Raw genomic sequence first — 112,478 nt, 5'->3', positions numbered from 1 at the left:
GGACTGATGACATTTATGCTTTTGTTGTTTGAAATAAGTTTTGTTGGAAAGTAACATGCCATGTCTGCTAAGCAGACTGCAGTCTACTGAAGCGGAATAACACGACCCAGCTTGTGCTTCATGAGTTATCTGGCCTTCTGTCTATCAGTAGTTCTTTGGAAGCCGGGAAAATAGTGCTCTCCGCTCTAAAGTTACTCAGTCACGCGCCATATATGAATATTTCTAAAAACCTGCACATTTAGTTCTTTCTTATTTTCTGCTCTTGAATTGAATATCTGTTAACCTAAGCTGTTGAGGGAGGTTTTGTGTCAATATCTTAGCAAAAATAATCTAATAACGACAAGATCGAGTTCTGAGCCTTACGGGTGTGAGGAAACAGGCTACCTTTAATAACCACAAGAACATATGCAAATACAGCCATATCAGGCAAATGCCAATCCATATAGAACTGAGGAGCTGATAATTTAATGTAACCTATGATATGAGCTAGTGAAAATACTTTATTTCAAAGTAAAAGGGCTCACATCATTAGTCTCCCATTTATTGTGCCTGTAAATGTAGTGCCAAAGCGCAGATATGTTCAATTCTATTGTTTTTCTCTCCATTCACTGGCTGTTTAATCACTGAAATACGATGAAAACTCTGTGCACAAAGAGATATTTGTTTGTTTGTTTTGCTTATAAAACTAGCTTGTCTCAAGTCCCCCAGAGCAAAAGCCCGGAGCCTCTCAACAGACAATGGGTGACGGATAAGATGATAAGCAACACTGGTGATTTTACTTAACTTATCTGATCCAAGGCCCACATTCAAATTAAACTGATTTGAATATACATCAGGGGACTGTTATCTGAAGCAGCTTTTTAAAGAGCAGGCGCATACAGTCACGTAAACGGGCATTTATTTAATCGACTTCACCGTCCAGTACAATGACAAAGGTCTTTTTTTGTTAAAATTGTACTTTTAGGTGGGTTTGCCCTTTACAGAGCACACGAACACGTCCCCTTTAAATCAAGTTGAATTACGTCATGGCTTCAATACGGAAGTGTGAACGCAGGAAATTAGCGTCGCCAGTTTTGTTTACATGTGACATCCACTTTGGTAAGTGGTGCGTGTTGTATGGGTTATGACTTTTAAATGAGAGTTTTAAGCATTTTATAAATCTTATAGATCTCATCTTATAAATCTTAAGAGAACCGCCAACATTTTCAAGGTAGTGGTTGGTATTTAACTGAGCTAGCCAAGTGCTGCTACTAGTCAGCCACAAATGGTTAGCTTTCTACATTGTATAATCCCCAGTAAGTTTCGATTTCCTCAATAACTTCTCTAGCAGTCTGCCTGAGAGGGAAATATAGGATAACAGTGCAGACATTTGTAACTGTTCCTTTTCTGTAGTAAACTAAGAGCTCTAGTGTTGTTCTGTGTTGTTTTTTTTTGTTTATTTGTTGTTGTTTTGTTTTTGTTTTTGATCTCAGAACATCAGTTAAGTTTGATGCTGGAGCTCCGTGAAGTGGTGCACGATGTTTCACCGCAACTCGGCTCCAAGGGGGTGGTCGAGCTTCAGAACCGGTCCGTACCCGCCGCCACCGGTACGCCGATGTTACGATTACAACCACGAAAGCCAGGAGGGAGGCAACAGGTGAGCCAAAACGAGGGCACGAGCTGCGGTAGCGGACTGGACGTCCACAGCGTTGTTAGCGAAACTTTAGAAATTCACGGACTGTGATTGTAACGCAAGGATATTTCGAGCAAAACTCTAAAAAGTGTCAGAAACATCTTAGAAATGAGGATACGGTGTTTGTTTGTTTTTTTGTCTCTTTGTCACATGTGACAGTAAAACTGAATATCTTTTTTGGTTTAATGAAGACATCAACGTGGAAATGAAGATGTTCCCATTTCAGCTTTTTGTTCAGCTCATAGAAAAGTTTGGATAGGTTTAGGTATGTTTAAATCTGTTTCTCGCCGTCCTTTGGTAGAATTTTATTGATGGAGACAAAATATTAAGAATCGGGCCATTTTTTTTTCAATAAGAGGATCTCTGATAGAAAGCGAATCATGGAGGCAGAGAGAAAACAGGACCTTCCTGAAATACAGCGTACCTTGGCAAACTGCTGGTATTTTTACTATCAGCCTATCATTGGCAAAGACAGTTAATTTGTACTTTGATGCAGTTATTGTCCTGCTGGTTTGTTTTGCTGCTGCTACTATTCATAGTTTACATTACAAAGATAGTTGTCACACTTAATTGAAAAAATGAAAGAAAGCCCAGGTTTAAAGATACAAGCATTTCCCTTTAGAGAACGCTGCAGCATTTGCCACTATCGTCTTGGCTGGGAAGCTCAGACCTAAAGAGAAGGCAGGAGTGTGTTTGAGGAAATTAGATTAATTTGTTTGAGAAACTAACAACCTCTGACAGATCACTAAACAGCTCAGGTTTCCGGATGTGAGTCTTGTGCATTGCAGCACCAAAATTGAGATAGACGGTTGAGACTGACAGGTTATCATTTATTCATCACTTACACATTTTTGCATGTTTTTTTTTTGTTTTTTTTTCTTCATGACACGTTTGTGTTTATGTCTTTTTGTAAGCTTCCAAGTTCTTGAACTGGAGGGGTTGCCTCCTTATGAATGGAACCCTCAGCAATCCACCTCCACAGCCGTCGCTCCGCCCACATGGACTAGGACCGAAAGGCGCAAGTAGGATATTTCAGCATCAATTAATGACTAAATAATCTCTTTCTCATGCTTCCATTTCTGTGAACTTCCCTTTATCTTATGAGCACTTCTCTTTTAACAGTCTGCATATGCTTATTTATCATTCTGGTTCTTCCAGGAGGCACAGGAACGAATACAGCCCCCACGCCGTGAAGCGTCAACGCACCGACTCCATTCCCCAACCATTAGAAGCCTCCCCTTTACGTTGGGCTCCTCTTCCCCTTCGGCGTCCCGACGAAGCAGTGGCTGAGTCTTCGAGATCATCCGTCACTGGTTTCGATTACTCCTTTCCCGGTCCACACCTCTATCTCCACCCACAGGGGCTTTCTGTTCCAGAAAGCTCCAACAGCCTCCGGTCCTTTGCCAAAGACAAGGTATCCTCTGATGTACTAACCTGAAGCTGGTGTATGTTAAGTGTCGCAGATTTGTTTGGCTTATTGCTCCATGTTTGTGCTTTCAGCTGAGTGGTCAGATGGTGGCGCTCTTTGAGGCGTGCCAGCAGCAGACTTCAGATCTGGAGCGGAAGGAGGTGTGTCGAGCTCGGCTGCAGCAAGACATACAACATGTCTATGCAGGTGTGTGTTAGATGTACCGTAAGTGTTTTTTTTTCTTTTGTATATGTATATGTTTTTTTCAACAAGTGCGTTTCTCACAGCGGGGCGGCTTTATTTGACCGGATCCTCTATGAATGGACTGGGTTGCCGGAGCAGCGATGCTGATCTGTGTCTCGTCATCAAAGGAACTGTAAGTACGTGTGGCTTTGTGCCGTACATGCCGTCCAGTTGCAGCCATAGACGCCCATTTCCTCCTGAACACACGTGCTGTCATCTGTTTTTGGTTTCAGAAAAGACCCGATCCCGTTTCTGTCCTGTCTCAACTCAAAAAAGTTTTCAGATCGCTCTGTAAGTAACTCTGCTGTTAACTTCCAGTCATTTTTGGACATAAACACCATGTAGCTTACATTATAACACATCCGCATCAGTCCCATGATCTGAACTTTTCCCTGCATAGCATTGTATTATGGTGAGATGATCAAATCAGTCTCTCCCCATCACGTTCAGCAGAGTTAATGTTCTGGTTTAATGTTGTAATATAGACTTGTTTTATCACACAAAATCATAAATGCTGAGGAGTTGTGGAATTTTCTCCCCCACGTTTCACTCTCTTGTCAGTGTCCAGTAGGTGGGGGTGTTTACTCAGTTAAAAATCACTTCAGATTTACAGAAACCTAAACGTCATTCGATCTCATCATGTATGTTTTGATTTTTAGCATATGTAGAGGGGATTCAGCTGATCAGGGCCAAAGTGTCGATCCTCAGGTTCAGAGAGAAAGGCAGGTAGGAGCTAAATAGTCACTGAAGCCCGTTTTTTACACCACCAAGTCATAAATAAGTGTTAATGTATGTATGACTCTTTGTGTTTTACCTTTTCTCAGTGATCTGGAGTTTGATCTGAATATTAACAACACAGTGGGCATCAGAAACACGTTCCTTCTAAGGAGCTACGCCTATGGTGGGTAAAATGGATAATAAAGCCTTATTTGAAAGCAGGATTCTGTCCCAACATCTTCTGTGTAATTGTGCACCGTCTCTAACTGTGACCGTCCCCTGTTTGGGTAAGTTAAGCTGTACGCAGTCGCTCATTTTGACCTGCTGTGTTTGTCTTGTTTCTCTCAGCCGATCTCAGGATAAAACCCTTGATTCTTGTCGTGAAGAAATGGGCACGGCATCATCAAATCAATGATGCCAGCAAAGGAACATTAAGCAGCTACACGCTGGTGCTGATGGTCCTTCACTACCTCCAGAGTTAGTGCTGTCACGCACGCATGCAAATTTCTTTTCTTTTCCATTTGTACCGACTTGCTGGCAATCTCAACTTGTTTGTAATGGGTTGTTTTCTCATCAGCTCTGAAAGAACCTGTCCTTCCCTCTCTACAAAGGGATTACCCAGTAAGTGCCTTGGTGGTTTTGCATCAGTTTGGCTGTTTGATTTTTACCCTCTTCTCACAGTTTTTACATTTTATTGCCTAACCCGAGGAGGTTATTCTCCACATTTAAAACGGCAGTAAACCATTTCAAACATGCATGACCGTGTCAGTCTTTATCCTTTTGTGTTGTGTCTTGATTTTTAGGAGTGTTTTAGTCCCTTCATGGACATAGACATGGTTCCAGAGGGACCCAAACACATTCCTCCCTTCAATTCAAGAAACCAGTCCTCTCTGGGAGAGCTGCTGTTGGGCTTTCTCAGATACTACGCCACAGAGTTCAGGTACCTTCCAAGAACATCACACCACAGTGTGATTCAAGAGCTGCTCATGCACATGTGTTTCTTTCCCCTTCTCCTTTTCCCGCTCTGTTCCTCATCTCTCGCTCTTCCTGCCAACTTCTTCTCCCCCTCCAGTCCTCCGTCTGTCCTCACCTTCCTCTGTCCTGCATCCTCCTCTGGTTTCATGTTGCTGGCGGAGGGGCAGGAGCAGGTGGGACCTTTGGCCTTACACAGCACTAACATGACATGCCACGATCCCTGTGTTTGCAGTATGTGTAATTCAGACCCTCCCATGCCATATCTGAAAAGCTGAACTGAAAACTCGCTCTCCAGACATGCACAGATTTGAACTTTTTCTCTTTTCTTTTTTTTAATACATGGAATGGTGTCAGACACTCAAACCAGGTCATACATGTTGAATATTTGAGCTTTTTGCCTGCAGCAGGTCTATTGTATGATCTTCACTGCTATTCATACTTTCAGAAGATGTTTTTAAAGTGATGGGCTCTATTTTTTTTATTTGATTGACTTTTTCTTCTAACAATGAGTTTGAAAAACTCACAACAGTCGCACTACAGGTGTTTGGTTTTACTTTGATTCCATTAAAGTGAATTGAATGTCTTGTTTATGGTTTCTTTTTGATTCCTACCTAATGGGCTGGAACTTTGACAGCCCGGGACATTGTGCTTACATTTAGTCGGGGGAGCACTAAATGACTGCATTGTTGTTGGGTTTTTCCTGTCTCTTGCAGTTGGGACAAACAGGTGATCTCTGTGCGAGAGGCCGCCGCTTTGCCCAAGAACAATTCTCTGGAGTGGCGAAACAAATTCATATGTGTGGAAGGTAAACATCTCTGTGGCACAACACATCGCAGCGGTCTGTATCGTGCTCATGAGTTCGTTATTATTGTGGTCTGGAATGAACATTTGGAAAAAGGAAAAAGAGGTCAAGTGTCCAAAGTAAAATTTTAAAGTTTGTAATTTAAACTTATTTTTTAAATAAATTTTTTTTTTAACAAATTCAGAGGGAGAAAATTAAAAAGATCAAATCTGAACACCATAACCCCAAAGATCACATATCCTTCTAGAGACCCGAGAGAGCTCAGCTCAACCCCAGGAAGGTGTAAAATGGAGGGGGGAGTGAGTGTTCATTCTTTTTTTTTTTTTTTTTTTTTTTTTAGGTTTGATCTCCTTGATTGTAAAATTGAATTGGTTCATCAGGGAATATGTGAGATTGTGTAAAAAGTTTTCAACCATCATAAATCCGGTCGGCCCACCAATCGGGCAAAACATTTGAGCTCCTCCAATTTTCTGAGAAAATTGGACAACTGGGATACTCAAAATCGCAAAGTATTTATTCGGTGAGGCATAAAAAGAAACTGTGGACATTTTCACAAAATGATTAGTCTTTCCAAAATGTTTGTGGTCAGAAAATGAGACTGATGAGCATAACACAGATCCTATATGATCAGATCATCATCTTGTAGATGCTACAGCGACTCTTTGTGTTCCAGAGCCGTTTGAAAGGAATAACGTTGCCCGGGCAGTCCATGAGAAGTACAAGTTTGATGCCATTAAAGCTCAGTTTGCTGAGGTACTCCACCGTCCTGATGACTTGCTTCTCCAAATTTCTCTCCTTCATAAAGCCATGCAGGTCTGACACGAATTGTGCATAATCCTGTTGCTTTTTGTCTCTCTGTGTCTGTGCAGTCATGTCGGATACTCAAGTCGAACAAGGACCTGAACTCCATCCTGCCAGTTAGAGCCATCATTAATAAGGAGTCTTCCAGGAGATAAACGGTTCTTCACTTGGATGAGCTGACTGTTGTCTTCTACCTCAAGACAAGTCTGTCCCCAGAAATGATACTTGACCCTAAAGATGTTCAGCTCAGACACAATATTGTGTTTCCTGTGGCAGATCTCTTGAAAGTGTGACACTTACATCAAATGTTTCGCTGCCTCTGGTATGTGTGAGCGATTGGTGATATTCCACATTCCAACAAGGCAGGAGGACAATTACGTGTGGAGTGAAACCAGAGGGCTTTAAAGGCAACATCCTGTCACTGAGGCTGGTGACAGAGAGTCGCTGCTCTAAGCAGGATAATATTAATATGTATTTTTTTGTCATTTTTAATTTTTATTGCTGCCACATGGACCTCTTTCCCAGCTAAGGCAGAAAATGATGTCTCCTCACACATGAACTGACGTATTTCTGTGTGAAAGACGAGTTTGAACCTGTTTATTTCCTCTGAGCTCCATCCTTTTACTTCCTTCTTCGTTGGTGCCGTTCACCACAGCATCCGATCTGAAGATGCCATTTTATGTCTGCTGCACACATGTAGATACTGACTGTCCGTGTCAAACTTTTGATGTAAAAGCCCTCTTTCTATTTTTATAGGTCAGCACCGACAGTATTGCAGTTTGAAGACTTTAAACACCATTAAAGACCCTCTGCTGTTTCGCCATATTTGAGTTTCTGAGCTAAATATGATGTTTAGGTAAGAATGAGTCATTCAAGTGATGGAGGGTGATCGGTAGAGGGCTGCAACTCTGGATATTCCCGTTCCTTCAAGTTCTGTGTGACTTTCTGCATTATTTCTGTTTGGCTGGTGTCAGTCATTTACGGGATTTATCTGGGCAAAGATTTAGGTCATTTAAATCATTCAGTTAATACATGTTTTGAAAAATGAACACTTTTGAACTTCTTCCTTTGGGCTGTTGCCCTTGCTCTTTTTTTTTTGTACATTTTGTACATTGCAGAACGTTCTTGTTTATTTAAAATAAATCTAAAGGTGTATGAAAATGTTCTCTTTACATTTTTGAGCTCTATGTCAACTAAAATGCTGGATCTTCTGAGAGGTGCCAGAATCTCTTTAAACTGTGCACGCGTTTTTTTTTGTTTTTTTTTTGGCAGCTTTCAGTCAAGTTCCCCATAAAGTTGGGACACAAAGTCTAAAACAACAGATGCCATAGCATAAGCATTCTCACATCTATGTTGTATTGCCTTTAATATTATTTTTAACACACTATAAGCCTATTAACAGTCCTCTCGCAATGTTTTTTTTCTAGATTTCATAATTAGTTCTGACCCAGCAAAGGAAGCAGCGATTCTGGATTTTGTTTGAGTTTTAATTAGCATTTTTTTATGTACAGTAGCTACAAACTGTGATCACTGATGGGTTTATTTCAGCGTTCCTCAGCCCAGACAGGGATTTACACTTTTCTTAATACAGTGCTGGCTGTGGTCCTATAGATAGGAAATTCTTAATCTCTTCATATTCTGTAATATAAATGATTAAATACCAAAATCTTTGTTTTTTTTATATTAATCATACAAAGCTACCGTACATTATTGATCTCTTTGGTCCTGGCAGTCTATCACAGAGTAATCCCAGGTGTTTTGTCACTTTTAGGAAAGTTTTTCACCAGAATGAAGAAAAAAACTAAAAGAAATTTTGTAATAGTTGCAAATGACTAACCCTTCGCACATTGTATTTGTTCACCTTACAGTTCTGCTGTGTCATTTTGTTTCCTGGATGCTTTGCCATGCTGTGTATCATTCACAGTCCTTAAAAATGCCCAAGTTAAGGACAACTTGAGGAAAACCTCACCTTTTATTTAAAGTTTTTGCAGCTTCCAATGGCACAAGGTGTGCTGATTAACTTTTTTTGTTTTGTTTGTGGTTCGATGGATGATTACACCTAGTTTTATGACTTCTGGATGGTGCAAGCACTGCTAGGGGGTAGAAATGTTACAAGAGATGGGTCTGGCTCTGATTACTGTTGCCACCAGCGGCAGGGGCACCAGGGGTAGTGTTTCAGCACAAGGCCTATATTTAACTTTAAAGGGGATTCTGAATTTAAAGCCACATCACGTCAGTTAGCCGTTGACCACTGGCACTAACATTGGCGCAACATGATTGAAGTATTTTTCAAGATCAGAAAATCTCAAAATCTTTCTTTGAGTCAGCTGCTGGTGGGATTTTCTCGTTAGCTATCGGCATCTACCCCCTCTGACTGCTTTAGATAGAGAGGTGCTCTATCTACACTCCCCTCTTTTCATTCCCCGCTCTATTTCTGTCGTCCGCTGAGTCAGATGGACAGCTCCCAACTTAGAATGACACAAACAGGCAGACCAACTCCCAATCCAGAGTGACTGAACTCTGAAACAGTAAAAAAACAACAACATTTGGGGACTAAACGAGAACATCTGGAGGAAATAAACAAGATGGAGGAATGTGAGAGTCTGGATTCTGAAATGACAGAGCTGCAGGAGTTTGAAGCCTCTGATGTCATCAGCCAGGATGATGAAGACGAAGTGGAAGAGCTACAAAACAGGTACTTTTAAAACATGATCTTGCTTGTTGAATCTCAACTTTGTCTTTATGTAGAGAGGTTTATTTTCCTCTGGGAGATCAACTAGCTTACACACTGGTGTTTGAAGGAAAATGCTGGGCTTCTCAACTCAGATATGCTTAGTTTTAAAGATGGAAAGTGTCTGTCTGGAGAATGTCAGGGTACCAAAGTATCTCAATATTACAAACAGCCCTTGTGTAATGTCTTTTAACACATAAGCTGCTCACACAAGAAAGAGCCAGTCGACAGCTCTCTACTATTGTTTGATAATATTCATCGTTCCATATTTTACACTTCATTTGTCATGCTTTAAACTGGGTGCTCTAGCAAACGCTGCCGTTTGAGAAATAGTAGAGGACACTGATATGTTGGCTGTATACAGGAAGGCCAGGTATTTCTTCTCTAATATTACAGGAACGAAGCTTTGGGACGTCACCTTGTTGTAACCCTACAGGGGCTCAGATGTATTCATAGCCCGGGGCAACTGCTCAGAGTGCATTCGATCATTATTATTTTCAAACTACAGCTCACATTGGCGGCCTGGCACCAGACACCTGGAATACTAGAGCTCAAGTAATCCTCTTGAGAAATGTTATGAGAAAGTTATGCATCACTGTGTTTTCAGCTCAGATTTGTTCAGTTGCAAAACACGAATGTAGCTCGATGATACTCAAACATTTTTTGATTTGATTCATTACTTTGTTCTCTGCTTACATTTCCATGTGCTGCGCCAAAAGGATCTCCTCTTGCAGGCAGACTCTTCAGCCATGCCCTTCCTTTTCTTAGGAATGACACAAACAGCCTGCTCTCCTTCTTCTAACTGTATCCGTTCCTCTCTCCTTTAGTCTGCGAGAAGTTGTCCAGGACCAGTCGGTGAAGCCCAAACTCCAGTGCCTCATGGTGGATCCATCATTCTCAATGGTAACAGTCCAGAGTGAGGACAGTGGTATTGTTTGGGAAACGGCTTCGAGCCGCTGCTCCACTCCCTGGGCCTCTGAGACAAGTTCAACCTCTGAGGCTTACAGCATGGATGGCTCTGGAGGTGCGGGAAAGATCACCATCATCTTTGATGAGGAGAAAGTGGTCCGCAGGAGGATGAGATCTGGAGGAAGAAGCAGGCTGGGGGACAGGCTCAGTCGACCTGGTAGTTCAAGATCAGCTTCAGCTTTGGGAGTGGAAAGACCAGAGATGGCAGAGGTTTCTCTTCCTAATGTCAAAGAAGATAAAACCAAAACTGAAGCAGAGTTGGAGGAAATAAAAACCAAAGATCAGCAGTTGTTTAGTTTGATTTCAGAAGGTTATGAGATTCTCAACATCAGAGTCCCCTCCAAACTTCCCACTGTGGATGAGGAGGAGAGCACAGAGCTGCAGGACAATTTGTCTTATCTGGACCAGACTCCAAAGATCAGGTCCCGGAATCACAATGATTGGGCACGAAAGAAACATCATAACCTGCTAGAGGAAGAGGAACTACCAGATCACACTGAGGTATTTAGCTAAGATTGTCTATTGTTTATTTGTTCATTTTTGGTGTCATTTTATTTAGTTCAATATTACAATGGCCTTCATGGTGTGAGTTGCTGCTCTTAATGTCTTCACAGCCCTCGAAACAGGATTCTTCACAGCCATCAGCAGACACAGAGCTTGGACATACACCCACTCAGAAAGAGAACAGTAGTGACATCGACTACTTTGAGCAGTTCACCCTTTTGGACGCGGTGGTTCCTGCACAACAAGATTCAGAGCTGCAGGAGGAGGCTGAAAAACCTGCAGCGAAACCCCAAACTGAGGAGCCAAAACCTGTGAAGGAAGTAGCCACAGAGAGCTCTTCTGTATCGGAAGACACGTTTGTGTTTGTTACAGATGTGGAGATAGTTGAAGAACACCTGGATGAGGTCTTCTATGGAGAAGGACCTCCTACTGATGCACTGCGGCAGAGTGGAGAGGACATAGAGGAGGCTGGAGCTAAGATAAGAGCAAGACGTGAGAGCCAGAGATCTTTAAAGGAGAGCGGTTCAGTGTTGTTTGGGAGTGAGGAGACAACTCTCACCCCCATCTATATCTCCCCTGGACCTCCTAAAATCATTGACCCCATTTTGTTGGAGGAGCCCACTGCCATGTCCTTTATGTACTCAGACCTTTATGAGGATGCTGTAGGGGAGAGGAGGAGGAGTGTCGAGGAATGTTCGGAGGCAGAGAGCGTAGCCTCAGAGAAGTCTTACAAAAGGCGTTTGTCAGATTCAGAGGAGGAGGGCGGGTACTTCGAGAAGTTCATTTTAAAAGATGACACACCAACAGTGGATGTTCAGTCTGAATCAGTGGACAATAAGAGGGAAGGGAGGATGGTGTGGGCGCAGAGTAAGTTTGAAATGACGGGATGTCTCATAAGAGTTTCAGAGGATGAAGGCGATAGGGAAAAGACAAAGACAGATGAACCAAAGATGCAGGAAGTAAGTGTTGGAGAAGATTTTCACTCTGCAATGAGTGAAGAGAAAAAGACAACTGTTACAGAAAATGAGGAGGAGAGGAAAGAAAGACGGCTTTCTGCAGAGGTTCGTGAGTCGGCTGTAAGAGAGGCCCCAGAAGATTTGACTCAGGAGCTTAAATCAATGGAGGAACAGATGGAGCATCAACAAGTACAACACAAAGTGAAAACAGACCACATGGAGCCTCCTGAGCCAGGCCCAGGAAAATCACCTGAAACTCACCAGACGGACATTAAAGTAGAGGAAACACATGAGAGTAAGGAGCATCAGAGGGAAGATGAAAACATTTTTGTACAGAGCAGTACTGACAAAGAGAAATCACACGAGGCACAAAAAGGGGCTGAAACAATGTCTGAAGTGCTTATAATGACTACAGACAAGACAGCTTTGACAGTTCCTATAAGCTGTGAGGTTCCTCCAGAAAGCCCTGAATCTACTGTACAAGCAGAAATCATGGAGAGGAATTTATCTGGAGAAGCAGCTACTGATTCAAAGATGGTGGCTGCTGATGACAAACTAGTAACTGAGGCTGAAAGAGAAGCCTCATCTCAAGTGGAAGAACCTGAGACTGCAATGCTCGGTTCTAAAGAGAAAAAGACAACTGTTATAGAAAATGAGGAGGAGAGGAAAGAAAGACGGCTTTCTGCAGAGGTTCGTGAGTCGGCTGTAAGAGAGGCCCCAGAAGATTTGACTCAGGAGCTTAAATCAATGGAGGAACAGATGGAGCATCAACAAGTACAACACAAAGTGAAAACAGACCACATGGAGCCTCCTGAGCCAGGCCCAGGAAAATCACCTGAAACTCACCAGACGGACATTAAAGTAGAGGAAACACATGAGAGTAAGGAGCATCAGAGGGAAGATGAAAACATTTTTGTACAGAGCAGTACTGACAAAGAGAAACCACACGAGGCACAAAAAGGGGCTGAAACAATGTCTGAAGTGCTTATAGTGACTACAGACAAGACAGCTTTGACAGTTCCTGTAAGCTGTGAGGTTCCTCCAGAAAGCCCTGAATCTACTGTACAAGCAGAAATCATGGAGAGGAATTTATCTGGAGAAGCAGCTACTGATTCAAAGATGGTGGCTGCTGATGACAAACTAGTAACTGAGGCTGAAAGAGAAGCCTCATCTCAAGTGGAAGAACCTGAGACTGCAATGCTCGGTTCTAAAGAGAAAAAGACAACTGTTACAGAAAATGAGGTGGAGAGGAAAGAAAGACGGCTTTCTGCAGAGGTTCGTGAGTCGGCTGTAAGAGAGGCCCCAGAAGATTTGACTCGGGAGCCTAAATCAATGGAGGAACAGATGGAGCATCAACAAGTACAACATGAAGTGAAAACAGACCACATGGAGCCTCCTGAGCCAGGCCCAGAAAAATCACCTGAAACTCACCAGACGGACATTAAAGTAGAGGAAACACATGAGAGTAAGGAGCATCAGAGGGAAGATGAAAACATTTTTGTACAGAGCAGTACTGACAAAGAGAAACCACACGAGGCACAAAAAGGGGCTGAAACAATGTCTGAAGTGCTTATAGTGACTACAGACAAGACAGCTTTGACAGTTCCTGTAAGCTGTGAGGTTCCTCCAGAAAGCCCTGAATCTAGTGTACAAGCAGACATCATGGAGAGGGATTTATCTGGAGAAGCAGCTACTGATTCAAAGATGGTGGCTGCTGATGACAAACTAGTAACTGAGGCTGAAAGAGAAGCCTCATCTCAAGTGGAAGAACCTGAGACTGCAGTGCTCGGCTCATCTGACTCACCCCGCACTGAAATGAAGACACCGGTGGAAGCATCTCCGTGCGAGGCAAAAGAAGCAGCTCCTGAAGACGGTGCAGCTGTTGCGGTCATCACTGACTGTGACTGTGATTGTACTATGCAAACAGTAGTGGAGGTGACTGAAAAACTACTGAATGAAAAAGAGATCCAAACGCATGTCAAGATTGATCTTCAAGAAGTAACATGTGTGGAGGCAACAGATGCCCAAATTGCAGTTCCAGAAAGAGAAAAAGACCATGAGCCTCTGACAGAGGAAACTACTGTTGAGATCACGTTGCCTAAATACACAACAGAAGCCACAGACGCTGATCGGGAGTCAGAGGTTAAAACTGAGATTTTAAGTGAAGTATCTGAACCTGCCGTGCCAGAAGAAGTTGAAGCCAAATCTGAAAATAAGCATCAACAAATCCTTGACATTGAGCAGGAGCAGCAAGACTTAACTGACAGTGAATCAAACCAAACAAAGGTGATCCTCGAAGCCAACTCTAAAGTGCCTGCAGAGGATACTGGGAGTCATGTTCAGGACACGGTGACTGGGTCATCACAAGGTGATGAGTTAATTCTCCTTGTTCCTAAAGGACAGGCTCTAGAGATGGACATAGAGATTGGTCAGTGGTCGGAGAAGACTGCGAAAGAAACAGTTGCTGAACCTGAAACTGACAGCACATGCGAACGTCAGGTACCTGAGCCTCATACTGAAGTAGAGCCAGAACTTGGGGTAAAGGAGGAAGAACTGCCTAGAAATGATTTGGACAGGGAGCCATCATCACCTGCTCCTGCAGAGGAGGACGGCACTGAGGCACAAAATATGGTGCTGGATTTAAATGAAGAAAAAGCCATCTTTTCTCCCCTAAAGAGCTTTACTCCACAGGAGGATTTATCGTGTCTGCATGATGATGATGAACAATCAGAAGAGGTAGATGTAGAACAAAAAGCAGACATGGGTGAGATGGAAGATATACCAGAGAAAAAGCTTCTTAGAGAGGAAGCAGTTCCATACGTTGATCAACATGGCAAAGATGTTGAGCAAAAAAATGAGCAAGATAAGGAGGTTTTGGAGGCTCCAGAAGAGCCCATTTATGAGCTTGGTTATGAAGTGATATCTGAGCAGGACGCAGAAGACATGCCAGAAACTGGAACACAGAAATATGTAGAGGAGTCCAGCCAGAAGAAAGGAGAGAAGATGGAGATAAAGGTAGAGAAGGACCAGAACGTAGATCTTTTCGCAGAAGAAGAACCCATTGAGGCAGATTACGAAATCATTGATGCAGATGAAGAGAATCAAGCACGACTGGCTGCTGAGCTGCAGGGGATGGACTGGTTCTGTGCCACCTGCGGGTGTCTGCTTTCAGAGGAGGGGTCTGAGGAGCATCACAGCCATGAGGTGAATTCTGTGGACAAAGCCTATGAGGAAATCAAGGTAATGAACATGGTAGAATATGGAACGTATGTGTTGTAATTTACATTAGGTCTTGGTTTAACATAATTGTCAGAAATCCTATTTAGCTAATAGGAGTTTCTGGAATTTGGAACCTGGGGTATAAAAATGTTCAGCTTACAGATAAGAGAAACTTATTATTTCTCTCTCTCCAAATATTTGATACATTTTTTCTTTAGCAGCCTACTGCTGATACAATAGATAGAGGACACACTGCAAACCAAACAGCAGCTCTTTATCACACAATTCATCATCTTCAAAATGACATATTGATTACACAGTTTTACTGGTATTCGTTTGGATCCTCAATTAATAAACTGGTCTTAATTTGGTCGGCTATAACCTTTCCATTCACCACATCAGGTTGAATGCTGGCAGACAGCAGCAAACACATTGTGTGGCTGTGATGCAAAGCCCTGCTTTCATCAGTGAAAAGGTTCAGCGTGACTTTAAGTAGAGACTGATATGTGATCTGTTCACGCACAATTGTATCCCACACTGTTCTTTTTGTCCCCTTAAGTTCAGCCATCTGCTTGAAGAAAAACAAAAAAAATATCTTCACATATTTATGTCTTTTGCCTGCAATTTTTTTATTTTTGTAATTTTCAGTCAACGTTTTTAACCTGCAAGTTCATTCACAGCTTTGTTTTGAGCTCTTACTCTGCTAAAAACACATCATTCACAGGTTTTAGTCATTTTTCCTCAGTCTGTGAGGATATAACATGAGCAAAGTGGCACATTTCATCACGTGTTTGATAGGCAATCTTGATAAATTGTCTTGACATTTAAAATGAAAGGAAAGCTGGAACAAATGCCCAAAGATCAAAAGTAACTTCCAGATGATAATCAAAACCAGGTCTTATGCATGCATAGCGCTGTATTTATGTGAAGCTCTGTCAGCAGGACTGTAAATAAGACAAAGATCAAAGCTATAATGCAGGTCTGAGTTCAGCTCAAAGAGGTGCATGCTATTCAAAAGCTGCATGGAGCGGAAAACCGATCCTCACAAGTTCACCAGATCCCGGCAAAACTGCATCCTGTCCAGTTCAAAAGAACGCCCACACATTCCCTCTTCATACGTGAACCCACCTGTTCTGACTCTGACTGGAGAGTCGGTCAGAGAGCGATCAGTGACCAACGCTTGACCTCATTAAATGTAAGCTGCCTGTATTCGGGTGGTGAGAGGGGATTGCCACAGCTCCTCCTCCTGGATTATCTTCGCTGATGGTTCAACCATCTCCAGCTGGCAGCCTTTTGATTAAAGATCAAACTGTATCTCATATCTAGATGATAACAACTTGTTGGAGACATTAACTAAATCTTTAGAGAAGGTGAAGAACTCACTTAGGAGCACAAGAGTTTTAGATTTAGATGAACTGCATGAATAAATGTGCTTTTTCATAGTTTTATTGACCACTCTACAGTGGATGCAAGAGGACAGAAAGTCACATCTTAAATGTTACACATTTGGTTAGAAAAAAAGTGCAAATTATTCTATCCATTGTTTTCCATCACCTGTGAAAGAGAAAACACCTGCTCTGACACACGCGTATGTGGCCAAAATGTTTTAAACCAGCATTTTTGTGCTCTGTGATTGTAAACCATCACTGTAGTATATTTTTATATCGCGGCTGGATATTGTACCTACAGGTGATGTTTTACCAGCTCCTTCTTTCGTATGTAACAGGAGATGCTGGGTGACTGGATCTCAGAGCTTCAAGCGAGATCAGAGAACATTGAGGACTTGGTGTCTGAGCTGGAGCTGGCCTACAATTCTGTAGAGGTGCGTAATGTCAACACATAGAAGAGCACGGTATTGACACGACAGCTGATAACTCAGGAAAGTTTGTGAACCTCCCTTGGCTGTCTCTCTGTCGCTCAGGACCAGTTTGTGCAGAGTGAGGCTGCCATGCAGGCGCAGAACGAGGAGATGATGGCGCTGGTGATGGAGCAGTACAACAACATGTCCGTCAGCATGGAGGAGGAGAAGAAAGCCAAGCTGGAACAGCTCTATGACAAAATTGTCTCCTTCCAGGAGACCATCGACTCTGCCAAGACCACTCTGGAGACCACAGCCAGAGAGGCCGAGACTGATGCAAGAGTGAGTCCTGGAGACTAGCTGTTTAGCGGTATTATTTTTGTCCAGTGATTGGTGATCAAGAATTGTTCCAAATGTTTGATAAAACATTCTTATTCTGCTGTCCCACTAGCCACCTGAAGATATCCATGCAAGGTAATTTCCTGTCAGTGAAAAGAAATGTGAGCTTGTGCGATTTCCTAACAGTGACATAATAACATGCTTGTGACTAAAACAGCATGATGATAGGCCTGCCGAGCTACTGTATAACCTTAATGTTAAACTTCAAAACTTTATCTAAAGTCATGTGAATGAGAAATCATCCTCTTTAAAAGGTTTCATGGCTCAATACACGATAGAAGATCATTTGGTCCTTACCAGCCCTCAAAAAGTAGGAAATTACAACCTCAGATCAGCAAAAACACATGACACATTACGCAATACCTTGTCGAGCCACCTTCATGCAATGTTGCTTTAGTTCATTGAGGTTTGTGAGCATTAATTTATGCCCACATCTCTTAAGCACATCAACCAGGATAAGGTTGGACTTTAACTAGGTCATTAAAAAAGGAAGGCGTCCCGGTCCTGTCGCTGCAACACAAGGCTAAAACGCCATCCTTCCACCACTGTGTTTGACCGTAGGCATGAGGTGCTTGTGCTGATATGCTGTGTTTGATCAATGCTGTGCATTATGACCAAACATCTCCTCTTTCGTCTCATCTGTTCAAAAGACATTTTTTTAATTGTGCTGTCACGAACATTTAACATGCTAACTGAGGCCTGTAAAGAGTGAGATGCAGTTTTAGAGTTTTTTTGCAGTTTCGCTGAGCCTTACACAGTCTGGGTGGGAACTGTCAGGGATATCTAATACGACTGTCAACAATCTTGAAGATTTTCCACTTTAAAATGATGGACTCCAAACAGTTTGGGGATGGCCCTGTTACGCTTTTAAGATTGTTGGGTATCATTACTGATCTTTCTCCATTCCTCCTCTGTTTATGGAGGTGCCAACATTAGCTTATTTGATTAGCAGAACCTGGCTGCTACTTACACTCTTAATTCCTGTGGAAGCAGTAGGAGAGTACTTAGTTCTCCATATATTTGCATATTGGCTTTGTTTCTGTTAAATAAATATTGCCAGCATGTAAAACACCTTGTGTTGTTTTCATCAGAGGTTGTATTTATTTGGAGTAATTTCCAGACTGAGTGAAGTACCGAGTGACGTTTTGTTGGATCCTAATATATAAAACATTAGAACATAGAGAGGGTGTACTTTCTTTTTCATGAGATGAAATCGTCTTTAACAGCAGATTAGGCTTGTGTTAACTAAATGCTGTGTTTGTGTGGTCAGACTCAAAGCAGCACTGGACTCAGCCTTATTACTGGAGCTGGGTCCCAAAGGACTGCTGGTGTTTGAGAACTATGCCAAAACCAACACTTCGAGCTCAAACCTCACACAACGCAAGGGAATCCCTGGTAGGTTTTCCCTGAACATCCAGCATGCTTACAGATTCATCTCCAGGTGTCATGATCATGTGTGAGAATTCCAAATCTTGCTGGTGTGTGCTTCAGTGCCTCAGAGGCCCACTCTGCAGCTCCAGGAGCCAGGCTCAGCCACCAGCACCAGCGTCACTGTTTACTGGAAGGTTAACCCTGGAGATATCATAGACTGCTTTCAGGTCTACTGCATGGAGGATCCACAAGGAGGTAAATACTTTTTTAGACAAAACATTTTTTGGCAAAAGCTGCCTTCGTCTCCACCAGCCTTGCTGCAGACATTTGACGAAAGAACGATATCTTAAGTGATGCTCTGAGAAAATCAAAAATGATTTGATATTATAATTGGTCTTTTATGGGCATAGCATCCTCTGCTGGGTACAGTTCCTGTTGATATCTAACTCATGGACAAATATTAGAGATTTTTGTTTACTGACTGTATCTGTATTGGTGCGGTCCACAGCTGTATCAGAGGAGTACCGTGTGACGGTGAAGGAGAGCTACTGTGTTCTGGAGGAGCTGGAGCCTGACAAAATGTACAAGGTGTGGGTGATGGCCGTCAACTATACCGGCTGCTCGCTGCCCAGTGAGAGACTCCTCTTCAGAACTGGTCAGTCCATACAATGGATGTAAAGTTTCAACAATACAGTAAATTTCTCTGATAAAACTGAAAGTGTTGTTTTTGTTTATCTGCACGGTGTAGGGTGTTTAGATTGTAATAGTCAGTGTTCAAAGGTGTTCATATAGCACCTTGCTAGTCTTGTTGACCTCTCAATGCATTTCACTGCGCAAAACACCCTACTGTTGTCTCTCTGGCAGCTCCATCGGTTCCAGTGATCGACACGGAGCGCTGCACTGTCATGTGGGATTCAGCTATGCTGAGGTGGAGCTCAACAAATCAGACTCCAGGACAGAGTTACACTCTGGAGTACTGCCGCCAATATGAGCTCGAAGGAGAAGGTCTGAGGTGGGTGTCTGCCTGGATGGAAGTATGGGAAAGACATAAAAAAAAAGGGTTAAATTACACCATGACACCAATTACTGGCTATTGTTAAAAGGCCAAACTCATACTGAATTTTAAAGTCAACCAACTACATAAAAACATAAGAAAGTTTATGTACAAAGGTTTGTTCATGTAATTTATGTGCAAGCATGTGTGGGGGTGTTTGTGTCATACTTCTAGATCAATCTCAGGAATCAAAGCCTGTGAACAGAAGGTTCTCCTGCAACCCAGCGAGAATTACCTGTTCTACATCAAAGCTGTGTGTGAGGCTGGTGCCAGCGAACAAAGCGAGGCTGCGCTCATTTCTACAAAAGGTTGAGAAAAACTGAGTTACACACTCTGTAGCTCCATGTGGCTGAACAACACACAAATTTCTTGTCCTTCTCTCTGTTTTCAGGGACAAAGTTCCACCTGCTGAAAACGTCTGCTCACCCCGCTCTGGAGCTATCAGAGGACCAGACCTTCCTCCACTGTTCCCAAGAGGCTCACAAATCCAGCACAACCTCAGACAAAGTGTGAGTTTAGCCCAGAAACCCCTCCATCAGAGCCTTTTTGGGAACCTCTAAGCACATTCAACACAGTTTATGCGATTTCTAGGTGTCCATCCATCCTGGGTGAGCTGTTGCCAGCACGGGGGCTCTACTACTGGGAGACTGTTGTGTCAGGAAGCACAGGCTACAGGCTCGGAGTAACGTACAGCACAGCCGATAGAAACAGCCCACTTGGGGAAAACAGCTCATCATGGTGTTTGCAGTGTACCCCCACAGCATCAGGGTATGCATTAGAAACTTTTCCTCAGAGTTACTTTAATTCACACCCAAAACTCCAACCTCTTCTTTTTTGTGTCTGTCCAGTTGCACGTACCAGTTACTCCACAATGACGTTCAGTCCTCGGTGTGTGTGATTGAGATGCCCGAGCGAGTGGGCACTCTCGTGGATTACCAGCTCGGCCTTCTGTCTTTCTACAATGCCCAAAGTGGTCAGATGTTGGGTACCTTCAGGCAGCGCTTCACGCAGCCCTGCCACCCTGCTCTGGCCCTCGAGCAGCCGGGCAGCCTGCAGCTCTGCCTGGTGCAGGAGGTGCCGGAGTTCACCAGGGACGGCTAGCTCTGCCACAAGCCTCACTCACTGAAACGGTTACAGATCGCATTGGACATTTGTTGATTTGACTGATCTTTCTTCAAATCAAATTCAAAATGACCACCGTTGCAGAACAGTTGGACATAGAGACCTTATTCATGGGTTTGTGTGTTTTTAGCAAAAAGGAACTCAGTCAGAGCTCAATTTTGCATCAATTTGTTTTTCTTTTTAGACAAATACAGAATTAATTCAGTCCGTTATTATTTTGGGTATAGAAATTTAAAAAGGAAAATAAAAACTATTTGTAGATATAAAAACAACTAAGTTAAAAAGAACGAATAGAATTCAGTAACGAAATTGAGGAGAGCTTCTTGTATTTTGTTCCTGAAGTGAAATGTTGTGAATTATTTTTGTAATTTTAACCATAAGGTATGTTGATGTGGGACTTTTTTTTTTTTTTTTTTTTACCATTTTGTAAATGTTTTATTATCATCTTATTTTCAGCTGTCTGATGATTTCACATATGCTCTGAGAACATACTGAAGCCAAACATCATGTGTTTAATTACTCACTCAACAACATTAGTTTAATTCTCTTGACATCCCAAAGGTTAGACAATGAGTTCATATCTCCAAACACACAATGTAGCACCTTTTTGGCCGTGTTTCATAATGTGAATAAGCCTGATGTCGTGTAAATAGCCTTTTTAAACAGATCTACTCTCTGTTTTGTTATGTGCTGCTGTTGGTTTGTCTGTCCTCGTGTTGTTGAATTATTTTCTCATCTGAGCTGAAATAAGTAATTGAAGTAATTGTTTTTCTATTTGCACAAATAGAATATTCTTTTTGGACTTCATTGCTCTCTAAAATCCATTCACCACCAGAGGGCCACAGCACTTCATCAACAGAGATACTTGCTATGAAGTCTTTGTCTTCTCAGTATGTATGTTAACATGTAACACTTGTGGAATTCACCTGTACAGAGATACACTTTATAAACAGACCTGACTTTACTCAAAACCTCAAAAGCATTTCCAGAAAGATACTTACTGCCATTTATCTTATCACCTAATAAACTCCCTGCAATGTAATATAATGTGCATCATGTTTAGTATTGATATGCAAACAAATGTGCAAATCCTCATGTTTTCACTGGCTTTGTCTTCCATTACAATGAGAAAAAAAATGTTTCTGCTGCTAGTAACGTCATACACTTAGATTTCCAAAATCCTTTTCCGGTTAACACGACTTTATGATCCACCCACTGCCATCATCCAAGCTTCGTACTCTCCCAGAGGACATGCCATTCACAATTTGAACTGAATCATTTTCCAGTCACTCGCACCTTTTCTCGGTAAAAAGAGAGGGGAGGGAGAGCACACACATGAAAGCCATCAGGGAGCGGCTGCCGGGCCCCATCTGATGTGTTGGACTGCTCAGTTGCAGCCTGAACAAAAGCTAGGAATCTTTTCTGTTTCTGCAAGAGGACGGCTTGGAGAGACTTGTTCCAGTTGAAGTGTGGGGGAGGATTTGTGATGGTATGGCAGCCCATAGTTTTCTACCTATACACCAGAATTTTTGGGTAATTTATTGACATTTGACAAACAGAAAGAGTATGTCAGTACTATCACATTTCACAAAAATAGTAACTGAAATATATTCATTATAATATTGATTACAACTTTCTTGTTACTTCACTTACTTAACAGCCACTGGTATAAGCAGGAGTCTCTCACATGCCTAACCACTTGGACAATAGCTGATGTGAGGTATGCAACGTTTCCTCTCACATTACTTTAATTCTTTCCAGGTCATGGAAAGAGAGACCAAAGCCAGAGAAAGCACTCTCTAATCTCCCAACATCCAAACAAATTATGCCATTATCAGAGCGGTACAGTGAGCAACAGTGACGTCTTCTAGTGTTACGGGAAAAAAACAAGTCATTCTAAAGTATGTCTTGATGCAATGGCTTGTAAAGGTCAACGCAAAAACGTGGAAATGTCATTAGAGGTTTATTTTGCTTGGAAAAAAAGTGGGTAAAAGTGACAGTGGCCATTGTTGTATAATGGTATTTGTATTTGAACAATGTGAAAACAGTTGTTACCCATAGTCAACAATTATGAACAACAGTAAAAGAGATAAGAAAGGAAACTTACGACACATGATCAAGACTCTTAAGGATAAAGTTAACATCGGGCATTTGTTAAAAGACACCAGCAGTCATGAAGGCACACTGCACCCGTTTGTTGTCCGGCAACATGCTTCGACAAGCAGCTCACGCATCCAAAGGAACACATTTTCAGAAGACGGTGCTTTAAAGGGAATGTTTCCATGAAATGATCTTTCGTGAGTATAAATGCATTTGATCTGGGGAAGGAAAGTCATGAGTGGAATTGCATGGAATTGCCAGAGCTCATTAAGGCATGAGCTATGAGGACATAGGCAAACATTTCAATGATCAGACTGGAAAAACAACCAAAAAGGCAGCTAACGACAGGGTCCCAAATGACACTTCAGTTTACACAAAGTCACCAACAAACAGGCACAGCAAATAATACAAAACATGACGGAGAGAAATCCAAATGATATAAATGTTGTGCAAAAAATAGTTGTGGAAAAGCAAGGCAACAACAGAAATGATTGGATTGTTAATGCCACAAAATGTCTCCAACAATCAAAAGACACACTGGTTTTTGATAGTCCTTAGGACAACTCTCTCTCTCACACACACACATATACATTTATATATCTCTCTCTCTCTATATATATATATGTATATATATATATATATATATTAGTCCAAAATATGATGCATGAGTAACTTAATACAAAGCACAAGGCCCACATTGACTCAGTGTTAGATTCTGAGTTAGCTCATCAGCCCTATTTGGAGCACATGGCAAGTATTTTAAATAGATTATAATCACGACAATATTTACACCGATTCAATTTATACACAACAGTGGAGGTAAAAGCAAAAACAGATTGAACAGATTTAAATTGGACCCTATGCTAGGTCTGACTGCATACATAATCTGGATTACACCAATGGAAATAACCTATACAGTAAGAAAGAGCATGTGGTAAATCCTTAAAATGTTAGATACTCATTTGGCATATACAGAAATGTAGACCACAGGATACTGAATACATTTTATCGAATGACGCTGAAGACCAACCGACTTCTGCGGTGTGGAAAAACAAGGAATCTTTAGGCTCACCCATCATATTGAATCCACTGTAGTGTGACACTGATCTTCTGAGAGCAGCTCAAACAAAAAGCTTATATCCCTTACACTAAAGAAAACAGTTAAAGGTTGGAAGAAAAAGAAGCCAAGTAGACCATTCAGAGGTTGAACTGCAGCACTTATGTTCCCTGCTGGACTCCTCATTTCCTTTGTCGTCCCTTTGAACTTTCTGCGCCCGTCTCATATAGGACCACTTCACAGCATTCCATTTTTGACCACATATATGCTCTCCTCTCTTTTAAATACATCACACATGCACTTTTACTTTCCTTTCATATGGACTTCTTAGAAATATATCATCATTGTCATAAAATAGTCTCTTGTAATTATATAGTCATACTCCCATTAATTATTAAGCTATTTTCCATTCAAGTTATAGTCCAGCATTGCTGTTAGTTTTTTCTTCTTCTTTTCTTTTCAGGATGTTGAGAAAGATTCGGAGAGGATGTTCATCAGCGATTCATAAGGCGGTTTCAGAGTTCGAATGTTAGGCAGGGGTAGAGTTCTTTGCACTGGACAGACTGGGTTTGGGGTTCAGTCTGTGGGGTTTGTGCTGTGGGCTGCTGCGGAGGTTGTCATCCATCTACAGTAAAAGACCAACATTTTAGCCAGCTCCCACTTGTGAAAGCAAGAAACGACAACGGCAATTACAATGGCACTGAGTTCGAGACACTACAAACTAGTGTGAGTACAACAGTGATGGTACCTGCTGAAAGCAACCATGAACCCATGCAAAAGAAGAGAAAAGGAAAGCAGGAGCACCTTTTCTATCAAGTTGGACTCTTTGTTTACAAGCTGTGTTAGTTTCTGGAGGTTGGCATCCATTGTTTCCTGAACAGGTGGGGGAGGACCTGGAGAGAAATGAAGGAAGAATATACCAAGAGACGAGACAAACGGCAGACAGTGGAGCAGGAGCGATGTGTGGTTAATCAATGTAGAAAAGTAAAGCAGAAGCAAAGAGCTGAAGTTAAATCAACGTGTGTTAAAACGGGAGGTTCTGATGATGTTAGTTTTTGTAAAGATTACATGTTCCCCACAAATTTGTTGATTTTTTTTAACCAAACAAAAGCTCGAAAGGGTGAGTGTTTCCACTGTGTGCAGAGGTCTTACAAGAATGATCCGAACTGAAGTAGACTGCAAGAATGTTGTCACAGAAGTGTGTGAGGTTCTCCAGCAGTCTGACGTGGCTCTGCAGAGAGCTGCTGGGAAGGCAGGCTTTGTAAAGAGGGGCCACAAAACCAAACACAAAGGCATCCAGACTGGTTGGCCTACAATCACAAACCAAAACGTAAACCAAATCACATCCAGACACAACTGACATAAAGATGTGATATCAAAGATTTTGAATGCGAGGTAAATAAAGGAGCCTTCAAACAAACACGGAAGCAAACACTGGAGAACTCACGAGTTGCCAAAAAAGTAGTCTGCAGCTCCCAGTCTGTAGGAGAGGAGATTCAGGCATTCTTTAGCATCGCTGTAGATCTGAAGCAGAGTGAAAAACCTTAACAGCAGTGAAAGAGAGACCTGTGCACAGCTGACATGCAGAAGGAATGAACAGAGCATGTATTTACCCGTCCTTCAACCTCAGAGATTCTGTGTAATGGCGCCTCTCCTTTGGTTAGAAGGATGCGAGAGAGAGCGATGTTGGCATGGCGACTGGGAACAACAAAGTTGAGTGGGAACGGCGAGCGTGAAGCAAACCACGGCCGTGTCAGACTGGTGTAGTTTTCTGCATCCACCCAGAACGTGTGCAGCTGTGGCACACAAAATATCTCTATTAATATCACTAAGAACTCAAACAGAAAATTCTCAGTCAGAGAGCAGAGGTCGGACGCAGTCACCAGAGCCGGTCGAAGTTTCTCTTCAAGCAGAGCGACGTAGGCCATTGTGTCTGCTCCTTGTCTGGCTGTCAGGTCATAGTCTGCATTAAACCTCTGCAAAAAGACAGGGAAAATTAAGAATATCACTGTAAATCTACAGGTTTTGCTGCACGATTCAGAGCAGATATTGAGTGAACAGACGCTCACCTGTTTCCTCATGAAGTTGAGAATCTGCGTAGGTTCTTGAACAACAGCATCTCCACAAAGCAGCTCTGGAACACTTGCTGTGGACAAATGAGAGAAAATCATGCAGTGGCATAAAGGTGATGACAAAGCCATAGATGCATTTTCTGAGCTTGAAAAGCACAGATAAATTGTCAAAACTAGACACCATCTTGTGATGGGATCACACTCTCAGCCATGTGAGTATTCAGATCCCAGCAATCTTACAGTCTTGTATTTGATCTCAGCTACATACCTGTGGTTTGTATTGTGTAATACCACAACATATCAGACAGACAGACATATAAACACAATATGTGTCTCAAGGGGAAAGTTTGCCATCGTAAAACACAAACATAGACGAACTCACAGGGTGAAAACAACACAAGCTTTGTTACTGTGGTTAGTAAGTATTTTCCAGTCATTTATAGCCCTACGTACTCTGTATATATATATTCAAGAAATGTTTCTACATGGGTCAGAGACTTCTCCTCTTGTGATATCCCAGCAAAAACATTGTAAAATTCATGTTTAGAAAAAGCTGCTGCCCACCTGTAATAGTTTTCCATGTCCAGTCTACTGGAGAGACTGTAACATTTGCTCCAGAAAACTTGGCATATGCCTGAAAGAAAAGCCACAAACCAGTCAGGAAAGATGGCAACAACACAACTCAGACGGAACATTTATGGCACAAAAGTCATTGAGGAATGACATGATGGGTCCATTGATCCAAATGCAAAGGTTGTGCAACATACAGCTGTCAAGAGAATACTTCCAGAGCTGTTTCCCTGACACAGGATTTTAGTAACTAAATCGAGACAAAATTTCTCAGTCTTGTCACGTAGCTCAACGTTTGTTGCATTCAAGGTGCTATCAGCAGGATGTATCATTTTGACACTGTTATACATATAAAGAAATCTACTCAAACCACAAGATAGAGAATGCGGTAAAATTACAACAAACTCACATACAACTAAAATGACCAGGTCTGTAAGGGATTATTTTAATTTTACTGCTTAATCCTAAAACAGTAAGTACGGTTTTCCTATTTATTCTGACAAACACACACATTCACAGTGAAAGAAAACAGAAAATTGCAGTATGCCAACATAATGGAAATGTGACATAAAAAATAAGTGAAACAACAAGGGATTAGTATAAAATAGTTACCGCTGACACTGTCTGAAGCACTAAATTGTAAAAATACATTAGAAATCAGAAGGAGTTACAGCTATACAGAAATCAAAAGCCAGCACAGACCCGACCAGCCACTTCAGGCATACTGAACAAGATGCTATAAATGACACCTCGTGGCTACAATTATTATTACATGTGTTAGACTGACAGACTTCATGTTTCACAGCAACAACTCCAGTTTATATGTTCTTGACAGGGGCATCAGGTCGGCCATCGTTCAGAGAAAGCACACGAAGAAAAAGAAGGCACATATCAACCACAATAAAGTAGAAAAAAGAGCCTCAACAAGCTGACCTTGAAGGAACCCAACATTGCTCGGAAGGGGAGTGGTTTCTGAGAGGCTGCCACACACGAGTGATAAACCTTTTCAATCAACTTTGATGTTATTTTTCCGATACGACATGAAACCCATCTCGAATGATCAATTTCTGTCCTGCACCTGGACGCCCCTAACTTACCAAGCAAAGTGCCGCAGCAGAGTTAGCATGGAGGCTAACAAGTGAGGAAAGAGAAGAGAGCAAAGACAACTGGAAAGGTACCCCGGTTTCCTAAAAGCAGCCCTGGAAGCAGTGGCTGTACTCTTTCCAAGCAGACGATAATCTTACCAGAACGACGAGGGACTCGGTGTGAACAGAGGGTAGACCCCAGTCTCCTCCCCAGCATCTGAGCTCCATGGCGGCTGCCATGTTTTGATTCATACTGGGAGCTGGTGACGTCACGTGATACCTGTCATATCAGAGGCTAAACCGGGCGCGCGGGGTTTAACATCTGTACACGTACAGATGAGACGCTTACCTTAATTTTATAGTCAATATCACAATTTATTTTTAATCACAAAAATTATTTTAAAGTATGGTCAAATTTATTGTCAGACTGTCACAATAGGATTACAGGATTGTGTGTTAACTACATCTTAATTAGCAGAAGACTGAAAGTTTAGTCTTTTACAAATTCCTTACACACCTCTTTGACTACATTAGGAATATATGAACTGTGAGATTGCTTTAAGTTTTAAGACTTTAAGTATAGTTATGTGATATACTGAACTTTACCCAGGTCACATGGTCAGAGCAGTGATTTTTACAGAAAACTTATCCGAGGTCGGGTGGCGGAGGCAACAGGTTCTGGAGGGAAACCCAGACATCCCTCCCCCCAACGACACTCTCCCAAGGCCTCCCAAGGCCAGAAAGGATATATAATCCCTCCATCAAGTTCTGGGTCTGCCCTGGGGCCTCCTCCCAGTAGGACGTGCCCGGCAAACATCCAAAAGGAGTACACTTGCATTACTATATTAGTATTCTTGCTTAAGTCAAGGATGTGAGAACTTTCTCCACCACTGCCTGGTTACTGCCAAGAAATGATTTACCTGTTGTGAAAAGGTCCCTGGAAAATCATCAATAACTGAATAACAAGGTTGATATTTCACCTGTGGGTTGTATTAAAACTATGACAAAGTGTTCAGGCCAAAAGCAACATTATCAAAAGACTGTTTTCTGGTCTCACTCCATTACCACTGACCCATCTTGAAATAAACAATGTTACACAGAGTTATTGTTCAATATTGCTGAATGAAAACGAGTGAGTGTCCCATGTTTTGATTTAATGTCATAAGCTGATATCTATCTTTGTGTCAACAATAGCATAATGTCTGCCTCAGTGGTGACAGCTTGTTGAAGGCTGCCAGGTGTTTGTTCAGAGACCAGACAGCCAGACACGGACGGACGTACAATGGATCTGCACTAAGGGATGGTAAATGTCTCCCTTTGGCTTTGACCTGCAACTGAGCTGTTGAAATATACTGGTTACTAGAGAAAGCTTTAAGATGAGTTCCAGACGTCTTTCAATAAACGTTTCCAGACCTGAAACTGTCCCAAGTCTCCTTTTGTCCTTCCTTTTCCACAATCTTTCTTTTTTTGAAAAAAAAGAGTATGCAGTGGTGTGTAGAACAAGTTAACTAAAATCATATTAAGATCGAAAACATATGCTAGAGCTTTACGCAGATCAACTGGCTTATTAATGAGTAGCTTGGGGGATCAAATCTACATTTTTGACACAGGTTGTCAATGTGAAAAAATGAATGGCCAGCTGCCTTCCCTGGATCATTTTAGGCATTTTTCTTTAGAGTTGGCTTGATATAGAGTACTTTTCTGCTGCTTTATCCCAAATCACAAAAATATAGGAGAAATTACATTTCTATCTTAACTTTATAAAGGTTCACAATGCAATCTCCAAATTTAGCTCTTATGGTCAGTTTAGAAAAAAGGCTTTTTTAAAAAACTCTCGTTATCACTGCCTGTAGACACTACTTCAGCTTTTGCAAGGACAATACATATCAACATACAACAGTTAAATCAGTTGACATTATAAAGTAGCAACTCCCCCAAACTACTGAAAGAAAGTAATCACTCACTGTGCCACCACTGAACAAGGACACACCCCTTTCCTTTAAAAGCTGTGCCCGTGGACACAGAACCATCTCACCTCTGCTGGGACTTGGTCTCATCATCATCATCACTCTGTAGGAGTTAAGTGTGGGATAAATCTGCAGGAGGAGAGTTCTTAAATCAAAAACTGGGCTTCTCTTGAGGTGTGTCCTTCTCTGAAGTCCCGATGACGGGTTTGTGTGTTAGAGCGGCAGCTCTGTGTCTGGTGCTGCAGCAGCTGGTGCTCACTGTCACAGCCCAGGGTATTGGTAAGTACTGGCTCCACACAATTCATGCCTTTATGGACGATTTATATGCTACATTTCTGTGTGTCTATATGTTCAAACCTAGCCTTTCCTTTTGACATATCCATGATGATATATTGTTCCCTTGCTGTTTCCAAAGTGTAATGTTTGGTGTTCAAGATGCAATAAGAGGCTAACCTAAATAAAATGGTTAAAGAGCAGTGTAATCTGAGAATTTACACATGGGTCTTTAAGCAATTTTTTCCAGTAAAACTCCTGTCACTTTCTGTTATTCTTGAGGTTAATCTATTGCCAGAGTGTGAGGCTGTGGGTTTGTTCCAGTGGAAAAGAGTTTACAGCAGCTCTATCCACCGCTCTATAAAACACAGCGGGATGCTAACATGAAGGTTGATTTACACACATGTTCATGTGGGTGCGCACATGACCGTATGAACTGTCGCACATGTTAAAGTACCATACTGCAGTGACTCAGTGACAGTAATCACAGAAGACAGAAGCACTGGCAGTGGAGCAGATGGAGTGCTTCTAGTTTGTGCGCGCAACATTTCCTCCAGTTAACTTGGTTCTCTTAACTTACTTAATTCTGCACTCTGTGCTTCCCTGACTGTCTGCCGTAGGTACTTCATTCAGTAAATATAGAACAATAAAATCTACAGCTGTATAAAGAAGTTGTCTAACAATCTTCTCCTGTGTCAGTTTACGACCTGTTGGTTTCTCCGGACTGCCTGCCAGACTTGCTCCAAGGAAGCCTGAAGAACAAAGGGCGGGATGAAGCATTCCTCCTCTTGTCCTTCAGGCTCCACAATAAGGCCCCAACCTCTATGTTCAGTGTCATCAACCCCAAAGACAACACAAAGTACATGGAGCTCAGTGTGCAAGCCAAACTGAGCAAAGGTGTGTCGTCATACACATACTGCAGTGTATGTCATAAATACAAAGTTATTTGTCGGTTTTAACCCCCTCTGTTTCCTCCTCTTTGCATTTCATTCTTGCCCCTCTCCACTTTTCAGTGACGCTTCGTTACCAGAAGACTGACGGCAGATTTGCGACCACCAGTTTCAACCATGTGTCCCTGGCAGATGGGCAAGAACACCATGTCATGCTGCATGCCAGCGGTCTGCAGCATGGTCCACCTCGCCTCAACATCTATGTAGACTGCAGACTGGCTCACACTTTGAATGATCTGCCAGCTGCATTTGGGTCACTACCACCTGGTCCCAACAAGGTGGCGCTGAGGACCCTGCAGTCAAGTGGACAGGTGAACAAGAGGTTTAAATTAGAGTGAAATGCTGCCTAGACACAAGAAGTCATATACAGGAACATGGTAATACCACTTTCTTCATGCTTTAATCACATATTTCCTCTTCATTTTTGTTTCTCTGTCAGAATGAACTGACAGACTTGAAGCTGGTTATAGAGGACACCATAGACAATGTGGCCACTCTGCAGGACTGTAGTATGGAACCGGCTGAATCTCTGCACCTGCTGGGTGAGCACATTTGCAACTGATTGCCTGACAACACACAACAAACACCTGAGGTCATTTTCAGGTGGATGTATTGTGTTTCAGATTCTTTGGTTCTGATATATACAATCTGTTTAGGTTTCCAGGGAGGCCGGGTGGTGCAAGATCAGGCCACTATACTGGAGCTGAAGACCATGATGTCTGAGATGAGAGAGCTGCTCCACCAGCAGGTTACTTGTTCATTGCTCACGTCCCACATGTAACTGTAACTCCTTAGATGGGTGGAAAGGGAGGATACAGTTAAAGGGAAACTAGTATTACATGTTGTTATAATTCAATCAGATTGATGCATTGAGATAAAATTACATGGATGATATGAGAGAATAGTTTTTGGAGAATGTTGGATAGTCCTAGGTGCGGTGAGGTCTCCGGGTGTCAGAATTACTTTACCTTCTTTATGATGAGGTATGGTGTGTGGACAGAGACACAACTGTTTTGAAGTACATTTTTTTATGTCAAAGGTTCATTTAGCAAGAACATCAGCATTAAGTAGTAAAAAGAAATATCAAAAAATCTGTGAGGATGTGAGGATTTGCTGGTTTTCAGGAGTTGCCTTGTTTATGTACCCATAGCAACAGGTATCTGTGTGATTCTGCAGCAGGTAGAAGCGCATGATATCAGATGATGGTTTGAAGAGCCGACTTTGCACTCATTTACAGGTTTTTCATTTGAATTTTGGGATGTATTTGATTATATTTACGAGCTGTAATGTAAAGCAATATTTTTTTCTAAACCACTGTGGAGCACTTTTTCTGAAAAATACTTTTTTGTCTGAAAGGCTTTGTTTTCATGCCAGTCTTAAAGATTTCCCTCCAAAAGTGTCCTCTCACGTTTGATTGGTCATCTGATGTTCACAGCTTGCCAGGCAGGAAGCAAATGGGTTACATTGCGATGCAGATAAATAAAGGAGGAAAGGGGTTCAAGAGCAGTATTTTCTGTGGGATGCGATAATTCCTTTTGGTGTGAACTCAAGTAGCATAATCTCACTTCCTTTTTTCTATTTGAACACTATCAGACACACTGAGACTTTGTTTGCAGACATGCATTTTATAACTTTTCAAATCCAGATTTCATGTAGTCACTGAAAGAAAAAAAATTGGTTTTGTCTCTGTTCACAAATGTTAGATGAAAAAACAAGTTTCTTCCCTTTGTTTCTTTTGGCTTAGATTAAAGAGACAAATTTTCTGAGGAATACCATCGCTGAGTGCCTGGCCTGTGGTAAGCACACCTAAAGCCATATTTATTTTTGTCCAGTATTAAGACACATGACCATGAAGAGACATTTTACCTTTTCTAATTCTATGCATATGCCTATAGGACTTAGGGGCAGTCCTACCAACACGGGTCCTGCTCCAAGTCCTGGGCAGGCTTTCTTGCAGCCTCAGCATCTAACTCAGTGCCCACCTGGAACCTGTTTCACACAAAACATGTGTATTCGCTCAGAGTCAGGAGGTTTCAAGTGTGCTCCCTGTCCTGATGGATACACAGGAGATGGAGTTCACTGTGATGATGTAGATGAGGTATGAATTATATGTTTCAAAGTCTGCTGCAACTAGTTATTTAAAACAGCACTTCTCAGTATTTGAGGATACTTTTGTCTTTCTGTGTTTTTTAGTGCCAGTTTGATCCATGTTTCCCTGGTGTCCACTGTGTGAACACGGCTCCTGGTTTTCGCTGTGAGAAATGTCCTCTAGGATACACTGGACCAGAGATAAATGGAGTGGGAGTGTCTTATGCCAAGTCAAATAAACAGGTACAACAAATAATATATTATAAATCACTCATTATATCAGATTTAGTTGTGCATGCTGACAATAGGATCTCTGCTCTTTGTCCTTTGTTCACTGTTCCTTCCAGGTGTGCGACGATTTTGATGAGTGTATGGGCCCACCAGAGAATGGAGGTTGCACACCCAACTCACTCTGCTACAACACTATAGTAAGACCACAGGAGCAGGTGCACGGTTCTAATCAGTTTCTGTAGTCAAGGACTGTGGTTTCTGAGTCTCTACTGTCCAAACCAGGGCTCCTTCCGCTGTGGAGAATGTAAGACTGGCTTCGCAGGTGACCAGGTCAGAGGCTGCCATGGCACCAGGTTTTGCCCCAATGGTCAGCCCAACCCCTGTGACATCAACGGCGAGTGCATCGTAGAAAGAGACGGCAGCATTAGCTGTGTGGTGAGAATCTATAACATAGATAGTAGTGTCTAAAACATATCTTTTTGCAAACTGTGTGCACACAAGGCAATGCCCTCCCTTTTTTCTTTGTTCTCTTGTGTTAATGTTAGTGTGGTATTGGCTGGGCTGGTAATGGCTATGTGTGCGGGAAGGACACAGATATTGACGCATACCCTGACAGTAAGCTCCAGTGCAGAGACAACACCTGTAAGAAGGTACTCGTTTCTACATGACTTTCCTTTTCTCACATTTAATTCATGGTTTCACTGAGAACTACCATCTGTGTTTTTTTTTTTCTTTTCTGTACCGTCTCCAGGACAACTGCGTGTTTGTGCCAAACTCCGGTCAAGAGGACGCAGACAGGGACGGAATTGGTGACGCCTGCGATGATGATGCTGACAGTGACGGCATTGTTAACACAGATGTAAGTGTTTTCATTGATGGTCTGTTACACTTGAAAGGATAAATAGATATATGTCCCTGTTACTGAGCCCATGCATTATAAACCCAATTTGTTCATCCCAGGATAACTGCTGGCTGGTTCCTAATGTTGACCAGAGGAACAGCGACAGTGATCTACATGGCGACGCATGTGACAACTGCAAGACAGTCGAAAACCCATCACAGAGGGATACAGACCAAGATGGTCTTGGCGATGACTGTGATGATGACATGGATGGGGACGGTAAATGTATTATGTGTTAATGTTTACTGCAGTGGACAAATAATTGTTGTGTGGTCACTTAGCTTTACGGCTGACGTGCATCACATCTCCAAGTTTGTGGATATTCAGATTTGTGTCGAGTAGGATAAGTGGTAAGTAATGATAAAAATGTGAACCCAAAGGTCTGATAAAAGCATTAAAGGTCTGTTTCAGTGAGGGTTATCCAAACCGGAGCCTGTCAGACTGCCGAGACTAGGGCCGTCCTGTTTGGAGGAAGCAGATGGGGATATTTTTGTTGCTTGCACTGGCCTGGCAGTGCTTTTTCTGTAAAAAGCCATCCTTCTGCTCCTTTTTTGGCATCTGTTTACAATTTACATCCTCTACCTGTTACATCACTGGGTTTCAGGAACAACAACTCCAGGATAATTAAAAAGAAGAAAAAAGAAATAAATTAACTCTGTTAAAATGTTAAATTTATTCCAAATGGATTCTTAAATGCTGTGTCAAAAACTTTCCTCACATACCTCATTTGACAGGCCTTTTGGATGACCTTTTAATTTCTCCAGTGGAAATTTCTTGTCTTTGTGTGTGCCCTCCTGTGTGTTGCATGTTTGGTGGCCAGTATTTGTTCAGTTTGGCTGTGCTCCCGTCTCTTGATCATTTGGTTACGTCTTTGACTCTGAGGTTAGATTGCTAAGCACTTGGTCATGTCTGTCTCCGCTCTTAAAGCATTTTTCCATGACAAGCCTCCGCCAGACATTGAAGGCCACTGGAAACTATTTCACCTTCGTTTTAAATAAACTCTGCCACCTGGCGATGGATTCGACTGTGCTGCAGGCTGCGTTCTGCATGCTTTTTTTGTCTTCCCATCAACCCTTTTACACATGAAAGAGAAATGAACAAACTTTGTATCTGCTCTCAGGCTTGAAAAACATCCTTGACAACTGCCAACGTGTCCCCAATCCCGACCAAAGAGACAGAGACAATGACGGGGTGGGGGACGCTTGTGACAGCTGTCCTGATGTGGCCAACCCGAACCAGGTAACCACTGTTCAGCCAGAAAGAGATTTCTCTGCTGTCGTAACTCTGACAAGCAGTGCTTGTTTTCTGTAGGCTGACTCAGATGATGACCTGGTAGGAGACACGTGTGATGACAACATAGACAGGTAGAAAATGCATCATGATTTGTGATATGTATGTTGTTCAGTTCGAATCAGGTTTTGCCATTTGCTCTACCTGCCTTCTTCTTTGTCAGTGATGGTGACGGCCACCAAAACACAAAGGACAACTGTCCCACTGTCATCAACTCCTCTCAGCTGGACACTGACAAGGATGGAATGGTTTTATCTCTTTTTTTTTTTCACAGATTTACTTATTCAACTTGTTATGTTTCACTGTTTTATCTCATATGTCCTGTTTACACCACTTCACACTTTCTTTTTGATAGGGAGATGAATGTGATGATGACGACGATAATGATGGCATTTTGGATGATGATGACAACTGCAGACTAGTCGCCAACCAAGACCAAAAGGACTCTGATAGCACGTATCCCATTTGACCTTTGCTGTGTGTGTGTGTGTGTGTGTGTTTCTGTTTACACTGTGTATTTACTAAGCTGCATCACCACATTTCAGTGAACAAAATTGGAGACGCGTGCGAAGGAGATTTTGACATGGACAACGTGATTGACATAATCGACCACTGCCCAGAAAACGCTGAGGTCACCCTCACCGACTTCAGAGCCTATCAGACTGTAGTGCTGGACCCTGAGGGAGACTCGCAGATCGACCCCAACTGGGTGGTGCTCAACCAGGTAAATGAAAATGTTCACCTTCGTTTTTTTAGGTTCGCTTTCAACAGCGTGTGGAATGTGTGGGTTTTGTCATCGAGCATTTCTGTGTAATCGATACGTCAAATTCATTGTCTTTTTCTTGGACAGGGAATGGAGATAGTACAGACTATGAACTCCGACCCTGGCCTTGCTGTGGGTAAGTACGCGATGTCTTCATACTGTCACATCTGTATACATCAGATATAGTAAATTTCCCTTTTATATCCATGAGTCCTCTGACCAGTGCTCCCATGTTTCTTGCGCAGGCTATAAAGCATTCAGCGGTGTTGACTTTGAGGGAACATTCCACGTGAACACAGTGACAGACGATGACTACGCTGGCTTCATTTTTGGCTACCAGGACTCCTCCTCCTTCTATGTGGTGATGTGGAAACAGACGGAACAAACCTACTGGCAGGCTGCTCCCTTCAGAGCCGTCGCTGAACCGGGAATACAACTTAAGGTGTGTGGGCTAGCGTGTTCACTGTCATCATCCGTTACCTCCTCAGTGTTTTTACCTCTTTGGTATTATGTGACTCTTCATGAACAGGTGGTGAAATCTAAGACAGGTCCTGGTGAGTATATGAGAAACTCCCTGTGGCACACAGGAAACACAACCGACCAGGTGGGTCTCCTGTGGAAAGACCCCAGGAACGTCGGCTGGAAGGACAAGGTTTCCTACCGGTGGTTCCTTCAGCACAGGCCACAGGTTGGATACATCAGGTATAAACAGACTTAGATCGTCACACACTTGATACACACAAATATGACATGAACCCACTAATTTCAGCTCATGTACAAAACAGGGCTCGGTTTTATGAAGGTTCAAAACTGGTGGCAGACACAGGGGTGATAATTGACACCAGTATGAGAGGTGGACGACTGGGCGTGTTCTGCTTCTCTCAGGAAAATATAATCTGGTCCAATCTCAAGTACCGCTGCAATGGTGAGTGCCGGAAAGGTAAAGATAGTCTAATAAGCCATGCAAGCTGCAAATGTTCTACTGAGATTTGTTTCCTCCTCATTCCCACAGACACCATTCCTGCTGATTACCAGGATCTACCATGAACAGAGTGAATCTGTAGAGGGGGAATGATCCCAAAAAAAAGGGCAGGAGAGGATGAGCTCCATCACTGGGGAAAAGGGATCATAAGTCAAGAGAATGACGAGAATGAGAAGAACCATGGAGTATTTTGGGAAATGAGAACTGCAAAATATTGGGCATTAGCTACTTCAGTTTAGTGTATGTGAAGCCACTACATGCTTCAATAAATAATCAGCAGTTTCCACGTGTCTATGCAATATCCCCTTCAGTTGTATTCATGCTTTTAGAACAGTTAAAGAGTTTTTACATATTAAGTACAATAAAATTCTGAATACTTTGCAAACCTAAAACATTCAATCTCCTTTTTCTATCATATGTATCTGTCTAAAAGAAAATGACATTGACAAAGATACCATGTGGCATTCTATGGAAGTTTTATTGATAGAATGTGAACAACATGAGCTACATGTCACCTTAATCTTTGTATTTCAAACATAAAATTTGGTCAGATAATGTCTCTGTTGGTCACGGTCGTCTACAGCTTTTACTGTGGCTCCTGCTATCTGAGCTTTTTTTTTTTTTTTTTTTTTTACATCAGCTGCTGAGCACCATTACATTTCAACATTTACACTGATGATTAGAACTCTGAAATGTTTCCAAAAAAGATCAGATAATAGATTTTGCTGGTATACAAAGCATAATTCAAATGAAAATGTCCACAGATTGCAGCACTGTAGCCAAAATGTACACAAGTTATTATAAAACATGTTAGGAATATGATTAGACGAAAAGACAGAAGAAATGTTTGAAGGTGTGAGAAACAAAACTGAAGGATTTAAGTCGGCAGTAAACTCAACATCCAGTGTTGAATGACTCACTTCTAAAAGTAGTACTGCAACAATTTTCTAACCACGATGATATACTTACACATGATAACTGTACAGAAAAACAGCTGGTTTAATAGTGTGTGTGTGTGTGTAAATACATAATGATCCCAGTTGATATTTTTCTCTTTAACCAAACTATCTGAGACGTTTCAGGTTTTCTGAGGTCTTCCTTTGGCAAATGCTCCTCCATGGTCTCACTGCAGGTGGCACTTCAGTAAAATCATTCTCGTATAAGGCAGGTTGATTTGAGAGCTGTCCTGCACAGTGATGACAATGACATTTTTTTTTCTATGAAATGATTTCGCTCAAAGGGAGCGCTGACAGTAATAAAACTTCATCCTCGTGATCTAAGTGGAATAACCCCGGATGTCTAATGTTGAGAAGAGCTTGTTCTGTTGCATAGAAAACTTCTACAAAATGTAACAATATAACAAAGCAGCAACATATACAGCTTAAATGGGCGCCTGAGAAATGACTGTCCAAACAGAGTCAGGGCCAAATCTACTTCAGTTTATACCACATTCCTCCTTTGATTCATTTAAATAAATACTTATTTCCCCCTGTAACATCTCCCGAAATAAATTTGTCCCCAAACTTTGCAACAATTTTCTGGTTTGACTGTACAAAACTGAAACATCTGGCTGCAAGTAAAAGCAAGAATCCGAGAAAAATACGTACAGAAAATACGTACAAAATACATACACTTTCAAGTCTGAAATATTCGGGAAAATCTACAGCAGCTGAATGCTTTCCAGTGTAACTCAGCTCCCATAATTCTTCATCAAATTTCAGACCTGCAAGTAATACAAAACTCCAGGAGACAGTGGTAGTAAAAGAATAAAAAAATTACCATCAAGGTATTAACAGCTTAACATTGTAAAACAAACACACTAGCATATAAAACAAAAGGCAACAGATAATCCTCCATTTGAAATGCTGAGGGTTGTAGGGTTGTGTCTCAAAGGTAAGGAAGGAGGGGGGTTGTGGGGTGGTCTCTTGGCCCAGCATGAGGGCTCATCTTGATCACATTCTATGGATCAGAGCAGTCTGACCCTTGTGAAGTAATGTATGATCTAGGCCTCAAAACGCTTTGGGCAGATCATAGGAGCGATGAGGGTCATCATGTAGAGGAGGAGACAAACCCAGCAGGAGACCATCTTGATCCAGAACACCGACCAGCTCCCCTCCAGCAGCTTCTCAATCTTGTGGTCACTGAAACTGCACGAGAGGCGCACAGTTAGACCACACAGAGCAGACTGAAACAAACAACGGATTGGTTTCATAATTCAGACTGAATCATTTTACTTGCGCATGCATACTGCGGACTTTGCAGTTGATTTCATTTTTCAGTTCAATGTATTTATCTGTATTTGCAGCATACTGTGGCCAAACTAACAGCATCTTTAAACATGTTGTCTTGATTAGCTTGTGTTGCAAGGACTCCTCTCTCACAGGGCCATCATAAGAATTACTCACTGAAACCAGTTGGTGGTGGTCATCATGACATAAAGAGAGCCCAGAAAGAAGACAAAGTGGAAGAAGGAATAGCTATAGATGGTCCCCTCTCTCTCATCATAGACCACGTTCTGGCCTGAGCTATTTTTCTCTTCGTCGTAGTCCTCTGAAAACACATATCATTCAGAGAGAATGTAAGTCAGTGACACGCGTAACATGAAGATGTCGAAACATTGGTAAATGGGATGTGACATGACATATTTATATGGTGGTTATTGTTTTCTAAATAATAATAATCTTCCATTTCCAGAAGGTGGCAGTGTGCTCTCACACACAATTCTGCTTCATTCTGATCGTGCTTTACTGTGTCATACTAACCTCCTAGTAACAATGACATCATCTGTCTTTGCTGACCAATGCTTTCTCACTATCCTCAATCTAGCTGAGGAAAAGCAATAAGTTCACCCTCTAAGTGAGTGGATACACATTGGCTGGAGGCAAGGTAAGGTGGGGGCCATTGGTGAAGGGAAAATAACTCACCTGTGTCATCTCCAAAGCAGAAACAGCAGCGAGCTCTCTGCAGGGTAAAGAAAAGATTCAGGTTACTTCTGAGCTGGAAGACATACACCAATAGACACACAATTTATGTTTTACTGGCCTTAAGTTTTTAAAACGGATTGTAAAATCTAATCAGGAGGTCCTGGTCAATAGGAATACGTGTTAATGTGATTAACAAGACTGTAAATTTCATTAACCCACACACTCAGTGAGGTCTGAATATTTGTGAGTTTACCTCAGTCTCTGGCTCACTGTTCCTATACACTCTAAGTGCTGCAGAGCTTCGCCTAGTGGTGGATGTCCAGCTGGAGAGAGGAAAGAGAAAAACAAAACGGAGAAAAGACAGATGAAGGGAGACAAATGTTGTTATTCTCACACTGTTTTTTTCCCCCCAAAAAATATCTGCAGTTTTAGATTGCTGCAGAGTCTAATTTCCTCCTTTTCAGGGAATGGCCACAAGAGACACGATGCCTCCACTTGATGGGAAACACATGTGAACAAAAGCAAAAAGCCACAATTCTTGTCTCTCACAGCCTTCATCCAGCCACAGCCAATCATAATCTGCTTTCTCAGAGTCACAGCCAATCCAAACTATGCTGCCTGTGTCTCTGTGTTATTACATGTTGCCTTTAATGCAAATGCTGTTAATGGCTTTGGATGGGAGTCAAATATTTCCTCTTTATGATTTCAGTGAAATAACATTCAAAAGAGATGTTTTTCTGTGTGCAGAGATCAAGGGTTGTATATCTGTATATGGGAGAATGGGAATGTTCTGAGATGACTGGGCTCTTTGTCACTCTATCACAAACCCTTAAAGGGCTGTTTTGGGGCTTCTACATGGATTTACTGTTCATGTTCATTGGGGTATTTACCAAGGTCAGAGGTCCAATATGTGGCCTTAGGAAACCACTGAGAATTGCACAAATTGAGCAAAAAACGGACTATGGTTGACTCAGTGAGAGACTCACATACACTAACATTCACATGCAGCCATGGCAGTCACAATGATAACATTTTAGATCAGTTTTTCCTTTACATTAACAAATCTTTGATCAAACTAGCTGTTGGACTTTTTTCCAGAAACTGATTCAAAAGTTATGTCATGGTTTTAAGTTTATGGTCATGGTTGAGATTACATCTTTGGATATGACAGTTCATGTCAGTGTAAAACGTTGGGAAGTGCAATTTGTCCCCATCTGTGTGTGTGTGAACCTTACCAAGAGTAAAGAATGCAGCCAAAAAGGATAATGGCTCCCAAAGCAGTGACAATCTTCTTGTCACTTTCTGTCCCAGAGTTAATGGGGAACACGCATACGGTTTTGTTCTCACCATCTATCATCACCACTAGACAGAAAGAAGGAGCAAACACAGACAGCAGAGGTGAGAATAGGAAACATTCTAAAGATTGCAAAGGCATAATTGCAAAATTGAAGTATATTTGTGTGAGTGTGAATGTTTTGCAAAGTGTTCAGCTATGGAGAAAGGAGAAGGAAAAATGGAACTATAACATGCAGCAAGTCCTAAAGCATCAACCTTTGCAACAGTGTGGTAAGAGGCAGAGGGCTGCATTGGGATTGGGTCCCGCCAGGTCCCAACTCAAATCTCGCGGGAGCGGGCAGTATGAACTTTGCTGCGGGCGGGAGCGGGCTGCTAAAAAAAAAAAAAACCTACAGCGGGATCGGGATGTAGCCGGGCTGTCAATAAATGATGTGGAAAGGAAGCTCAAAGAAGGTCTTTACAGCACAAAGACAAAGCAGGGCAAATCTGACATTTGGAGAAGTTTCTCAATTGTCCATGAATCTCTTTGTTAATAGCCTATAAAATTACATCTTTTCTCTTGTGGGACGGGAGAAGACACAAAATCAATGCATTTCTATTAGTGTGCGCGCATAAATTCTCAAAGTTTTGTGGGAGCGGACGGGAGTTTAACGCACACATTGCGGGTGGTAATGGTCAGAAATTCAGCGGGAGCGGGATGAAGAAAACAGTCTGGGCTCTAGTAAGAGGCTTGTGCTGATATTAATCATCTTAGCACATATATTTCAGCACATAATACAATTCTGAAAAATACAATGGAAAGCAAAATGTACAAAAACGGATCTGCTTTTTAATTAATTTTCCACCAGTTTTCAGGTAAAATAGAGAAAATTCTAAGATTAAAAAAGACAAAAACTACAGCATGTTGTACTGAACTGTGGAGTCAGACCGATCATTTATTTTTTTATTTTTTTTTAAATCATATTACAGATTTTTTAGATCAAGTCAGAAAGCATTATATCGTTATGAAGGGGAGTATGTCTTTAAGGATGACACGACCCCTTCGTATGTGATGCTCAAAAAAAAAAAAATCAATGTATTAGCCATGAATGAGGTGACTATGCCATGTAGTTGTTCATCTGACATCTACTTCACTACGCCTTTGTTACAGAGTTAGCATCTTCCCTGCATACAAACATTTGCAGAATAACTTCATCTGCAGAGGAATAATGCAACAGTAGGATTTTGCAGGGCACAGGTCTGATTTACTGCAGATTTACTAATCAAACTGAGGTGAGGATCACCACCGGTGCCCTCCTCTTCAGAATCTATTTTACACCTGGGAGTTATACACAAACTTTCACCAATTTCACCGATTTTATACATAACCTGCTTAGTTAAAATAAGCTCTGTTCTGTTTGCCCATTTGGTATGGTTCATTTTAGCTTGGTACAGCTGGTAATCAGCATATTTAGCCAAGATTTCCCCCATCGCTCAGAACAGAAAACACTGCTCATTTTCTCCCGACTTTAAAGCCCAAATTTATGTCTCTGACGACTGTCTTAACTATTCATGTTTTGCTGCAATGTCAACAACGTATTTTTCTCTGCTGTGACAGTGTTGCAGCACATTTTTATGTCTGCTTTATTTGGACTTAAAACCTTTTATCCAACACAAATAGATCTTAATGCAAAATCTTAGGGTTTATGTTTCTTACTTACACAACTTTTAACAGAACCATTTCTGTTTATTATCTAAAAACAGTTACTGCAGTAACTGTCTAGCTACTGCAAATTGCATCCACATTATGTGCATGTGAAGAGCCAAACACTCGACTGTGATGGTGTAGAATTTCGACTGTAGCATAAAATACAAAACCTAAGCATAAAAGCTGTGTCAGTGCAGGTCTGAATGAAGCTTTAAATGCGTTAACACAGGCTGTGACTGTGGAAACGTGTACATCTTCTTACTTTCTTTTGGTTTGCTGGAAAAGGCTGAGAAGGTGAGGTACATGACGTACACACTGATGACTCCTGGCTGCAACAGGCCTGATTTAGGTTGTACTGCAAGGACACAGAAGTAAACACAGATTGTTTTTTTATTAATGTAACTGTCTATAATTACCAACAATTTGAGGTTTTTTGTATGGACAACACAACCAAATGTATTTTCTCTAAAAGAGATAACCATTCGTTTTTGTTTTTTTTAGATACACTACGTCACTGTGAACACTACTTAAATCTGTATGCCTCAATTTCCATGATTATACGGTCAAAATTAGATAAAGTGTGTGCTTTGAGTCCTTACGTCTCTGTATGAAGGGGGAGATGGCCAGCAGGGAGACAATAAGGCAGAGGCTGCCATTGATGCCCAGGAAAATCTTGTTCAGTAAGCAGGCCTCGGGGTGAGTGTAGTACACACCCATGAAGACCACAGCTCCCACCGCAATGCTGAATAGAACCAGGGTTGCAAGGGCCAAAGCTGCGTACCACAGACGATTGTACTCCACGCCTGAACTCCTGCAGACAGAAAAAGAGAGGGAGAGAAAAAAATAGGTGGTAGAAGGGGAAAAAACACAACATGAACACGGGAAAAGAAAAGTCAAGTCAACAGGGGCTAAAAGAAAAAAAACTACGAAAACTGACTTAGAAATGTTGGACCTGGAGAATATAAAAAAAAGAGAGAAAGAGAAAACATCATTCTTTGTGAATTCTGCCAAACCTGCCCACCACGAAAATGCAAGGCAGGATAGATTTCTTCCCAAGATTGTTTTACCCAAATGACCCTACAGAGGAACACGTCTCATCTTCTGAGTGTGTACAAACAAGTTCGTGGAACAAAAGAGAAAGGAACACAGAGAAGACATGTAGCTCTCACCAGTTTGTGTTCCATCTGTGTGCAAACTCCACCAACAACATGAGTTGGATCAGCAGGAATGAGAATCCACCCACGGCACCTATGTAGCGCCACACTGTAGCATTGAACAGGAGAGGAGACAAGGCAAATATCAATATAGACAGAAAAATGACCCACATCCAAGGCAAATTAGCTTTTAATCATCAGTATGAATGCTTCATAGATGTCATTTGTGAGGCTCTCGAACATGTCCCAGACCAAAGATCTAACATGCCAGATATTACAGAGAAATCACAGGACATGAGAGAATAAACCTGGAAGAGGAATTAAAGGAAAAGATGACAAAAATACGAAGAGCGTTTTGAGGAAAGTACAGTCTGCTTGGTCTCAGAATACTGAGCAGGACTTGGCTGAACATGGCAGGAATGCCCAAGTTCCAATTTTCAAAGTGTAACATTGGAACAAATTTGAGAGAGAAGGAGTAAAAAGCAATGCCAGTTCTCCTCCACTACCAAGAGAGGAAAACAGCTTGAATCATCAGATGCTACTTGTATTATGATGCAACATTAAGGACTGGAGACCCGACCAGAACTGCTGGAAATAGATAAGTCACATGAGTCGAGGATGGTGCAATCTGATGAAAAATCTTGTAATGTGTGACCTTTTGCTGCCTCGTCTGTCATGTAAGCATATACCCCCCCCCCCAGACTTTGAACTTGGTTTAGAATATAGACAAAACTGAAGGGTCATTCTGGAAGTTAATTAGGAGAATCTGGAGATATGCTTTCCCTGCTGAAAACACAAGGATGGGGGTCTAGAGCACACGGGAGGCAACACGTGATGCAGAAATTGCGCCTTGGAAATTGCTGGTTTATTTTACAACATGTTCAAAATAGCAGATGAAAGGAGTCTCATCTGCTGAAATGCTGCTGAATTGAGGACCGCACGCAGATATTTTTCAGCAGAGATTTCACTGGGGAGCTGAGTGAAATTTTGCGTTCGGATATTCCACGGCTCTGAAATATCTCGAGAAGATTTCAGGACTCGGGTGCATTTGTGAAAGTCGGTCAGCGGAAACAATGCAAAGGATTAGAAAACTCCTTCAAGAAGGTGTTTAATCTCATAGGGTGCCCAAAGATGTTGGTAGTTCCCCATTGTTGTCTAAAAAATGTGCAGCTCGTACAAACGAACTGTGATGCTGAGGTCATTTTCAGGATGGTAATGAATAATGCATCGAGCCTTCAAACTTTTATCCCCTAGAGACGAAGAGAGAAGAAAATGCAGTCCGACATTTCCACTGAACATTTATTGAGAAAACTGAAAAAGTTTAAATATTCAGCAAACAATGCTGTTTTGCTTCATGTCTGACCTTTCTATTTTTTTTTTAAGAAAAAAAGCTGAATGAACATACTCCAAGTGTGGTGATTCCATCATTTTCCTTGTAGCTGACCTAACCATTGTCATGTTTTGTCGTTTATTCTTCAACTTCAACACAGAAGAAGCGATTGTGCTTTCTAATCCACTATAACTTCAGTCAGCCCAAGTTCAAGTGTCAGAGTGTGGCCCTTTGCTGAATGCCATCCCCCTCTCTCTCTGCCCACTTTCCCGTCTCACAGCTTTCAAATAAAAGCAACTAGTCCTCAAGAAAATTTTTTGAAAAAATAAATAAATAAATAAATAAAGATCTCTGATCAGAGGAAAGGTCCAAACACTGTCCGCTCCTCCTGAGTTATCTCTTGTCCCCGTATGTAAAACTGTATTTAAAGTAGTTAAAACTTGTTCCACCTCAAGCATCCACAACACTAACATTTCGCTGATAGATTAGCTTATTTCACTCATGGTTTCAAAACAGGTGGATCAACCCCCTCTTGCTGTGTCACATCAAGCCGGTATTACAGAATCAGCTACGTGACGAAAGCTCCGTAGGTTAGAGTGGCGAGTTCTGTGATGCCGGCTTGATGTGTACAGGCACACACGAGGTGGGGTCATTTCACCCCTGTTACTGCCTCCCTTGCCAACCCAGAGGCTTGCCAGCAACGTATCAACTTCGACTCCCCGTTCCGCCTCAGTACTTTCACACTACGCAGTGCACAACGAAGGCGAACCAGTCCCTGCCTGAACAGACATGTGCTCTGGAGGTGAGTGTCCCGCTTTTACCTTCCAGAAAGATTTCCTCTTTTGGAATGAAGAAGGCCGCAGCACAGCATCCTGCCAGCAAAATAAACTTCAGCAACCAGAATCTGCCAGAGAGACAAAAGAAAAGAGAAAGAGAAAAAAGGCAAATAATCAAAATGACTGACAAAAAACTGATAAAACCATGACAGAAGAGCTTTAAAATGAATACTCTCAATAGTGTTAAGCCATTTGCAGGTTTGTTAAGCCATCCTCGATATGTGCCTCAGTTCTCTCATTTATTTTCTTCTTCCAGAAAAGGGCCTAAAGTTAAGGGTTTCTGCTAGATCTAACAGATCATTTTAAATTGTTCACTTGACAAGATAAAAGAGGAAAACAAAACTACTTCTTCATACCCATTGTGAATAGCCGCCCTGCAGCCTGTGCTGTTGTTGACTCGTAAGGTGACGACGGCAAAGATTAAGAAGAAGCAGGCCATTCCGAAGCACATCTTGTAGACAGCCGAATATCCAACCAGAGTTTTGCAGTTTTCCCCTGCGTTCATCTGCTCGCACAGTTGGCTGTAGAAGGGGATCTGATAGGCAACACCATAAACCGAAAAATACTCAGATTAGATCATTGTGGTGTTGAAAAGAAACCCACCTCAGCTCATGTTTGTGTAGTTTGGGGCCTCAGTGTACAGGCCCAATAGTGTCTATTCTCTGCGTCACGCCTCTAAGGGAACAGAAAGAGAGAACAGGCAGCAACAACAAATGCTCTTTCTCTCCATGGTGCCCTTTTTCATCCTTCGTTCTCTACAGCCTGTTAGAGGGGCTTTACAACTAACTGTGAGGGTACACAAACAAAGGACACAGATGAATAAATTAACCACCTTTTATCAGCAAGTCAGAGAAATTGTGAAGGGCAAAAAGAGACAGCATGAACAACAGAGAGACATTGGGAGGTTCCCTTCAATGGTACGTTTAGAAAACTGCTACAAACAACAGTAAGCCGTGACTGGAGTAAGTCACAGAGATAAGAACCTTGCAGTGGCCTTCAACAGAAAATTGTCTCTGGGCTGAGGACCAAAAAGAGAGATGTTGCTTGAATTTGATAACCACAGAATGGAAGCTAAAACATTTGTGGCCGTCGTTCATCTCCACCAACTACAGACATAGGAGTCGAAGTCAAGTGGGAAAACTACTACTTACTGTTATACCTAAGGTTGTACAAGGGTGAAACACCAGCGGATTGAGTTGTCACCACCTCAGTGTGTAGCACAGTTCAGAGGCAGATGACAACATAAAGCAAAAAGCCCATTTTGGAGCTTTTGTCTCACGTTGAGGAGCATATTAGCATGTCCATGGCGTTGTGATTAAGAGGAAGAAGGGCTGGCTGTTTCTAACTGCTGTAAATCTTTTGAGAAAAGACCAGCACTCTCATACTCACAATAGTTGCTCTCTTAGCTGGGACTTCCCACTGCGCTCAGTGTGTGACTGACAGTGTGTGCACGTCTGTATGAATGTGTGTGCAACTCGGCAGACTTTGTGTGGGGCTATCAGAGGACATTTTGTGCCTGGATGGGTCTTTTACAGGGTTCTCATCTCACAAGGACACACGCAGTTGGGTGTCACTTGAAAATTGTACACCAGACACTGGGAGAGAAAAAAAACTAAACAGCAGAGGATGATTGGTAGACAAATATTGCCACCAAATTGCTTTTTCATGCTCGATCATTGCCATCCTTGCACAGTAGGTTGAAAATGTTCTTCTCGCATTTAAAAGCATAATTATTTCCTGTTTACTCCAAGGTTAAGTGTATGTTAATGTAAAACACATGCACTACACGGTCATTTAAAAGGAGTGCATCTCTACCCAACCTCGGATATTAAGTTCTCACCTTAAAAACTTACAAAAAGACAAAAAGGTGCATCACAATATCTCGTCCGAGTCCTTTTCCCAGACTGTGGCTTCAGCAAGATGACAAAGACAACAGAACCCACTGCCGCATTCCAGTTTAATGGACACTTCTCTGAATGAACTTTTGAGAAAATCCCATTCAGTTTCTAAAACATAACCACAGGATGGGATTTGTTTTCTTCGTAGATTCAAAAACGTGTCGAGGGCAAAAAAACAACAACATCAAAGATATAAAATATAGCAGCGGTGCATGTTCTCCCAACTTCAAAGGTTTGGTAGACAATTATGACTCAAATTTACCAGAAAAACTCTGCCTTCTAAACTCCTGCCTTACTACTGTGCTGCTCATACTGATCATAAAAATGTTTGGCTTTTTAAACATGGCTGACATGAAGCTGGCACAGTATCTATGATTTGATTCCGTTTATAGCGAAAGCTACATAGTCGGATAAGATATCCATCTCCTCTAGTCTGCTCTCCTGGCCGGCAGGTCTGTTTCAAAAGATAAGGCTGTGCCATGCACAGAGCACAGAGAGGACGCCACACTTTCACTAAAACAGAAATATGAATAAATCAGACATTGCAGAGTCATGTTTAATTTTTCTTTAGAGTGTAAACACTGAAACGATCTGTAAGTAGCCTTTATTTCTCGGACTGATCCACAGCTCTGAATATTACGTTCACGAACAGTAGTGAATAAATTTGGTAAAAAGGTAAGAAAAGAATACTTAAATAAACAAAAACAAGGAAATTCAAAGATGTGTTAGTTCAGAGGAAATAAACAAATATCTAAATCTTATGAGAAAGATTTTTTTAGTTTCTTTAACAGCTATACTGCAGCCTTCACAAAACAGTGACCTCAAGTGACCTTAGTAGAGCTTATCATATGTGATCATATAATCACTGAGCGATGGAAGCAGTTATTTATCAGATGCTTTTATCGTCATGAGTTTCTAGCACTTCACTTCACTAAATCTCCTCTCAAAATGAAGCTGTGATTATGCACAGATGAGTGCTTTAATGGTCAGAAAACATCAACCACACACACAAGCACAGTCAGATTGGACCTTATCTAGTTGATGTTATCTGGAGTTTTGCTTCCTTACAGACTGTGTAAGTCGTATATTCTTTGGGAAGCTTTTCATATATTCCATTATGAATATGTGCATATAGTCGTATAGGGTTTGACGGAATTATATATTTGTGTGGTATGTACTCACATTGTCTCTCATCTCCTGCTCCACGGTGGGGGACATCATGATGATACAGATGATGGTGACCAGGAGAAAATAGAGGGCGTACATAAATCTGGTCCCTGTGGACTGTTTAATCTTCGGGCAGCAGTTACAGCAGCATGAGCAGGCCGCAGTGCCGCAGCAGCAGGCCAGCTGCAAATGACAACAATGGAAAAGAGACAGAGAGGAAGATGAGACACTTTTTGTCTTTGCTGTTAGAAAATGTTCCACACAGTCTCCTACAGATATTTAAAGGACATTTTGGTACACACAGACCAGGGTTTAAGAAAGTAGAAGAAAGAATTGAAACAGAAAACTTAAACTTGAACAAAGCAGACTTTTGCTTCACAACACTTGCTTGAAAACACGAGGAGAGCAGAGGATGAAGCTAGAAACATACTAATAAGGAAAAGTAATGAAGAGCAAATGGCCGCTCATATGAACTTTAGCTTATAACACAATACTTACACACTTATGGTCAGCCACAGCTTTGGCAAATATGAGGTCATATAAATTTAACTGATGAAGCAAAAAATAAATAAAAAGACATTCTAAACACCAAAGCCTCCCACACTTTGATCTCTACTTTCAAATAAATAAATCCAGCAAAAGGGGATTTTTATGAAGATAACAGACCACTATCTCCTTCAGGACAGGTGGCGAAAGCAGGACTAAAATTCGGTGTATGATGGTTAGAATTAAGACACTTAGAGTGTCTTCAGTGAGTTTCTGTGATGCGCTTCTGGTGAGCGTAACCATTTAAAGACATTTTAGACTGCATTTCCTTTGTTAAATATAGCTGATTTCTAAGATTGACTAATTGTTGTGTGAAGCACTTGTGTACTTTCAGGCACACTTTTTCTTTTTTTTTTTTTTTTAAATAACTATCTTTTCAGAGATTCAACTTCCACATTCCTAAAACAGTGATTATTCCACCAGAAGGCAAATTGCCCTTGATTTAGCTCATTCATGACTTGATCACGAGGGAAAAATCCCCTCTCTCTTTCACAGGGGCAACTTTTGATCACAACAGACAGTGTGATCTATTGTCTGAAAGCACACACACATACACACAAAGACACTCTACATAGAGCCCTACACTGTTTCCTCTGTCAGGGCGTCATATAGGATAAGGCTAGATACATAAAGACAGGCCCTGTCTTCTATTTTGGAAAGAAGAGACTCTATAATTATTCACAAGGCCTTTCTGTAGCCACCCCACCCTGCTCATTTACACTTGCCACTCCTCATGCTGCAGACACACTGTTGTGGTGAGAGCTAAAACAGTGCGGCTGCTTTGGTGCCAGCGTCAGAGGGGTCAGACTCACCATTCACAGTTGCGTATTTACATAATAAATCCCTTTACGGGTTGCTACAAAGACTGTGAAGGTGAAAATAGAAATGGGCTAGCATGCATGACATGTCAAGGCTAGTCTGGAAAAGGCTGAGCTACTGGGAAATCTGGTCTCTAGGTACTGTCATTATGTTATTATGTGAAAAGCAGAAAACTGTGGGCACATGGAACAAAAATGTCACAAAAAAGAAGAAAGTTATTTCTGTGAAGGGTTGTTTGCACGCTATCAAATCGTGGGTGTACTTAATTTTGCCCACAATGCTTTTTCCATATTGGTTTGGCTTTTGTTAAATAAAAAAATAATCACTCATGTTTCGTTGTTCATCTGAGGTTGCAGTTACCTAATTTTCTGATGTGAACTAGATCATTTGTTCTTATGCCCCAAGATGTTAAACCGCGGCTGTCGCTCAGGAGAAAGAGCGGTCGCCTATCAGTCGGAAGGTTGGTTGTTTGACTCCCAGCTTCCCCAGGCCACACGAGACACTGATCCCACACATCCATCGGTAGAAGAAGCACTGTGTAGCTATACAGACTAAGATGTGCTGCACGAGTGTGTGAGTGAATGAGTGGATGTGGCGTGAGTGGTCACCTAGACTAGAAAAGCGCTATTCAAGAACAGTCCATTAACCATTTATAACCCAAAGACGAGGACTTTATTTTCCATCACTTTAATTTTTTCATAGTCAAGCACTCAAAGTGTATTACTTTCAGTAAATGACTGAAATGCTTCCACATTCGCACAGACTGCCTTTTTTTTTTTTTTAAATAATCACATAATGTCTTTCCCAAGAACCATTTGAAATGTTCATATTATTAGAGAAGCTGGAACTGAACCACTGACTTTGTGATTAGTGGCAACACCGTCTATCCCCTGAGCCATAGCAGTACCAGTGTGTTACTCAGCCAGGACACATCCTGTGTGATCTGTTGTGTGCCAGATGCCACTGGACGTATAACATTAAAGCACACAAGCCCACGGATCAAGCTTTCAAGCCCTGCCTGCCCACTTACTCGCCCAAAAGGTTACTGACACATTGTTTAGTTTGTTTAAGAAATACTAGATTAAACTAGTAGGACTAAGAACTGAAGCATGTCTTTTACATATCTCTATACAGACACCCATGTCAAACCAGACCTAAAGTCTCCAACCAATTATCTAGAGCAGAGGAAAAAAATGTCACTGTAGTTCTGTTGCTCTTTCCCAAAGACGGTTGATTTCAATCTCTTAGAAACCATGAATATCCCTCTCAACAACATACATTAAGTCAAACATGAAAATTGTCAGTCAAAAAAAACGAGAAACAAGCTATACATTGCAAATTCCCTGCTCATAATTTAATTTTGAGAGCTTAGTGCTCTCTGGTTGAGGGCAGCAAACCACAAGCTTTCAGGCTAGATCAGATTAATCATGTTCACACTTCAACGTTGAGATCTTCTGGAAAAACTGCGTACAATATGGTCCGGGATCGCCGTTTACAAAGGCACGTCACAGCTAAGGTCATTTTGCTGGAGATGTGCTCTCTTGGCTGGAAATGGAGGAAAGTGGTGTGCTGTCTAAAGCACGCAGGAGGCAGCACTTGATCAGGGAATTATGTGGCGTAAATTGATGCATTTTCTTTATAACACATTCAAGAGAGTAAATGAGGCTCCAGTGATGTTTCTAAGCTGACAAAAAGCTCATACATGCATGTGTAATTTACCAATAATCGAGTTAACATGAAACATATGCATTAAAGAGGCCAAACACTTTACTGATTCAACAGTCTTTAAGCCTTAATCTTGTGCATGTGCTTCCATATAGTCTCCACTTGACTACACACAGCTGAAACGAATAAGCTTTTTTCTTTTGTATCCGCTACACCCCCATGTATCTTCCAATGGGAGATTAATTAACCACAACAAGCTGCAAGAAAGTAGGACAGCAACAGAACAATTTAGGTTGCGAGGGTGTTTAGATTTCATTAGTTAGGGGGTGTTTCACCAGCAGGCTGCACACAGGACGGGGGTCCGACAGCAAACTCTGAAGCAGAACTGACAGAGGGACGGGGACTGGGAGGGTGTCTCCAGGAATTCCACTAACACAGATAGATACAGAAAGAGTATCCATGGTAACCCACGCTGAACTTAAACACTTAACAGGCCATCCACCCCTTTCTCCACTGCCTGCGTGCCCCACCAGCAGAACAACAGGTGGTTGGTGCGTCGACACTCCTGGCGGCTGCTAATGCTTCGCTTGACATCAACCCAAAGTGCATCTTTCAACTGCAAACGTATGTCTTGAGTTGAGCCCAGATTCTCCCAACTTCCATCAAAGGCACTGAACCTCTCAACACAGCCCGTGGACCTCACAAGACCAACATTTCTCACTCGTTCATTCAGCACGAAGCTCAGTGTCGCTCTCTTCATCTAAAACTCCCCCACACCCTGTTGCTTAGTGGCTTACTGCTGTTGTCTTTAGTCCTTGACCATTTTACCCTCCGATGCTCGGCAACATTAAAGCGGTTTCACAGGTAGGAAGACATTTGCTGTCACTATTCCTTACAAAAAGCACACAGATACAGGGATCTGAATCAGCCCTAAGAGAGCATGCTCAGGAGAAGATTATGCAACTATCTAAAATTGCGTTATTTATAAAAAATCTAGCTACCTATCTATCTATCTTAAATTAAGCAAATGCTGCATGGATAGAATGCTAGTTGCTAAATCAACAGATGCAATACAGTTCAACATGTAGTAAATTGAAAGACCATACAGTAACTGTAAGGCCACTGGTTTTTGTATGCGAATTGATGTTAACTATCATCTTTTACCCCTCCTCAATTCCAAACCACCCTATTACCTTCAAAGGAGCAGTGATGAAAAGGGAGTATGTGGCAAACAGGAAGTGGAACGGGTAACCTCAACCAAACCCAAAGGAGAAAACTGCAGCACATAGCCTAGCGGACACATGTGCTTACGCAATGCAAACAGGCCTGTTTGCAAAAATAGGTCAATCTGTTACACTCAGCAGAGAGATTCAGGAGGTCATAGAGCTAGTCAAGAGATTTCGCCTTCGGTGAGTCAATCTAGCAAACAAATGTTTCCCCAGATAAACATGTTGGGAGGCGAGGGCATGTTCGCCAGACAAAATCTGGCCGCAATATCAACAGCAGGATGTGGAAACTGGAAACAAGCAGAAGATACAGCAGAAGCACACACCTTCACTGGGAAAATATGCCAACATGACTCACAGCTCACTTGTGCACTGTCAAAACAACAAGACGGGTACTGCGAAGCGAAACAGCCTCTACGGTTTAGCACTTCTCAAACAGTGTGTCCATCATTACTCCCTGTCCTACGTCATGTTGGAAAATGAGGTTTGTACATGAAGCCAGGCTGGCTGTTTTGAAACAGAGTCCACAAGGCACGGCAGCAAAGATGACCACGACGAGTCACGTCACACCAACAGCTCAGATTAAACTGCAGGCACACCTTCTTATCTCAAATTACAACAATGCTTTGTGTTGAAGGCAGTAACAGGAAGCTAGCAGAGGGGACAAAAAAAAACAAAAAACAAAGCAAGTGAAACAAAAGGATCTTGAAGACAATAGAGTACAAGGCAGGATCTTTCTCACATAAGTTAGACCTACTCCATTTCTCCTTATACTGTGACTGACAGCTCCACTATTGTGCATATAGCCAGGCAGCTGTATACACACAGCAAAAATGTATCAATGTTCTGTTTCCTATACACAAAGGGAGGTCTTTGCTTCTTTCTTGGCAAATATAGCCCCTGGCTACAACCAACAGCGAAAATCTTTAGTCCAGCGGAGTGAAAATAAATGAAGAAAACGAGTACTGAAGCACAAAGAGGAGCAAAAAACACAGAGGGAAGCAATCAAACAATCTGAAGCAGAAGAAAGGGAAGAGAGCAAACAAACACAGGAAGACCGTCAAAAGACAAGACAATATTAGATCAACAGATACAAGCTCATCCACCATCATGTTGAGTTTACCCAGAGACAGAAGCCTCTTTCACTTCCCAAGGTGAACGGTTGTGTGTGTGAGGCTTCAGTTACGCAGAAAGAAAAATAATTAGCTGCACATTTCATACAGTTAAACCAGCACCTTTAACTCCTGCACACACACAAAAGGAGAAAAACAAACCAAAAACCCCCAATAAATTACAGACATGTGGGAGGACTTAACAAGAGAGAGGCTGAGGAGGACATTACCCCTGCCTTACGATAGCTCAGAGGGAGACAAAGGGGGATGAAGGATAGCCAGGCATGTCCCTGTGGGAAAACAAACTGCTGCTGCTGACCACAGCAAAATTCCTGAGGGGAAGTCGAAAATAGCAGACATGTCTTGCATGTGCAACGTTGGCCTCTAATCCTACTCATCCAGCTAACCCAGATATGTACTTTGGAGGCAACAGCTATCAATCTGTAGTGGAGAGGCTATCGTTACCCATGCTTGTTTAAGGACCATCGACCTCCACTGCTACATTACAAACCTTGTCAAAATGCCTACAAGCCACCCCTTGATGCTTGCAATTGTGTTGCCCAGAGTGGTGCTGGGGATTTTATTTAGAAATGCTACATAACAGTGGCTGTGGAATGTAAGAAAAATTATGCCATTGGGTTAGTATTAGTAAGAAATGACCAATCTATCCAAATCCATTCTTATTAAACTGTTTTACTTTTGATTGCCTTAATGAGACAAAGAAAACAAAACCCATTCAGGGAATGAAGCATCCTGACGAGGAGACATAAAAAATACTCTTATCTTCTACAAATGCTTATTGTCTTAGTCATGGAAAGTTTATCAGGAGGGAAGCTTGCAGAGTTGTTATGTACACTATCCTCCTGTGCCTTGTGCCATAACTTAGCTGCTTACAGACACTCAGTCTGGATAAAAATCTGTGTTGAGCTGAGGACTACCATCAACCCCTTTAACACTGAAAAATGGCCGTCCCTGATCCCACTGAGAAATTACAAGTGAGCTACTCCCACATCACATCTGCTCCTCTCTTTAAAGTCCACCTCCACAAAAAAACGACCACCCTCCTCTAATTTCTACCTTGAACTCACGTAGGAAATGAACAGACCACACATCAACCCAAGTCTCTCTAAACCTCAAGTGTGGCACTTTTATCCAAACGCAAAGAAAGCTAATTAGACGTACACAAATAAATAGAGATGACGACAATCTATACGGGGTGTCTCTGACCGGGATTAGCAAGCTGTCCATACAGAAACACACAGCTAATCTTATTGTTTGCCATTCATTTTCTCCTAATCCTGCCCTGTTCCCATCATTCTCCGTCACTGAAAAGAACAGGAAATGGAAGTGAGCCCCCCTTAGATGAGGGATGTGCATGTGTAATTAAATTCCTGCCCAGACCAGCTCAGCAGTGGTGACCCTGTGGTCAGAAACAATCTGTTCTTTGCAAAGAAGACACTCAGCACGAAAGAAAACCCTCTTAGCTTCTGGATATACCACCTGCCTGTCTTTACAAAGCACCTTTTGAGAGTGCTTTTGAGAGCAATCGTGTCGTTCGACACGATCGTGACAAAATGCAAATCCTAATTTTCTGACATTTTCCAAAGTCTCCAGTCCTTTCAATCAATAGTCCAAAAATCAGAGGAGAAAGACACAAGCAAATATTTGAAACAGAAGTTTAAACGAGTGACGTTTTGGCATTTTTTCGAGCAAACAGTGTGTGGAACAGTGAATCCCTAATCAAAGCTTGGGTGTTAGTTGTCAATTCACACACAATCAGTGAGAGATGTGTGTCTCAACCTAAACAGCCCGTTCAATTTAAACCACCACTAACAGATACTTAAATGTGACTGAAAACGTGAGTATGCTGTCTAATGACGGGAAAATAAGTGGGCATACTCTGTATATCCATGCATTACATCTCTGCACGTGACTGACAAAGTGTCCCCCCCCCCCCCAAAAAAAGGAAGATATCTACGGAGAAGTGTTTCATATAGCTTTTTGTAAGCGACTGCAAACTCAAAACGTTTCTTTGAGAGAATTCATGAGACAAATCAAACACACCTTTTCTTACTTCCATATAAGAAAGTGACCTAAAGCATCAACAGAAACAAAAACAGTAGTCCTTATTCCTGATAGTGCTGTATGAGGACGGTATGTTGTGTGTTTTAAAAATAAAACAAAATTATGTTTATCCAGTACGCTATTCTGCCTTTTAATAGAAACTGTGACATAAACAGAAAAGGCTCAACCACAATATTTGTCCACATGTGGCTGGAAGACGAAGCAAGAGACCAAACTGCCCTGAAGTTTCTCACTGAGCTGAGCTGAGGATGTTCCTGAGCGGTCTGAGAGGTGGAACTACTACACAAAGGGACAACCGTAATGAACACGCCTTTATCACTCACCTCCTTACGGAGAAAAAGCAATGCCAGCCAAGAGTGTTTTACTGTCGGGCATCAAACCATTTTTAACGTACATTCAGCTCCGTTACTTTCCGGAGCAGCTGACGGAGCTGCGGCTAGCTTTGCCTCGTCTCGCTTTGTCCTCGTATGGTTTTGGCGTCACCACATTTAAGTTATTAATTGGTCTCAGAGGAGGACTTGTAATTCCTTCAGGTTGTAAGTTAATTAATTACGGAGCCGCGCCGGTTAACGTTGAACGGAAGCACATAGGGACATTACTCGTAAACAAAACTGAAATAACCGTCAGCGTCAGACGCAACAGACGCTTCACTGTAACGTTTATAACCGCTGAACAACAATACGAGCAGCAGTTTGGTGTGAAGGGGTATTGTTCCTCACCTGCGAGATACAGCACGGAATACACATTGTGCGATGGAAAAATAAATACAATCCGATTCGGAGTAGGGCGAGCTGGGGGCTTTCTCGGTCGTTGTCCCGTTTTCTACATGAAAGCACCAACCACAAGAGGAACAACGCGCTTCTCCTGTCGTCAGCTCCGTCGTCCTCCCAGCCTGCCTGCCTGCCTGCCTGCCTGCTGCTGCTGCTGTCTCTCCTCCTCCCCCACAGTCTCTCCTCCCACAGCACATCCCCCATTATTTTTGTTATCTGATATGTTTGACCGTCTCTGGTTAGAGTGTCTCCTTGTTACAAATCAACTGCCACCCCGAGGCTAAATAGCAAATAAAAGAAGATCTTTACATAGTCCAACATATCGGTACTACTTCAAGAATCCTGATTTTTTTTAAAATGATTATTATTAGAGGGGTGCAACGCGAGGTCACATCCTGATACATTTGTGCTGTTCACTTTCCAGCCAACATTCAGAAACAGCACATCTGGGTTTGGGCTGTCCAGTTGTTGTTTTGCTTCTTTGGTTTCCACACTTCTCCTCTCTCTTTGTTTTGTTCATCTTAGTTGTGTCTTTTTGTTTCGCCATTTTCTCCAGAAATTGATGGCTAACAGCAGCATGTCTGTTGAGTTCAGGTGTGACGTCACTGGTCAGTGAAGTGGCCCTAACTGGCCTCTGCTGTCAGAGTGCTACTGTAGCTCTCTATGCCCCACTGCCTTTTGCCAAAGCTGTCATATGACTAAGCCACCCAACATATACACAAACGTTTCAGTCATCCACCACCCCGCCGACACATTCATTGTGTCGCTTTATAAATAAACACGAATTGCACTGGGAAGCCTCCTCTGCTTAGGACTTCATGCTTGTGATTTTATGAACTCAATCACATACCTTAAGGCAAATTCTTTGCATGTTGTTGCCGTGAGCATTGAGGCAGATGGTATTCAGTGTCAAATGGACACTACTCATCTGCTGCTGGAATGAGAACAAAGAGGAGCTTTAACGTGACTAGTGGCTTTTCCCCCCACATTTTCTTCTCTGTTCAAATCATGTTGACAGGAAATCAAAAGGGCAGCACACTGCCTGACAGAGAGTCAATACTCTGACATGTCAGACCGTGTCAGATCACAGTACAGTCAGGGAGAAAGGACAAGAAGGGAAAATATAGATCTTGTCACACATTATTGCATGTCACTGTCAAGTCTGTGGTGTCACCCTGTCTGTCCGTCTCTTAAACCAAGTCCTCTTGAAGACAAACTCAAGCACATTCAACAAGTGAAAAAGTTAACTGTAAATACTATAACATGAAATCAGTCTGTACTCTGTGGACCTCTGTGGCATTGCCAGCAGTGAGAGCAAACACACACATGTAAATATTTCATAAATCTAAAATTGGACACAGCTGAGGACAGAACCACAAGAGAAATTACACATGCTCACTCGCACCATTTATTGGTCTCGAATACAAAAAAATAAAAATACATCTTAATGAAATAAATCAACCCTATTAGTTCGGTTGTTTTCCTCTTGAGTCACATAAATAGAAATATTCTAACAGGCTCCCGGAGTTTAGGCATCGGTGAAGAACCAGAGCCAAGACCACTGATCCCAGACACTCTCTGCTGGACTGACCGACACAACAGCACCGTGGGTATTTCAAGCCTAACCTTGAGGGACAACGCCCATATATTGACTACAACTTCTAAAAAGTCCCAAAGTCGACCACGTCTGAGCCAGCCTCATATGGTTATGGATTGTGTTTCACTCCACTCCTGAGTAATGCAGGAAGCCGAGCCATGTAGTCGTCATCTTCTGATTTACCAGGTACCATCTGGTCAGAAAAGGAGCTTCTTCTTCATTGCAGCTGTAAACATACAAAAGATGTTACTATTTTAAAATTCACCTTATGCACACGCCAATGCTCTGAACAACACATCCAACATGGCGTTTCCACATTACATATATAAAGCAAGCCTATAATGACAGTTTCTCTGTAATATAGTGTAGTCCACAGCGTAGCTTCTAGGCAAACCCAAATATTTTCCAAACCACAGGAGGAGCTGGAAAAGCTTTGAGCCTCCCAGCAACACCAAGGCTCTACTTTACTAAAACATACCTTCCCACTCTCCACTAAACTGGGTGCACACATTCTGCTCCACCATATTCTGAACTTCTATCTTTAAGTCCGACCAACACCCACTGAATTGCAAGGTTTACTCCTGTGGTATATTAGATTTATATCCTTAATGTGCAAACCTCCAGAACTCGCAAGAATTCACAAGATGCTGTAGTGTCTGATGTTTACCACCTGTGCTAAGTTGCCTTGGGAAAATGATAAGAAATCTGAGAATTGCCATCTGTGTAAGGGAGTTAGGGGTATAAATCGGGACATTTTGAGAATAACATACTCCCCAGTAAGTTTGTCCAAGAATAGGCTCAAAATTACGCACACACCATGTCTGGGCTTTGCTCTTAGTGATGGGAACATGCAACATCTTCAAGGTCACCAGGAACAGGCAGATTCTACTAAACGAAGACCGAATACTCAGTAAGTCAGAGATTTTGGGGAATCCGGGCTTGACACATCTCTCCAGACTTGATGCATCATTCTGATACGGACCTGGTTGACAATAAAGGTTTCTGTGTTCGACCAAGTCTGTGTCAGCAGAGTTCTTCCTGCATCACCTACACACAGGCTGTTTGAAGGCGACCATCCCCAATACACCACAATGCTTTATGAAATTTAGGTCTGTGTGGGATGTCAAAAAATGTCCACCTCCTTCCAAAATCTGCCTCTAAGATGTGTTGCAGAAACCTCCTGCTTTTCCTGCTCAAAGCACAGCATAAACATCTCAACCAAGACAATACTGACAAGCTTTTTTTTTTTAAATACAGTCAAGGGTGGCTTAAAGTAGATCAAGGATAAACTAAAGATTACTAACTTTAAATACAAATATGAGCGAGTAAGTTTTTATTACTTGTGTCCAGGCCCTCTATTTTCCTCTTGAGCCCAACTGTTTCTTTCTCCCTCAAAGCCTCAGCTGAGCAGTTTGGTCGGGGTAGCTGGGGACCAGGAGTGGGACCTGGCCGGTTACTGAAGTACTTCATCTTCAGCGCCTGGAGAACAGAGGACAACACCGTCAACATGGCACCTGCAGCAGGCGGACAAATGCGCTCACGCCCTGCTCGTTTTGTCAATACAATGCCCAGCTACAGATCCAATTTGATTCTGTCAAACAGGCTAAAGCTGTTTTTTTTCTATGCAAGAAACGGCGGAGCTTCCATGTTACATGACCTTGTTTTGTTTCTTGCCAATAAAATTTGCTTTAATGAAGAAAAAAAAAAAGCTTTATATAAATGCTGATAACTTCTCTAGAAATGTTTGGGCCTGTTTATATAACATTGTTCATTGAGGAATGTATTGTATTCTTGTTATACAAGTCAAAAGGCAAGAATCATCCACAAAATACACATACAATTTAAAATAACTAAGCTACACTTAGACATCAGAAAATTGAGAACAAAGATTTTCCATTAATGATTCTCCTCTTACCAGAATTAACTAGTATACAAGTAGGAGCAGCTATTGTGCTTTAATTAGTGTGTTAATTACCTGTGTAGCTGTGGTTCTTGCTGAAGGGTTAAAAGTAAAAAGGCCTTGTAGTAGCTCAAGTAAATCGTCTCCAGCTGCACTAAATATATGTTCCAGAGGTGTGCCTGGAAATATCTTGAAGGAGACGTAGTCCGGAAGACTACTCATTCCCTGCAGAGACATTTGGCAATTAAATATTTGAAAGAATGTTCACATCTTAGTTAAAAAAAAAAAAAACCGACAGTGTTAACTGGTATAAACTGATACTAACAGGCCACGTCTCCTCTGTAGGTGTTCCAAGGGCCTCGAAGATTTTAGTCAGCTGGTCGAGATCCGAGTCTCCAGCGAGGAACGGTATCTGCAGCAGAGGAGACCATCAGCGTGGAAATCAAAATGACAGCATCCCGTCACTGTAAGAATGTATTTGAAAGGAGGTTTTTGTACCCGAAGCAGCAACTCTGCCAGGATGCATCCCACTGCCCACATGTCAACACCCACACCGTACATCCTGGCACCAAACAGGAGCTCAGGAGAGCGGTACCACCTAGCAAAGAGATTAAACGCATAACAAGCAGAGAGTTGAATTTAATAACTCGCACACATCCAGTTCAGGGATAACAGCATAAGTAAAAGCCCCTCTGTAAAATTGGATTGAATCAAAGCCCACAAAAGCAGTATTTTCCTCCTCTAATTTGATGCTCTCTTATTTAGCCCTACATCCATCTCAATAACATATTTTGTATAACATTTATTTTGTTATCTATCTAAATGAATATAGATAGGCTCCACATATTTTTTGGGGGGGTTGGTGTCTGCATAACTGGAATGGCTCAGACCTGGTAACAACTTGATGTGTGTAGACTCTGTTCGGGCTGCCAAAAGCTTTGGCCAAACCAAAATCGGCCAACTTCAACACCCCATTACCGTCCAACAACAGATTATTGGGCTTCAGATCCTAGACATAAAAAAGAAGAGGAGCAAAATATGCGTGTTGAACTCTGTGTGCGTATACATAATGTATGTGTGTGAGGTGTATAAATGTTCTTACCCTGTGGAGGACCCAGTATTGGTGCATGTATTCCAATCCCTGTAGAGTCATGAGGATGTAGGCTTTGATGTTGGCTGGAGTCAAGACTAGGCTAGTGTCTTTGATTATAACCTGGAAAAAAAAACAAGGACCTAGAGTCATAAGCAGTGCTGTATATGTGGTGACTAATCATCTACAGCCATTTCCTTATGTTTTCACAGATCTGCAGCCAAATGTTCCAAACTTAACACTCATCAGAGCAGGTCATAGATTTAAAACTGACTGGGATATCTGAGGAAGTGAAAAACAGCTGGATCAAAGACAAGACAAGAGCAGATTAAACCTGACACCAAGAACCGCCACAGCTTTACAAGTTCTGAAAACACTGGTTACAGTGTCCTGCTATGTAATGTTCAGTGGCAGTGAAAACATCCAACATCTGTAGCTCATAAGCTCATGCAAGCATAGATAAGCATGTGGCCTAAAAATAGGCTCCCCGGCTCCAGTGAATAAGATGAGCCTCGTATTTCTCCCCAGTGACTTCACAGCTTGTCTGCTGCCTTTTAGCCACTAATGGCATACACTTATTGTGAAAGCCAAGCCCACAGTGATATTGATTTTTTATTTCTATTTTTTTCAAAGCACGTTTATCTTGTTTTGGAATGTTCTGTTGAGGTCTGACGTATTAGTGGGAGGCACCCATCTGGAGCCTGGTTTGTTCTCAGAAGAACAAATCATATGATATAAAGAGTACAAACTGTAAAAAGCCTTGGTGAACTTGTAGAGCCTCGGTTAGCCTGTCATCTCAGTCATCCTTGTTTTCTTTGCTGCACCTATATGTCATCAATTCAGCCTAAATAGTTTTCCATGTTAGAAAAATATCAAGAGGTTATAGTATAAGAAAAGAAGTACTGTGTGCGAGAATGTTTTTTTTCAGGTGTTAGCAGATTAAGGGGCACTACGTGCAAGGGAAGGCCTCCTCCTATCTTGTTAGTTTAACCTTAACCTTGGATGCTGAAGAAGGCCTCTTTTTTTGCTAGTTCTATCTTCTGTGAACAAAGAAGTCTTATATGACGCTGGGATATTTACTAAACTGTACTCATCTGACATAGATAGTGACAGGAGGGAGCTACAGGAATGTCTCATCACCTTGTGTGGCTAATGATTTTGTAGTAAAAAGCATAAATGGTAGAAGTATCATCTTAGAACTCAGACAACCCTGTGTCAGCTTTGCAATACGTTGCACAGACTTGTCTCCTTGCTGCAAGATTAAACCTTTGTGTTAACCAACTCCAGCAACTCTGAGCCTCATTTGGAACATTTACTTACTTAACTGGAGGCTCAGTCCATTTTTTCTTGATTTAATAGGTTGGATGTTGCAACTGCAGATAAGTTGAATGTGGCTCTGTCAAGCCTAGCTGTGTCGTCAGTATCCACTCAAAGCAATAAATAAATAAACGTCTGAACGGTAAACTGCATAAGAGTTGCTTTTAATGTGCGGCTTGCAGTTTGTGGTAGTGCCAAGAGGATAAACGAGTCCAACATTATCCATGAAATAGACATGCCTCACCTCCAGATCTGTTTCCATGAAATCAAACACCAGGCTGATGTTTGATTTATGTCCAAAGGCGTCCAACAGCTGCGAAACATAATGCAACAAACAGAAAAGTTACATTCAAAATATTTCAACACCAATAACGTAGAAATATGCTGTTGAAAACGTGTGCTTATATAAATCAAAATACCCCTATAATGTTTGGATGATGCAGCTCCTGCAACAGTTTTATTTCTCTGAGAGCAGTCCTATTTATCCCTGCAAGAAAGAAACTGCATGAACATGATCTGCAGTGTGTGGTAAACATGTGTGTAGCACAGAGGCGATCAGCACTCACCATCTTTAGCCTCAGTTCTGTGGCCAACCTTAATCTGAGAGAACGAAGAAGATGCAAGTTAGGTGATGAACAACATCAAACGATCATTATAGTATGTGTGCTATAGTTGTATTAAATGTGCGCACCTTTTTAATGGCAACTATTGTGTCAGTCATTTTATCCCTGGCTTTGTAAACTGTGGCAAACTAAAGAGAGGAAACACAAGGGCATCAAGTACAGAAATACGACATGTTTTTCTTCACCACTGCTGCTGTGAGCTCAACAGCATGCAGCTGCCAGGCTTTGTTGACATTAGCAACCGGCTAAAACTTGTTAGCTACCTATTACACTCTCTGCAGGAATGAACAAACAGGCCGAGGACGTGAGTAAAGACGGAAAACGCTGAGCTATTTTTCTGCCTACCTGACCCTCTCCAAGAAAGTCCAGTTTCTCGTATCGTTTTGCTCTGGTTTTCACGTCAAGCGCCATGTTAGCTAACTGTCGGTTTAATCAACTCACACTTCCTGCCTTGTTAAAGGTCCGCAGGGACTGTTTCCGGGTTAATAGAAGCTTTAAGTGGACCAACAGCGTCACCCAGCGGTCACATTTGTCCAACACTGAGGGTGAGACAGGGGCACCAAACGTTAAAATGAATAGTTTTTATTTAATTTTCTAATATTGTGCACAAGGCTGGGTCATACTACATTTAAGCTGAATCAGTTGTTGAATACAAATTAAATGGTTTGCTGATGTAAACCACTGCATTTCAAGACATGTAATCCAACCAGATCTTTTTATAGAGGACACCTTGTACCAAATTCATGGTTGCAGACACGAAATTATTAATTCAAAAGAAAAGAATGCTTTATCTTTAATCATCAATTACTCTTATTATAAATGTATATGCTGTTTCATTTCTGTGTTTTTCTTAATGTAGTTTCTCCAGCAAAAGTCACATTAAGGATGGTTGTAAAGCACAAGGAGTACTTAGTAAAAATGCCCCCTTCCTTTTTAATGTAACTTAAAACCTTAAAACTTCGTTATCCATAATATGAAACTGCTCACTTGGTAACTGGAGAAAAGTAATTTGCTTTGACGTTCTGAAGCTTTCCTGAGTTCATGCATGAAAAAAAAAACAATACTAACATTTCAGATGTGTAATCAAGTAATGTTTGACAATGTAACCATAACCAGTAAGTACTGTAATGTGTAGTCTTTGTTGGTTTGATGCAATGCGCAGCATTATGTTTCTCACAATTTGCCTTTTTTCCCTATATTTTTGCTCCTAGCAGTTTTGACATCGGTCCCTCGGGAGTCTCCTCTGTCAGTTAGGCAGGTTTTGTGATCCATGCACCACTGAGCACATCTCTACATCCCATCTCCATTCACAGTAAGATACCCTCACATCCCACAGGATTAGGCATGGCTCCTCTCCTTTGACCCTCCTTGTTTCCTGCCTCACACGCCCACATTCTCACACACACACACACACACGCACACACACACATACTACACACTCACTACTGGCTTTCATTTTAATGTTAAGTTTGACAAGAGGAGTGTGAAGGATCAGCAGGCCTAATACACCCCTCATTCCCCCCCTCACATGCATGCACATTCAGACTCTGACAGCTCACAGATGACTGACAGTATGCAACCATGCAGAGAGAAGAGAAGAGAAGAGAAGAGAAGAGAAGAGATGAGAAGAGAAGAGAAGAGAAGAGAAGAGAAGAGAAGAGAAGAGAAGAGAAGAGAAGAGAAGAGAAGAGAAGAGAAGAGAAGAGAAGAGAAGAGAAGAGAAGAGAAGAGAAGAGAAGAGAAGAGAAGAGAAGAGAAGAGAAGAGAAGAGAAGAGAAGTCTTTACAGCCACCATATTATCAACCTTCCACATTGAAGGTGGGCCTTAAAGTGGAACATTACTGTCCGGTGCTGAACGTAACTCAGACCCACTTACACTATTAGCTCTAAAGCAAATGTGACATGTTGATATTCTCTTATTCTGATAAGATTTGAGGGCATTCTTGTGCTTACCCTCAGTCTCTTGAAGAGAGTCATAAGTGATTCTAGTAAGGCTTAGACAGTTTGTCACAGTAAATCTCATGACAGGTAACACTGTGCACAGTAACTCACTCTGGTTAGATGTCACATTAGCAGATGGTAATGCTGTTGAGCTGTGCATATGGGTGTGTGTGTACAGCCCTGTTTGACGGGCAGGAGGAGAGTGAAACCACAGAGCTGTTTATCAAACTCATAGGAAGTGGGTGTTGTTGAGCGAGGACGCGTCGCACCACCACATCCTGTTGCTGGGAAGCAGCTTCAGATGGGACAGCGTTCACACAATGTACAGTAAACAACAAATGCAGACCAGGTGTCTTTTTTTGTTGTGTGCGTCTCTAAGCGTGTATGAGGTATGTGGCTGCTTTAGACGCTGTACACCAATTGTACAGTTTTGATTATTTGAGGGCAAGATTGGGTGACCACTGCAGAGGATTTTTTGTTTTTAAATGCCAGTCCCCCTTTATTAGATCTCCTCTTTGCATTTTCCCTGCTTCACATGAATGCTGTTGCTGTTAAGAACACTCACAAATGGCAATCATATTTGTTTTAAGCAAACCATGCAGGTCACTTAAAAAAGCAGAAATAAAGCCCTTAAAACACAATGAGATGATAAAATCTTAATCAAAGGGTGACTTCTTAGAAAAAGACATGTCAAAAAGTTGATTTATTTTAAGCATATCACTTTCTGTTTTATTCGTGTTCTACCTGAACATTAAAAAGAACTTTGATGCTATCATTGATTATCATTTATCATGCCATCATGCGTGAGCCATGAATGATTCAGCATTTAGCTCTGTTTCATCCACCAGTTTTACATTTCTGTTTTCGTTTTACTCACAGAGTCTCAGGGGAAATGGCAGTGTTCTCTCATCTGGGGAGTTTTCCTCTTTGTTTCTCTTTCTGACTGTTATACACACACACACACACACAGCTGTATCTGACCACATGCATGGTTATAACACAACAGGATGTTGGGTGGATGTGTGAGGTGTGAAGGTTCACACAAGCTGTGACAAACATCTTATTCTCAGAACAAATTATTTGCTGTTCAAGGGTCTAATAGGTGTTAACACTCTAAATCAGTTGCATTTTTTTTCTTTTCTTTTTATGTCTTCACATTCACGAAACCTGACAACTGGCGTATTGTATCAAGCACAGTCCACAAGATGATTAACTTTGCCCATGTCATTCTCTGCAGGTTTCTGTACCGATGAGAACAAAAAAGCAGAGGGACAACAGAACTACAGTCACTATCTTCCTTGCTGTGGTTTGTTTACAGCCAACACAGAACTTCATCAAGCATTGCATTGTTGGATATCAGAACTGTTGGTCTGAATGTTTCTTTTTCTCTTTTTGGTCACTATCTTTCTCCAGGATTTGAAGCATCAGCATACACCAGGGCTTGTGGGGGATTTCAAGATGAGCCCACTTGATAGCACAGCTCATACAGAACCAACATTATGATAATGTCCTCATAAGTAGCAGGGGGATGGGTGCAGTGTCATCTCTTCACATAGGCAGATCCAGCAGGGAGTCCACAGTCGACTGCATTTAGGGTGGCTTTGTTGTTGTCTAAGCTCCCATCTGTGCTGTTGTTTTGTTCGCATCTCTTCTCAGATATCATTATCGCTCTCATTAGAGGAATCTCTAATTCAGCCGCAAATGGACAACAAAGTGCTGGAGTATCTGTTTCTCTCCCTTTATTTGTGTATTCCTATCAAGTTCGACCGCGTATGCAAACATGTGGACTCTTGATTACCTCAGAGAGCTCATAAACTGTGCCGAGCTGCTCTGTTGAAATTAATTGCTTTAAGTGGTCTGTTGTTTGCCGCATGTCTTAAATAGGCTTCTTTGTCTTGTAGTTCACATCAGATGAGTACAAATGCAATGTGAAATGACAAGGAGAGGTTGTGAAAAGTGCCTCAGGATTGATTCAGAACCATGTTGCCATGAGAACACTGAATGTTTCTTATGCAACTGAGAGCAGTGGGGTGTTCAAGACAGTCGTCTTTGGAAAGTAAATGAAGGAGAGGAAGAGTCCACTCTGATTTGTCTGTGTATATCAGGAGCTGGAGATGGCCCCAGTGGTGTGTTATCCAAGAACCCATTTACTTCATTAACCCTGCCAGATCACTGAGGCCTCAGTAATCAACCTCGTCACATGTCCCATTAACTTCCCGTACTATCAGAGTGGCCCTTGCGCCTTCAGACGCACGCACATGCACATCTAATTTTGTTGCGAGCATTCCTATCTGCAACACACCAGTGTGCCGCCTGTGTTTTCTCACATATTCACTGACTTGCTCACAGCAAAGACCTTCTCTCCTGCACACGCACATATACACACTCCTCTCCCTCTGTCTCAGCTAACCCCATTACCTCTGTCAGTCCCAGGGGTCTCTCAGCTCTGATGAACCCTCAGCTGCCCTGTGAGATTAGTGGACTCCCTGAGAAAAGCCCCTCATTGATTGAACGTGAGTCTCTGCTGTTCGCAATGTCAGCTCAAGGTTGACACGTTGACTCTCTTCCTCCAGCGCAGTCAAGTGCTGCGGCTTTGTTATTAATATCAGCGGGTTAGTATTATTTCATCTCTGCTGATTTTACTCTTTATATTATTCATAGACACAGCAAAGCAATTATTGACATTCGCCTTCGGAGTCATCTTTGATTTACTTCTCAGTGTTTCTCTCCAGTGGCCCCACTTAAAGCAATTATTAATTGTAAACTAATTTCTCTTCACTTCTTCTACACAGTCTTTCACTCTCTTTTCTCCCCTTCAACTGAACCGCAGAGGAACTAATGCCACATAAAAGCTTTAGCATTTGGTAAAGTGGTTTGAATTCACTTCTATTCATTGCACATCAGGCAAAAGAACAAATTTACTCTACATCCTACTTGAGTAAATGAAGATCCTCCACACAAAAAGGCAGGGAGAGATGGAGATGGACTTAGACAAATGACTGGATCAGTGAGACCAGTTCTGTTTTTGTGCTGAACCTGGTGAACGATGAATGACGCACCAGATTCTTTATAGTGGTGAATAGAGATGAAAGGATCAACCAGATATTTAGGTAATTCCCACAGAAATGTTGTGTCTTTTTCCTTCCAATCATAATTCAATATTTACAGTTTAAGCTGGAAAACTGCTCCCTCTTGTCCTCCTGTATCTGGTATCCATGGCAACAGATTTGAGAACAGAGTGCCGTCTTTATGTGTCTGTGAGTATGTGTCTGAGTGTAATCTCTACTGATACACAGCAATTGATTGGTTTTTAGGGAGCAGCTGTTGACCCCTCGATCTCTGGGTTCTCTTTGTGCTCTTGCACACATCTCAGATCAATGAATGTGAACATTCACACTTAGAATTTGCAATTCTAAACTTATTTTAGAGTCAGTTTCTGTTTTTTTTTTTCAACAGAATGATAAATTAATTTTTCCCAAATTAAAATGTACCATTAACTTGAGTTCACACCCCTGAGCTTAATATTAATGACTTTATCAGAGCAACCTAATCAATTTATAACTCAAGCCCCTTAGGCTCTGAGATGATACAGAAGCATGAAGTCAAGTTCCTATTGTCATTTTGACATGGTAATGTTCAACCTATTTTTATAGTCAACACTTTAATGTTTCTAAAAATGGTAGCGAAGCATACAAAAGCACATGCTCAGAAACACAACCCTGGCAAAGTGCCCACAAATGGAAGAATGAGAAAAATAAAAATGCACATTTACCCAGGTGACACTGCTGTGAAGCACTACCATTGAATTAGTGACCATGTTTACTCTAAGCGACATGCACACACAAAAGAGACATTTGTGAATTAGCTGTATCTCAGTAGGGGAAGTGACAAGTAACAGCTTCCAGATTGCTGATGGCATTGCAGATTTTTAACTACGTGAGTTTGGAATTGACTGTTTACATGCCGCCACCCTTACTGATGAAATATCTCCCTGTGGACGCACTATACATGCCCACGCACACACCCACGCACGCACGCACACGACAGGGTTGAGTAACAGCTCGTAACTTTGGGCCACCAAGACAGAAAGGTCATCTGACATCATTCGTATGGCTTGTTAAAGTTAAAGAAGGTTTTCCATACATGGAAGGTCAAATTTAGCATGCAGACTCAATATAAACTTAACTCCTGACAGCGATGAATTGCTGGAACAACTGTGGCTTTTTCATTCTTGTTTGATGTGAGTTTTCCATCCTGCTATTTGACATATTAAGGGGAAAGCACCAGCACTCGCACACAAACCCCCCCCCAACACACACACACGTTAACAGATCCACTTTAATCTGCCCTCATTCTCCCACTCAGCCCCATGCACACACCCATGTTGTTTTACTCTGACTGAAATGTGTTGGTGATGTGTGATGTGGCAACTTCTGTCGCTGGGCACACAAGTTGAATTGGAATAAATGAAGCTGCGCATGTCAGATCACATCATCGCAAGTCATTCCAGAAGTAGTGGTTTCCGCCCAAACCATTTCCCTTGAAGACAAAAGGTGATACATTTTATTCATAGGTTAGTTCACAGGTTTGCAGAATGTTTCGTGTCAAAATACCCCTTAGAGTGTGCATTAGAACAGTTTCAGATACGATTTCTGATAATTCAGCAGAGGTTTGCATCGCTGCAGACTGTAGCTGAGAAACCATTCATAATGTTCTTTTTTAATGCTAGATATCCATTTTATCTGAATTGAACTGATAGGGAAGAAGCGATCTTTTGAGGCAGTCACTGATAAAACACTTTATTCACAGTCCATTTTTAAAAAAATATATCAATATTGTTATTTTTGATAGCTTAGTCCCTTCGTGGGCTCTTACATTTGAGTGAAACTTGAACTGGTCCGGACTGCATGCAGGCCAGTTTAGCATCTGGATGGTGGTACTATGTGCCGAATATCGTTTGTCTTCATCTTTCTGAATCAACCAAAGCTTAAAAAAATAAAAAATCTTTACAGATGCAAGTCGACTCAAACATGCCATGTGCACAAATGCTCCCACATATCATCATGGAGGCTAACTACACCCTGATGACAAGCCAGGTGGCTCTCTCTTCTTTTTTTCTTTTTTTTTTGTTAAGAAAAGAAGCAACTTCCATTTGCCTCAGGACCAAAGAGGATGGCTGCATTTCAGAATGTTGTTTATAGCTTTCACATGTGGATTTAGAGTTGGACTGGGTTAACGTTGTTGTTTGGGCGTTTTACTGAGCTCATGCAAAGAGTTCCAGCACAGAACAATGTCTATTTCTAATGCAGGGTCCAAGATCACAGCCAGTCTGTATGTCCTTTCGGTCATTTCCCCAAATGGTCTCCATTTTTCATATATTTTGTGCCATAGATGAAACATTTTATATTTTGGCGTTTGGAGCCTCTGCCATTTTCCTGACGATGTTAAAGACCTTTTGATACTTGTCCTCATAAGTAATGGGATGATCCAATAAGTATAATTCTTTTCATTACTTCCCTTGTCTTTCGTTGCCCCTGTTCCAACTTTTTAAAATTCTCTAGCCAACAGCAAGTTTTCTTTTTCAGCATTTGACATATATTGTTTTCGTTCCCTTTTAGATTCAATACAGGATGTTGAAAACAAAAAAGAAAACAGTGGAGCAGCCTGATGGATGTTCATATGGAGGTTTGCTTCTTTCTTTTATCAGACGATGAAGTTTTCTCACCTCATACATGAGGTCCAACTGCACATAGTTGCAGTAAATTCACAGATGTGTTAGGTGAGGTCGTGTTGGATAAGGTCCTCCTGTACTTTTCCAACCATGACAAAAGATCTACAGAGAAATGACCCAGCTGATCCGACTCAAACTGATCAGGGTTCAGTCTTTTGAGAGCTTAAACTTTTCTTATGTAGCATGATTTCATGGTGCTCATGATAATTTTTGTTGTTTCAGGCATTTCAAAACCATGAAACCTGGAACTATTATTCGTAATCATTCTTATCCAGTTGATTTTGTGTCATCTCATTCAATCTGTCCATGATATAGGCTACACATGTTGCCTGTCTGAACCTGTTGAAAGAAGGAGGAAAATAACTTTCTCTGACAGCGACTCAGTCAGCACAACAAGCTTTAGCCAGATGTTGCTTTCCCTATTTGCATTAATCTAAAATAACACCATGCCTGTATGAGCTGTCTCTCAGGAGAAAATGCTGGTGAAAGCAGGAGGAGGCTGGATAAAAAGGGGACGTGCTGATCTTGCTTGCAGCCAGGTGGCGGCGATGTCGCTCCTCCTCTCCTCTCCACTGAACCGCTCAGCTTGGCCAGAGCTTTCAGTCTGCTGGGTGAGATCATTACCAGACACCAGGCTCCGGGACCTGACATTCACCGATCGGAAAAGCAGAGAAAGAGACGGAGGCACGCACACGCAAAGAAACAGAAAGCAGTGATCCAGTGCAGCCAGCGACAGAAAGCGACCCAAACCACCGCGTCCTGCCTCAGCTCCCCGCTCTTCTTTACTGACGGCTGAAAGCGCGGTCTTGCCGCTGAAATTTCCCCGCTGGATTTGGGCTTGTAGTCGGATGCGGGCAGCTTGTTTTGACTGCAGTACTAGTCCCTCTCCCCCTCCTCCTCCCCTATCAGTCGAGTAGCGGATTTGCGAGGGATCTCAGCGCTGTGCAGCTTCCCGAGTAGCAAACGATCCCGCAAGGCATCGGATACGCACTCTGCACCGCCGCGGCTCTCCACGACACGAGTCCACCGGCAGGAGCCTCTGAGGGTCTCATTTCTGTGAGGAACTGGACACAAGCGGCAAGTTTCCGACTGGATTTTTTTTTTTTTTTTTTTTTTTGCGCCTGTTTGGCTACCTTGATTCTGTCATCAGATCGGCTGCAAATCCTATTTTTTCCCCCTGAAAGCCCAGTTGACGCCATTTTCCCCCGGGTTTTCTGTAAAAAAAAAAATCTCTCTCTCTATATATATATATTTATATACATATAAATATATATATAAATATATATATTTTCCGGCACCGTTTGACAGCTCCCCAGGAGGCTGTCATCCCCTCCGTCGCTTGAGTAAAATGTGTCTAGGCTAAATGGATTGTAAATGATCTTGATAAAATATTCACACGTTAGAGCCGACTGTGTGACAACATTAGACATGGGTAAGTAGCCCCGGTTGACTGGCCACATTCCACACCTGAACACACTTCTCCTGTAAATGTGTTCACTTTTGTGTTGATATTATTTGCTGCTCTGTCTGCTTTTCATGTGGGCTGTTTACATGCCACCTTGACCGACGTTTTGTCTGTGCCATTGTTGCTCCTTAAATCAAGAATGTGAAATTGCTTGTAGTCACATGCCAAAAAAAAAAAAGAAAAAAATCGTTTGAGCACATTCACGCGCGCTCATACTCACACGACCACGCGCAGATGCAGGCACGTAGACACCCCCAAACAATGCTGTGCAGCTCAGGTATGCACCGTTGAGTATTACTGTGTAATACCTTGGTAATTCTGTGGCTGTGAGCTTAAACGTTTAATTCGGCCAATGCGATGAAGTGTCCACCACACTGATCTAGGACCAGCTCCTCCACTGCTCTTAGATCAGATGTTGATCCATCGGGATGGGCTTCCTGCATCTTCACTGTCCATCCCACAGCATCTCAGTCTGTGACATGCCAGCAAGCAGATGGTTGTCACTTTCTGAAACTGTCATGCTGCATTAACCTGCTATACACCAATGATTTTGGTTCAATGTTTTTTTCTGTTCTGGTGGAGTTTTCAAGTTCTGGTGGAGTTACTGAGGGCAGAGAGGAACAAATGTTACGAAAAAGTCCAGAGGTGCCACGTTGAAAGTATGCCCAGTGTATGCTCAGTGTGTTACATTTTGGCTTGTTCCTAATTTCAGCACACTATCTGCAAATCCCGCCATAGCATCAGTGCAGACATGCCAGTGTGGATACACGTGGCGTCGCTTGTAGTGCATGGAGCAGTGGGCATGATGAAAGTCGGTGCTGCTCCTCTCTAATTATGTTTAACAGCAACCGATCAGTTTCCCATGGGTGTCAGAAAAATGTGCGGCCAAAATTGATGGTCTTGTAAAGCAAGGTGAGGGCTGAAAGTCAGTGGCAGTATGCGGCTTTTATCAGCAGCTCCCAGAAACCTCAGTCAAAACCACAGAACCAGAAGACAAACAGACGAGCTTGAGTTCGTCAAGGAAAGTGTGGAAATATGATCAGATCTCTGTGATATGTGGGAGTCAAGCTGCGAAAATGAGCGCTGGGTGATAAAGGGCATAAGAGGAGAGGCAGCTGTAAAGAGAGGTGCGTGACCAGGTGGAAAGAGAGGAGGTTGAGGGTTGGATAATAGAGGTGATTCATTGATCTTGAGTTGTTTGCAGTTTCAACTCCCCTCAAACCTGGCAGCGATTTTGTGGCTATTATACTCCCTATTAGGCAACGAGATGCCCGTGCCACCTTTAAATTAAAGCATGAGAAATCGATTAGGTGTATCCCCTTCAGAGCTGGATACCTTGGGTCGAAATAGGATCACAGAGAGATAGTTGGGAGGAGGGGGTGTGTGAACGGGATCCAAGGACAAATCTAACTGTTGGCAGGCTCTCTTAACAGAATATCAGCACTGGAGCACCTTTTGGCAGAGCACACAGAAAGAGGGAGGTGGAGGGTAAAGGAAAGTGGTAGCACAGAGAAGAAGGGAGAGAACAGGAGTTGGGGGGGGAGTGAGGTAAGGGGAAGGAGGAAGACAGTTGGGGAGTAGGGGAGGTGTTTTTGCTGACAGCCATTTTGTGGCTTCTGCTGCAGTTAAAATGGTTTAACATTCATCTGCTTGTGCAGGGTAGTTAGGTGAGGATGTTTTTAGTGCTACCTGGCATATGGCTCGACCAAAGGATCTGTGCGTATGCTCCTGCACGAAGCAGCTTTAAGGCCATCATTTTCAATTATGGCTGCCCCACACATGGTGCTTTATGAATGTCCTTCTAGCTGCCCTAGTTGAACACATGCTTGTGCCATCCATGTTAAACAGCGGAGAGAGAGAGTCTTTATTCATAAATGCATTCTATTAACACAAAAAATCAGGATAAGCACTTTGATGGCCTCCTTCACCTTGGTCTACTCAGATGCAGAGGACTAATAGACCCTCAGCTTGAAGGCTCGTATCTGTGCCCACTGGACTTGAGCACCAGAAGGCTGGGGCTCTTCCTTTTGATTTATGTGCAACTGACGATTGGATCCTTTTTAGAAACCCTGCCTCATCCAAAGGCTGCAAATAAAAGAGAAAAATAATAAATTAAAGAAGGAAATTCAAATATTCAGTCGCAGATCGCGGCGCTTGTACTTCCCTCACATTTAAAAAGGAAAAAAATGACTGGTGTGAGTCTGTTTTTGTAAATGTGTCTGTTCATGCATCTGTCTGCATGTGTGTATGAGCTATTTGCGAGTCCACCTCAGGCAATAGGCTGCTGGGTATGCAGCCTTAAAAGGTTGTGTTTCTGCTGCCATCCCACCATCCCCTCTTCCCCCCTTTCGCTCTCTGTTTTTTTTTTAACTCACACTCTTTTCTTCCTCAGTTTTATCTGTGTGTCTGCATCATTCACCATCTCTCCTCTGTCCATCTGTATTCCATTATCGATGCTTTATCATAGTTGTTGGTAAGGCAAAATGTTGCACGACTGTCTCATTCACAGCCTCTCACATCCAGCACAGGGACTGACCTTATGCTATTTGAGAGGGAAGCTGGTTAGCGCTGGCAGTTTTGAGAACATAATAAAGCTATTTATGCAGTGAGACTGGCCTCTAACAATCAGCCTGCTGTCTGAGGCTAGTTGAGGTGTGTGTGTATGTGTATCAGTGTGTTTGTGTGCATAAGAGAGAGAGACAGTGAGGCTCAGGCTAAGTAAGTAAGTGAGGGAGGCCCGAGGAGGGGTCAGCCTTACATAAACTCTCAGCCTGCCAGTAACAGTTCCAACACCGCTTAGGGCACCAAGCGGGGAGGGAGGAGGAATAGCCATGACCCAGCTAAGTAGTTTAAGCAGTAATAGCCAGGAATCATTGCTGTACTTAGGCGGGATGCCATTCTGCTGTCATACTGTGTGACAGTCGTGAAGAGACACTATGTCTTAAGAGCATCACTCAAAGGGGAGTTTCTTCTGAAGTTTCTATTTGATCTGTGAACGTGTGTGCGTGTCACATTGTGCTTGGCAGCTGTCTCTTTTTCCTGTCTTTGTTTGCAGTCACATGCTATGCGTGGTATGTGTGAAAGCTGAGGTGGCTTCCACACATACCATTCAGACAAGTCACCACACTGGCATAGGGTCCAGGGAGACTCTTGAAGGACCAAACAGGGTCATGTGGGCACTGTGTTAGATCAGGCTGAGACCAGGCCTATACTTCATATCCTTTATTTCTTCTGTAAAACTTCAAATACTTGCCAGCTATTTAATGACCACAGTGGCGGTTTTGAGTTTTTGGATGATTTCCTAACTTCCTGGATGCTGATGGTTTATATTAATTTAAGCGGGGTACAAAAATCACTCCTAAGAATGCTTATCCATCAAAGTGTTCACTTGCCTGTTTTATTTATGTAGTAGTGTGACCGATTGATGTAACTCTTGCCATTGTGTGGTTAATCAGTGTACAGGGTCTGATTTGATGACTATTTAGTGGAAGACATAAATTAAGGAGACTCTGACATCTGAGATTTTCAGGCTGCCAAAAAGCTTTGCACTCAAAATCGAGAGATGAACCGCAAAAGAAAATAACATTGGACTGTAAAAAGAAATTTGAGAATTTGGTTCCTCCATTCTCATTCCTCCATTAAATCAGCTGTGGTTGGACAGCTAAGTTAAAAATCTCGTCGGGTTTCTGAAAAGTCGCTGTGAGGTCATAGTACAGCAATACACAGCAACAAAATTTATGTTAGGATTTAGTTTCAAGCCATCTAACATTTCAGTTTCAGTGTTGGCTGTGTGCTTTGAGTCACTGTCCTCTCTTCAAACTTTGTTGTCTGACACAGGTCGACACATTTGTCAGTTCCTGGGACATCTTCTGATTTCATTACTCACTTGATAGATGTAGTACCTCCAGTACCAGAGGCAACAGCCCCACAGCATGATGCAACCTCCACCATGTTTTACTCCTGGTGGGGTGTACTTTTCCTTATTGGGCTTCATTTTGCAACCTGTGAACAAGTTGAAGCACTTAATTCCCGAAAGCTATTCTTTGGTTTCCCTCTCTTCGTAGAGAATTCTCCTAAAAAACTTTGCAAACTTTAGTCCTTATTGTTTTTTGTACCCTTCTGTCATTAGTGGTGCCTTCCTTGCCCTTTGCCCATGGAGGGCTACATCACTCCATCACTCCATATTGCCCCAGTCAGCCTGGAGCGTGTTAGATGTCTTGTGTGGCTATTTTTCCACAATCAGACTTTTCTCATTGTGTATCATTGGGGAACATCACATAACATTTTTCTCACTTATTGAGAAGATTATGATCTGTTGAAACAGGCATTTAATGATCTTTGACAGTTGCCACGTGGTGGTTCCAGCATTTCTCTCTCAATGCACTCCTGCATTTGTTCCAATGAGTAAGAAACGGGAAACAATCTGTCATTCCTATTAAATAACACTGTTTTATTTTTGAACAGTTTGTACAGTATAAGATGTTTTAACTTCAGGTTACCAATACTTTTGACAATGAAATCAGGATTGTAAAATAGACTTAAGCAAGACTCTTTCCATACATGTATTTGTGAATGAAATCATTCCAATTCTTTGATAGGAAATTATTCTGGAAGTGTATCAGTAGAGTTCACAATGTTAACTCTAAGAAAAACACTGCACGGTCCTTTATATTTCTTGATACATAGTCAGCTTTGAACTACCGGAACTTACATTAAAAATTCTAATAAGTGGTTTCAGATCAGCAAACTGTACAGCTAACGAGAAGGGCTAAAGTAACGGTTCTTTTGTTTCTCTTTCAACAAAGATTTGCAGAAGTAAAATGACCAATTACCAGCTTTGATCTGTGTGCTGGCTTACACTGACAAGTTTGTGGAAATACCCCTGCGTATTATGATTATTCAATCACACTGCAAAGCATGTGCTGTAAGTCCTTTTGGGTATTACGATGGTGATCAACCGTTTGCACAGTAGCTTTGGCTTATACAGGAGTACAGACTGAGAAAACATATTTAGGTAATCCAAAATCCCAGCAGCAATCAAATCGAAGAGTATAAAGCTTGCAGGTGTTTAATGTTTCTTGTCTGTTGTAAACACCTTAGTCTTCAGATGTCTTCAGCAAGCAGTAAGTTTTTACAAGAGTCGTGTCTGCAGATAGTGGTCTGGTCTGGGTTCTCATTATTTTAAATGGTGTCAAGCTAAGCTCAGCTTGTGAGACAGCATTCCTGACTTCCAGCTCAGTCATGCCTCTTGTCATATTGACTGATGGGATTCCCTGGAGTTGTGGTGAGAAGTGAAGTCCAGTGTTTGTTTTGGTTGCTTCCTGTTTATACCCCTGGCCTGCGTAAGTGCACATGTATGTGTGTGTGGATGTGAGTATGTAGATGTGCAATTATCCAACACAGAAAACCTGAATCCTGTGAGGAATGGCGACACAATCTTTTCTCTAAATAGCAGCAGGGGTGCAGATGTGTAGCCGTCTCGGTGACAGCAACTTTGTCATTTGGATGTGTCGCTATGTGCATGGTTGTATTTATTTTTTTCTAATGCATGCATGTAGCAATGCTGCTGCATGCATGTGTAAAAGAGTTCAGACGCTGTTTTTTCCAGACCAGCTCGTAAACCACATCTGGGGAAAGAATTTAGATTCCTTCCCTCCGTCTTGCTTTGCTGTCTTTCGTTTTCCCCCTGTGTGATTCTCTGCCTCCTTCCCAGCTCTGTTGAAAAGCAGAAAAAATAACGACAGAAGTCCGCTTCGTTGTTTTTGTTTTTTTCTTTTTTTTTGTCCTCAGGCTAACTTCAGCCTGGCTTTAGAGCAGAGAGGAGGAATGTCTTATTTTGCACTGATCACTCTAGTATCTGCATGGCTCTGCTTCAGACCCGCTGTAGGGATGGAGTGAGGAGGGGAGGGTGATAGGGAGAGTAAAGAAGGGAGCAGTGGGAGAAAAAGCAAACAATACTGGGTGTCAAAATTCAGAAAATTCAAAATGCAAATAAGAGCCTGGCAGCACGCCTCTACACAGCTCTGTGTATTTGTCTTCATATTAACAGCAATGTAGTTGTTGACAGTGAACAATCCCGTGCTGAGAGATAGTAATGGAATAGAAGCTGTGGAGATGACAGGACGGTTTGCCATTTTTTCCCTAATCATGTCATTCATCTTTCCACAGACTGTCCCTGGCTTCGCTGTGTTCCTGTGGGACAACAAACACAACCTCAGTAGCTGATTGACAACAACTAACCAGTCCACCAGATCACTGCTCTCTGTCTTCCTATTGGCTGGCTGCCACAGCTTCCCCCATCCTGACTGGCTCTGGCGGGAGCGTGGATGGAGCCAAGGGATCTGGTTGGCTCAGCCCGACCCAAAGAGGCGGACCTTCAGGGAGGAAGGGTGGGGCAAAATGAGGGGAACCAGCTAGGGGCAAGTGGCATCGGGTTGGTGCGCAGTGATGATGTGATTAACAGTGGCGTCAGTGAGGGGGAGGGTTTAGAGGAACAGGGGGAGGGGCTTATGGAGGAGCAGGAGTTCTCCATCAAGGAAGCAAGTTTCCAGGAAGGAAGTCTAAAGTTGAAGATACAGACCACCAAGCGCACCAAGAAGCCCCCCAAGAGCCTTGAGAACTATATTTGCCCACCGGAGATCAGGATGACCATAAGACCACCAATTGGAGAGGGCAAAGGAGGACGGCAGGGGCGAACAGGAGGCGGGGCAGGAGCAGGGCGGGGCCCAAAGGACGAGGAACGAGCACCCCCGAGAAAAAGGGTAAGACAACATCACAGCTGCCTCTTATGCATTTAAAACGAGTGTAATTAGATGTAAAGTGTAATTCTTCTTTTTTTTTTTTTGTAAGTTAGAGTGAAAATCTGATCCCGTCTATCTTAACATCTCTGTACCTTTCTCAGTAGCTTCTTTTGCCGGCTTGGTTACAAAGAGTCAAAGTTTGCTCTGTAAATTGAAACCGCTGTGACTGAGATCACACAGTGACACACACACACACACACACACACACACGCAGACGTACACGACACACATCCACATAGCAGCTGAGAATAGGGCTGACACAAGCAAGTGACAGCTGGTGTCTGCCCTCTCCATTTGTGGTCATACACACAGAGACCTTTCCTGTCTCCTCTCCTCATCGCTCGTGTTCCTCTCCACTTCTCTCCTCTCCTGTAATGAAATCAGCCATTGTGGGTCCCAGCCTTTACCCCTCCCCTTCTCCATCATCCTGCACACACTATACTGGTTTTTGGAGTGTGTGACACTGTGTATGTACAGGTCCTTGGGGAAATCTTGTGTTTGCGGGGTGTGTTGACCTACACGGTGGTGTGTGTGACCAAACCTGACAGTCATCTCAATGGTACTGAGCTCGACAGGCCCAGCAGGGCTGGAGGCGTTGTATTGTCAACATGGTGCTGAGTAGTGTTTTGCTCTGTCGTTCTTTGGTCTTTTGGTTCCCACTCAAATTCAAGGGGCTCATGAGGTAATGGGGTCCCTGACTGTTATTTTTACCAGCCTAATCTAGCACGGAAAGCTTCAACTCCATCCATTGTCTCATTTGAGCCAGTGTTAACGAAGGGTTTGAAAATAGTTGTGGGATGTTCATCAAAGAGTTTGTTGTTGAGGGAAACTTGTGCACGGCAGACAATACCCATAAAAAACAACCCTTTTATAGAGAATATCTCTTGACATTTTCTCAGAAAGATGAGGTTATGGAAATACAGTTTTCAGCCAATTAGAGGCTGCATGCTGGTCATCCTGTCAGTTTTTTGTTAAAAGTCGTAGAAAGAGGAGAGATGGAAAAAGTGCACGATTTTGCTGCAAAGAATGTTCAAACCAGATCTCACTCTTTTCCCCCCGTTTTTATTTATGTCTTGAGCTTGTTAATTACTGGATAATTACAGTAATTTTTTTGGGCTGATTGTAGATGTTTGGGATTCATAACAGAGCGGAGACTCAAAGTCAACAACGATGGAACCGTAGCTCTGTGTTTATGTTTGTAGCGTTATTCACACAATTATTTGCTTGGAAAGAAAATGCGGTGGCTGCTTTGTCGTTGGCAAAAATGAACTTAATCTGCAGCCAGAGTTTTAGTTAGCTGTCTGTGGGATGTGTACTCTCGCCATAAAGTAGACTGTCTGACCTGCTTGTGCTGTTCTGTAAATGAAGAATGAAAAGACATGTTTACCACAGAAAAGATTCAGTGTTTCCATTAGAAAGCTGAGTGGGCTGAGCTCATCTCTCTTATGTTTGGGAGCCATTCCTAATCTAGCGCCATCAACCCTTAATTGGGAAGCCCACTGCTTGATGATGATTGACAGAGGTTGTCATGGTGACAGGGCGGAAAGCTGGTGTCTGTTGAGGTTTGAGGCTTGTGGAGGGGAGGGAAGCGGAGTAGAGAATGTGTTGATGTTGGTTCAGATCAGTTTCAACCCTTCATCCTCTTTGCTCTGTCCCTCAGTCACTCCCAGCCACCTTCCCCTCCTCTTACCCCAACATGGTTTCCCTCCATCCACCCATCACCTGCCACCCCAAGGGTGTAATACAGGCAGGCTCGCTGGAGAGGAACGGGTTAAGGAGAGAGGCTGGGCTGTTTCTCTGTCTCCCTCTCTTTCTGTGAGCCTGTGTGTGTGTGTGTGTGTGTGTTGAGGTTAAATACTCTCTTTGTGGTGTATGTGAGGCTGTGTGTCAGGAGGGGAGGGGAGGTGAGGTGGGGAGCAGATGGACAGCCTCTCCACTCTCTGTTGTATTGTGTCCACATCTACTCTTTCCCGCTCTCTCCCTCTTTATCTTTTTATCTGTCTCTCTTTCCACACTTGTCCCTGCAGTCTTTTCTTCCCTCAAGTCTTCCTCTTTTCACGCACTCTTTTTCATCACTCTTTTCTTCCTCTTTCAGCCTCTCTTGTCTTGTAGCAGATGGCAGCGTGGGGCAGCAGCAGCGGAGCAGAAGCCAGAGTGTGAGCAGGAGAAGGGGAAAGGAGAAGGGGGTTGTGGAAAGAGGTGGAGGAGGAGGAGAAAGGAGGTGGGGGTCAGGCATATGGAGAGCCTGGTTAAGGGGCCCCCTCAGAGGGAGTGTGTATGTGCGTGTGGTAGTGTGGTGAATAGAGGAGGGAGAGAGGCAAGATACAATAGAAACCCATTAAAACGGAGATTTGACTCTAATAGATAGAAAAGGGGAAAGACAGACAGACAGATAAGAAGGAAAACATGTAGCATGACATGGAAGTGGTGTTTTTAGTCATCCTCTCTTATGTGGCATCCCAAGAATCTTCTCCTCTCTTCTCTTCTGCTCTTGCATCGCTTTGCGGCAGAATTTACTTGTTCAATGGTGGAAATGGGCTCGAGTGGGTGCTTGCATTTTTCTAAGAAAATGAATATAAACCTAAATCTCAGTCTCTGTTTGCTAATAAAGTACGCCATATGTAAAGTTTATGTGCCTTATAGTTCTGGCAAGAGTATCCATTAGAAGTATCATCCCACAAAATAATGCTTCACATTAAATAGATTCAAAAGTGATACTTATATGATTCTACACCTGTCTGTAATGACACATAATGATATTTATTTGCCACTCGCTACAAAGTAAATTACTGAGTATCTATTATGTAGAGAGTCGTGAATGAGACAAGAAGGGAGAGAGGAGAACACAGAGAAGAGGAATAAAAGGTGTAATTTCCTAGTCTTAAAGGGAATCTCATTCTTTTATCATCTTCATAGCAGGCATCCATAACCAGGGGAGTCATTGAGCAGGCACGTCGTGTCAGGGGACAGACCCACATACACACATTAACAGGATATGATGGGCTCCCCTTCTCTGTCTCCAGCTGACATCACACACATGCTGAACGTCCTCTCACACACAGCTCTTTGTCTGGGCACACTGTGTGTGTTTGGAAGATGAATGTGTGTGTTTTAATGGATTGGGTCCTGGGTCAACTGCTGCATCACTCCTCCAGACATGCATGTCCTCATGCACACAAACACATAGACGCACAGTTATTGGTCCGATGCCTTCACATGGCGCGGAGCATGCGCTGACTAAAGTGCTCTCTTTCTCTACTGCTCACACACATACACAAACACGCACAAATCATGTCGAGCAGTGATTGCAGTTAGAGAGAGTGCTTTCCTGGTTATCTGTCCAGTTCCCTGGACGTGCCAAATGTGGCTCTTAATCCATTTCACTATCTGTGGGGAGAGATAAGCCAGAGCTTTTCCAGGAGTCCAGGCCAGGCTGTGTGTTGTTGTTGTTCTATGTGTGTGTTTGCTTATGTGTATGTGTGTGTATTACTGGGTGCATCCAAAAGCCTGACGTTAGATGCACACTTATCTTGTCTTGACAGCCCCTCTGCTTGGTGGTCCTCCTGGCTATGTGTGTGTGTGTTGCTGCTTGGTGGTCTCCCAGCAGTGTTTGGGATTATTATGTGTTAGTCAAGTGCATTCACGGGGAAATTAATGCTGCTACGGTCGCCACGCCAAGTGTGTGTGCATGCAATACGTGCACATGTGTGTGTGAAATGGGAGGCCTTTTGATGTAAGCTTTTTTATCCCTGTCTGAGATGGCGGTTGGTGACCTGAGGGACTTGATGAGCTCATAAAATAGAAGCGTGTGTGTCAGCTTGTGTGTGATGCATCATGCTTACCCACAGAGAGCAATCCCTGACTGATTTATAAATATGTATGAACATGAAATGATCACCTCTGATATTGCTAGACCAAACTGTCATATTGGACCTTTCTGGTGTCTGTCATTGTGGTTAGAGCCTCATTTTTGGTGTCTGCTTGTGTGCCCTCGGTGTGCAGCGTTTGAGAGTATGAACTGGGAATGCTTTAAGGGGCGTTTCCCTCTGGTAGATGGGGGATGGGACATGTGAATGTGTTTGTGTGCATGTGAGCTGGGGAGGGGTGAGTGATTTAGCACCACGGAAACACCAGCTGTCCATCTGTGTCTGACCCCCATACACACCCTATACACACTTGACACACACACTGACACACACACACACAACACGCCTCTTTCCATCTAACCTCTGATCTGTTCTCAACTATCTCTCAGATCTTAAGAAAGTCCAGTCAAAACACAATCTGTTCATATGTCTTTCCCCCACACACACACACCTATGCACAGCAGTCATATTTCCATCACTTCAGAGGACATCCTGGAGATGCACCCTACTTTCTTACACCTAATTTTAATATCATCTTAAATCAGGTCTTCATGCTGAAATACGAAGACTTACTTTTGTACCCCAAAGTAAGGTGAGTCCCCACAAAACTGGGTTATATCTCTAGAAAATGAGTAATAAGAAATACGAACCATACACATTTTTCAAGACTGCCTTAATCAGCTCTGCAGTAGCGCTCTCGCTGCAGCGTATCAACAATGAATGACTCCGCAAGGTCACTCCTTGTGAGCACATGTACATGCACACACACACAGAGACACACAGCCATACAAAGGAGCGCTGGAGGGCAGCAGAAGAAGAGGTGAACTTTGACCTCACCGGACATTCAAAAGCTGAGGTGATAGCTGAACTGCTGTTGTGCAAGTCTCAGTGTCTGCGTGTGCGTGTCTCCGTGTGTGACTCTGCCGCATTGTTTGTTTGTGCGAGTGGGTCAGGGTTGAGACAACTGGAGTCTGGCCTTTGCTTTCTTACCCTCGGGGCTGGATTTGGTGCCTGTGTGCATGTGAGTGTGTGCGTGCTTGTGTTGACCATTTGGTTAGAACTGTAGCTAATTTCTCAATCAGACACACACATACAATCTTCTCAATCCGTTCCAAAGGTCAAGCTCTATTCATCCACTATTGTGTCCGGTCCCAGTGGGTTGCTGTTCTTCTTCAGGCAGATGCAGGCTGCCTATAATAGCCAGTCTAGCTTAAGGTACATTTTAATAAAGACCTGGGCCACTTGCATTTAAATAAATGCCCGTGGCTGAGTCAGGGACCAGCTTGCCCTGAACATGCAGACCTGTTGTGTGGTCAGTTTTGTGCAGGGCAGTCAGGAATTTCAAGATGGGTTACAACTGATAAGGATTTTTAAACACGATGAAAGAAGTCAAACACAACAAGTCAAGCATATGGGAGCATAACTCAGTATCACACGTAAACTCTTCAGATGCCACGCAGCCATGAGTGTGGTTTTTGGACAGCATTTCACTTTGACTCACTTTGCTGTGGGATGGTCTGGAGGGCAGCCATGTTTGATGTCCTTTGCTGTCATAGATGATGTTGAGTCACAGCATTATGTGCTTCTGGTGGCTGCTTTGCTATCTCCATCATACTTCTGTGTTTGGTCAGTGTGTATATGAGGAGGAGTGTTTTCTCTGGTTTTCAGAGGAGTCCCAGATAGAATAGAGGGCAATGTTTGGTGCAGGGGAAGAAGGAACAGGGTTGAGGAGTCAAATAGAAGGAGAAGTAGAGCCAGAGTATTGACTTTCACCATGTCTCACTAAGTGCGTTTGTCAGTGAAATCTGACGGCCCCATCAGCTGTCTGGAACACGCCTGTGTGTTAGTGTTTGTGTGTGTCTACTAGCGTGGTTGAAAGGAAAAGACATGACAGTGCCCAACAATCAAAAATGCATTTTTGGTTAGAATTAGATGATTAGCACACCTAAATTATCCTCAGAAATAAATGGTAATGAACCAGTTTTGTATAATTACAATATTCAGATAAAAGAAGTAAGAAGTTACAGAACAAGAGGAAAAAAATAAATAACTTGTATAACACTGATAGAGTACATTCAGAGTAGTCCAGACACATTGATTGGCACCATACATTATATATTTGAACATTCAACAACAACAACAGCCTCTTAATGATTCTTGTAGCCACCTGGAGGCTTCATGCACCTGTCTGCTGTTAGTTTCTGCGACCCCTCTATTGCTTTTTGAAAGTTTGAAGGAGTCATTTTTGCAATGGCAGATTTCAACTTTCTCGAGATGTTTTCATAGGATTTAGGTTTGGACTCATCGTTTGCCAGTTTAAAACTCTCCGTTCCTAATGAAGAGTTTGGTGCTGTTGAATGTTTGCTTCAGGTTGTTGTTCTGTTTAAGAACCCTAAAGACCAATGCCACAAATAAGTCCCACAGCATGAAACAACCGCCACCATGTTTGCCCTTTCCTCTTACGCTGCCATGCATTCCCAACAAACTCTGCAAATGTTTTCTCTCATTATAAACTGATAAAAAGATCATGGCTTAACAATGCGTTTTTGCTAGCAGTAGTCTTGCGTTCATATGCTTCTCTTTCAATAATGCTGGCTTCATCTTTTTTCCTCACCCATGGAGCCTTACATCTGTAGGTTTAATGCAGTGTATGGTACAGGCTGGAACCATCACTTCAGAAGCTCTTTAGATGTCTTGAGTGGTGTTTTTCTCACATTCCACCCCAAGGTTTGACTTCTCTCATTGAGTTTCTTCTTAGCATGATGTGCTGGAAGATTTTCCCTCTTGAATATTTCTTAATAGCATCACAAACTGTCAAAACTTGACTTGAAGAAATACGTCAGTTGCCTTGAAGCCTTTGGAATGATGTCTTATGATTAAAGCATTTTCCGATGCTCTTTAGTTAAATCTTTTGTCATCTGTAGTAAAATATAAACTGGGAACAATCAGCCTGCAGTAAAACTATTATCCACTTCAGTTCATGTGAACTCTACAAATTAGACGTATTCATTTGTTTGTTTCCTGTTTATTTAGAGGAACTAATTTAAGTGAGTCAAAAAGATATTAAAACTTTTTCTCCAGCGTTTATTTTTTTATGTTTAATTTTACTCCATGAGCCTTTTTCTGTACTATTTTTTTTCCAGCTTCAGCTGAATAGTTGCATCACCGTGGCTGCTGCATAAGACCAAACTTTAAAACCATGTAAAAACGTTTTCACACTGAAAACTTGTAATAGTAAAAATCGTGAAAAAACATCAAAGCCTGTCCTTTCAGAAAGTGATTGTTCCTTGTCATCCTGCCCCCGCTCTTTGCTATTCTTTATGTCTTTGCTCCAGGCTTTGTGAAATAATCTCTCTGTAGTTTGGCTTTTTATTTACACTCGCTGTCTCTTAAGTAAGGATACTGACATGAATAAATGATATAACTGTGTCTGTCTGTCCTTCTGTCTGTGTGTCTGTCCCTTGGGGCAGCTCAGACTAAACAAACAGCTGTGTTTATGAAGCAAGGAAGAAGCCACAAGGGTTTTCTGTTGACTGCTTCATTTCACCACAGACACATGCACACATCCACGCTCAAACACGCACTCGAATGTCCTGCACTCTTCATCTTTTACCTGCCCTGCTCTGTTGCGTTTTTGACCCCTTGTGTGTTCTACCCTGCTTGGTCTCTCTCCTCTGCTCCCTCTGCACAGTGTAATGCTCGTTCGCTTTCAGACCGAGAGGAATGCCACTCCGTGCGACCTTTAACCCACAGCAAGGAGGGGTGCTGGTTTAGACGAGGGAGTGAGGGGGCAGCTGCAGTCATGTGCCCAGGCCTGGAAAGAAACACACACACATGCACAAAGAGCCAGGTTGTTAGTTCGAATACACACAGACTAAGTCTTGCAGAGTTTTTTTTTTTTTTTTTTTTTTTTTTTTTTTGCCTCGACACAGCTCTAAATGTGCTGCTCTCACCCTTCTCTTTGTGACTCTCTGAGAAAGTGTAGGATGCTGCGCTTTGGTCTGTGTGTGTCTGTGAAGACACGAGTGGAGTGCAGCCTTACACAAAGGCATTATTGTTGGTGAGAAGGGGGCCTGAGGGGAGGCAGGCAGTCTGATTGGTTAAGACTATTGTGTCTCACTTGGCCCATTCTCCCTGTCACTGAGGATGTCATTACAGTGGCTCTCCAACTCTTTCGCTCCTCTCATCTCTTACAAGCCAAAGATTATCTGAGGACTTGAGTTATTCACAGAAACATGGAGAGTGAGCAATGAAACTGTCACTCCACAAGCCTCAGACTTAGAGCACAGACACTGGCGTTATTCTTCAAGACGCTATGAAGCTACCACTAACAACTGTTTGCAAGCATCCTTTGTTGGGAAACAGTTTTGCTCTTCAGTAATGGTAAATAATGGGTTTATAATGGTTAAAAATGCCCCAATTTCCAGATGCCAAAGAGAACATCTAACTTTCTTGTCTAAAACGTCGAAAAATGTTTCAACCCCTTAGGCATTTGAATATGAAAAATGTTGAGTCTTCATGGTTTCTGTGTCTGATTGTGTAGACCTGTTAGAATTTTGTCTTTTCCACGTTGCATACATGCACACTAGAAAAGAAAAGGATGAAAGTAGGAGGAACCTCTGTGCTAGCTGTTCAAGCAAAAAAAACAAAGTCACACCATTTTTGTACCTTTTCAGGCTCACTGTCTTAATGATGAATAATAAATGTGTGGATAAAGAAATCTCTTCCTCTCTTCACTCCACACACATACACGTAAGACTTGCCATGGGACAGTTGCTATATTTATATCCTCTCACAAAGAAGAAACATTGTTCATGAATGTTGGAGTGGCTGGGTGAATGAGAAGCATATCTAAAGCGCCTTGTAGAGCATAGACTTGGTTAGAAAGGTGCAACATAAGTGGATCATTTACCATAGATGGATTGATAGACTGTATTATTTGTGAATAACTAAGTGAGTGAGGCTTTGCTGCTATAGACCACAGAGAGGAAGTGTTTAATTTCAGCACAGCTTCTGTCTTGAATTACCCATCATTCCACACAGGAAGTCATCCCTTAGAGCTGCTCATTCGCTGTTAATTGTTTCCTGTTGTACAGAAGTGGTACGATTGGGTCATATGGTGCACAGCATACATAAACAACATGTTCTATTGGTTTTTTAATTTTTTTCACTGTGCTTTTGTGTGCATTAGTGCACTGTTTACTTCCATAGATGCAACAATGAAACAGTATTTTAACTCGTGATGAAGCATGCAATTTAGCATTAGATTTGGTCTTTTGTGTGTGTGTGTGTGTGTGTGTGTGTGTTGTTGTGTGTCTCTATATATGTACATTTTCTTTGTGTTTGCATGTGTGCAGACCGACATGTGTAACACTAGCCATAGAAGTTCCGCCGCATCTATAAAAGGAACAACTGGTACATAATCGCTGTAATGACTATGAAACAACTCTAACATGGCTCTTAGAGCTATTCAGAAGCAGGAGGTACATACGCCTGTGCACACCATTAGAGCTAATAGTGGGGATTAGATGTATACTTTGTGTAGTATGTAAATCTGTCTGCCATTACTGAGCGGGTGAAAATCTCCAATTGCCCCATAATAACATGCCTCGGTTCAGCCAATCAGGGCCTTTTGTTCAAATTGAGTCATCAACTTGCGAGCGTGTATGAAAAGAGTGTGACAAGGAGACTCTTTGGTGTTTTGCTCCTATCTTTAGGAGCTCTCAAGTCTGAAGGATTACTGCTGTGGACGTATTGGGGGGTATGGTACTTTAAACCTACCACTGTGCTTTGAATCTGGCTTGTACTTTAAAGTTATCGAAAGGCTGTTTGCGCTGTAGATCGAATGCTTTATCATGCCCAACAGAAAGAGCACACGACAGCAGCATGACAGAAGTGAATCGCACAAAAAAAAAGGTTTGTGGTTCAAATAATCAATCGCCTGCTCCAGTGGCCGTTGGCAAATCACATAGTGTATCACAGAATTAGTCCAAGAGTAGAAGTTTTGAACGGAGCCCAATTTTTAAAGTTTCCCACCCGACTTTCCCAGAAGCTGCTTTGTCTGGCATAGATGCCACAAGATTTGAGATAGACAGGCGGCTGAGAGAGAACGTGCTGAGTAAAAACAGACGTACCGCACAGACACAGATACACACAATTTTAGACTTTGGGTCTGATCCCAGTCATACACAAACTGTCCCACCTTGAAAACCCCTCCTCTTTCCACCCCTCTCTCCTCCCTCTTTTCTCTCTCCCGCTGTGGGTCTCCTCAGGCGCATGAATGGAAGTCTTTATTCCCGGGAGAACTGGTGGGAAGAACGAGAGAACGAGAAACAGGGATGAGGGGGTGAATGGGGGTGGGTGGAGGGGGTCTGTGAGAGTGGCTGCAAGATCAACACAGTGCCACGGCTCCTCTTTTCTCCTCCATCGCTTTTCTCTCCTTTTCTCTGTGGCCCCCACATCCTCACCCCGCCCGCCTCTTCCTACCCCGTTTAAGTGCTGTGGATACAAAGCCCTGTTAGTATTCATGGTGTTTGTTTGCAGAGGAGCTGTGTGTGTGAATGTGTACGTGTGTGTGTGTGTGTGTGCGCGCGTTCACAGAGCTGTCAGAAACACAGATCACAGGGAAGCAATGCTCTGAATGGAGCTGGAGAGAAGCGGCCACGATGGGGAGGGGTGGGGGCGTTGGGGTTTGAGGGTGGTGGTTCCCACAGGAGGAGAATGGTCAGTTCCAGAAAAGAGAAAAGAAGAAGAAAAGGATGAGGAGTTGAGGGGTGGGGGGGGGTGTACTAGACCACAGGAGCACAGGGGGGACTGCATGGTGTCAAAACCAAGAGAGTGTGTGTGTGACAAGGTGAGAGCGAAGGAAAAAGACAGGATCATATCAATCATAAGGTTTCAGAGGGAACAAGCAGTAAACGAGTCTAGGCACCTCTCTTCTTGTTTTTTCGTCTGTTCCTCTTCTTCCCTCCCTCTGCAGTTCTCATTCTTTTAGAAACCCCCCTCCTCCCTCCCCCTTTCTCCCTCCCCGCTCTCCGTCTCTTTCTCTTTGTGTGTCTCTCTGGACAGCTGCCCAGTTCCATACACAGGGAAAAATGAAACACTCTAACCACTGGGCGTGCAGCCAAATAAAAGGCTGCGAAAAACTATTTGAAGGGCAGCGTGTTTGTGTGCGTCTGGGCATGGAGTTTGTGTGTGTGTGTGTGTGTATGCTTGCTCGGATATATGTGTGTATGTGTGGGTTGTGAGATTTGGGTGTGCCTGGTTAGGGTGTTCTTTCCCTGTATAATGGTGCAACCAGGGTGCTCAGTCTTCATGTGTGTGCGTGAGCAAGAAGCGCTATTTGTCACCTTCCCTTGCATTAAACTAGAATAAAGAAGAGAGCAATATTTTGCAGCCAGACGTCCATTTAAATCGGCTTGCTGAGCGTTATGCATTCAAAGACACACAAGTATTTGTCAGTAAATATATGCTGACTCATTTGCAAAGTGCCTTTCAGTTGGGTGATTGCAGCACTTAGTCACATATTATCCATGACCTCCTCTGCTGCTGCGCTCTGACCTTATCTGATGGTTACATCACCACTGGAAAGGAATGTAAAGCCACACATATGCATGCATTCAGGTGTTGGGACTTTTTGTTACTGGATCTAAGTTGCTACAATGTTATTTACCCAGTGGAGGGAAGCTTAGTCATGGATGTTGATCTAGCTGTTGAGGTAGTACTCAGCAGCACAGCCCTGAGAGCCTCACGGAAAAGCTGAGGAGTCAATGTGTGTTAGCGATCTTTATCTTTATCGTTGCCTGGAACTTTTAGATGAAGAACTGTGTGAGAAAGGTTGAAGCCTCACAGGTCTTGTGCTTGTGAGCTTTGTAAAGGTTAGAGTCCATGCTTGTACTGATTCTCTGTCCGCTGCCCCCTGCTGCAGGCCCACAGTAACACATGGAAGTGACGGCCTATTTACACAGAACACGACAAGAGCACGAACACCTGACTCGTATCAGAATCACTTTGCCTTGTGCAACAATGTTTTTAATGTAGCTCTGGTGTAGCCATGCCGGCGTGTGAGTTATTCACAAGCCTAGCCCCCATCACTGTTATGTAAGAGTACTGCAAATCATGCAGTGCACGGATATCAAAATGTTGAGTGAATCAAATGACATTAATCAAATGAAAACCTGACAAATTGCACGAGGAGCCAAGGTTTTCCCAATCAGGAAAAGGCGAGAACAGTGCTGAGTTCTTTTCACACCGTGTCGATTGAAAACACAGACTAAAGTAGCTCGGACTTTATGACCACTATTTTATGTTTGCTTGTGTCAATAACAGACAGTGTGTGCATTTTCCCTGGAAATACCTCAAGAAGTGAGACATAGAGGAGGGGTGATGCGGGAGAGGGAGGAAACTAAGAACAAAAAGCTGAGCTGGTGCCAATAGAACCCAGCCTCAACCGGAAAAGGGGAGGTGGGGAGTGAGTGCTATTTTCTCATTTTTTTAATATCTTTTTCTTCTCTTTTTTCTCTTGTATCTCTAGTAGGAAAGGTGTCCATGACTCCTCTTTTTATTATCTCTCTGTGGTTGCTTTGCGGTCATCGGGAAGGATGCATTTTATTATATGTGTGTGTTTTTTTTAGTGTGTTTGCTTGCCATTTTTGTCTGTCTCACTTTAAACATCCCCAATCTACCTGTCTGTCTCTGTCTTCTGTGCCCTCCTTTAACCTGAAACAGCAGGTACTCCAGAACAGGTTAAATGAGAAAGCAAGTGTGTATCAGGTGTCTGTCATCTTATCCCTGTATGGACTCATGGTGTCTCTTCTCTGGTGCACACATGCACACGCACTCTACAAGTGAGGACACCATAGCATTGTGTTTGCAACATAGATGAGAGAGAGCATATGAATTTAAGTCTTCGCATTTGCTAGCTTTGTTTAATCATTTACAAGTGTTTATTTGCATGTGCAGTGTGTGTTTTCACCTGTGTTTTGTGAGTTGTGTGTGTTTTTGCGCTTGTGAGTTTGCAGCTTACCTCTCGTCAACAGACAGCTTCTGCACCGATTGTGGAAACAACTGTCACTACTTCGGTACTGAAAGTAGACGAGACAGTAGAAAGAGTAATAGAGAAGTGGTAGAGGAGCCAAAGGTAGAGCAGGACTTGCAAGTGAAAGATAGAGTGTCCAAATACGTACACTGTCCTGACAGCTGATGTATTTCATTTGGTGCATGCATTTGTAGACCATCTACTGATATGCTGGCATCTTGTGCTACTATGTGCAAAACCAAGATTTTGTAATTCCTTTGAGAAGTGTACATCCACTGTATACAAGTGTGAGTGAGTCTGTGTGCACTTGCACGCCTGTGTATACATGCTGAGAGGCAGGCCTGTGGTTAGGTTACATCTCCCTGCAGCGCAGCAGAACAGTGTCTCGTTGCGTCATACTGAGTCTGTTAATAACAGCCTAAACCACAAAGGCCATCCGCTGCTCTATTTCTCATCCTCCAATAGTGCACTGATTATGTAGTGATATATTAATAATTTGATCTTGTTCAATACGGCACATTAATCTCTCACGTATTCAGTTATGTATGTACAGCTGTAAACTGGGTCTTATGTAAAAGCTGACTTGAATTTTTCATTGGAAAAAATAAATATAGGGAAATTGTGTCATAGTTTTAGACATTCATTTTGTAAGGTCGTCTGTCCATTCTGGAAATAAGGCAGGGACTTGGCTGAGTTAAGCTACTGTGCATATTGCTTCTTGTATTCAGACAGTTCCAACTATATCCCCCCCCCAATTCTCACAGCATGCAACATCCTTGCCACAGGAATTTAATTGCTCTGTAAACAAGCCTTTTGTTTTGTTGCGCTTTTGTTTGCTCATACACAAAAGATGTATTAAAGTCTTCAGTTCTGCTGTGAAAAGAGATGAATGTCATATCACGGCACAACAATTCACTGATTTAATGTGTGCCGACTGAATGAAAATGTATGCTAAACTGGTCTTTTCTCCTACATATGTATAATCTCTGTGAAGACTTTCTGATTCTATGAAAACAGGCACCAAGTCGTTATAATTTTCTGATCACACTGTCATTATCATAACATTTGTCTGTCCCTTCAGCTATATAAAGCTGTCACGTGATTGCTGTCTGTATGTAGTAACCAGTCTATGATTCTCTTTTCTGATGTCCCCAGACATACGAGCGCCAGTTCAGAATGCCGGAGCAGAGAGAAGGAGGCCTTCTGCAACTACTGGGAGATCACACTCTGCCCAAACACCAGCTTCGCAGTTCTCTCCTTCCTGTGCACACACTCTCACACACACAGCATACACAGCACACCCTCACACAGAAATTACAACACACTCTTGCACATCAAACCCAAATCAGTCCAGACTGGATTACGTCTACAGAGACTTCTTCATCCCCAGCCCAACCTGCAGACTCTGACCCAGCCAGAGATTTGGTAGGAGCCAGCAGAGGTACTTTGCTCAGTCCAACACAACCTTTCTCACGAACGCAAAGTCCCTCACCTCAGAGATCCCTGACTCCAGACCTGCAGCTGCCAGTGGTTACAGATGCCAGTATTCTTAACCTCACCTCCCTGAGCAGGTAGGATTATTCACTGTATGTTAGGTGACTTGAAAATAAGTCACCTGACTGAACGCATGTTATTAGTAAAACAAAATATTTTTTCTCCTGTTCTACTTGTGATGATACTCTTTCTCTCTCCACAACTCTCCAGGGGAAAAGGTTTGCAAGAGGTCAGTGAACAGCTTTTTGGTAACATCAAGAGGAAGTACGGCAGGAAGGACTCGCAGAGGATGCTCTGTAATCCCCACGGTGCTGATACACACTGGGGAAGGCAGCCAGAGGGAGGGTCGGAGAGCCCAAGTAATTCAGAGGAGAGGCAGAAGTACAGACAAGAGGAGATGGTTGAGTGGTTCCATGAAGAAAGAGAGGAAAGGAGAAAAGATGAAAAAGAGCAAACAATAGCTGGGAGGAGAGGAGATGAAGAGGAGAGAGGGATGCCCATGCTGGCAGAGGAAGGGAAAGGAAGAAAAAGGCGGAGGAGGCCCTCCTTTGACGAGTCATTTTGTGTGGAGGAGCAATCACAGCAACAGGCTCTGGATACTACAGAGAAACCCCAGAGTGGGCCCCCAGAACCCAAAGTAGCACATAAGATAGAGACTCACAAAAATGATTTGCGGCACACAAGTCAAGCTGATGGCAGTGGGGACAGGATAGAAAAAACAGACAGAGCAGATAAAGGTGACAAGAGAGAAAAGGGAGAGAGGGTAGACAGGACAGAAAGAGGAGAGACGGCTGCGAGTGGGCTAGACCAGGAGTCAGATCTGAGTGCGAACAGAGTGAAAAAGAACCCTGTGGGTCGTCCTAAGAATGGCACGGATACCCTCAAACTCAGAGAGGCTACTTACAATCACATTAGCAAAACCGGTCTTAGCACGAACTCCAGGCTCCCGAGCCCCAACCCCAGCCCCAGCTCTAGGGGAAGCATCAGTCCTGCCCCTAGCCCTAAATTCAGGGCTAACATTAGCCCTGTACCAAGCCCTAGGCCCAGAGCAGACCTGAGTCCCAGCCCTAGTCACAGCAATAGCTCTGCAGCCAGTTTAAGACCAACCAAGGCTAATGACAGATGGTCCTACCTGAAAGCTAAAAACCATGCCAGTCTCACTTCACCCCAGAGAGACAACCTGGGTAGCCCCTCAACCTTAGCAGATCCACCCTCTGCTTTCCCAATCACCCCTTCTAGCCCACTCTACACCAACACTGACAGCCTAACTGTCCATGCTCCCATTAAGAGGAAACGAGGACGCCCCAAGAAACAGCCACTCCTGACAGTTGAGACCATTCATGAGGGCACCTCCACTTCACCTCTGAGCCCACTGGCACGGGAAACCACCGCAGGGCTCAACCGTAGAAGAAAGACACATGCACTAAACACCTTAGTGCAAATGGCTTCCACAACGGCCAATGGTAGTACTAACAGTCTGAAACTGAAGCGTGGCAGGGGCTATTCCAGGCCAGTGAATAAGATGAAGCTTGGAAAAATGCAGAGCATCCTGAATGAGATCCTTTCGGGATCAAATCAGAATGGCACTCTGGCTCTGAAGTCATCCTCCGCTCCTGTTGCCACAGCTATGAGTGCCATGGCGTCCACCATTGAGGCTCGGTTGGGAAAACAGATAAACGTCAGCAAGAGAGGAACCATCTACATTGGAAAGAAGAGGGGGCGAAAACCCAGGGCAGAAACCCAAGGCTCCATCCCTCCAAAAACCACTAGGGACAAGCCACCAATGTCTGTTTCCATGTCCAGTCTCTATGAGAACACTGCAGTGCCTTCCACCGCCTCATCCCCCAGTTCCATTGCTCCATCTCTAAGAGCCAGCCACTTGGATACCTCCATGCCGAGTTTGCAGCCCATCTCAGCCCTGCCCTCCAAACCACCAGGCAGGGGCTTTCTCTCAGGGGGTTGGAAACTTTCGCCTCCTCGCCTTCTGGCTAATTCACCCTCTCACCTGTCAGAGGGGGCATCAGTGAAGGAGGTGACCCTGTCTCCCATCAGTGAGTCCCACAGCGAGGAGACTATTCCCAGTGACAGTGGAATTGGGACAGACAACAACAGCACCTCAGATCAAACTGAAAAGGGTCATGCCTCTCGTCGCAGGTGCAGTATGCTGCTGTTTCACACCTTTACCCTCAATTGAACCTTAACTGTTTATAGATCAATCTAACTGCTTATAGGTAGTTTTAATGGGATTTTATGTTGTGCTCATACAGGTACTCATTTGATCTGTGTGGGTTTGAGTCAGTGGAAGCTGCAGCCATGGACGCATCCAACAGGGGCGGCAGAGCACGCTGTGAACGGCAAGTTACTGCCATTGATAGCTTTCTGTCACAGCAGGAAAAGAAGCAAAAGCATCATCGCAGGAAGAGGAAGTGCCTACAGAGCCGTGATCATCTTCACTTTCTTGCTGAACTGGAGGAGGTTAGATGCATATGTTAAATCATGTCTTTAATCTTTGACTAAGCATTGTAATGTGCATGCACTTTATATAGGCTGTGTTTTTTAAAAACATTTTCTTGTTTCAACTTCACTCTAGGTTGTGTTGAAGCTCCAGCAACTGCGAGTGTCTCACAGAAGATATACCTGCTACCCCCAGCATCCATATCCTTCCATTTTCCGTCTCAACTTTCATCATTACTACCCGGTTAGCTACGACTCCTACCCATGTGACTCCAGCTCATACCTCCGCAGGAGTGCCGATTTGAAGGCCAAGAGGAGGCGCGGTCGTCCAGCCAAAGCCAGCGAGCCAATCACAACAAAACTGCCTTTTGTTCAAGGATACAGTTATCCGCTGGGAGGGGGAAATTACTATGCAGCACCGTATGCGATGCCTTATGCACCTCCTCTGAGTCTGGGCTACTTTCCCCCCGCTCCCCAATTTTACCTGCCCCACCATTCACTTGGACCAGCACCTCCATCTCCTTTCATGAGACCTGCTGTCCCACCTCCTAAGGCTTTCCACTCCAGTGGACACTCAAAACTGCAGGTGGGGTCCAAGATTCGCGGTACTAATAGTTCACTACAGGGTCCCCCTGTAAGAGGAGAGGGTCTGGGATCCCTGAGCAGTGCCAGTGCAAGTGGTCTTGCAGGCGCCCGCCTCCATAAGAGGAAGCACAAGCATAAACATAAGCACAAGGACGAACCACTCCTCTCACCACGCGACCGGCAGGAGTTGGGTGGACTTTTCAGTGGAGCTAAGACCAATGTGCGCCTCAGCATGCTGAGTGAGAGGAGGGACTTGGCCAGTCAGGGTTCTTCAAAGCATCTGGAAAAGCAGAGGGGCAATAGTAGAGACTCAAACCTGGGATCCAGCCTAGGGATTTTTGAGTCAGACCAGCTGTCCACACACTCTCATGCTGACAGTCAGTTTCACTCCCGTCAAACTGCACAGCCAGTCAAGAGCTTCATGAGCAGCTACAGCAACCAATCGCTGCGGTCAGAGTCAGCTTCTGACCTCTTTTTGGGTTCACGAGAGGATGAGTGTGTAGGGAGGAACAGGAGGACCAGGCTCACTGTGTTTGGAGATCAGGGCTTAATGTCATTCCAAGCGGCCAGGCAGGAGCCAGAGCAGATGAAGTGCTCCAGTCCATCCCTCGCTGGTAAGAAGCACTTAGGATTAATTTTTTAATCCTACCATGTATTTCCAGGGCAATGCCCAGCTTCTCTATTATGATTCTAAAACCATGAATGCAGGAATTGTTTATATTTTGTTTCCTGTGTTTTATGGAAATGGTTCACTCAAGGTTATGGTTCAGCTGTGGAAAGCTTCTGATATAAAGCATAAGCAGCAAGTGTTATTATATTGCATCACTCCTCATGTAAAGCACAGAGAGTGGTGCATTAGTGTCAAAAAATGTAAAAAAAAAAAACTGCCGTGATATTTCCCTCAATAATACACATTCAAAAAATGTAGACCGTTTTAAAAAGTGTCTTCCTGAAATCACCTGCTTGCCAAACACATTTAGCCAGTGAGTTCACCGAGAGGGGTGCTTTGTGTACATTCAGTGCTCGCTCGCTGATGTAGGGACCAGTGCATGAGCTTACAGTAAAACAAAACTCAATACGCTGTAAAAGAGGAAAATGGACACGCACACGTGCTGTTACAAACCAGTTATTTACGATCCTAAGTGCTTGGAGAGAAGGCTACCGGACTTCTACTTTTGGGTCTTGAAGATGATTCACCTCACATACGAAAGACTTTCTCAGTACTAACAAACAAGTGGAGGAGTTTAATGATTATAAGCTGTTGTAGGGACATTCAAACTTCATGTTTGTTGTTTGTCCACTCAGTAATTATTTTGGTTGTATAGGTAATCCATAGGAGGAAGCTATACTGTACATGATATTTACCTGTCAAGGCTTTAGGACTGTTAATAAAACCAGATGTGAGAATGTTTGCAAATATAATTGGTTATAGATTATAATGTTACTCTCTAGTAGCATGATGATGAACAACTGGCTGTATAGCATTTGGTCAAGCTTAATAGGGATTTCTGGTTTTAAATGCAGTTGTATCACATGTGTCAAGGAAATATTTGTTAATAAATGTGCCATGAATGCCATCATCCAGACTTAGAGCAGACAAAGAGGCAAGTTGAGTCCGAATTCTCACTACCAGAGTAATGTGTAATTCGGTACATTCTGTATTCTGCTGTCTTTGAGCACATCTGGCTGGGGATAAAGAGAACGTAATGCATGGATGGAGACGACTATAATTCACCAATCTCTCCTTTCTCCCCACACTCCCTCCCTTCCTTCTCTCCTGCCAATGCCTTTGCCAGAGATATATTATTCACACAGTGTGATTTATTTTCTACAGACACGCCGTAAAAGGCCCATGCCTGTGTTAAAAGAGCTGGCTGGCAGCCAGGGGTTTAATGACTGGGGCCTAGTCCAGTGGTGGGGAGGAGAAGCCAGGGGCTCGGTTAGAATCCACCCCCCTCCACCCCAGGGGATCCAGGACGGATGACTCATATACACAACCCACCCCCACCACATCCATATTATCGTTATAGTGCCTCTTCTACCTTGCATATCCATCCCTTTCCCTTTTGCTGCTTCTGCAGTTCTTGCCATTGCGTTCCTCTTTTACTTCTCTCCCACAGTCCTCACATCTATACACAGATTTCCCTCATTCGTCTGCCTCTCTCTTCCCCACTTCCCTTTCCCTTTCTGCCTTTTCCCCTTGCCGCCCCACCCCCTCGCTCCCCGATTACCTTCTCTGTTCCCCAATCCTTCTGCCCCTGCTCTAGCATGACTTACTGCTTCACTTCACAGCTTAAGTCCAATTAAAACGCAGGCGTGTGCATACGAATGCCTGCTGCACACACTTACACATGCAGGCATATACTCACATGGATTGATGGATCCACATGCACAACCTGACACAGATGCAAAATTCATATTTTTTTTAACTTGCAACTATATATGTGTAAATTATCAACATTTCTATTATTTATACACACAAGCGTGTATGTGTTTATTTTTGCACTAATCAGGTCTCACTACATGTTTGTAAGATGGATATTTGCATGAAAAGCATACCGTCATCTACTGAATTAATACGAGTAATTTCCTTATATCAAGTCAGCTTAGATTTTATTATTCTAGAGCTAATAAAAAAAATCTCAAATGTGCCTCCAGGTGCTTTAAAATCAAGAGTGAACGAGACACTCTTTGCATGTGTGCACATTTACCTTGGACATGGAAAAAGCATAAGCGTAACGAAGGCACCTCGAAAGCACATCTTATAATAGGAGAAACAAACCAGAGAGCAGGTGAAGAGACACTTGGGACAGAAAGGGCCAGGAGGAGCAGAGAGTAAAAATCTCCTGGACGATAATGATCAAGATTTAAAACATCTGGAATGAGGCAGTGACAGCCACCGAAGAGAGGTCCAGCAAAGAGTACAAGTCACATGACTTGCTGAAACATATGCATGCCGATTCACCAAATTTTATTCTTTAAGGATGAATTTATTCTGTCAGAGACTTGGTATCAGCAATGACACAGGCCTTGTATAAGTGGGAACGGATCTCAGTAAATATGTGACTTCCTATTCCTCAGAGAAACAGGTCCTCAGTACTATATAGGCCCGTCACACTGCTGAAGGTCACCGGTTTTATGTTCCGTGTATGGGGCTCATAAATTTCTGCTACTTTGTAGTGTGTGTACGTGTGTGTGCTCACTTCTGTGCAGCTCATAAACTCCTGCTACTTAGTGCTTTCTGCATTAACTAATTTCACTGCCTGTTCTGAATTCTTTGGCAACAATAGAGAGATGTATTCCGAGTTTTAGAGTATGCTACAAATGTGAGCACACTCATCGGTATTACGATTCCAGTAGTTTTTGCATTATTTCTAAGTTATTATTTCATTTCATGAGTAATCAAAACTCTAAAAGATGTTCATTTGCCTTCATTCTTATTGAGAATACATCCCCAAGGCAAAGTCACTGAAACTGTTATTACATTTTTCATCACTGAAAAGAAAAAAAGGTTGAGTACGCATTTGATTTACAGTAAGCCTAACTGCATGATAACTGCATGGCTGTAAAATGATCTGTGAACACCAAAACTTTATTAGTTTTGCACCTGTGGCCCGTGTTTATCTGAATGTTTGCACTGACTATTGATGGGAATAAAGTTGTAGCAGTAATTCTACTAAAATGGCACCATGAACCATGTGGTATTTGCACAAACTTACCCTGAAAAAGAGGCCAAATGCCTCAAACTCGGCACAGAGGTTATCAGTGGTTCTATTTCAGCTCAGATAGTGTGAAGGACATGGCATAATGTCAGCATGTAAGGAGTGTGTCAAAAACAGAAAGGAAAAAGTTGAATATTGTTTGCCACAGAACTGCAAGATTAGCAGAAGTAATCAAAAAGCTTTTTTTGGCTCAGATTGGATTCAACTTGAAGTAGCATGAAGACAGTGATGCAGAGAGGTCAGAGTGTAATGATACGGGAGTGCATCTGTGCAAAAGGTGTTGACATCTACGGATGGCACCATAAATGCCCGTTGGCATACCAGAATAGAAACTGAATAGATGACTTCCAGTCAGCAGAAGTTTGGAAAGAGAGATAAAATGCACACAAACATATCAACAGAAGAAAAAAGTGGACACAATTTCAAATTATGTGACTTGAATCCAAATGAGTGCATGGGTAGAAAAACACAACCCCTTCAGTAATGGTAAAATAGATTGTCTATGGAGGTACTTTATTGATGATAAACATAAACTATTACTTTTACGTGAGAGCAAATACACAATTGTTCAACCAAGAATTAATTACAGAACATCGTACAATTTTTGAGTCATTTGACTTTTTAAGTGATATGGTACAAGGTTGTACTCACTTCTGTTCTTTAGTGTGAAAGTAAGCCAGCCTATTACTTTGCCTGCATGTGATTTTCATAGAATTCATGTAAGTACGCTTTAATAAAAGTTATTAGTAAAATATTAAAACACCACATATCATGTTCTATGACTTGAATAGACTTATTCTAAATGCCTTGTCCATCACTTTTTACTTGTTATATTTCTATCCAGCTAGCCATGTTTTAGGTACAATATTTAGAACTGCCTCAGTTTAATGTGGTCAGTTATTGTAGCAATACACAAACTTGCTATAATGTACCTGCAGGGCTCTGGAGCGGTAGAAGGAGATACTTACAGAATCCAGGAATAGGAGTAAAACCTCAAGGAAAAAAAGACCCAGCATGCTGTATGTGCACTGCTTGGGGACCAGCGGCTGATTGTGCTTTTCCTCCATTTTGGCTGTTGCTCACTCTGAGCCCTGGGAACAGTGCCCAGAAAGGGAGGAGGGGAGGTTTCGGGTCTAAGAAATGCGACAGAGATGAGAAACAAAAAGAATGACAGAGCCGGACCGAGATCAGGAAGCAGTTTCTGAAATAAAGACGGAAATGAAATGATGCAGTGTTAGAAGGTTTAATTCAAAATGAGAGGGTAGCATATTGACACCCATGAAGAGCCGAGAGGAAAAGAGAATGAGGGTGATGTTGAAAGGGGGCAAGAGAAAGAATTAAACAGCATGTAAAGGGCATACTGCCCAGTTCATCCGTGTAAAGGAAACAATATGGCTCCACTTTCTTCTGCTCAACCACTCTGAACTGCTGAATTAGTCATTTCTACATGTTGGGCATGTGCATGTATGCATGTGTGTTTGTGTCTGTGTGAGTTCATGGATAAGATTGCGGATGTTAGTTTCTACTTGTGTGTGTGTGTTTGGCTTTTTGGCAGCCTGTGCTCCAGATGCAGTGGGTTGTTTTTGTGTGGCGACATATTAAATGGTTGAAGGAGACATTTCTGTGGGTTTCCTGCGAGCAGAATAGGATCTCCTCTTCTCCCCTCTCCTCTCTGCTCTCTAGTAGACAATTACAGGATAGAATCTACTCTCTTGGCTCAGCTGGGCTTTGAAAAGCTTCCATGAATATCTCAAAATTAGCAGGAAGCTCTTAAAGAATAAAATTACATTCTCTCCATGAGCTAAATTGCGCGACGTCTTTCCTACTCTCTGCTAACATGAAGTTCTTTTTTCTTGATAGACATTGATTTGCTCTTTATATATCCTGTGACATCTCACCTCTTTCACTCTCTCCTCCTCTGCCAGGTGTTCCCAGTAAGCGAAGGTATAAACGTCGTGAGGTGGAACAGATCCAGAAGGACGTTAGAAGGATGCATTCTTTGAACTTTGATCATGTGCAGAAGATCCTCCGTGCCAAGCGCCTGCAGCGACAAGCCAAAACAGGAAATAATGTCATCAAAAGACGGCCTGGGCGGCCCCGAAAACAACCCTTAGAGGAATCAGAGCCGGCCAACATTAGGGAGGAGGACTGGATGGAGGGTCGTGGTTTGGACATATTGACCAGTAGAAGGGGTGATGGGAGGACTCTGGGGATGCCTGTCCTGGAGAGGTGTGATAACCTGCCAGGTAGGCAGAGTAACAGGCCGAGCTTGACCCCCGAACCTCCAGAGTTCTCCAATCATGACTCCATCTCAGCAGTTATTGAGACCGTGGTGCATCAAGCGAGGTCTGTACCTCCGCCAGCTAAAGGGGGGAAACGTAGAGGCAGGGGCCACAGCAGGGACGAATTATGGGCTCCTACCAGTCAGTAGAGCTGCAGGAGGATGCAACCCCAGAACTGACCGGAGAGCAGATAACAGAGTCAGAGCTGTTTCAAGCCTATCAAATGCAGTGCCCTTAATTTTGGGACTCTTTGGTGCACTTTGACTTGTTTCTCTTTTCTCATTTGTCGTGAGGAACTCAATGGGTTAGTGGTGCAGCAGGAGGAGAGAACACCTCCCTCAATTTGCTAAACCCAACCAGACATGGGCCTTTTAAAGATTCATTGGACCTTCATTTACAATGGCACTATATGGTACTATTTGATACTGAATCTGATGCTATAAAAGTGTGTGGTACTTATGATAGTGTAGGATTTTATGTGATTCTTTATGTATCTGATACAGTGATGTGTATGGTACTATATGATACCGTAACTGAATGTGGCTTTAGCCATATATTTACCAGCAAGGGGAGGGGGTATGGTTAATATAAAACTGTGCAGCTGTGCTTATTTTTGCCTTTCTGAGGGAGCTTGTCAAAGATGTGCGGGATAATACATCAGTATTTAAACCACCTTACCCTATCTGTGTTTTTTTGCTTCCATCCTTTAGTACTTTCTCATATTTCTTGCGCTCTGTGAGAAGTAAAATACACTTCCTGGCAGCTCCTCTTCCTTGCTTGACACTCTCTCCAATGTTTTAGCCCTACCTTGTGTCTGCTGCTCAACTCCATCTCCCTTTGTTGTTTTCATCTATTCCGACTGATGTTTTAGGTCTCCCATTTCTTGAGCTTCCTCGATTTGCCCCCTGTGTCATGTATCTCTCCCTCCCTGCTCAGGCGTCTACTGGGCAGTGATGTAAAGGCAATATGGTGGATGAGATTGTCCCAGACTGTACATAGAAATAAAGTCCACTGTTGCCTGCCTTGTACAATGGGAAACCAGATCATAGATGTGTACTGGCATACAGTATATTAAATAGAATTGTTGTACCATAGACAATGAAAGTGTGTATTGTTTTATAACCAAAAACAGACATGGGTGCGACTCAAGACAAGTTTGTTTTCAGACAGAAAAAACACATATATTCATTCATACACTCATTATTGTGTTAATATTCAGGGGGGGCATTGGATACAGGAGGACTGTCAGGTGTGGTTTTGGTAAACCTTAGAGTTGGTTTAATGCACTATTAAAAACCATTCACTTGCATCAATCAAATGCAGCACTTACATGCTTGTTTTAGCCTTATGTTTTGGCATTTGCTGGTTTGGTTAACCATTCCAGAGAGCATGCGTTATTTTAATCAATTCGTATATGCAGGCTGCGCAGCCAAAAGCGTAAAAAACCGAAGCCTGAGTCTGAATCGTGATTGGACAGTCCAGCAGAAGAGGGCTCGCATTCAGTGTTTTGAAAAGCTAATCCCTGTCTTTCTACTCAACATGATTTTCAATTCATGTCCTTGCAAATATTTTTGGAAAGTGAATTCAGTATTTAGTTTTAGAAACCAAAGTCTCAGTATTCAGTGTATGGATGTATTATTTAAAAGTATCTAAATCAGAGCTTGACAAACTCTCCACCATGTTGGCAACAATGTAAAGCATTCCAATGTGCACTGTAGAATGTAGCCATTTTGTATTTTTGTGTCAATATGTCAAGCTTTTCTTAAACTCTATCTACAGTATCTGTGACTTTGGGAAGTGGTTGGAATTTTCTCGGATAAGTATTTCAGAGTATGAGCAATGGATCGGTGTCTGTTTAGCAACTTCTAATTTCAGGAGACTCTGTTTTCTTCGGGTGGGGTGACATTCTCGGTTGCAGCAGTTCAACTTGTGCCTTATGTTTCTTTCTCTCACCAATTACATTTGACCTGAGAAATATAAAGTGGCCCCAGAGAGTGACCCAAAATATTCATGATTGTGCATCGGTCGCAACGCGCGTGTCCTCGTCATCAGAACCCTGACACTGCCTGTGTCTCTTCACAGCTTTCATTCTCAGCATCCTCTGTCATCGGACACTGAGTCTGTCTGTGTCCCAGCTTCCTTCTAATTTTTTGACCCATTTCGTCATGACAGAGTTAGAGGGGCTGGCCTTATTGTATTAAATACCCAACTTTCACTGACCTAGATACCGCTGCGCAGCAGCGGTGGTAACAAAAAGACACAGTGTCAGCTTTGCGTCGATCCAGAGATATTAATTGTACTCACTGTCTTAGATATATAACTGAAGATCATCTAATCTCCCCAGTAATTAACAAGTTATCTATGTTATATAACTGGTTATGTACTGAGTAAAGGAGGAACAGAGGCGGTTGTCATGGAAACCACATTCTCATATACTGTTGTTTGCTATGCATCAGGCCACACCTGGCAATGACCTTGAAATGAATTTCTGTTCTGGGTCCACCCTTCAACAAAGAGAAACAAGTGGTCTTATTTACTTAATAAAATTAATTCATGTAACAAGAATTGTGAATAATACCAGTAATAATTTGTAATAAGTTGTGCAGAAAGTGACTATCATTTCATGAAAACTATAGTTACTGCCACTCTATGCAGTACAGCCTTAAACAGATGTAAAACTACAGTATTGACGTGTTTGTTGTAAATAGTATCATGTCCATCCTGCTTAGATGCCGCTTGGGCTCAGCCATGCTGGGGCTGTTTCCTAAAATCACAGCAGACCATCTGTCTCCACCAAGACTTCTCTAGACCCAAGAAAGCATAAAGAAAACTGAGAATCATGTATAACCCCAAATAAGAAAAAAAAGGGACATAAGGGCGGGTGAGGGGGGCATTTGACTTGACCTTAAGTTTATTGCAGACAGTGTGAACCTAACATATTTCACATACATCCATTTTCGCTATTCAGCACATTCCATAATTGTTGGGACAGCAAAGTTGTCACCCCCTTGTACAGTTGCGTTCCTTCTCACAACACTTACTTAAGACATTATGATATTTTTTGTCCTAATCTTTCTGCAAAAATGTCTTCTGCATTAATGCTACGGTCACAGAAGTTGAAGTTGAACCCCATACCATCACAGAACCTGGCTTTTCTCCTTGTGATGAAAGTCTGGATAGTATTGTTGTCTTTGGTTGTCACTATTGCACATTTCCACTGTGTGATGGTTAAATCCCAGATGCCTCCAAGCCCATTAAAAAGCATCTGTTAAAGTAACCCTGTAATGTTGTTCTTGATAAAGACTTCCCACAGTAATGCAAATTTTGTAACATCTGCTACTGATGAATAAAGGTTCTTGATCCAGTGCTGTCTGAGGGGTCAAATATCACGGGTGTCCAGCTTAGTCTTGCACTCTTCTTCTTAATGAAATGTATCTCTGATTCTTTGATTCTGATTCTTTGATATTATGCACTCTAGAGGGTGAAATGAGGATAAGAGAAAGCAAAACTTTTCCTACCTCATCATTAGTCCTAAATTGCCCCCTCCCAACTTTTCTTTGGACTGTGCGGCAGGCTGAAAATGCAGAAAAAGTTGTATATTGTAAGTATATTAACATATTAGATTAAATCAAATTGATAAGACAAAACATGAAATATATCAGGTTTGCACTGTCTCCACTGTGTTGAAAGTCAAAGTAATGCAGGAATAACTTTTTTCATATCACCCATACCTTCTTACCCTTTTCTGAATTTTATTTTCATATTTACTAAATTCCACAGTATTTTGTCGTCTCTTTAGCCCATTGGATTACAAAGAATGCTAAAATTATCTGCCTTACCATGCTCTTAAAAATTCTTGGAGCTCAATTGTAGTGTACTCGACCAAAAATAGGAATTCCGGTTGACTTGTAGCTACTTTGCCTGCAGCCAATTGGGGCAGTGCCGTAGTGTGAAGAGCAAGCAGAAGGGTTATATGTTGGGGGAGTTCTCAGAGGAAATAGCCAAAAATACTCACGTTCTAATGTTCTTGTGCTTAACCTTGCTTTGCTAGATTACTTTTAGTGGGTCTGCAGTCTGTTGTTGTGAAAATGAGATCTTGACGTGGGCCGCTTACTCCTCCGTGATGTGGTCAAGGCCCAAGGTAATGTCTGTCCTGTCTGTCTCTCCTACCAGCCAATGCTCCGGTGCCTTCTAAAACTGACAAGTATTGTCCTAATCCAGAGCTTTCACTCTACACGGAGAAACTGCAGAGCGGATGTGGTTGCATATAGGTTAAAGGGTCACTATTGTAATGTATTAAACAGCCAGTTTGGACCAGTGGGTACCACATAACACTGATATAAAGATCCTTGACCTTGTCTTTGGTTCTAGCAGTAAGGGGCAGCGCAGCAGTGTTTGATCTTACATTAGTGGCAGCGGTGTATTTACTGTGCAATTACTCACCATGTCAAAATAGTAACTATGATGAGAGATCCCGGCACCTAAATTTTGATTGCCCTCGCCATTCCTTGTGTAGCATACAGGGATGAGTGTCTACACATGGAATGAGGGGTGATGTAAAGCAGAGCCTCATATATGTACACATTGTCATCATCACAGTATATGTTACCATTCTAAGCTATAATGTCCTTCAAAGCTGAAGCATTGAGAAAACCAATAAATTTACTTCTGTAGAGCACAAAGTGAGCTCTTCTAACAGTGTGGGCATATTTTAGTTTGTATACATAGTGTATTTGAACTTTTTCTAGAGTGGGTTTCCTTTATTTGCATGCTCAATTTGATTGTATGCATAAATATTTTAGACAAGCCGAAAGTTGAATTTCAATCGAATTTGAAGCAAGACTTGTACATTGTTTGATATGTTTCTTTTTGTAATGAATTTTTTAATTCATGAGGCATTTTTGTACATTGTATGAATATTAAAAACTGCAAATATTTGACATATAGAGAAAATACTAGTTGCGCATGCATATGCATATATCCTTCACAGTATATATGTGTAAATGTACACATATATTTTGTATTTGCATTTGCCAGCATACAGATATATGTCCTAAGCACATATATACATGTAATATATATGTATATCCATGTCTGCTGGCATGCTTTTGGTCATGTTTACCGTTCATGATCTTGTAGGTTTTTCTTTTTCTTTCCTCGAGAAGAAAGGCTCATTCTTTTGCTACCCTTCTGTTGGCTGGCAGCATTGAGCACTTATTAAGAAGAACTACAGTTGAAGTTGTTCATGTTATCCATTGTGTGAAATAATAAATGACTTTATTGACAGCTGATGGTGGTGCATGTTTTATTTTTTCAGGTTAAAATTGCATTGAGATTGCTCTGGTCACCTAAAAAGTGCTTGACCCCATGCTGAGATGTGGTGGTGTATGTGAGTGTGTGCAGCATGTGTGTGAACTAGTGATGGAGCAAGATGACAGGTGGGGGCTTGCTGCACTGTTGATGCCGAATGTTACATAGACTCAGTGACTGGATGCTTCTCCACAGTGTGCCTATGAGTTGTTGTTAAATGAGAGGGAATCCTCTTCATCAGGTATTACTGCAGTCTCACACACACATACCTACACACTTTTACTCTCCCACTTGTTCATTAGCCAAGTCTTCATCTCTGAATCCTCCTTGCACTAGCCCATCAGTGTCAGCTCTAGATGGGCTGGGCTGCAGGCTGTTCTGTTATTGGACTGAGCCGAGTGGGAAGTGCCCCACTATTGGCTGCCGCCAACTAGTAAAATTCTTCTGTTACCATGGTTGCAGGGTGAGCTGCCCAAATGTGTCTCAGTGTATCTAGTGGTGCTGATGGAACTGTTGGCACCACTGGTGTTGTGCTGCGAAAAAAAAAAAAAAAGGAAAAAGAAAAATCCCCCTTTGAAGGAAGTCAGAGCTGCAGTGAGGCTGCACCCAAATCATTCCATACTGATGCCTGCAAATGAGCCCGCATGGCATCTCTCCACCCTCTGCACATGGGAGTGGATGAGATAGATGGCGACGAAACAGCACTTTAAAAGGCATCCTGCATGATGAATGTAGTCTTTATCCAAAGGGGAAAAACAGAATAATCAATCTGATGTTCAGTGCAGTAATCTTTTAATTTTTTTAATTTTTTATTTTTTTATCACATGTGGTTCAGAATCAGCTTTATTTGCCATGTATGTGCACACATATACATAATTTATGTATATTTCAATGTAATGTAATTTATGTATATGTTTCCTCAATAAAGTACTAATATTCAATTAAATCCCAGATGTTGTCCACTGCAAAGCTCCAGATACAAACATTACATAACATGACATTACTTTAGATCATAATGTTACTACATTAATGTTGAAATGCTGGAGAAGGTCAAGACTTGAATGACCTATCAGGAAGCTCCAACTTTCCCAAGTACACTCCTTCATGGACTTGGTGAAATTAGTACTCAGTAAAGAGTTGAGTTCTGTTTATAGAAGAAGACTAACTTCTTCTATAAACCTTGTGACCCTGAATAGGATAAATGTGAGTATTATATAAAATTGATGGATGGATGGATGAACTACTGTTGAAATATTTACCATTCTCTGTTTCGCTCTGTCCAGCAGTGGGGTGGATATTACTAATACAATATGCTGTTGAACTGTTTTGTCTTATTTCTTTTCTGCTACAGACTTATGAAATATTTGCCCTAACCCCTCACCTCTGTAGCAATTTCCTAAAAGTTTTAAAACATATTTTATGACATCTGTGCATGGCAGATGTATTTAAGAACAGCAGAAGAACCACGTTTCAATGAAAGTAAATCTTTTCAGAGTTGGATCAGTGCAATATCACTTGGACATTGGTGGCTCTCAGAAAGTGTAGGTGAGGCAGGGCTTATAAAGTGTGGCTCTTATAGCTGGGAGCTTCTGGTTTACTGTTCTCAAACTTAAACAAAATGTTCAAACATTTGGGACGATCTCCCTCCTAACCCCTCTGTGGAAATTATTTTCTGTGGAATTCTGTTTATGTAGAATTTAGGGTTGAGGGAACCTGACAGTGCACCTAAAAATGATCCATGACATTTTTTAATCACAGAAACTAGAGACCAGAGTATGTAATTCTGCTCACTTGGACTGTTTTATTTGAAGACGATCATGTGTAATTTTCCCTGTGAAGGTAAAACAAAACAATCTCTGGACTCAGTGAAACGTCCAGATGACTCAGTTGCCATATTGAGTGTTGATTAGTTTATAGTTTACTGGCAGCTTTTCCTGTGCCTCACATGATCACTCAGTGTCATGTGGCAATGAGTCACTTGAGAAGATTAGCTTATAATAAAATGAAAATAAAGTTTTCCTTTTGGCATATCATGACCCAGCAATGGCCCAGTATTGATAAAATTGCACCCCCAACATACCTGCCAGCCTTGAGATTGACATTTGTATAAATCAAATCAGATCACAGCATATATCCCTGTTGTACTTTCTGTAAGTTACAGCTGAAAACAGAGCCTTTTCTTTATTTAGTTGTATAAGGTAATGGCAACATCTTCAGAAAAATAAAGCGTAGCTGTAAGCAAACATTACTTATTGTGCTGGCCTCTAGCAATTGACCTCCACCTGCAAGTCAACAAAACCATTCTTTAACCTATTCTTATATTATTCTTTCACTGTCTTTGTGGTTACATTGATGTTGCAGATTTAATGTAAATCTCATGTGTCCTACTAGTTTGAGGTGTAAACATTTGGAGTCACCTCAAGCAATGTACAAACATTATTTGATATTTCTGATTTGTTTGCCACATCCATCCATCAAATTTTGCACTTTCAAAATTGGCCAAAAAAAAAAAAAAGGACACAGAGCAAAAGTTTGGGCATCCTACATGGTTAGAGCTCGCCAACATCCAGCTTATTAACACTGCAACCAGCTCAGAGTATTTCTGTTCCTGTTTGGGAAAATGTTGCCTATTTTAATGACAAACAGCCTTCAGTTTTGTACGATTCTTTGGCTGATTTACACACACTCTCCCTTTTACGGTCTGTGCACCGGATTTCAATTATCTTTGGGTCATGGGGCTGTGAGAGCCCAGGAAAATCTGTCAGCTTCAGTCCATTATGGATTTTGAGGTGTTTTTGGAATCACTGTCCTGTTGTAGGAGCTTCAAACTTTTACTCACAGTTTAATGTTTAGTTTCAGGATTTCCTGCTGAATCCACACTTCTCCCTACCAGTAAAATGTTCACCGTGCTTAGTGGCAGCAACACAAGCCCAAAGCATGTTCAATCCACCATGTGCATAACAGTTGTAAACAAGTGGGTTTTTTTCATTAAATTCTGCTCTCCTTTTCCTCCAAATAAATTTTTGCTAACTCAGGGTGGTTAAGTTTTAGGTGACCTTCATCAGTCCCCATGAGTCTTCTAAATGTTAAGAACTTGTTTACTGGTTATTTACAGTGAGAGTTCATGAAATGTTGTCCTTTAATGATTCTTCCATGTCAATTTTGTGCACTTGAATAGAGCAATGACCACCTCTGCAGAGTCTGATCAATCTTTGCGAAGGTCTTTTTCAGCCAAACCTTGTTTTGCCTACTTAACAATCCTATAAGATGTCATCACTAAGTTTGCAGCCATCCAGACCTCCACCAATCCATGCTTAATCATATCACAAATGAAAAAACGCCCAGGTAAGCTTTGCTATCTTCTTGGAGCCCTCTCCTGTTATGTGGGCATGAGTTATTTGTATTTTCAGAGAACTCTGCAGCTACTTGGAGGAGCCCATAGCTGCAGATAGCTGGGAAAAGGTTTGTGGACTCTGGAGTACATGTGAAGCTTTGAAATTAGCATCACTTTCTTTAATGACGAACATGCAAAACAGTCTCACTGCAGAATGTGTAATTGATTTGTCGTCAACATAAAACATTGCATCTATGCAGAAAAAGGCTCAAAAATCGTAAAATTACCATAAAACTTTCTGGGCTCTGAAATGGTGGCGCACGTCAGTCTGACTTTCAAAAAATG

General features: G+C 42.4%; 7 protein-coding genes across 11 annotated transcripts; 4 read left to right on the top strand and 3 right to left on the bottom strand.

The window, feature by feature from the left end:
• Positions 1 to 1,024: 1,024 nt before the first annotated feature.
• tent2 (terminal nucleotidyltransferase 2) lies at positions 1,025 to 7,685 on the top strand. 3 transcript variants are annotated; one of them, XR_011916411.1, is made up of 16 exons: positions 1,025 to 1,098; positions 1,481 to 1,636; positions 2,587 to 2,694; positions 2,831 to 3,086; positions 3,173 to 3,287; positions 3,368 to 3,456; positions 3,557 to 3,614; positions 3,983 to 4,049; positions 4,148 to 4,224; positions 4,389 to 4,517; positions 4,618 to 4,661; positions 4,844 to 4,980; positions 5,729 to 5,820; positions 6,491 to 6,570; positions 6,687 to 7,387; positions 7,480 to 7,685. XR_011916411.1 is itself a non-coding variant. In XM_072388048.1 (15 exons), the coding sequence occupies exons 2-15, from the start codon at positions 1,518 to 1,520 to the stop codon at positions 6,771 to 6,773; spliced, it is 1,458 nt and encodes a 485-aa protein (XP_072244149.1). In that variant the 5' UTR covers positions 1,025 to 1,098; positions 1,481 to 1,517; the 3' UTR covers positions 6,774 to 7,685. The 3 variants fall into 3 exon arrangements, 2 of the variants coding, with proteins under 2 accessions (XP_072244149.1, XP_072244150.1); XM_072388048.1 differs by having other exon boundaries at positions 6,687 to 7,685; XM_072388049.1 differs by having other exon boundaries at positions 1,052 to 1,098; positions 1,473 to 1,636; positions 6,687 to 7,685.
• A 1,382-nt stretch (positions 7,686 to 9,067) lies between these two features.
• cmya5 (cardiomyopathy associated 5) lies at positions 9,068 to 20,785 on the top strand. The gene is given in 14 exon segments (XM_072387058.1): positions 9,068 to 9,313; positions 10,177 to 10,819; positions 10,933 to 15,018; positions 16,724 to 16,819; positions 16,919 to 17,137; positions 17,247 to 17,269; positions 18,465 to 18,589; positions 18,686 to 18,820; positions 19,074 to 19,220; positions 19,430 to 19,577; positions 19,794 to 19,927; positions 20,011 to 20,085; positions 20,159 to 20,387; positions 20,468 to 20,785. Coding segments are annotated over 14 exon segments (6,423 nt in total). The 5' UTR covers positions 9,068 to 9,203; the 3' UTR covers positions 20,721 to 20,785.
• A 1,913-nt stretch (positions 20,786 to 22,698) lies between these two features.
• mtx3 (metaxin 3) lies at positions 22,699 to 27,883 on the bottom strand. 2 transcript variants are annotated; one of them, XM_072388046.1, is made up of 9 exons: positions 27,785 to 27,883; positions 26,535 to 26,604; positions 25,968 to 26,044; positions 25,782 to 25,874; positions 25,512 to 25,694; positions 25,346 to 25,422; positions 25,051 to 25,208; positions 24,703 to 24,791; positions 22,699 to 24,523 (listed from the first exon to the last, which is right to left on the bottom strand). In XM_072388046.1, exons 1-9 carry the CDS (start codon positions 27,875 to 27,877, stop codon positions 24,428 to 24,430), a joined length of 936 nt encoding a protein of 311 aa, XP_072244147.1. In that variant the 5' UTR covers positions 27,878 to 27,883; the 3' UTR covers positions 22,699 to 24,427. The 2 variants fall into 2 exon arrangements, with proteins under 2 accessions (XP_072244147.1, XP_072244148.1); XM_072388047.1 differs by lacking the exon at positions 24,703 to 24,791 and having other exon boundaries at positions 24,432 to 24,523.
• Positions 27,884 to 29,652: 1,769 nt separating this feature from the next.
• thbs4a (thrombospondin 4a) lies at positions 29,653 to 37,352 on the top strand. Its single transcript, XM_072388044.1, has 23 exons — positions 29,653 to 29,871; positions 30,565 to 30,762; positions 30,879 to 31,126; positions 31,255 to 31,357; positions 31,472 to 31,563; positions 32,560 to 32,611; positions 32,711 to 32,913; positions 33,009 to 33,146; positions 33,251 to 33,331; positions 33,417 to 33,569; positions 33,680 to 33,784; positions 33,886 to 33,993; positions 34,095 to 34,254; positions 35,156 to 35,274; positions 35,347 to 35,399; positions 35,489 to 35,573; positions 35,681 to 35,777; positions 35,871 to 36,049; positions 36,176 to 36,224; positions 36,334 to 36,530; positions 36,618 to 36,790; positions 36,874 to 37,013; positions 37,101 to 37,352. Exons 1-23 carry the CDS (start codon positions 29,790 to 29,792, stop codon positions 37,133 to 37,135), a joined length of 2,850 nt encoding a protein of 949 aa, XP_072244145.1. The 5' UTR covers positions 29,653 to 29,789; the 3' UTR covers positions 37,136 to 37,352.
• A 177-nt stretch (positions 37,353 to 37,529) lies between these two features.
• Positions 37,530 to 57,738, bottom strand: serinc5 (serine incorporator 5). The gene is made up of 12 exons (XM_072388045.1): positions 57,535 to 57,738; positions 49,378 to 49,545; positions 46,654 to 46,832; positions 46,283 to 46,365; positions 44,147 to 44,240; positions 43,577 to 43,788; positions 43,240 to 43,332; positions 41,230 to 41,356; positions 40,248 to 40,317; positions 39,995 to 40,031; positions 39,476 to 39,620; positions 37,530 to 39,217 (listed from the first exon to the last, which is right to left on the bottom strand). Exons 1-12 carry the CDS (start codon positions 57,559 to 57,561, stop codon positions 39,073 to 39,075), a joined length of 1,380 nt encoding a protein of 459 aa, XP_072244146.1. The 5' UTR covers positions 57,562 to 57,738; the 3' UTR covers positions 37,530 to 39,072.
• Positions 57,739 to 58,980: 1,242 nt separating this feature from the next.
• cdk7 (cyclin-dependent kinase 7) lies at positions 58,981 to 64,565 on the bottom strand. The gene is made up of 12 exons (XM_072388043.1): positions 64,458 to 64,565; positions 64,181 to 64,240; positions 64,056 to 64,089; positions 63,909 to 63,976; positions 63,734 to 63,802; positions 62,185 to 62,295; positions 61,973 to 62,091; positions 61,581 to 61,680; positions 61,408 to 61,494; positions 61,158 to 61,307; positions 60,523 to 60,661; positions 58,981 to 59,408 (listed from the first exon to the last, which is right to left on the bottom strand). Exons 1-12 carry the CDS (start codon positions 64,521 to 64,523, stop codon positions 59,380 to 59,382), a joined length of 1,032 nt encoding a protein of 343 aa, XP_072244144.1. The 5' UTR covers positions 64,524 to 64,565; the 3' UTR covers positions 58,981 to 59,379.
• Positions 64,566 to 72,362: 7,797 nt separating this feature from the next.
• Positions 72,363 to 108,778, top strand: setbp1 (SET binding protein 1). Of its 2 annotated transcripts, none has more exons than XM_072388041.1 (7): positions 72,363 to 72,861; positions 79,418 to 80,010; positions 94,108 to 94,523; positions 94,657 to 96,600; positions 96,714 to 96,921; positions 97,037 to 98,099; positions 103,133 to 108,778. In XM_072388041.1, exons 2-7 carry the CDS (start codon positions 79,576 to 79,578, stop codon positions 103,636 to 103,638), a joined length of 4,572 nt encoding a protein of 1,523 aa, XP_072244142.1. In that variant the 5' UTR covers positions 72,363 to 72,861; positions 79,418 to 79,575; the 3' UTR covers positions 103,639 to 108,778. The 2 variants fall into 2 exon arrangements, with proteins under 2 accessions (XP_072244142.1, XP_072244143.1); XM_072388042.1 differs by lacking the exon at positions 72,363 to 72,861 and adding an exon at positions 72,872 to 73,216.
• Positions 108,779 to 112,478: the final 3,700 nt, after the last annotated feature.

Source organism: Leuresthes tenuis, unplaced genomic scaffold (genome assembly GCF_036924035.1).
Source record: "Leuresthes tenuis unplaced genomic scaffold, fLeuTen1.0.hap1 SCAF_6, whole genome shotgun sequence".
NCBI classification, from domain to species: domain Eukaryota; kingdom Metazoa; phylum Chordata; class Actinopteri; order Atheriniformes; family Atherinopsidae; genus Leuresthes; species Leuresthes tenuis.
The sequence above is the reverse complement of the archived record's forward strand: the minus strand, read 5'-3'. Positions and strand labels throughout refer to the sequence as shown.

Coding starts and splice junctions, on each gene's coding strand:
- serinc5 (XM_072388045.1), bottom strand. CDS start 57,561: ATGTGTATTCCGTGCTGTATCTCGCAG. Junction 46,366..46,653: donor AGGGCGGCTATTCACAATGG/GTATGAAGAAGT, acceptor TCTCTCTGGCAG/ATTCTGGTTGCTGAAGTTTA. Junction 43,789..44,146: donor CACAGATGGAACACAAACTG/GTGAGAGCTACA, acceptor TTCTGTCTGCAG/GAGTTCAGGCGTGGAGTACA.
- setbp1 (XM_072388041.1), top strand. CDS start 79,576: ATGGAGCCAAGGGATCTGGTTGGCTCAGCCCGACCCAAAGAGGCGGAC. Junction 80,011..94,107: donor GAGCACCCCCGAGAAAAAGG/GTAAGACAACAT, acceptor TGATGTCCCCAG/ACATACGAGCGCCAGTTCAG. Junction 98,100..103,132: donor CTCCAGTCCATCCCTCGCTG/GTAAGAAGCACT, acceptor CTCCTCTGCCAG/GTGTTCCCAGTAAGCGAAGG.
- cdk7 (XM_072388043.1), bottom strand. CDS start 64,523: ATGGCGCTTGACGTGAAAACCAGAGCAAAACGATACGAGAAACTGGAC. Junction 64,241..64,457: donor ACTTTCTTGGAGAGGGTCAG/GTAGGCAGAAAA, acceptor TCCTCTCTTTAG/TTTGCCACAGTTTACAAAGC. Junction 61,308..61,407: donor CTACAGAGGAGACGTGGCCT/GTTAGTATCAGT, acceptor ATGTCTCTGCAG/GGAATGAGTAGTCTTCCGGA.
- thbs4a (XM_072388044.1), top strand. CDS start 29,790: ATGACGGGTTTGTGTGTTAGAGCGGCAGCTCTGTGTCTGGTGCTGCAG. Junction 33,332..33,416: donor CACTCTGCTACAACACTATA/GTAAGACCACAG, acceptor TGTCCAAACCAG/GGCTCCTTCCGCTGTGGAGA. Junction 36,791..36,873: donor CCACAGGTTGGATACATCAG/GTATAAACAGAC, acceptor TGTACAAAACAG/GGCTCGGTTTTATGAAGGTT.
- tent2 (XM_072388048.1), top strand. CDS start 1,518: ATGTTTCACCGCAACTCGGCTCCAAGGGGGTGGTCGAGCTTCAGAACC. Junction 3,457..3,556: donor GTCTCGTCATCAAAGGAACT/GTAAGTACGTGT, acceptor TTTTGGTTTCAG/AAAAGACCCGATCCCGTTTC. Junction 6,571..6,686: donor TTAAAGCTCAGTTTGCTGAG/GTACTCCACCGT, acceptor GTGTCTGTGCAG/TCATGTCGGATACTCAAGTC.
- mtx3 (XM_072388046.1), bottom strand. CDS start 27,877: ATGAATCAAAACATGGCAGCCGCCATGGAGCTCAGATGCTGGGGAGGA. Junction 25,423..25,511: donor TCTCTGAGGTTGAAGGACGG/GTAAATACATGC, acceptor ACTCTGCTTCAG/ATCTACAGCGATGCTAAAGA. Junction 25,209..25,345: donor GACTACTTTTTTGGCAACTC/GTGAGTTCTCCA, acceptor TTGTGATTGTAG/GCCAACCAGTCTGGATGCCT.